The sequence below is a fragment of the Falco cherrug genome, chromosome 7, assembly GCF_023634085.1.
Source record: "Falco cherrug isolate bFalChe1 chromosome 7, bFalChe1.pri, whole genome shotgun sequence".
Taxonomy (NCBI): domain Eukaryota; kingdom Metazoa; phylum Chordata; class Aves; order Falconiformes; family Falconidae; genus Falco; species Falco cherrug.
The window spans coordinates 24374800-24517497 of NC_073703.1; the positions used below are offsets into that span (position 1 = coordinate 24374800).

At 49.3% G+C, this 142698-nt stretch overlaps 1 protein-coding gene across 2 annotated transcripts; it reads left to right on the top strand.

Moving 5' to 3' along the window:
- The first annotated feature begins 401 nt into the window (after positions 1 to 401).
- On the top strand, positions 402 to 57673 carry LRFN5 (leucine rich repeat and fibronectin type III domain containing 5). 2 transcript variants are annotated; one of them, XM_055717198.1, is made up of 4 exons: positions 402 to 818; positions 47728 to 49135; positions 49841 to 50553; positions 57253 to 57673. In XM_055717198.1, the coding sequence occupies exons 2-4, from the start codon at positions 47748 to 47750 to the stop codon at positions 57360 to 57362; spliced, it is 2211 nt and encodes a 736-aa protein (XP_055573173.1). In that variant the 5' UTR covers positions 402 to 818; positions 47728 to 47747; the 3' UTR covers positions 57363 to 57673. The 2 variants fall into 2 exon arrangements, with proteins under 2 accessions (XP_055573173.1, XP_055573172.1); XM_055717197.1 differs by lacking the exon at positions 57253 to 57673 and having other exon boundaries at positions 49841 to 51384.
- Positions 57674 to 142698: the final 85025 nt, after the last annotated feature.

Sequence of the window (142698 nt, forward strand, 5' to 3'; positions counted from 1 at the left end):
CGGGCGGTAGCCGGCGGCGCGGAGGATGGGCGCAGCAGCAGCAGCAGCAGCGGCGGCCGCGCAGGGGCGAGCCGCGGGCACCGAGCACCCCGCCCTGCCCCGCCGCAGCGCCCGGCACCGCGGCTGCTCCGCCTGAGCGCGCCCGGCGCGGAGCGGCGCGGAGCCGCATGGCCCTGCCGCCGGCCGCCCCTGCGCGCTGCGCGGCCGCTCCGCTGTAGCTGCACACCCCCCCGCGCCCCCTCCTCCCCACACCCCCACACACCCCCCGTCCCATCCCGGGGGGGCGCCGGCCCGGCGGCGGGGCTGACCGCGGCCGCGCTCCTCGCCCCGTCCGCCCGTCCGTCCAAGCGGCAGCGCCCCGGTGCGCAGGATTCCGCAGCGGGGCGCGGAGCGGGAGCGCTTGTCGAGGATTAACCTGGCGCAGGTACACGGCAAGGTCACCGGCCGGCGGGCGCGGAGCGGGGCTGCCCGCGGCGGGGCGATGCGAGCGGGCTCGGCGGGCTGCGCCGCTGCGTGCCCCGCGCCGTCCCCCCGCCTCCCGCCGCCGCCGGTGCGTGTGTGCATGTGCTGCCCGCCGCCCGCCGGAGCCGCGCCGCCGCGCCGCATGGGGCCGTCCGCGCGGGCTGCCCTGCCCGCCCCGGCCGCGGGCCGCCGCCGCCGCCGCGAAGCCGCTCTAGGATGCGGCTGGTGAGCGCCGGCACAGGGCGGAGAGGCGGCCAGCCTGCCTGCCGCCAGCCTGCGGAGCCCGCCGGAGCCCGGCCGCGGCCGCACCTGCAGGGGAAGCGCTCCGGACGCCGTCCTTCCCCGGGAGGCGCCAGGTAATCGCGGGGGGCTGCCGTGCCCGGCTCCATCTGCATTGCAGCCCGCGCTGCTTATTCGCGGGGGACGGGGCGCGGGGGCGCGGAGGACGGGGCGCGGGGGCGGGGGGGCGGCGGCGGGGTCCGGAGCCGGCCCGGGCAGAGCCAGCCCCGCGACGCGGCGGGACATGGCCGGCGGCGGGCGGCGGCGGTGGGACGCCCCTCCCGGGAGGGCGGCGGCCGCGGGTGCGCTGGTGGCGGTGGGGCGCGGAGGCAGCGCGGCGGGGCCGCTGCCCGCGGCCGGGCCGGGCCGCGCTGCCGCCGCTCCCGCCGCTGCCGCCGCTGCCCGCGGGACGGCGCCGGCGGCCGGCCGCGGCTGGGGGTGCTGCAGGGCCGCGTGTGCCGCGGCGGCCGCCGCCCCCTCCGCGCCGCGGCGCGCTGCTGCCGCCGCCCGGGGAGCGCCAGCAGGGCCGGGCCGGGGCGGGAGCGCGGTGGGACCGGCTGCGGGAGCGGCAGGCGCTGGCCGGGGCCTGGGCCGGGCGCTGGAGCGCGGAACCAGCCCGGGGCGCCTCGGCGGGCGCTTGGCTCTTCTGGCTGCGGCGGGGAGCGGAGCTGCCCCGGAGGGAGCGGGAGACCTGCGTCTCGCCGTCTTCCTCCCCCCACCGGCCGCTGCCCTGCTGGCGGCCGCCCCGTCCTGCAGCCCCCGGCCGGGCGCGCCGCTCTCGGCTCGCTGCTCCGTCCGGGAGGGCTGCGCTTGGCCCCGGCACCCCGGGATGCGCGCCGCGCCCCCCTCCCCTCCCCGCCGTCCTCTGTGCAGTGAATGCTCCTCATCTGCGGGAAAGCAAATGTAGGACAAGCGAAACCTTTTCTTCCCGCTGGAAGGTCCCCGTTAGGGGAGATGGCAGAGCAGTTGTAGAGGAGCCAGCAGAAGCCTCGCAGCCATGTTGATGTCGGGAGCACACAGACCTGGTTCTTGGAGCAGCCCCAGCCGGGGAGAGGCCCTTGGAGGGGCAGCGTGCCCAGCCACAGGCAGAGTTAGGGGGGCGTCGCGCCGGGGGAGGCACTGGCACGGCTGGGCTTGAAGCACTTAGGGAAGCCCCTTCCAGTGCTGCTGTTTGCCAGCGCAGGGTCTGCAGCCCGACGGGGTCTGCCGTGGAGCTAACACGAGCGCTGCGCTCCCTCATTTTATCCGTGGCACTGGGCCGTGGTGTTTCCTCTCCTGCACCTTTGCCTTCTTACCCGGTCTGTTGTGTCTCTGGGTCAGGGACTGTCTCCCATTGCGTTGCCTAGAGCAGGATGGCTTACTCTCAGTTGTGGTATGCACATAACCTCACCAGTCCCCCAGAGAGCTGGGTGCCCAGCCCTTCACAGCCTCCAGCTGACCATCCCAGAGCCAGGCAGGCCAGGAGTCCCTACACCGTGATCACTGTGCTTGTCTTGGTAGTGATCTGTGAAGATCACCCATGCTTACATTTCACATGTTCCCAAAGCAACGTGATGTGGGTTCATTCCTTCTGAGCATCCTCGGGTGTGTGGTGGCGTGTCCAGGCCTGTTCAAGTCAGCACAGCCTGGCAACAAGCTAGTGAGATACAAGATGCATCCATCCCAGGTCCTTAGAGCCTTTTTGCTTACCACTGCGCGTCTGCAGGTGGCTTCTGGTGTGGAGGGGCCCTGCCTGGCTCTGGCAGCGCAGATCCTGGCCGTAGATGTGCCCAGGAGAGTGATGTGGTGATGCCCAAATGGACCGCGCATCCTGGGACTGGCTCTGCTGCAGTGCAGCGGGGCTGTGTCCTGGCACACCGGGGCCGCCCTGGACCTGGTCATTTGGGGCTGTGCACACCCTGTACTGCCACAGGGACTCCAGCTGAGCTCCCCAGTGCCTTGGAGACATTCCCCAGATGCTGTGAGTTGCGTACGGGTGGGCCTCACCTCAGGGCCAGCCCCTGGGTGCCGTGTCGCTGCTGTGGGCTATCCTGGCAGGTGGAGGTGTGCCATGGGCACTGGAGCGAGGCCTGGCGGTTTTGCTGCTGCCTGGGGAGTTTGGTTCTTCACACAAAGAGCCATACTGTAGCCCGGGTGTTCTTGGTGCCCAAACACCTTCCCCATCTATGTTTCTAAATATATACTGTACTCAAGGGATTACGCGTTTGTTTAAATGCATAATAAATGCATTTAAATGTGTAAGACTGTATCAAAATGCATACCAGAGCTTGCCAGTTAGGCCTCGAGTCACAAGCCTCGCTAAGAAGCTTCTCCTGGTATATTAGCTTGCCTTTCTGCTTTCAGAAAGAGTAATTACTGGTTTTATCATGGCAGTGCAGTCCATGGAAGTAAAAATTAGATATTTCAGGTGCCTAGTACAAGTTCAAAGCTGAACTAGGTCATCTGCTTACCCAAACACAGGCAGCTGTAGGAGTGGACTCCACATTGTCCCATTGCAGTGGGAATTGCTGGGCTGAGCACTCCGGTCCTGCTCGGGAGCAGGGGAAGGGCCGGGCTGTGAGATGCAGTTCTGCTGGGGGTGGGGTGGGGTGTCCTGGGGGCTTGGGTTGCATTTTTCATACAGCTTTTGTTTTCTGGAGAGGCTCCTGTTTTCCACCAAAGGTATGAATGGTGCCAGGCTGCAGTTGTAATACAGGGGCAGGGTAAGGGGTGGCTGCCCAACCTGGGAACTGGGCTGGCTGGGTGTGCGGGAAAGAAGAGGGGGAACCCAAGAAGAGACGTGGCAGAGCAGTGTGGCAAGAAGGAGCCAGGTCTTCTCCAAACAGACGACCTCCAGTGGGCTGCTGCTGCCACGATGGCTGAGTGTGTGGTTTCTTCCCTGGAGTTGAGGAGACACAAAGGCAGATGTGCCAGGAGGGACAGGCTTGACCAGCAAGGGTGCCTGCAAGCTGAAAGCACTGTGGAAAGATGGAGTGCCCCGAGGTGCCTGGAATGCTTGTCTGTCTGCTGGGGCACGTGGAGGTATTTCAGACACTGGAGAGCTAATGGCTTTCCATTGCTGATCAATATTGCCTATGCTTTCAGATGTGGTAACAGGTTCAGTTTTATAGAGCAATCTTTTGAATATTCTCTGAGCAAGCAACCGGTCCAGAAAATCGTTCTAATAGCTTTGCTATTAATGGGCCTGCAGAACTTGAGCCAAATAGAAAAGGCTTGTCTAAGTGCTGCTGAAGCATTTTGGGCCGGGCATAGTCCATGCATTAGGGAAGATTTGTACTCCTTTGACCAGACATCACTGAGTGTTGTCTATTTATACACATCTAAATATATCCTCTGCAGTTTTCAGACTTCTCTAGCTAGTAGTAAAATTACTTTTTGATATCGTGCTATTAAAATGTACTTACTGACACTGTTTTATGAGTTTTGTGCTAAGGGAGGTGTGTGTGTGGTGTGTGTGTTTTAAACAAAAGCTATTTTCAGGGCAGTTATCTAAAATGCTTTGGAAATAAAAGCATGTTGTCCATGTAGATGGATAGCAGAAAGAAATGTGGTCAAACAGAAGCAATACTGGAGACAAGATCAAGCCTGGAAGCCGAAACCAGACCAGTATAAGGTTTTGTTGCTTCAGAGTGAGCCATTCTTTCTAGAACTATATATCAAATAATCGTGTTCTTTGCAACAAAACAAAGATTTGCTTCTAATTAGTCAGATATACCTTCTGGTACCTGAAGTTGGAGACATCATTTTGAAAACAAAATGACAGACACTGAAGAATAACTTCTCATTTGCTCGGGGTGCGTGGCGGGTCGGGGAGCCAGCAGGTGCCCTGGGTGTCAGTGCTGCTGCAGGGCAGCCCCATCCTGTGGGAGCTCTGCGGTGAAACCCATGCTGCGATGGAAATGGGAGGAGTTCATAGAGAAGGGAGCAGGATTCTCCTTCAGGGATAAACTCAACAGTCCATTGCTGTAGAGCTGCGGGTCTTGGTGCTGGGCAGCCTGCTGCATGCTGCATCCCTGCACAGTGGCACAGTGGGGAACGGCTTGCGGAGGAGCTGACCTGAGCAGTGGTCTCACTGCGTGCTGGGGCAGAGGGGTGCTGATGGCCGTCCAGGTCATGCTTTGGAAGTGATGTTACAGACCCAGGGGTGAAAGATGGTGCCCTAATTCCAGGTTGTCATAAGTATTCCCTCATGTCCTTGCTGCAGAGGGGCAAGTCTGTGTCCGTGTTTGCCTTTCTCTGGAGCTAGGGAAGGTCTTGTGGGGCTTCTGAGGAGGGATGGAGACCTCTGATATATTCCTGGATAACAAACAGGATTGCTTGATTGTGGTGATTGTAGTAATGGCTGTCTGACTAGCCTGTGGCCCATCATGAAGCAGTAATGACAATCATTTCATATGCTGTGGCAGCTCTCACTCACTGTTCTTGGAGAACTAAGGGAGGCTACAGAGGAAGGGAGAGGGATTGGTATTCATGGCAGAGGAGACCTGGTGAGGAGAGGGTGAAGGCAGGGCTCTCAGAGGAGGTCCTGGCCCAGATCCTTCAGCCTGGTCGCTGCATGCCCTGGGCAGCCCGAGGACAGGTGCTGTGGCCCCCAGGCTACTTCTGGCCCCTTGGTCCAGGCTCCACTAGCCAGAGGTATGGAGCGTGGTGAAACTGTGGTGCCAGGAGCCATGCCCTGCCACAGAGCAGCAGGCACAGATTTATGTGGCAGCTGCTTTAACTGCCCAGTTGTCCTGTTCAATGGGTGTAAGGAAGTCTGTGGTGTCCGAAGGCCTCCTGTGTGCCCCCATCCTGGCTGCCCTGCTGTGCCCTGCTTCGGGGCGGCTCGCTGGGCACACCGTGCCTGTGGCATAAGCTGGGCAGCAGCTCTCGTATTCCCATGGAATAAATAGCTCTGCAAATAATATTTGCCCTGAGCAGGCGGAATAATGCAGAAGGTGATTTGTCAAATGGCTAATTCAAGCGATAGTGGGAACCTCTGTGAATGCCTCTCTAATTGCGTAGCATGTGGCGAGCCATGACTTGGGAATGTTTGAAGCTGCTTCCCAATGCTGCAAACCCCATGTCCAATGCCTTGCTTTTGAGGTTGTTCTTCTAGATGAAGTTTCTCACTAGGAAGTGTCTCTTAGCAAAACATTTTCATGAGAACACATGATTAGCTAGCTTTACTTTAAAGTGTGTTATCTTTTTTTTTCCCATGGAAGTTTTTGTTTAGGCTTCTCTGTCAAGATCTTGTTGGACTTCTTTTGGATTGGAGACAGATAAAACTCTTCAGCTTTCATTGCCTCAGCATTGTTACATTGCCAGATATCTGATATTCTCTGGGTATATATTTCTAATTCTATGTACTGCCTAGTCTCTGTACTTGGCCAAGGGGGACAGAGAAGCAGGAGGACTGAGCCTGACACAGAAGCCCACAGCAGTGAGCTGTGGCAGCTCTGTGCCCGCTATAGGAGAAAGACAGACTACCAGCTGCAATACAGCAGATGTACAAGAAAAACATGTACAAGGGAGAAAAAGCACGGTAGAAGAAGTCACATGGAGAGGAAGCCCCAGATTCTGTTTTCAGTAGGCTGTGATAGTGCTGCTGGCCCCAGGATTTGGGACAGGATTTCTTTAACAACACTTGAGAAGTAATGCAGGGATGTTCTGCTGCACGTGGGTGAGGTGTGGGTTAAACTTATCTGGGCTTTAACCAGAGTGAAGTGTTTACCTGTTATGTGGAGTCTCTGCCCCAGCAAAGAAAGGCACATACAGTCAGTCAGCAGCACTGCCGGTGCTCTGGTAGCTGCATTGTTTTTGTTTTCACCAACGCACTTTTAAAATACTTTATGTAAAGACTCCCTGATATGGCTCTGTGGGAACAGGTCTGAGTAAGGCAAGCAGGATTTGTCGCCTTGTCAGCTGTGACTCAGTGGTTCTGCCGGTACGTGGTGTTTCACAGGAGAGCCTTCTATTTGGGACTGTGATTCAGCTCTGCCGTGCTGTACGAAGCTGTTTTTGCTGTGCTGTGGGCAGATTTGCTGTGCTCAGGGCTCCTCCTGACACGTCAGCATTGCATCTCATCTCATCTCCACTGGAGCCTGGATGCAGCGATGCTGCTCTCGTGAGTCGGGGCCAGGCTCTGAACTGCAGCTCCAGAGCAGTGACTGCCGCTCTCCTGCCAGCCAAGCCTTGGCTGTGGCTTCTGTTGGAGACAGCCTGCTGTTCTGCAGGCAAACTGGAAGGGATCTGCAGACTCATGGCACGCCGCTCAGGAGAGCGGTGGGGCACTGGATGCCATGACCAAACCCAGGCAAGCCGACACAGAAAATTGAGCGTCTTCTCCCGCTATGGTGTAAAGAAGCAAGACGAGAACAGTGCAAGCCCTGGTTCAGGCTCCAGCGGCGCTTGCCAGCGTGCGGCAGCAGAGTGTCCTGGCAGGCACTGGGCAGGGGTCCTCTGGCACTGCCTGCAGTGGGGCTGGGGATGTGCTGCAGGTAGATCCAGCTGATGACTTTTCCGGGTGGTGTCGTGTGGGTCTGGCAGCACTCGGGCCCCATAGGTTCTGGCTTTGGATCCTGAAGAGGTTTTCTTGTACATCCCAGCTCCGTGCTGCACCTCCAGGACTTCCCTGCATTGGAGCTGTGTGTGCATGCCCTGCTGCTGGGGGAAACAATGGGAAGGGAGCTGGCACACAGGCTGGGAAGAGCTGTGATGTGCTGTGCTGGGGACCAGGGCTGTGGGGTGTACATGGGGAGGAGTGGCTCTCTGGATGATGTGTTGCTGCAGAGGCCCTGCCAGGCAGTTGCAAGCAGAGCACCTGCCAGGCAGTTGCAAGCAGAGCACCTGAGCAAGGACTCCTTGAGCTGCTCATCACTTGGTGCCCTGGCCTTAGCAGCAATGGGCTGGGCTGCTCCAAACAGATGTGTCCTTGTCCCCAAGCATGTGGCAAGGATTGCCCTTAGTGACCAGTTTTGAGGGTGCAGTCTGCTTTCCAGTACTCCTTGTTCCCTTGCACAAGGCCCCCCTCTTACCGCAGTTGGGCACCACAGATGCACCACTCACGCCTCCCCTCTCTGCACCCCCGTGTCACCAAGCAGCGGGGAGCCCTCCCATCAGGGTCTAGTGCATGTTGGAAATACCCATGGGGATGTGGTTAGTGCCCTACGGCATCTCTCTGATTGTCAGAGATGAGGAGGTTTGCTCCTGTTCCAGGCAGAAATGAGATACTTCAGCTCATGGTTTGGCAGACAGAAGTATGTGTGTAGCTGTGTATGTGTGTGGTGGTGGTGAACGCTCTGCTCCCACACTGAGCGACTCGGTGTAATGACTGTTCAGCCCAGCCATTGCCCTCGCCGCTGTTCTTGCCATTAAAGTTGCGGAGCAATGCTTTTGTCTTATCCTGGCAGTATAAACCAGTCTTTTGGTTTTTTTAATAGTTTCTTCAGAAAACTTCAGCGCCTCAGAGTGTAATTCTTGTACCTCCAGCACCTTTAGAGTGGAGCACTTCCACTGGAGCCATTTCAAAGCTCCGTGGGTGCAGGAGCTGAGTGTAGCTTCTTGTTTTGCTGCATCCATGGTGAGTGCCCAGTGCATGGGTGGCGTAGACCTTCTGCCAGACCAGCACTTAACATACTTATGTAGGCTTAATTCTTTATGTGAGTAATCCTTCTGCAGTCAGTAGGACTGTCCATGCACCTCAGGGTGTTCCTGGCTCCGGGCCCTCGCCCTTACCCTTGTGTGTAGGGTGACACTTAATGTCTATCATGGGGCAGCACCATGTGTGCAGGACGTGTTTGCCTGCATGGCCATGTCCCTGCTGCGGGACGGTGCTGCCCGGGGTGGCGGGCACAGGGTGTTCTCTGAAACTGCTTGGCATGAAGAAGCTCCTGTAAATAGTAGAGGAGTTGTACATGTAAAACGCTGGCTTTAAAAAACTTAATAGAAAGCCATAAAAAGTCACAGTGCCTAGCAGTTCTCTGTGTGGGGTGGGAGGTTTACAGTAAAGTACATCTTTGCAGAGGCTACCACCAGCTCAGGAGGAGGTTTGTGTTTCTTTGGTGGTCTTCAGAAAGCGTTGGCAATTAGCACTGAGTCTTGAGGAGTCATAACGTGGTCCCCAGCCTGACAAGATGTTATTCAGCCGATCCAGGTGGTGCCAGTGCCCTGGCGCGGACCCTGAGCAGTGGCTTGCTGGTGGCCTGCCCTGCTGCCTGCTCATCCTGGGCGCTGCTTGTGGGGTCACCCATCAGGCTCTGCCCAGAACTGGGGTGGTGCTTGCCCCTCTGCCATGCTCTTGGGGGTGTGAAGAGGGGCCTGGGGGTGCTGCTCCCTGGGCGAACCCTGGGGCATGGGTGTTGGAGGGGGAGCAGCCCAGAGCCCTGAGAGCAGAGCTGGCTGCCCCCCACCTCCCATTTTGCCCCATCCCAGAGCACCTCCAGACCCGGCTGCGGGATGTCAGGCTGCCTGGCACTGAGCTCCCTTCCAGGGTTCACGCCCTGCCTTGCTGCGAGCACAGGGTCTTGGGACAATCCCTCTGATCCACAGCAAAGTGCTGGGCACCAGGGAACCTGCCGGGGACCAGGGACCCCCTGGCTGATGCTGTGCCTGCCCTGTGGGCACGGGGACAGTGGCAGGCGGTATGATGTGGTGTTTGTCTCTCCCTGCCATCCCGCATAGAGGCTCTGTTTGCTCGGCTGTAAGTAAGCAAGCAGAGCACATTCCCGTCTTGCTGCTTGTGTTCCAGCAGCCTGACCTATAGACGTTTCGATGGGGTGGTTGAAATGGGAGGTTACTTCCCCAGGGCTCACATTTCTGTTGTATTCATTATTGCCCATTACTGCCCTGGGTCAAACACTCTGTTTCTAACTTGGTTTATTTAAGAAGCATTCTGCAAACAAACACTTTCTGTGGACTGAAGTAATCCCTGTGTCCTTCCCTGTTTGTAGAAGGAAAACACAGTAAATACACTGGAAAAAGACACAGTAGGTCAGGATGGATAGTTACGGCTGCCTGCTAGGTTCAAATGAAGATTGTATTAATTTCTAAGGGAACAAATCAGGAAAATATATTTTTAAATGAGCTTTACTAGTGTATCATTGTGCAGTATATACAAATGAGTAAAAGATAAACTGCTTAGGTAAATGCCCTTTGATTGCTTCTATTGCTCAGCCACGTGATCCGCAGTAGCTCTGTTCGAGCATCGCAGCCCCTTGCTGCTCACATACGGGCTGTATTATTGTCTTCAGTGGTTTCACTGAAGGGTACAAAGTGCTGAACTGAATAAGCTTAATTTCTTCTAAGAAGCTTTAAAGAAGCCTATGTACAGACCACGTGACTGTATTTAAACTGCATCTGGAATGTCAAAATAATAACAATAAATAAATAACAATAATGAGGAGCAAAATCGTGGCCAGCAGGATGCAAGAGTCAGAGTGCTGTGGAGAGGCTTCCTTCTCATTGCCAGCTGCAATTCAGGCCGTACATGAAATCAGATACCCAAATGGTTCCCTGATGGTCAGTAATGCTTCCTTGATTTATATTGAGAATGTGAAGAGAGGCAAAGGATAAAAGAGGAGAGGGAAGGGCAACAGCATTACAATTACCACATGAATCAGGAGAATCGCTGGTACTGCGAGGGTGCAGTGTGCTTCTCCTGTAATGCTGGACACAGAAAATCTAAACTAAACATCTCGGTGGGGCAGAGCCCCGGTCCTCCTGTGAGCAGATGGCACCCGTGTGGCATGGCACACGCAGGGTAACACAGGGAGGGTGGTGTGGGCTTCCAGCTGTGGCTGCATTGCCCCGAGCCCTGTCTCCTCCTCCTCCTCGACCCCTGGTTTGACCAGCAGGGCAAACTTTGGAAGTAGTGCTGAGTATTAAGATGTGGAAGTGGGTATTTTACCCTAGAGGCTTCATCCTGAGCTGACATTTGCGTGCATGAGGTGTCATGGAGCAGGATATCTGAGTTCTGCTAAGTGTGGTTTCCCTCTGCCAAGGCTTCGCTGACTTTTCAGACCATGCTAAGTTGCATGGACGTAGTCCTGGTTTACTTCTATGCTAGTAAGTTGTGTGGTGCAAGAAGATGAATTTGGCTGGAACTAGATGATTGTTAAGGCCCCTTCCAACTCAAACCATTCCATGATTCTATGATTCTGGGGTGAGATGGTGGGTGAGGAGGACCCAATGTCCCCACCATGTGTTTGGGAAGTTACGTGGCACAAGGTCTGATGGACTGAGTGCAGACCAGGGGCTGGAGTGCACCCACGAGGTTGAAGCACTCACCTCTGCCAGTTGCCTTTCGCCTGGAAGAGGCCCCGTGTACCTGCCCTGGGACGCTGTGCGGTGCGCACCGAAGCGGTGGGGTCACCCCCAGGCACACTGGGGCAGGCAGACTGCCTGCCTTGGGTGCTGTGTCCATGGGCAGGGCCGCTGTGCTGGGGGGATGGGGTCTGACTCGCTGGCTCGTGCCAGTGGTGTCTCCGCAGCCCACGGGAGCAGTGCTGGTGCTGGGTGGTGCGGCACAGAGCAGAGCAGAGGGCTGACTTGGCTCCCTTGCTGGCTCAGCCCAGTGCCGAACGCAGCATATGACACTCCTTATCTCGCCAGCTCAGAAATAGAGTGCTCAGGGGCATCCTGATGGATTTGTGGCACTCCCCGTGGGACTCTGCGCTCATAAAACCAATTAAAGGATTACATCGTTATAATGTGGAGAGTATTCTTTGTTTATTAAGTAATGCAGGTATAATTCAATTAGTGACAGGCTGACCTGCTGATGTCAAGATGTGGATGCCAGCCAGGTCAGTCTTGAGCTCTGCTTTCCAGCACGGCAGCTTGCTCGTGACTGCCCTCCGAACCAGAACGGCAGTAGCTGAAGGGAGCAGCCGCCCCTCTTCTAGCTCTCCCTGCCTTGCACAGAGCCGGGGGGAAGCCAGGGGAGGGGGACTGTGCCAGATGCTGCCTCTGCCATACCCGCTCTCTAACGTCTGCCCTGACGACTGCAGCTCGTAGCAGGGTGAAGCTTTCTTTGGTCTGATCCTGTGCAACCGTCCCCTTCCCCTGCACCCGTGCTCGCTTACTGCCTTCCCGAGGGAGGCCGTGCTGCAGGGCGCGGGAGCAGCAGTGATACCCACCATAACCATGTCTTAGCCACCGCATCAACCTGCGGCCCCCCTGGCGCTGCCTGCGGGGGAGGTGCATGTCCAGCGGCAGTGGCCCTGGTGCCTTTGCTGGGCTGAGGAGCTGCAGACGGGGCTGCTCCAGGCATGGGCCATGGGTGCATGGAGTGGCAGGGGGAAGAGCACGACCTGGCTTATCTGGGCTTCCTGATGTCCAGCCCATGCACCTGCATGGCTTCGCTGGAATAGCTGCCCTGGGTTACCGCTGGGCACTAGTTAAACCGGGAGATTTTGTTAAAGCTTTTACTACCATGTTCCTTTATGAAATGGTTTCAAGGTGGGCTGTATATTTGATGTTCAGCATGGCTCAGAAAGCACCAAATGGTGTCCAAATCATGGTCTGTCTGAGGGCATGGCGTGTGGCCTCCATGCAGGTGACTGCAGTCCCATCCGTGTCCCCAGCTCAGACTTTGCCATCGGAGCTGCACTGTGTGTCCAGCAGCCTGTGGCACCATGGTGTGGGCTTGGGAACCCCTGCTCGCCTGCCACAGTGTGAACGGAGGTGTAAATGGGGGCTAAAACATCGCCCTTCGGTGGGGTCCTAAATGCTGTGAGTCCTGTGTGCAGGGAGGTTCGTCAAGTCTGGCTGTGTGACTGCAGGCAGCCCAGAAGTCCCTGGAGGGCAGAGGGCTGTGGAGGTTTTCCATAGGGATTGGGTGGCCTTGCTCTGGAAAGGGGATCTTGGTCTGTGACTTGTGGTGCCTTGGCGCCAGAGCAGAACACAGGCTGGGCACACCTCTGCCAGCCAATAGGGGTGAAGAAATAGAAATGGAAAAAAACCCTTTATGTCAGTAAGACTGTACAGGAATAACTCAAGAGTAGAACGTAACTAGTTCAGTGGATTCGGAGGTTAGATTAGAATTTAAATCTCAGTGAGGTGATTTGCTCCCAGGTGAGAGGCTTACCATGAAATGGCCAGCACAGCTCCAGCATGCAGCTGGGACCAGGTGGGTGCAAAAGGCATTTCGGGACTACCAGAACTTTCCAGAAAGACCAGTAGGTTTCACTGTCCAAAATAATCAAAACTGGTCAGAAGCATGCTCTGGTTTTCCATGCAATTCCAATGACAAAATTACACTTAGTTTGCAGCACAGATCAAGCAGTGCCTCCCTCCTTACATGTTGAATACAAATATAATGCGAAAAAAGGGGATATCTGCACACGTGTGTGCAAATATAGACATGGAAGCTGCTGATGTAGCCTGGCAGTGCTGGAGTAATATAAACACCTGACAGTGGAAGAGAATTCTCTCCGAGGACCAAAGACTGACTTGTAAACCCTGGAATAAATTGCTCTTATTTTGTAGCACTTACTTTCTCGGTTGCACTTTGCAGGGAGTTTGCTTGTCTGCCAGTTACTGTTCGTCAGAAGGAAAACCCCAAACTGCCAGTAGTCTGGCAGCTGTCTTTACAGTAAACTAGGCACAGAAGGTAAAACAAACAAGGGCCTGGCAGTAAACCGTTCCCCCGCCAAAAAAAGTGAAAGGCAGAGGAGGGCGGGAGGGCGGCCCCGGGCTGCAGGTGTGGGGGGGAGCAGCTGGGGATGCTGCTGAGAAGAAGCTGCCCTCGCCCTTGCTGCCCTCGCCCCTGGCGCCTTTGCCCCTCAGTGCCCTTGCTGATGATGCACTGGCCCCTGATGCCCTCAGTGCCCTCCTTCACTGCTGCCCTTGCCCACTGCAGGGCAGGGGAAAGCCCAAGCCCTCAGCAGAGCGATTCCTGCCTTCCTTGGGGAATAAAGCCTTTATTTCCATCCTGACTGTATGAGATGCTAGGTCATAAAATCCTGACTCTCCTTGTAGGAGACCCATCTCAGGAGAAAGGCATGTACTTTTTTGGGCTCAGGGGGAAATTAATGCTGTTTTCCCAGTTGCAGTGAGGCTGGTCTGCAGTAACCATGGCAACTGGGCTTCAAAGACAAGGGGTTAAAATACAGGTTTCCCAACTTTGGTATCAGCAGAGGAGACGTCCTTTACATGCATTTTCCCAGGAAGATGGGGGTTCAGGGGGTGGGAGGGATGTGTGGCTGTCCCCCATCCCAGGGCGCGCCGGCACTGGCACTGTGGGCACCAATGCTGCCCAGCTGGCCCCCTTCACAGCAGCCGTATTTTCCTGGGACTTCTGCCTTCTGCTGCACTGTTTGTAATGCTCTAAATCTCCCAGGTGCTGCTTCTCTCCGTGAAGCTCAAGCAAATTCTTCATATCCTTCACAAAATCACACAATTTGAGCCCATTTCCTTGGCAGGCAAAGGCAAAAGCTTGGGACCCAATGGTCAGTCGCAGCCCAGCAGCCCTCTGATGATGCTTGATGTGAGTTTCCACGTGCTGGCAGTGGCCAGCTCTCCTGACGTTTGTCCTTTTCCCGTCCTTGTGTGATGTAATCTCTTATTTTGTATTTACCTGTGTCCTGCTGCTTCTGCTAAAAAGAGCAGTTGGTTAAGGCTGTAACTTTGACCTGGCATTCGCTCCCACAAAGAAGTTTCTACATGAATGCAGTACAGTCGTGTTGTAGGAGGATGGTATCTAGCTACGTGCAAATGTCAGTTTGTGTGGATGCAGGAATGGTGTTTCATCCTGAAATTAATTGCAAATATACCACCTCAGGGCATCAGAGAACAACTGTCTCCACAGCGCTCCCAATTATCAGCCAACACTCGCGCAGCGAAGATAACGGTGTATGAATGAGTTAATGGTAGTTGGAGGGGCTGAGAGAGGAGGATACCTGTTACCAGTTAATGAAGGGGAAAAACACAATGGAGGGAAGTCAGTTCCGCAGCAGAGGAGGACAGGAATGGGAACTGACCCAGGCTCTGGCTCCCCACCTGCCCGCAGCCAGCTCCGGTAACCAGGGGCTGCTGGGGAGCATCAACCTCCACAGCAACAGCTGTGTACCTGCCATGCTGCACCTGCCGGCCCTGGGGGGATCCCAAAACTGGGGCAGTTCCTGGGGAGGGCAGTCCCATCAGGTGCCCGGACGGCAGCCCTGTGTCTGCTGCCGCAGGGGCGCATGGCCGATGCCTGGCATTTGGCCGCAGCACCTGCACGCCCACCCCAAAGGGTTAACGTGGCCAAGGCTTCGGGTCAGGAGAAGGCACGGGATCCCAGAGGGTGAGCAGGAGCCCAGAGTGGGATTTCATCCGGGATGGCAGCAGGATCCCAAGGCCTGGGCTGCTCCCCGCACAGGAGTGCACTGGTGGGGGTTGCAGGATGGTCCCGCACGGTGGGGTGCTGTGGGGTGTTCCCCCCACCCCCGGCCATGGCAGAGGGCTCGCACCAGCAGCCGTCCCACACAGGCTGCATTTGTGTGGGGCACGGTGAGCCCAGCAGCCAGTGGGCACCATGCCAGGAGGCAGTGCTGGCAGGGGCTGCGGGCAGCTGGGCAGGCAGTGTGGCGAGCCAGTGCGCCTTCTCACGCAGCAGCTGCACATGCTTGGAGCAGCAAACCCGGGGCAGCACCCAGGACTCCCAGATTCGTGCTCCGCAGTGCTCTGCTTGGTACATCTCACCCCTCATGGCACCGTCTCATCGAGTGATGGTGGCCAGTTGCTGCTGTGGCCATGCCAGGGCAGGGCTGGAGCAGCAGGCAGTGCTGGCCAGTGGGTTTCAGCTAGTGGATGGTGCAGGCTTCCGGGACGAGAGGGGAGGACCGGGTGTTGCATGGCCCGAACTGGCTTGCAGCCTTGCTGGGCTTCCTTCTGAACGTGGAGAGGCTGATGCTGTGGGAAGGAGGGTGAGTGCGGTGGGAGCACCCCAGAGCGAGGCGGTGCCTGCTGGGGCTCTGCGCTCCCATGCCTCCCTGCAGACAGTGAGACAGTGGGATGCATCCCACTGCCGCATACCTCCTGTTTGTCAGGCTGTGATGTCTCGTCACTTCTGCAGGGGCTACGATGCCTGTGTCCCATGCAGCACCCATTTTTCACATTATATCAATGTATTGCTGTGTGTTATCACAGAGGATGGAGCTGATGGCTGAATCCTTCCGCTGCAAGTGTGGGCCACTGCTGTTTCACTACATTTGGTTACTGAGGGGCACCAGGCTTCCAAATGGAGACACTTTGCTTTGCAAAAAGTCTTTTCCAGTATATTTCCAGCTGTGCCATGGTGGGTACATGTGCTGAGTGTCAATATGCCGGAGGGAAATTGCACATAGAACCAGCTCTTTATGTGGGGAAGATGGAGTAGGGACAGTCAGATCTCGTTCAGAGCTTTGGTGAAAGAGAGGCTGCCGTGGTATCACTAGGAGATGTTGCTCACTGCTTTGAGGATTTGTTTGTTTATTTTTCTGTGTGCATATGTAAATGAGAGTTTAACTGAATGATTGCAAATAGCAAAGTAGCACATTCCCCCAATGTAAATGGGTGAAGCAGAGTGAAGCATTGCAATATCCCTTTCTAGCAGTGTGAGCCGTCTTACGCTGTGGCTGTGCTGCATTGCTGGCTGAGAAGCTCATTTCCCCTATGTCATCTCTAAATGCCAGAGCCTGGCAGGTAAGACTGCGCTTGTGCTGCTTGGTAGGAGTTCTCGTCTCCTGCAGCCTGTTTCCTCTGTTCTGCTGCGCTGGGGTGCAGCCAGTCAGTTCGTGACTGCTTCTTCAGGGGGCTGGGGTGGGCACCTCATGGCAGTCTGGCTGGAGCCAGGGCACCCTCCCTGGGCAGGGCTGGAGATGGGGTTGCCCAGGGGTGGCACCCAAGGCAGATTGCTGGAACGAATATCTAAGGCATTTGCTTCCTTCCTCTCTTTCAGTTCAAAGAGAGCGATTTCATGCCTAAGGGCATCGCTTCTGGGAGCAAAAGGGTTCCTATTTTACTAGGCAGTGTTCCTGGCAGTTCTCCTGCCTGCTGCTTATAACGCAGCCAGTTTGTGGCTGCTTCCCTCCCAGCAGCTCCTGGGTGGTACCAGTGTTGTTTGGGCAGCAGTGGACCTGTCGCTGATGCCTCCAGGTGCTTCCCCTGGTCACAGTTGTTCTGAGAGTGGCAGGGTGATGCTGGATTGCTGCTGCTCTCTGGTGTCGGTCCATGGCCTGTCGCTGTCAAAGCTGAGCAGGTCCTGGTGCTGGAGCAGGGACATACTGGCTGCTGCAGTGTCCAGGTTTCACCCTGCGAGCTGCCCGATCTGTTGCTGCTGCTCCTGGTGGGGTCCTGGGAGCACTCTGGCTGCTCTCAGTGACGGTCGAGAGATGCTGATCTGCTGCTGCTGGATTTTTGCATGTCTCCATGATGTTTTGTGATGTTTTTTCAGTGACTGGATAAAAGCAAACCCAAGGGTCAGCTCCTGCCCTGTCATGTTTCTGAGTCAGTGTTGCTCAGCCTGGGCAATTCTGTCCTTGTGGCAGATCTCAGCTGGGGGGGGTGGGGGCTCAGCACCCATCTCTGCACAAGACGAGGGCTTGCCTCTGCTGGGGTGGCAGGTCATCAGCAGTGAGAGACTGGGGCTCTGCCTGCAGGCTTGCCTCCTGCCTGCAGGTGCTGCCTGGCCTACAGCTTTCCTTGGCTATAGAGACCATTTATTTACTGCTTCCCTCCCCTCATACACAACTATCCCTTTATTTTTTTGTCTTTTATGTCTCCATGCTGCTTGTCCCTCGTTGTGAAAAGCGGAGAGCAAAGAGGATGGAGGTTACTGCCTCCATCTGCCAGAGCAACAGCACTGTGGGTTTCTTTTAAAAATGATATTTTTATTATATTATATATATTATTATATATTGTTACCAATTGTGCCTTTTTAAAAAATACTTTTTTCTCCAACACTTCAAGGAAGTTTATTCTGGAAAGTTTATAATTAGCAGGTGCTGCCAGAGGTTGGGGGGGAGCGCTGGGTGGTTCCCCGTAGTGCTGGCAGAGGGGAGGTGCTGATTCAGCATCCCCTTGGGAGGGGCTTGGACACTGAATGGAGAAGGGGCCGGCAGCCTGGCTCCAAAGGGTGGAGAGGCATCTCAGGGGTCTGCTGCTGGTGAGCTGGGGCATGGCGAGGGGGCAGCACCAAGAGGTGTCTGGCGTGGAGGTGTCCAAACCAGGCAGAGAGCTGCTGCTGGTGGGGGTGGCCCCCCTGCAGATGCTGGTCACCCACTGGGTGCCCAGGTGAGCTTGGTGTGGTGCTGGCACCCAGCTGAGTGCAGCACAGAGTGATCCTGGCACCCAGGTGAGTGTGGCACACAGTGCTGCCGGTGCCGGGGGGGGCATGGTGATGGGCTTCGCCCTGCTTGCAGGCAATGGGCGCACAGGTGGCACCTCTGCCCAGAGCGGGTGCGGGTTGCAGGTGATCAGCAAGTCGCAGCAGGGGGCTGCAGCTGGCATCCAGCGAGCTTTCCTGGGTCCCCGCCTCATTCATTTGCAGTGGGAACTGGGGGTGCATGGCAAGAGTTATTTTTTGGCAGCCACCTATAGCAGGCATGTGCGTTGTTCCGGCTACTCTATGCTGTGCTGGGTACATGTGCCCTGGCACATGGCCAGCATGGCTCTCCCTTCCCTGCAGGGCAAGCAGATGCTGGGGGAGGTCCCTAGGTGGGCATCCACCCCCGGGGTTCAGTCTCTCCACCCTGGGTTTCCCCCTCTCCATCGTGGGGTTCAGCCTCTCCACCCCAGGTTTAGCCTCTCCATCCTGGGGTTCCCCTCCACCATGGGTTCCCCCTCCATCCCAGGGTTCAGCCTCTCCACCCTGGGGTTCCCCCTCCACCCTGGGCCTCAGCCCAGCCATGAGCAGTGCTCCCATGCACAGGCTGTATTTGGAGCACAGTCACAGCCCTTGCCCCCAAAGCAGTACGCAAGATGAAGGCAGGGGTCAGAGGAGACAGATCACCTCTCTGCCCTGGCCCACAGCAGAGTCAGGTGTGGCTGTTTCAGGGGCATCCCAGGTCATTTCAGACCTGTGGGGTCTGTGCACACCTGGCTGGGAATGGCCAATGCCAAACCAGGCCCCATGCCGTGGGGCCAGCAGAGGCTGCGAGATGGCCTCGGCCGCCAGCCTCTGGTCTCTCCTCTCTGAAGCAGCAGCTTCTGATGGATCCCCATGTGACAGTCTCATCTGTAGTGCTGGGCCAGTTCCAGTATTAACTTCCAGCTTGTTAACACCTTCAGTGCAGCAGTGGGACTTGAGGCAGAGCTCGTCTGGCACCGTGGGGCAGAGAAATTGTGCTGCAGCTGCTGTAGGAGGGAAGAGGAGGATGGCTTTCCCTTTGCCATCAAGCCAGCTCCTTGGATGGTGAAGCACAAAGGAGCACATGCCAGTTGTTTGAAGAGAGGAGGCAACGCACAGTTGTGTCTGTGCAAGAGAAGCCCTCTTCCTCCCCTCATGTGATGGAGAGGGAGGTAGAGTGAAGAGCAGCAGCTGGGGATGGATGCAGCAGCCCCTGCAGACAGACAGACCTCCCCAGGTGATGGTTTTTCAGGCTTGTGACACGGAGCTTTGGCAGGGCTGTGCCTGTGATCTGCATTTGCCCTGCCTGTTCTGGGAGCAGGGATGGATGCTTGGTCCCACACGTGCTGCACACGTAAGTGCAGCTCTCAAGAGCTTGCAGCCAGATAGATAAAACTGGCAGAAGAGGAATTTTAAAGAAGGAAGTGAGCTCTTCAGCAGTTCAGTGTCTTGCAAAGCGTTTCAGAGGTGTCTGTGGCAGCCAGGGATAAAGCACCGGCTGAGAAGGCTCATCCCAGCTGGAGAAGGAGCTAACCTGCCTCCCCTACTGCAACACTTGGCTAGTATGTGTGAAACAAGTATAACGGCATTGTTACCACAAAAAGTCTTTTTGATGAGTAAAACGTGCAATTTTGACAATAAGGAATAAGTGCAATATATAGAAGTCATATATTTTTCAAAAGACTTAAAGGTCCCGTTTCTGGGAGAGATGTAACATTTGCATGCTCACAGAATCAGTGATGCTTGAACTGCTGAGTGGCAAACTAACTTGAAAATAAAGTGCAGCCCACAGCATTGCTCTGCTCTTCTCTGCCCACATGCTAGAAAAACGAAATACTTTATTTTTCTCCATCTCCCCACCACATTTTTAGTTACAAAATCAAATAACAGGATCAGAAAGCAGAAGAGATGGAAAAGGGAAAAATTTTATATCAAAGCTAAAAATTTAAAAAAAAAAGTTTTGATTTCCTTAAAATTTTATTTTTAGTAAAAGGCTTTCTTATTAAAAGAAATTAAATTAGCATCAGTACTTTGCAGCAGAAATGAAGTGTATGAGAAAGCATTTGCGTACCTCAGAGCCTTATTTGCAACGGGCAGAGTAAGTTGCTTTTGCTTTTCCGTTCTTTTCTTCAGTATAATAAAACGTCAAAAAAAACCAACAATCAGCAACACAAGTTGAAATGTTGGCAAATGACTGTGGTACATTTACAGTAGCCGCAGAAAGTGCTGCATTCAGTGTTTCCAAAGCGGCGGTTTGCATCCCTGCCACGGAGGAGCAGGTGGCTCTTGCCCCTGTTGCAGAGGGGGTGCAGAAACCTCTCCTCTCCTGCATGGTTTATTCAAGGTGGTTTGAAGTCATTGGCTTTCTAGGGTCTGTTCCCTGACTAATCCTCTCCTGGCCTTGGCTGGTGTAGGGGCTGTGGGAGGCGCGGGCAGCTGCCCATGCGTTGCCAGCATGGCTGGTGGTGGGCAGGGCGCTCCGCTGCTGGAGCGGCCACGCTGCTGGTGCCCCAAAACCTGGGTTGCCTTCTGCGTGGTGGGGTGGGAGCTGGGCCCAGCTTCTGCTCAACAACTTGCCCTGTCAGTCCTTTGGTGGGCATAGCTGGGACCCACCGCACCGGGACCTGCCCCTCCATCACCTCCACCGCACCGGGACCTGCCTGCTCTCTCCTTTGGGACCTGCCCACTGTCCGCTTTGCCAGCACTGGGACCTGTCCTTCTATCCCCATCCCTGGGGATACAGAATCCATATTTTAGCTGGGCTTGAGCCTCTCTCTGGCTGTTTCCTGCAGTTGTAACTAACGGGCAGGCTCTGTGTCAGGAAATACCTCAAAAGTTTTCTGATTATACTTTCCTGCTAAAAAAATGCCATTTTTTGGAATACAAAATGCTCCACTCACAATGTTTCAAATTTGATGACTTTTCCTTACTTTTAGGACAAGTTTTGGAAGGACCTGCCCCAGGATTATGGGTTTGGTGGGGACCTGGAGCGTGTGGTGTTGTGCCAGGCATTCCGTGCCTGCTGTGTGAAGCTGGGGGCTCTGGCCGCCCTCTGCGGATGCTGAGGATGGCTGCGCCATTCCATTGCTGCCTCTGGCACTGTGGAGACTGCCGGTGATATGACCCTCTGGCAGTCTGTGGCTCCCAAGTGATAATTTCAAACTAAAAAGTTTGATTCTAGTTCAGAGTGAAACAAAAGTTAAAAAACTAGAAAAATCCACTGTTGCCACATCTGCCTCAGCTGGTTTGCAGGTGGGGGCACGCTAGTCTCTTTTTTTTGCTGCAGCAAACACAAACAGATGAAAAACTGTGAGAAAACTACTGAATCTGCAAGCGTGGACTATCCCCTCACCCCTCTCGATCCCCTGCAGCAGCAAAGGGTCAGAAAGTCTCATAGTCCATCCTGAAGTGCTGCAAAGGGTCCCTCTGGGCAGGTTGGCTCTGCCCCCGCCTCCGCTGCAGTCCCGGGGCAGTTGTTATTTAGCTGGCGAGCAGGGTGCTGCACAGGGCCAACAGCCCCATTTGGGTTTGGTTCTCACCATCTCTCACTTCACCATGTAAATCTGTGGGTGTCTGAGCCGCAGGAGGAAGGTGTGGGAGACCTGGAGTAGATGGGAGTCGCAGCTGGGCACTGCTTCCTGCGCTGGTGATACCCAGGGCCACGTCCACCCTGTGGGGGCTTGGCTGATGGTCTTTCCCGCATCCTCCCCTTCCTCCCTCTCGTTAAGCTCCTTTTCTAATGAACCTGCTGTGGACAGTGAGTAGGATGTGACATGAAGCACATCACAGAAAAATGCACTCCTCTGCCTAGAAGCCTAGAAATCAGGGAAAGTAATGCATTATTAAGGAGGACATTCTGGGGAGAGCAAAGTACCTCCTTTGATTCCTGTGCATAATTTAAGGATAACTCAATTAGCTTCAGTAAAGTCATTCTAATTTACCTGAGGTAAAAGTTTGAGGTTTCTTGTTTCTACAAGCATTTTACTGCATAATGCTGCTCTTTCTCCTTTCGTGAAAAAGGAACTGTGTAATTTTCCTGATATTAATTAAGATAAGAGAGAATTATGCCTAAATGTATTAAACAGAAAATAAATAAGTTTTAAACATGCCTGAACTCCAGATTAAAGTCACTGGCCTGGTCACTGAGTGAGCCCAGGTACTCGGACCAACAGGGTTCTGTGGTTAGCTGATACGGTGCCATAGCCAGCGGTGCAGGCTGCGGAGCCACTTGGGGTCTGCGTGCGCTTTGTTTTCATTTTTCTTTGAAAACTGTGAAGAGCAGGGAGAACTCATGCAGGGAAGAGATGCAACAGGGAGCAACCATGCTATGGCCACCGGGAGTTGAACTATGTCTGTGCTGACGCTGCCAGCTCCGCAGCGTGGTGCAGAGCTGCGAGGGGCTTGGTGCACTGCCCCTCGCTGCACCTTCTCCGTGGGGCACCCCTGTGGGCAGCCAGCTCTCCTGACGTGGGTGCGCATCCCGCGGCACTCCCAGCTGCGGGCCCTGGTGTGCGAAGTGGTGTTGGGGCGCCAGTGGTGTGTGTGCCAGGGCTAGTTCCACCTGGTGCCCACCGGGACCTGGCGTGAAATGCTAGAGCGGGGGGTCCCACTTGACACCATGCAAGCTCTGCTCCCTGGGAGCCTGTGTGGTGGGGTGGGCAGTGCCCAAGGACATGCTCGATGTGCTGAATTCCCTTTTGCAAATTAGTGACGGATTTTGGTCTTCTCAGCTGGCAAGCTGCAGATTGCAGTGCAGTTCCGGCTAGTTTTGTTCATACCTGATGTAACACAAGAGCTGCCTTTTACTGTCGGTCTGGAGCACTCCTGCAAGCAATGGAAATACGGCTTGGGTGGGAAGATGCAGGAACAGGTCATCAAGATCTCCCAAAACCTCTGTCTTCTCCAAACTACTATCACAAGCGGTGATGGGATGCAAGCTGGAGAAACCCCCTGCAGGGCATGTGGCACCATGATCCAAGCCTGCTGTGGTCCTTGGCAGCTGCTGCACAGGCTCCTGCACAGCTGGCCCACAGCTGGAAGTAGCTGAACTATGGTGTAAAACCAGTGGTTCCAGGCGCGCAGCACTTGCTGCCTGGTGATACAAGCCAGCATTGGTCTGAAGTTGCTGTATGGATGCATTTGTGGGGGTGTAAGTGTCCATCTATTAGTGTTTGTTTCACAAGTTCAACAGAAATCTTGCAACAGCAGCACAGCTGATCAATTTTTGAAGCAGCAATTAAAAACTAAACTTCTTTGCCAAAGCCTTAAGTATGTCTCTTATCTAAAATGCTCAGACACATTGCTGAGTTAAGAACATTAGGACCAAGAGACCCATTAAATTATCTGGCACAGGAGAGAGAGTTATAAAACCTGCAAACTGACTGGATCTCACACTGCAGATTTGATGGTATCTTCTTTATACACTAAGATGTAGCAAAGGAGGGATAAGACCTTTCAGAATAATTCCTCTGGGCTGGAAGTTTTGAAGGTGGCTAAGGATTTCTTTTTTCTTTCTCAAAAAATCTGTGTAGAATATTTTTGATCTTGTCCAGCTGAAGGGAAACCCACTTTATTTGCTTGTTTTACTTTTTCCATCCTACAAAATGTTTGATCTTCCTTTTGGAAGAGGACAAAAAGATACAGCACTGTTCTGTCAGCCCTTCCCCGATTAAATGAAATGGTCTCTGGTAGTTAGAATCAGAAACTGTTCAAAATTGTAGCTCAGAGATGTGGTAAGGTCATAAAAATAATCACCATACAGCTTCTTCATGTTTCAGCGATGCTGTTCATCAGTAATCCGGTGTCTTTGCAAGTTCTGAACTGTAGAAATAGCCTCACATTAAGCTGTAGCTGTATTTATTAGCCAAAGTTCAGTGCTTAATGACCAGTAAACACTTGTGTCGACACTGTCCCGAGTAGCCCAAACAAGGTTGTTTATTAATGCAAAGCAACAGAGCATGCAGAAATGACCAATTAACACATGAAATAATAACACACTTGCTTAGGTGACTACTTGTTTAAAACTGCAGGTTCAGAGCAGCAGTCTGGGAGCTGGGGATGCTGCTGGGGTGCTGGGAGAGCTGGGGTGCCAGAGGGGTGCTGGAAGACTAGGGTGCTTTTGGGGTGCCAGAGAAGCCAGGGTGCTTTTGGGGTGCCAGAGGACTGGGGTGCTGGAGGACCGGGGTGCTTGTGGGACCCCCGCTGCCCCAACCCTTGGAGGTGCACGGGGCTGGTGGGCACAGGCTGTCCCTTGCAGGGGGTGAAGGGCAGCGGTTGCTGCTGGAGCTGCCCTTCTCGCCACCCTTTTGTGAGCCACATTTCTGCCAGACCACATATTAATTCCTGGCCCTGCTCCCCAGAAAAATTTGTGCATGGTGAGGGTCTTTTTTTGTGCCTGAATATCTGTCTTCCAAGGTCAGTGGGAGTTTTCTAATTAAAATATTAAATATCCTTGGGTCAGGTACCAGGTGCAGAAGGAGAATTAGGTTTTAGATACAAATAAAAGGCTGTCACAGGACTGGACCTATCTGTAGGCAAAGACAGAAATACCATCAAGGGTGATGTAGAAGAGAAGTTTTCAGTGATTATTTTTGTTTGTCATTGGCAAAGCAGCAGAGAAATGCAAACTCATGGAGACACTGAGGTATTTTCTACTTCTACAGGAACTAAGAAAAAGGTTAAAAAGTGACAGTTTAAGTAAGGCATTTTAAAAGTGGCAGAACTGGATAACTGGTACCCAGGAGTATTAAAATAATTGGCCAAGGAGCATCCCAAGACAGTAATGGTTTATTTTTAACAAATCCTGGAAGACTGTGGACGAACTAGAGGAATGGGAAAAGGCTAATGAAAATTGATAGAAAAATTAAATATGATTGAGTTCAGGGGGAATTACGCTGTCAGCTCCTCCTGGGCCAGATCCCTCTCCTCTCACTGCCAGCCTCCCACTGGCTTTGCCTTCCTCCCACTCACATGCCCTCACAATTCCCACCACAAGCTTTTCCTGCAGACCTGGTGATGCGAAGCAGTGGCTTCTCCTGCCCTTCTTGCTCCTGGAAGGCTGGCTATTGGGATGCACCACCCGTGCTCAGCCCCCTGTCCCGCACCCTGTCCTGGCAGCCGGTCCTCCTGGGTGCTCTGCCATCCCCAGCTCCTCTGTCTCAGCAGCCCTGCCCTTTGCTGGCGATGCAGTTGTGGGTGGGTGCAAGATTTCTGGGCTTCAGTGCTTGCTTTCCCCAAAGCACCCTTGGGGCAGCCAGAGCCACCCAGGCTGCATGCCCACCGCTGGGCAGCAGTTCCCGGTTGGCCACACTTGCCGTCCCGTCTGTGCCAGCAGAGTGTGGTGCTGCAGCCCTGCAGCCCCCCCTTGTCAGCATCGGCGTGAGGCAACCCAGCCCAGCCAGCCTTTTCTCTGCGGGTCGCTGTGCTGATTGTGGCTGTCACTGGCCGGGGTGCAGAGTGCCCATGAGCAGGAGCAGGAGCAGACGAAAATGCCCAGAGCTCTGGATGTGGTGTTGCAGACACCAGCCTTCCAGGACCCCCTCCCCAGCCTTGACAGCTCAAACTGGCATGTTTTGTTGGAATGTGGCTCTTCCAGGGTGAGTGCCTGCCCCTTGCATGGATGCCCCTGGCAGCTAGAGATGCTCTCAAGGTGCTCCATGTTTTGTGGTGCTGTTTCAGGACCATTCCCAGTTTTGCAGGGGCTCAGGGCCTCTCACTGTCCAGCCCAGCTCCTCATTCCTCTCCAGGATTATCCCTGGGACTTCAGTCTCATGGCTTCCCTTTCCACATCAGATGTAGGAGTTGAGTTGTCTCCTCTCCCATCTCTTTCCAAAGCCTGTCTCTCAGCAGTCTGTATTTCTCAGGGGTGGTGATTGCCCCTCTGGTACCCATGGTGTCCCAATCTGTGCTCTCAGGGCTTGGAGGCTTTAACTAGCGTGCATCTCTCATTGTTTCTTGTCTTTGTTAGGTACCGTTAGATTTTACTGTACCTTCACAAAGATAGGAAGGGTGATTTCCAGTTGTCAGCTACACAAAATCCCAGCTGGTGGTGGGGGACCCCCCTGAGCTCTGCTCCAGGTGAGTGGTGGGGGCCGGGGCAGGGGAGCCACTCCAGACCTGGTAACCTTCATGGCAAGCTTCCCGCGCCGTAGCTTTTGGAGAGTTGCACATTTGATCGATTGGCAGTTGTTTAACTGATGATGTCAGAGGCTGTATGGTGGATGCCAGGTCCTTAATCCCCGAACGCTGGCCCTGTTGCAGCCCTGCAGCCCGCTGCCACACCAAATGAGTTCTGGTGTCCTGAGCCTGGTATGAGCCGACTGGGCGTCTGTTTGACGTGACCGTGTGATGGTGCCGTCACAGGTACTGACATGGCATAGCGACAAGTCCCTGTCCCTACACATAAGTACATCCGAGGCCAGTTCGGTGGTTCTGACGTGCCCTCATCTCTGCTTACAGACCTTCACTCAAGAGCAAGGCTTTACATTTCACAGGCTTCTGCAGGTTCTCCTGTCTCCATCCTGCCCAACACAGCTTTCCTTATGCATTTCCTTGTACCCAGGGACCTCATATAGTCTCCAGAGCATCCTGGGTTTTTTAAGCCCTTTGGCATCATTATTCTGTTGCCTCTAAATAGTAAGCCAGCAATTATGGCAAGAACTGATATGAACTGATAGTACAGGCTTGGTGTATAATTTTCTGATTGCACTGCAGAGATAGGCTTTAATGACTTTCTGCAGTGTGTTATCTTCTACTGTGTCCTCTGCAAATTTACTTTTCACTCTTTCTAGGAGGGTCAACTCCCTGATTTTTTAATCCGGTGGAGGCAAAATGAGTTATGTTGTGTGCCACCTGAGGGAGCGACTTGCTGGGTGCCACCACGATGGGGCCACTGGCAGTGGTTGTTGGTCACCAATGCAGCCAGAGCTGGTGCAGGCTGCCATGCCCGAGGTCTCCCTCCCAGAGCCAGGTGAGCATCCCTGCAGCCGAGCATCCCTGCAGCCGAGCATCCCTGCGGCCGAGCATCCCTGTGGCTGAGCACCCCTGTCACTGAGCATCCCTGCAGCTGAGCATCCCTGTGCTCGTCTGACCTGCTCCTAGCAGACAGCACTGGGGCAGTGGCTGGGGTTCGCCACCTCTGCCCGAGCAACCCTTTCATTTCTGCCTTTCCCCTGACTGTCACTGATTCCCCGTTTGCTGTCTATCCTCCTTCCAGAGCTCTGATAACATTTCGTGCAGCTTATCATTACTTTCTTCTGTTGTTTTTCCCTGTATCAGGAAACCATAAATATGTATTTTAGAGCCATCAGTTTTTTCAAGTATGCGGAGCACTACCTCCTGAAAAAAATCCCAGCAGCAGATTTTGAGCCAAAGGGAAGATTGTAAAAATAGTTTCTCCCTTATGGCACACTGAAGGTTTCTCTTTTAGGCAAAATTGCCTAACCCTGACAGATGTATCTGAAGTTTTGAAGAATATGGGTCCCAGTATTTCATTGAAACTGTCATCCTTGGTAGGTAAAGGAAAATACTCCTTTTAGTATGCTCATTGGTTTCCTTTGGATCTAAATACAGACTAAGATCCATCAGTTTCCTGCTGCAGCTGCATCTGTGGTCAGTGAGCTCTTGTGTGTGTGTTTCGAGTAGAGCTCTTGCAGGCTTGCTCCGTGGTCAAAACTCTGCTCTGCTCTGAGTTTCCATGTGTAGCCAGAGGGATTGCTGAGGGCTCTGTCCCCTTTCTGGCTGCTTGAGCCCGTTCAGAGATCTGGGCATCAGCCGCCTGCGTCGCAGCCCCGAGCCCCTTTGGTGCATGCCCTCTGAATCAGCGCAGGGAAAGGCAGGGTTTTCTGCTCAGTGCTGGCTTTTTGTTGGGGATGGAATCACCTCCATTTCTTCCCTGACCTTCAGCCAAGAGGTGGCAGCCACTGCTCCCAGCCTCACCTGTGTCCCCAGGGTCCCCAACAAGCAGGGGTGCTGGGATGGGACATACACTGCCTTTCTGCCCCGGCTGCATCACCAGTGCATGGGAACCTGTCCTGGGGGCTGCGGGCTGGCCTGGCACTCCCCCTGGCCTGGCACTGCCGTGTTGATGCTAAACACAAGCCATACGTGGTGATGGTACCATATGTCATTGTCACAGGGTTTTCAGACACTGGGTGTTTGCTGAGACATGGGGCACTCCCACATCCCAGGAATTTCCCATCTGCTGGAAGTGCTCAGAATTTACTCCAGGGTTGGTCAGTCTCTGCAGGGGACTTGCCTGCTGGGGCAGTGTCACCTCCAGTCTTCCCTATGGGGACTTTCTTTCCCTGGGGCATGGAGTGCTGGACTGCAGCATCACGGCTTGGGGCAATCAACAACCGAAGAAGCAGCTTTGGGGCCGGCAGCTCTCAGAGAGCCGGTCCCTGCTGGGGCTGCCCTTCCTGCCGGGCACAGGCACAGAGGTATCCAGCTGGTGCAGGAGCATCTCCCCCAGTGCTCTATCTCCTGTCCCTGCCATCCTCTTCCTTGGGCTTCATTCCTCTGATTGTGCAGCTCCTCTTTGACTTTTGGTGCCATCTATCCCATTGTTCCTGGAAGATGGGATCCTGTGCTGGGACCTTGACAGAACCTTCAGCATGTCTGAGGATGTGCAGGGCTCCTCAGGACAGGTTGGGGCTGTCCAGCCGAGCACCCTGGCACTCATGTGCCAGCATCAGCACTGCTGCCCCACTTCGTGATGCTCTTTCTCAACCGTGGCTTAAGGCAGGCTGGGAAAAACCAGTGCCGTCACCTCAAGGCTCTGGGGGTCTGTCATGGGGTATTTTGCAGCAGGCTGGCACTGCTGCTGGACTGCACATCCCTCTGGGCAGCCAGGGCGGTCTGGGTCTCAGCCTGGGTCTCCCCAGTGCTCCGGAGCATTCTGTCCCTGCCTCAACCTGCGCCCCAAGGCAGCTCCGACTCTGACCTGCATTCGGATTGATTCTTCCTCCAGGACAGCGAGGAGTGGAGCTGTCAGAGCTGGGGAGGGATGGAGGTGGAGCAGTGCCGGGGGCTCTGCTCTGGGTGCAGCCGGTGGCTGTGGGCAGGGGCGCAGAGCACAGCTCTTCCAGGCTCCTTCAGGTGCTGCCTGCATGGAGAGAGCCCTGTGAGGACGCTCCATCCTCGCCTGGTGACCTCCCCATGCCAAGGGCTGTGCCGGGATCCCAGCTGGGGCCATGGCATCCAATCCCCTTCCTGTGAAGTGGAATTGCTTGGGCTTCCAGGCAAGATAACAAGGTGGATTAATTAGATAGTTATGTGCTAATAGCAATTAAGAAGAGATGTACTTGCTGTATGCCTGAAGTTTGAATTTATTAAAACTCCTTTCTGTATGGCCTATTAATTTTTGATGACTTTAGATAAATTGCATTCAACCTGAAATAAATTAAAATAAGTGCATATAAATCATTTACTATTCTTGGCTTCTGCAAAACAAATTTCCATTTCAGCTCTTGTTGTCCTTCTTTTATTACATGTATTCTGACAGAGCACATAATTTGCTATTGTGATGAAAATGTTTTATCTCCTTGAGATTCCCTGGTTTTGCCTTTGAAGTGTCAAGGCTGCTGTAGACATGGCACATCTTACATTATTTCAGCAGCTAATTTGGCCACATCTGTTTTGATTTACCAGTTAACAGGCCAGACCTAAATACTAAATAGGTATTCTTTAAGAGAGAGATCTACAGGTTGTACCTGGTGTTACTTGACGTTAATTTAAACTTTAGAACTTAAAATCCACCTTACGTTTCATGACTCACATCCACAACTGATGTTCAGACAAGTGTAGAGGCAAACCTAATAAATGCACGTCTGGTTTTAGATCATTTGTTTTACTATATGTTTATGTCAGAATACAGTGACGAAGAAAAGAATTGGCCTCAGTTAATCCTGCAGTGTTTGCAGGATATTATTACTACAATAATAAATGCCCATCTGGAGTAAATCATTGTTAGTTTACTTTTAATTTTGTAGACTGCAGAAGTGGGGCAGTGGAAGGAATGAGTTAATGTTACAGTGCTTGATAAAACCTACAAACTGTTTAGGCTTGGAAATCTTATGATTAAGCCCCCCAGTTTTACTTTGATTGTCATACTGATGATCTCCCTCTTTGGTAGTGCTGTTCCCTCTGCTTTTGATTTCTTCCGATTAAACAGCAGGTGTGTTTGGTAGGCACACTGGGTTTGGCCACAGCACCCTGCACCTGGGTCCCAGTTCGTGCCTGTCCCCTTTCAGTCTCTGGGATGGTGCCGTCAGGGAACACAGGTGTTGGTGCATTAGAAAACCACGGTGTTTGGTAAAGGAAACCTTAGGAATAATTGTATTACATTTGTTTCACAGCAATTAAGTTCAAAATTGCCAACATTGGTCAACCTGTACTGACGTACGATGGTGGTCAGGAATGGATAATTGCAGGGACTTCAAGGCGGCTGCATGGCAGGTGCTGTCAGGCAGGTTGTACATCCAGCTGTCTGTCCTGGAACCCATTTGTTCACCATTTCGGAGCGACTTGTGTGTGCGTGCCCTCCTTGCTCCGCTGGGCAGCACGGCAGGTACTGCTCACTTCCCCAGGGATCCAAGGAGAAGGGGGGCTGTGCTGGCGCAGGGTGTAAGCACACAGATGGGTTCAGAGGCAGTTAGCTGCTCTGAGGATCTCCTTGGGTGCCTTCCTCTGTCCTGCAATAACCAATCACGCTTGCAAAGCTGACCCTAAGGACAGATGTGGAATTTGTGCCAGACCTGGGGTTTGAATGTGGAGCTGTGCAGTCGTGGCCGGGCGCTCCCTGGCAGCAGTCAGGAGCTTGCCCAGTGCGGGGCTGGGGCTCTGCTAGCACCCTGCCCCTCGCCTGCGTGCTGCAGCGTGCTCCCTCATTCCGTGCGTGCAGACAGGACAGCTCACGCAGTCGGGGTAGACGGAATATTTTCATTTCTTTTCACTGTTCGCTGTCAGGCTGCAGCTGCACACTATTCAGACCTTCTTTTTGAGGTGTAAGTACTTGCTTTCTCATGGGTCCTTCTGACAGACCCAGCGATGTAGTATTTTAATGCTTTATAAATGGCATTTTTTGGCTCACCTATTGTAGGATGAAGAGAATTGAAGTTAGTGGGGTTTGTTTCACTTAGCGAGCACTTTCATCCCTGCAGAATGCATTTTGATTAATCAAAATTGATTGTTAATGCTGGCCAAATTTTTCAGAAAAGTAGCTGGAGGGGAGCAGATGGAGGAGCCCTTGGGGTCACCAGCCCATGTAAAACTGAGCACCGTGCCTTCTGGTCCCGCACGGACTCGGCCCCCGGCCAGCAGCTGCCCATGCCCACTGCCCATGGGAGCGTGCCTTGTTGTGGGGAGAGTTGTTTGTCAGCCACGGCATGTCAGAGCATGTTGACCGTAGATGTTCAGCATCACACCAGACCTGGGGAAAACCTCAGGGTTGATTCCGTGGCTAGAACTTTCCAACCTGTGCGATGAGTGAAGGCAGCCTCGCTGAGTAGCGTTGTGCCCTAAGATGTTGAGGCTGGTGAAGGCAGATGATGTCCAGCGATGCTTAGGGGGCTGTGCTGGCACAGAGCCGCTCCGGCTGCAGGTCTGTCCCTCCCGCTGCAGGGCAGCATGGCATGGTGCTGGTGAGTGCTCCTTCCCCTCCCCAAATCACTCTCCTATTCCTGCTTGCCAGATTTCATAGCAAAGCCTGGCTGTACCTGTTTCTTCATGCCTTCATGGATACTCATGCCTTCACCGCAAGAGCACTCTGTGGTTGCAGATCTTCCTTGTCAATTAATTTAAAAAAACATCTGAATGGCAACAGGGAGGAAGCTCCTCTCGGTGTAGAGATGCAGGTGTCCCGGCTGTTTGCTTGGAGGGGTGCACGGTGCCCCAGCGCTCCCGAGAGAGATCCACTCCCTGCGGCACCATTGCAGAGCTGAGACCCTCAAAGCACATAGCTGCAGGAGGCAGCATGGCTGCTGGAAGTGGGTTTGGTGATGCACTGCCAGTTCATGGCAGAGAGCAATCCAGTGCCTTATGCACCTGAACAGTTTGGGCTTCCAGCCTGTGGATGTCCCCAGTACATATCTCTGAGCACTCCTGCAGTGTTTCGGGGTTGCAGCCAGTGGCAAAGTGGGTCCCTTCCCAAACATGCGCTGGCGTGATCCTCAGGGGAAGGATGAAGGAGTGAGTCCTGATAAAAAGGTGATGCTTGTACTTGTGGATGAAGTGCTGTATTTAAACTTAGGAGTATGTAGACATCTTTGAAAAAAAGCAGCCTTTTTATTAAAGATCAATCCCCTGAATTTGAGGGAAGGGCACAGAGCCTTTGTGGAGCTGTATCGGGAAAGCAGGCCAAGAGTTTTGCAACACTGAGTTTGTCCTTGTGCTGGGGCAGCCAGAGCGGCTCCTGTCAATGCCCCATTTAAAACACATAAATGCCCCGGGCCTTTGCACATGGATGTCTTTGTCTGTGGATAAATCTGAGCTTTCGCTGTGCCAAGAGCCCTCACATGACACAGCCCTGAGTAAGGTAAAACATTCTCCATCCGGTATGTTTTTTGCAGTTTCCAAGAGTGAACCAGTGAGTCCAAGGTGGATTCAAAGCTTGATGGAGGAGTTTGCTTTGCTGTTTTCAGGAGAGGATCCCAGTAGCTGGAGTGCTTAGTTGGGGAAGCAGAGCCTGCCGCAGCACCTTTGGTGTGCGTTCGCTCTCTTTGTTGCTGTGACCTTGTTTTGAACATCAGTGTCCGGGCTGGTGGGGCAGCTGGTGCGGGGGGCTGCACCCAGGTGTACAGATGTTTGGTCCCGCTTCTTTGGTGGGACCCTATTGCCCAGAGCCTCTGGTATGGGCAGACATTGTTCTGGCTTTGCTGCTTGCACCGTCTCTTCGTGTGCCTGCTCACAGCAGCGTGTGCCAGGGTTTGGGACAATGTTCTGGGTTTCACCATGCAGTGGTGCTAGCATTTTGTCAGGATCCAGTCATGGATGGAATAATCCTTGTAGATGATTTTCGGCTGAGCCTCCTGCTTGTCCATGTGTAGAGGGAGGAAAGGACATTCTGGTGTCCCTGTTGTTGGGATGTATAGTTTCATGATCTCTTTTGCTGTGCCAGGTCCATGTGGGTACCTGAATAAAATAGCTCTCCTGACTCTTTGGAAGATACATGATCAGATCGCTGTGTGTGTTCATGTGCCATCTGGGGTTTCCCCACCTCACTCGCTGGCAGTGGGACTGCGATGTGCACAGGGGACAAGAACAAGAGCCTCTGAGTCAGGCATTGGGACTGGGCTTCAGCTTCTGGAACGTGGATGGGAGAGGAAGAGAAATCTGAGCCTGAGGCACCATCTGCCAGTGTGCCAGGGCACGGAGCATCGCACAAGGGCATGCTGAGTTGGCTGAACCTGGGAGGCGTCAAGGCATTTTCTTAGTCTCTGATCAATTTAATATAATGTATAATTTCAAAGTTGCCCGAGTTAAACGATGAGACACGTTGCTTTGAACTTTTCACATCTTTATGCCTGCGAGCCTCTCCTGTGGAGTGGGTTGTGCTGCTGCGCTCATTCCTGCCCTGTGGTGACAAGGACATGTAGATGACGCTGGCAGTGAGGTGGAGGTGCCTGTGCCCCTGTGTCAGCCCCATGCAGCAGCACCGGCTGCAGGCAGCACCGGCCACTGCTGCTGGCTCCACACTGGGAGCAGCCTGGTCGGACGGGGAGGCTGCCTGCACAGGAGCCCTGGGAGTGGGAACGGGCTTAAGTTCCCAACCAGGATGCTGCTGGTGGATGTCTGGGCTTGAGGAGCAGCTGCCACCCTTCCTGCCCCCACCGCTCAGAGCCGTGCTCCCCAGGGGGGGCTGCTGGTGCCAGGGTGGCAGCTCCAGTGCTGACACTTGCTGGGTGCTGGTGGGTGTTTGACAAGAATAATGAAGTCGTAGCTGTCCCCACAGTGGGACTCGCCAGCATGGGGGGTGCTGCTATGGAGTGCTGGCTCGTGGCTGTCGCAGCGGTGGGCAGAACTGCAGGGAGCGTGCACAGGCGAGGGCAGGCCTGTGCCAGGACGGGGGTGGGTGGGTGCCTGGCCTTGGTGATGTTGGTGCTGCTGGCACTGCTGGTGCTGCTGGCACATTGCCCCTGTATGCACAAGGGGGTGGAGGGGAAGTGGGGCAGCAGCAGCAGCACTCGAGTCTGGGGCTCTGGCAGCCCCTCATCCTGCAGAGCGGGGTTCTGCACAGAGTGGGCAGTCCCTGGTCTGGGAGCAGTGTGCCCAGCCCTGCGCTGCCTGTGGCTCCCAGAGGGCGGGTGGGGGGACAGTGAAAATTCTGGGGTCATTTAGCAATGGGAAGTATCCCAATTAGTGTCCAAATGAGCTGAAGCAAAGCATCTCATTTTGGTTCACTGAATGGCAAATCAGGTTTTTTGATAGAAATAATAAGATTTTCCTTGTGGGAAAATTGAATTTGGGAAACGCCGTTTGCTGTCCAAAGGTGTCGCGGTGGGAGCTGCCCCCCAGCTGCAGTGCTCAGGAAGGCTCCTGTGCCACCTGCAGCTGCTGTGGTGGTGACCGAGGGTGGGAGAGGCGATGGTACGCGGGGGTGTGTGGCACACAGGGGCTCCCTCCGGGGCTTTGTAAAAGGATGCTTGTGAATAAAGAAAATCAGAGTAGCTTATTTTGAGGGGGGGTTGGTTAAATTTTCTATGGAAATTCGTAATCTGAGAGTAAAACTTAGCAAAGGGTATCTGCAGCTTTGGCAATAGTCTGCTTTCTTAAGAATAGTTCTAATATTTTGATTTCATAAACTCTTGTTGGTAAAAAGCCTTGTGACTGTGCTTATTAGTAGGACTGTCAGATGCTTCAACATCTTGCCCTTATTTTCATTAGTTTATGACAACATTATATATCAAGTGTTCAGGCTTGGTTCGGGCTGAAGCGTTGGGTGTCGATTGCCTACTCCAGCTGAGGTCTGTCTTACTGGACACATAGAATGACAGAATGGGTCAGGTTGGAAGGGACCTTTGAAGATCATCTCATAATCTGATACAGTGCATTTCAGCAGTTTCTGAGATGACTTTATTTGTAAGCAGAAAACTGGTGACTTGTTCTGGGGAGGGCTTTGCCATCTTCATTGCTTAATTCCCATGAACAATCCATGGTGGGATTTTGCCAAGAGGAAAAACATCATCTGTGTCGCATGCCCTGTGAATCTCACCATCCCACCTGGCCAGGTCTTGGGTGAGGGTTTCCCTTTGGGGGGCCACCCCTACCTTCTGCTGTGCTACCAGAAGATGCCCCTGCCTCTCTTCCTAGCAGCTGGGATGCAGAGGGCCAAGGCAGGCATCTGCAGGGGTCCCGGGAGCAGAAACGTTGCGAGTGTTGCATCTCTGTGATTCCAGGCCCTACGTGTGAAACAGGGATGGCATTGCCTTCCCTCTCAGGGTAGCTGAGAAAACAGGTGAATGTTACTGGACATCATTCAGAAAAGCCGAAGGATAATATGACAACTCTCTTCTGAGCAAGGCTTGAACAGTGAGCAGTAAATAAATCATGAAGCCACAAGTGAGAGCAGTAAATAAATCCTGATGCCACAAGTGGACAATCCAGATAACTTATTTAATGGCTAATTGTCAGGTGGGCACCATCCCTCCCGATTCCTCGACAGGACAGGATCCTTTGGCAAGTACGGAGCATGCCAAAGGTGGTCAGCAGGGGAGGAGCCAAGTGACAGCACTGGCTCCAGCTTGGTGTCCCCAGGATCACTGCATCCGACCGCTGCAGCCTTGCTCCAACCCCTGCTTTCTGGGCTTCGGAGTTAGGGCAGATGGTTCTGAGACAACCAGTTTGTGTTGAGTTTTTAAACCTACAGTTCCTTTAAAACAAAAGTAAAAAGAGAAAGGGGAAACTGGAAGTGCACATGCTGGGATCATTCTAGGATGAGGCAGTGTCAGGGGACGCCGTGCCCTAACCTGGCTGTGGCTATGCCAGCCCCGCTGCTGCTCGTACCCGTGTGAGCCGCTTGTTTTGTTGGGAGAGTGGCAGCTGCTTGGCCAGAAATCCTAGGCTGTGGCAGTCTCCCTGCTCTTTGGCTCCCTGCCGTTCAGAAATGTGCTGCGTTGCAGGTGAGTCTCATGGCTCTCCGCATCCTTTCACAGCAGTTAGCCAGTGATTCGGGTGTGCCGGATGCTTGTGCAAGTACTGTGCACCCGCCTGGCACCTGGCCGCCCCAGTCGCCCCGGGTGCCTCTGGGTCCACGACAGGGAGGGGTCCAGGGTAAGGATGGTGGCCCCGAGGAGCCTCTTCCTCCCAGATCAGGGCTTGCCACTCACCCCTCCATCTGCAGACCCCTCTGTTACGGGTGGCTGGGGGGAGCACGCTTGCTCCCAGCGCACTGCACTGGCCAGCGGAGCGCAGGGCGCATTTTGCACATTTTCCACCCCGTGCTGCCCCAGAACGCACCCCTTTGGCAAACCGGTGACAGAGAAGTGTCAAAGCAAATCCCTTCACGTTTGTGTTGTGTTTTGATGTTGCAAAAACACTTAGTTTTGAAAATGCCATGATATTCCGATTCAATAAAAATGTTTTGATAAGTTAAAAGCTGTTTTGTTTAAACAATTATTCACTTTATTCACTTAGGCTTGCTTGCATTTTTAAGCTGCGCAATTGATGCTGGTATTACAGTCAGCGTTTAGCATATTTTATAGTATTGCGTATGGCAGTACCTTAGGAGTTGGAAAATGCAACAGCTTGGTGTTTCTGAGTTTAAAGCACAATGTTGTGCAGCCTTTCCTGCATTGTATACAGGTACAGGAATAATTACGGGGGGCTTGAGGAAAAGAAAAGGAAGGAATTCATGATGCACATTTTATGGAGGGGAAGCCTAGGAAGATGAGTGCTCTTTGCAGAGCCCTCCCAAGCAGGCAGCCCTGGCTGCTTGTGGTGTATTAGTGCACGCTTGTTTCAACAAGTGCAAAAGGAAAATCACGTGTAGTGGTGACAGACCATTTGGGTGGTAAGTCTGTCACTTGCTGGTGATTACTAACATACACTGGTTTAGAGTTGCCTTGGGAATTTGGTCTTTCAGTAGGAGGGAACACCACTGCTGGACCAGGAGGATGTATTGCTGAGACTTTCTGTTTCAATGACCAGGAGGAAATACAATGTAAAAAGCTAAAATAGGCTCTCAGCTGTGCCTACTTGAGCCTGGGGTAATTACAGCGCTACAAACACAGCTCATTGGGTTTGACACAGGGCAAGATGGGAGTGTGAGCATCTCCCTAAGAAGCCAGGAGGGGATCTCCTCTACAGGCACACCTAAACCCAGGAATGGTGGTGCAGGAGGGGCTGGGGGGTGTGTGGCCAGGTGCTTTCCCAGCTGGGTGTGTTTTGGTAGCAGAGCATCATGAGCAGCCCTTACAAAACCTGGGCCCCACCGTGGGATGGAGCTGCAGTCACTGCAGGGGGGGGGGGCTTGTGTGGGTGCACCCCCGGGGCTCCCACCACCTGTCTGCCACCACGGTATGTTTCTTACCATTCTCCTCAGTGTGTATTTTTATCACAACGTTTTAACCAGTGTTTTTTTCAGAAGCTTCTTTTATTTGTCCTTGTTTAAGTATCCATCTTCCCAAGCCATGGTGCAGCCAGTGAGAGGTGCCCCCCCCGAGCCCTGGGTACTGGGGGCCGTGGGGGATCGCCTGGCTCATTTTTCTCACGGCACAGCTATTAATAAATTACAGAGCTGCAGTGCCTGCGCTGCCACGTTGACTCATCCCATGTATCACTCTCGGCTCCTCGTCTGTGATACAAATGTCTAATGAGCTGTCTTCACCGCAGCCCCGCGTGTCGGAGCTCCCCTTGCTCTGTGACTTGTTCAGCTTTTAATTCCTTGCATTTCAAATGCATTCATTTTAGCCAGCAATGGCAGTAGCTGAGCAGCACTGTGCATAGCTCTCACATGTAGCCCGTGGGCTTGGGGCCACACCAGCAGGAAGCGTGCAGGAAGCATGCAGGAAGCATGCAGGAAGCATGCAGGAAGTGTGCAGGAGGTGCTGGAAGCGTGCTGTTGCCTTGTCTGCCCAGTGCAGGGCACTCACGGTGACAGCCCTGCCACGCTGCTGTCTGTGCACGTGGCTGGCAGCTGGTGCTGAGAGTGCTGGTCCCTGTGTGTTCAAAGCAGCTTGCTGGGACCTGGTGTGTGTGTGTGACACAGTCAGCACGGGGAGTGGCAGCGAGCAGAGCAAAAAGGGAAACAAACCAAATTCCTGGAAAAGCCTAAGTCCCTGCTGCATTAGCTGTGCTCACCCTGGTGTCAGCAGGTCACCTGCTGCCGGTGGCATGCGTTCGAGGTGAGCCCGCTGTGAGCCCGCAGCGAGCTGTGCTGGCGGAGCAGGGCTCACTGGCCGGGGTGGCAAGCACTGGGCATCCCCCTGAGCGTGGGGCCAGCTTCAGGCTTGGGATCCTGAACCTCCCCATGGCTCCCGGGGAGGCTTCGGTACTCCCGTGGAACTGCAGGACACCAAGAGCTGTGTCAGCAGTACTGAGGGAACTGAGTGCCTGGGAAGTGTCCGTGTTCCCCGGCTCCTGCTGGGAATTCTTCAGCTGCGACTGGGGAGCCGTGCTCTGTTTGCACTGGTGCAGGGAACCCAGTACAGCTGTTACCTTTCTGAGGACTTGGCATTTTTGATTGTTGTCTGCTCCAGACAATACGAAACAATTCTAAAGTAAAGGATAACTACCCTATTTTTCTCCTCTATTTCTGAGCCTTACAGGCATGTTTTTAAGCTGTACTCTGCAAGGGCAAGAGCTGAAGCATTTTGTTGGTTGTGTAGAAGACAGTTGAGAAGCAGCACAAATCCAGGAACTGAGCTTTTGAGGAAGAAACATACATTATGCCAGGAGAGGCGGCATCCCTGTGTGAACTGGCAGTGCCACCCCTGGGCCCTCACTTAGAGCCTGCTTTAGCAAGCCTTGTGGCACTGGGAGATACCCATTGTCTGTGGGACACAGCCCTGGCAGCTTGCCTCAGCCCACCCTGCCTGAGCAAAGGTGGGATGGACGAGGTGGTCTCCAGAGGTCCTGACAATCTCAGTGATTCTGTCTTCTGCAGAGGGGTCTGCCTTCACCTGACGTGAGTTTCCTTTACGTTGTTTCCCCTTATTTCCTGAATAAGCTGGACAGCTGTGATGATGCAAGGGAGTTTTATTACCCAGGATGCAGAACTGTAGTGCAATATATGTGAAGGTCCTTTGAGGTCAGTGAGCAAACAGGGCATAGGAATCAAGGAGGGATGAGTAGTTTTAAAACCATTAGTGGCACTGCAGGCTGAGGTAACCTCATCCCAGGTAGCAGGGCATGCGTGAGAGAGTTAAAAGTACACAGGAGTCCCAGGAAGGGTGGCATTTGCTCTGGGCTGCCTTGTGGGCGTGCGTGAGGATCAGTCACTTCCAGCAGCATGGTGCAGGTTGGGAAGTCCCAGTGCTCTCATTTTGTGTAGCAAATCCCATGTTCCCCACTAGCGGTACTGGTGCTCACCAGTGCAGCAACTGAACTCTTAATACTGCAAACCACCAGTGTCCCCGTCCCTCCCCCAGTCCCTGGTGCTCCTCCATGGATGCACTGGGGCACGGGGTGCCCATCCCAGCTGTGGTGCTTCAGGTGGGGATCTCTGTCTCTGCTCGTAGGGCAGCGGCTGGGTGAGAGGACAGGGACACAGGTGGCCAGCAGCGAGAGTGGGTGTAGGAGCTGTGCCAGGACTCAGGTACCCTGGCCAGGCGGGATGGATAGCCTGTGCTCCCCGGAGCTGCACCTGGGGGGTCCTGCTGCATAGCTATGCCCCCCTGTGCCAAGACCAGGGTAAGGGACTTCAGTGCTGGATTAAAACTGAAACAGATGTCCACTTGCCTTCCTTGCTGCTCTAAAGGGTTGCCTGTGCATTGGGAGGATTGTAGAAAGATGTGGAGCAGCTGGTTTCCCAGGGAGCTGCAGGCACAACGGACTGCAGGCCAGGGCGGCTGCCCCAAGGCAGCAGGAATTAGCGATGAAGTTGGTGCCCTTGGTGTGTCACCTGTCTGTTTTACACTGATGAGGTTTTGAAGGAAAGTGTTGTATCAAAACACTCCAATCTTATGGGTTATATCCAGCAGGCAAAATAAGTGCAAGTAACAATTTGTGAATTACGTTGATGATTACAAAGAATTGAAGGCAACAGAGTTGCTCACAAACCGGGTGAACTGTGGGGAATAAAAAGACAAAGTGCTACCACACCTTAGTTCTCTTCTGGCACGTGATAGCTCCTTACTGCTTGGCTGTCTGCAGCGCAGGGGGACAACTGAGGAATATTTTAAATTAACAGTAATAATGAGTTTAGTATCCTTTTAATACAGCCCAAGACACAGCCTCTGTCCTACTGCAGCAAACCCCTGATGATGCTTTGGGCTGCCGGCCGTATGCCTGGCAGGGTGAGAAACTGCACACCCAAAATAGCCAGCGCTTCCCCTCATGTCTGTGTCAGCCCTTTGTCTGCATGGGTGCCCGTGGCTCGCTTCCTTTTGGTGGTCCTTCAGCAGAGAGGTCAAACCACTCAGTGAAAGGTTTAGACCCTCAGCATAAACCTTAAAATGTGGTATGGTATATTGCCCATACGCCAGAGCCAGGCGCTGGGGTACCTCAGCTGTCCCACCTCACTGACATGCCAAACACTCGTCAGATGCTATTGAGCATCATGGCTCAGCGGGGGGAAATGCAGATGCATTCTGAACTCAGACCACGTTCCAGACGAGGTGTAGGGGGGCTCCCGTGACTCAGCCCTTTGTCAGCCATGGGTAAGGCTGCACGAGGAGCGGGGCTGTTCTGGGGCTGTGCTGGCTGCGCAGGGCTGGTGTCTGTTGGTACTAGCAGCGGTGGTGTGACAGTTGCACTGGTACCTGTTGTTTCCATTAGTCCCATGTGAGCTGTGGTCCCCAGTCACTGGTGGCACCCCTGGCTTTAGGGGACATGTCCATTGTGCCCAGTAGCTGGCAACTGGCTCCTGCCTGACAGCGCTTGCATCCCTCCCCAAGTTCCAGTTTGCATGCATTTGCCTCTCTTTGCTCCATGTCGGTTACCTTCCAGCTCTGGCCCTTCCCCTGGCAATGGCCTTTTCCTGGCTTACGGCTCAGCCTGGCTCCCCCTGAGCCGGACAACCCATCTCTGTGCCCTCGTGCTGTGTCACCAGCTGCTCTGCACCTTGACCTGCCACAGCTGCGGGTGCAGCCAGCACTGCCTGTCTGGGTCAGGCACAGGCGAATGCTCTCAAGGTACAGGTTTTTCTTGCAAACTGTCTTTAGGGCAGTGGTGCTCTCTTGAGCGAAGGACCCCCTGATAGTTTGCATCATCATTCCTTCCTTCAGGGTGTGTATCTCTTCATGTGCACATGAGAATACAGAAAAAGCGCTGTGTTTGTGAATCACAGCATTCATCGCTTGGAGATGGTTGGTGTTTCCATTCATCACTTGGTGTTTCATGCTCTTGTTTCCGTGGATGCTGCACACAGTCGTTTCACGCTACTCTCCATACTCAGTACCCTGGATAATGTCATTATTTTTTACTGTTGTTGTGCTAACACTTCTAGTGTGAATCTTTGGTTCAGGTAGCTCGCAGTGGAGGGAGACCTGGGGCAGGGGAGATGGGGAGCACTGCCCCAGCTGCCCTGTATCGCCAGGGACTTGCCATGCAGGGCCTGGGGGATGTACCAGCACATACTATCATTGCCATTATGCAGCAGCCAGTATTTTTTCCAGCAGGTTAATATTTGCACTCTTCCTCAGAAACTTAGCTGTGCCAATTTAGTAAATGGTTAACTGATTATTAAAGGAATTCATATACAGTGGGCATTCTGTCCTGCTAATAAGTAAGGACTGTTCCATTACTTGCAGCCCTTTGGCTGGCGCAGTCCCAAGCCGAAGCCGAGGGTAGCTGGAGTTGGGCTACCAGAGCGGGGTGCTGGCTGCCAGTGCTGGAGTTGGGGTACCAGAGCTGGGTGCTGGCTGCCAGCGCTGCTCTCCACTGTGCCAGGACCCTGGCTGGCGGCTGCCCAGTGCTGCGTGGTGGTGCTGCCAGAATGGCCTCGCTGAGAGGTGCCCAGGCAGGGAAACGCAGACCGGGGTGGTCTCGGGTGTGGGAGAGCCGCTGCTGGTGCAGGCACAGCCGTGGCTTGGTGCAACGCTCCCGTGGAGGGCTCCTGGGCCATTCTGGGATGCTCCGTGCACCATGGTGGGCTGCGTGGAGATCCACCCACCCTCCCCTCTGCAGCCCAAGGCAGGGTGAAGGAGCCTGGCATGGATAGGCAGAGGTGTCCCCTGCCCTGGCCCTTGACTGGGCCAAACAGTGTGGGGAGACCCACCTTCACTCCCCCCCGCCATCTTCTGACTTGCTTTGCCCTCCTTGCTGCCATTGCTTGCTGACTCAAGCATCCTTTGCTGCCTGGAAGCTCTAGTTTGCAGTTTTGCTGTTCACACCACAGCACTGTGGTCATTTTATTTCTTTCTGGAGAAAACTGGTTGATTTTCTGCCTCAGACAGAACCCAAGAGGGACTTTGTGGCTCGGATGAGAGGTTGGTGGTCACTTACAGATGGATGCGCTGATGTGCTTCTTCCTCAGGAGCACCTTTCCAGTCCCACATGGGCGATGCCCAGCACCGTCCCAGCCTGCCGTGGCAGTGCTGTGTGGACCCCCACCGCACCCCCTCCCTGGAAGGGGTGGCACTTCTCCCCAGCACTGTTGCTTCTCCAGCCACCTCTGGCTGAGGAGCAGCTGCCAGGTGCCCCCACCTAGCTGGTGCCCCCGTCTAGCTCCTGCCCCCCTCTCTGCATGATGTGGGGAGGGGGTGCAGACCCCCACAGAGCTCTTGGGCAGGGGCTGCCTCACCCTTTATTTTCGGCACCCTGCCCTGCAGCCAGCTGTACAAACAGCAGAAGCTTTCCTCTCAGATGTCAGCCAGGCGCGTGGCATGGTCTAGGGCTTACTGATACCAGTTCTGCTTTCTCTAGAAATCTCTTTAATTAAAATAATTGTTATTGTTCACTTTAATCTTGCCAGTTTAGACCTCATTACAGGGAGAAAAATTGCCTCCCAGAATGCATTGCTTTGCATGAGTATTGTTTGCAGCTTAAGGCTGGAGGAAAATGAGAGCAGCTATGTGAAACAGCTCATTAGCCAGCCGGCCTCCAGCGCTGGGCTGTACTTTGTTATTTACAGGGGACATAACCTCTGGAGCTCACCTGACCACCTCTGTGGCAGCATCAGGCGCACTGAAGGAGGCCCTGGAGCAAGCACAAGCTGATGTCCTGTAGCTTTTGAAATGCCCGCAGGTTAGAGAGGGTGCAGCAGTATTTGTTGCAGTGTTTGAAGCCCTTTAACCAGACTGGGCTGCAGTGTTTCCACCATAGCATGCCTCCCCCGTGGTGATTAACCTGTTCAGTCCTACAGCAAGTATTACAAGCACTGAAGAACCAAAACAGCACGTCCTCCCTGCAAAGCAAATAGGCAGGCTGGACCTTGGAAGGAAGACCTCAGCTGAGGGCTCCTTGCTGCCTGGATCAGGAGATGTTGCTGCTCACCAGTGTGAGGGCTTTGCAGCTGGTGGAGCACTGCGTGCAGCACTGGGGCAAGAGGCCGTGGTCCTGGCCCACGGTCCTGGCCTGTGCACCACTGGGCAGCCAGGAGAGCCCCCAGGGAAACCTCTGGGTGAGGCTCTTTGATCTGAGTGTACCTTTTTTCTTAGGTGCTTCATTTCCAATTCAGCAAAACACTCAACTGTGTTCACAAACCATTGACCTTTGTGAAACTGAAGCTCCTTGTTCTGTTTAAGTAGTTTTAGCAGCTGGTATGCCATATATCAGAGCATCTTCATTTATGTGCACCCATTTTAGCATGACTGCGGGATCCTTTGGTGACTGGTGCCAGCTATTTCTCCATCCTTCATCCCCAGCAGGTGAATAACATCAGCTTCTAGATAGTGGTTTTTTTCCCTACCATGAAATTGCATTTGCAAAGACCTTGAAAATCAGAACTTCTGCTGAGACCAGGAGGGGTAGGAAAGGCAGTCGATAGCTTCTGTCATGACCTTAGTGATGACAGATTATGTCTGAGCCAGGCACTGTATTAGCAGCTGCCTCTGAACTATTGGTGTGCCGCGTTGGGTCTCCCCGGTGTGCTGACTTTGTGTAGCACCTACCGTCCAAACAGAATCAGATGCTAATTACTGTCTCCTGGATCCCGCTGCTTCCATGTTTTAAGTAATCCACAATATGCAAGTGAACCTTTGTAGCACTGGACACATTGGCAGGTGCTGTACCAAGTATCATAAAACCTATTGCTCCCAAAGAAGATGGGGGAAAAAAAAAAGTGAACTTGCAAGCAGCACATCAGGGAAAAAGAAGCAATCTCAGCCTGGCTTACATGACGTTTCATTCCCATGTCCCTTGGATCAACTCCAGGCAGAAATTTCAAATTCATTAGCTCTTTACATGACCTCAATTTGATGCTAGATCCAGCGGGTGGTCATTTATTTTCATAGCCTGCTGATGATTTTCCCTTTTTTTTTCCCCACTTCGCGGCGTGCACAGGCAGTGCCGCTTGCCCTGCAGACGCAGTGCCCAGCAGTGCTGGGCTGGAGGCTTCGCTGGGGCAGGACCTCGCCTGGCAGACCCCCGCAGGGGGGTCAGATTTGGGTCTGCCTCCTTAGGAAATCCTGAACAGATGGGTCTGCATGTCCCAGAGGAGCACGGGGGCCTGTCAGGGGCTGCCACCCTCGGAGGGGGATGATCTCCTGACGGCAGCAGTGTGGCTCCTCTTAGAAGTGATGGGAGCCGTCCTCCTCCAGCGGGTCTTGCAGAGCAGCCTGCAGCGCTGTGAGGCCGGACTGTCTGCACCAGCTGTCCCTACGTCTTGCCTGGGTGTGGGCTTTCTCCTGGACATCCTCAGGGTGCTTTCCCCGTGCTGGGACAGCTGGTTTACAGCTGCCGGGACTTGGGGCAGCAGGAGCCCGAGGCCCACACTGGGAGCACGGCTGAGGTGGAGCCTGTGCAAAGACCAGAGGCCACATTAGAAACGCCCAGCTGGGGAAGAAACGCTGAATTGTCGCCCATCATGTCGGCATGTCCCACCTGAGAGCTGCCAGGGCAGATGTGGGAAGGGGGGACAGGGAAGACAGGTTGTTGCACCCCTGAGCCCAGGCTCTGCCAAACCGCTGTGGGACCTGTTCTGTAGCTGGGAAAAGTGAGTAAGCAGAAGGACTTCCTCTGCTCTGAGACAGAAGCAGCAGTCCGGGGGCAGTGCCTTGGTTCTCCTCTCAGGTCAGTAGGAGAGCAGTGGGCAGGTCGGCCCCTCTTGAAGGGAGCCTGCACTGGGGCTCGGCGGGGTTGTTTGCTGACCTCGAGCCCGCTGTTCGCCTGTCGCATCGTGTCCAGCTCTTGCCGTGCACTGAGCCTTTTGTCTTGAGGTTACTGTCAGAGACAGTGTCAAAAGCTCTCCTAAAATCCAAAAAAAACCCCACATCCACTGGTGAGTCACCTCATCATAACCTTGTTGTTCCAGCTATGGTTTAAGTCTTTGTCTCTTTATGTCAGCATTTCATCTTGTAACAGTACTTCAAAACTTGTAAATGCACCTTCCTGATTTGGGTTTAATCTTGTATAGCTCTTCAAATGAACTTGGCTGAATCCAAGCACATTACTTTAATCACAGCTACAAATCTAAATTAGCAGCATTAAATTAGCAAATATAAATGAGCGTGGTATCCCCAGCCAAGACTGTCTGGGGACCCCGGCAGTCACACTGCGGATGCCCTGAGCCGCTGGGACTGTTTGGAACTGGTATGTGCCAGGTCTAGACTAAAGGAGAAGAGTCCCTCCGGGAAAGAGGGGGAGACGGCCCGTGGCTGTGGCTGTGGCTGTCCAGGTGTCAGCAGCAGAGGGTTGGAGCAGGCGGTTTGCTCTGCTATGCTTCGTCCTCCACTGCTGGCTGAGCATCTCTGCACTCTTCCAAGTCTGCTTGCACAACCCAGACCTGCAGGGCTGGCACAGGCTGGACGAAACTGAATCCAGCAAAACATATTTGAACGCTGCCTGGGAAGTTTGCTTGCTGCCACTATTAATGGTAGCAGTAACAGTAATGGTTTTAAGGGTTCACAGCACAACAGTGGTGATAGTCCGTGCACACAGCAGCACTCAGTTGAAGACTGCAGTAGCGTACTCTTTTTTTTTTTTTCCCAATGGAGACTCAAGTGTTGGAGCCAGAAGTCGTGAAAACCTATAGTCCCCAGAAATACCAGGAAAAAAACCCCAACAAAAAACCTGATGCTGCTGAAGAGCAGGGTTTAGAGGCTGGTATTTTCACTTACCCTCTTAGCAACTTGCTGCAAAAGATTGAATGGCACTATGGATGGGTGATGGATGGACAATAGGAGCAGTAATTGTTCTGACGTTAAATGTCTTTAAATATCCATGATGATTCAAGACTCCTGGTTATGGCTAGCTGTGAAACTTTATTTTAGATGAGCTTCATTAGTACATTTCTGGGATGTTAATGCATCTGAGTAATCTGATCTGTACACATATAACTTTATCAGTCCCAAAGGGAGCCGAATGCTTCACCTCCGATGCGGAGTCCCTCTGAGCTCTGTTGCTTACGACTGCACAAGTTTCCTCTCAGACACGTAGGTGCTTCTCCTCAGGACCGTGCTCCCTCCTGCTGCCGGCTCCATGGAGGAGTGTCCGCCTGCCCGCGCGGGGATGCTGACGCAGGGCTGTGCAGAAACCGGCACTGCAGCTCTCACGGAGCTTTTGGCTTAGTCACTGATAGATGATTTCATTTAGCTGCTGTGGGCACTGTTGTTGTCTTCCTTGTTTCCATACTCTGTATGGATCCTGAATCTGGCAACGTAAAAGATAAGGCTAATTGAACTGTCAGGCTTTCTGGGAGAAGAGTGCAGCACTGCTGGCTGTGGCAGCTGGGAAAACAGTGATGATCTAAAATTAGTCCATGTTCCATTTTTTTTTTTAGATCCCTGTTGTTGTGGGGGCTTTTCTGGTGGGTTTTTTTTTGTTTGTTTGTTTGTTTAGTTTTTGTTCTATTTGCATTTTGGGTTTTGAACGACACAAAATTGGCTCCTGAGTTTATTTTGAAAATAGCATTAAGAGCTTTAACGTTTGGTGGAGATGACTGTAAACCCACTGAATTGCCATGATTTAGAGGCTGCTGAGAGTTTTGGCTTAGCAATGAAACATCCCTCATTTTCAATATATAAGTGGCATTATGGTGCAGTCACTGCAGACCATGAGGTCAGGAGCATCTGTTGGGAGGCTGAGAGCCTGAAGTGGGGATGCGTTGCATGGTGGGGATGAGGGGCCTGAGAGGCACTGCTGACGCCATGTGTGGAGCCACTGGCTGCTAACAAATTGCTTTGTCGTTTGTATGTAAGCATCTGGGTGTGTATCTGTGCATATGCAAACACACCTATCTCTCAGTTGTTCTTCTGGAATGTAGTATAGGAACACTTACGTCAAGATACAGAGGATGATCAAGACATCAGGTAACAAGATGAGGATGACACACAGTTACGTGAACCTCAGTTTCATGATTTAACCATGGATAGTTTGTCTTTGCTTTTTTATTATGTCATTTGCTTACCCTGCAGAGACTAACAGACGTTTGCTCTCCCTTACAGGCTTTTGAACCTGATCTACAATGGAAAAACTGCTTTTGTTTCTGCTGTTCATTGGCATAGCAGTGAGAGCTCAGATCTGCCCGAAGCGCTGTGTCTGTCAGATTTTGTCTCCCAACCTTGCCACCCTTTGTGCCAAGAAAGGTCTCTTGTTTGTTCCTCCCAACATTGACAGGAGGACCGTGGAGTTACGGCTGGCAGACAACTTTGTTACAAACATTAAAAGGAAAGACTTTGCCAATATGACCAGCCTGGTGGACCTGACACTGTCCAGGAATACAATCAGTTTTATTACACCTCACGCATTTGCCGACTTGCGCAATTTGCGGGCTTTGCATTTGAACAGCAACCGATTGACTAAGATTACTAATGACATGTTCAGTGGACTCTCCAATCTTCACCACTTGATACTTAACAACAACCAGCTGACTTCAATTTCTTCCACAGCTTTTGATGATGTTTTAGCTCTAGAGGAATTGGATTTGTCTTACAACAATCTGGAAACCATCCCCTGGGATGCAGTGGAGAAGATGGTTAGTTTGCACACCCTCAGTCTAGACCACAACATGATTGATCATATTCCTAAGGGGACCTTCTCCCACCTCCACAAGATGACCAGGTTGGATGTCACATCTAACAAACTGCAGAAGCTACCGCCTGATCCTCTCTTCCAGCGAGCTCAGGTACTAGCAACCTCAGGAATTATCAGCCCTTCGACTTTCGCGTTGAGCTTTGGTGGGAACCCTTTGCATTGCAACTGTGAGCTCTTGTGGCTGAGGCGTCTTTCGAGAGAAGATGACCTGGAGACCTGTGCTTCTCCCACGCTCTTGTCTGGCCGGTACTTCTGGTCAATCCCTGAGGAGGAGTTCCTGTGCGAGCCTCCTCTCATCACCCGGCACACCCATGAGCTGCGGGTGCTGGAGGGCCAGCGGGCAGCACTGCGGTGTAAGGCTCGGGGGGACCCTGAACCAGCGATCCATTGGATTTCACCTGAGGGCAAACTGATTTCAAATGCAACGAGGTCCGTGGTGTATGACAACGGGACGCTCGACATCCTTATAACAACAGTGAAGGATACAGGCTCCTTCACCTGCATTGCTTCCAATCCGGCTGGGGAGGCCACGCAGACGGTGGACCTGCACATAATCAAACTCCCCCACTTGCTGAACAGCACGAACCACATCCACGAGCCTGACCCCGGCTCCTCAGATATCTCCACATCCACCAAGTCGGGCTCCAACGCGAGCAGTAGCAACGGGGATACTAAAGTCAGCCAAGATAAGAAGGTGGTTGTTGCAGAAGCAACATCCTCGACCGTTCTGCTGAAATTCAATTTTCAGAGGAATATACCTGGGATACGTATGTTCCAAATCCAGTACAATGGTACTTACGATGACTCCCTTGTTTACAGGTAAGGCAGCCATAGCCTGTCTGCGCGGGGCCCCGCTGGGCTGCTTGGCGCTGGCGTGCTGCCCCCAGCTCCGGGCAGCCCCCTCCACCGGCACCTGCCTGTGGCACCAGGTGGGGGGAGACTTAGGAAAGGCGCGTGCAGTTTTCTACTCACAAATAGGGAAATTACCTTAAACGGTGTTATTTTTAGGTGATCCAAATGGACCTCTGATCCTCTGAACTAATCTGATTGCCAGAAAGGTTGTAAAATTAGATGAGCTAAATGGATCTAAACACTCTCAGCTTTATGGAGATGCGGGGAGAAAGGTGTCCCTAAATGCATCCCTGGTGGCGCTTTCTGCCACTGTCTGTGCTGGTGTGCGGGCAGAGCGTGGAGAGGCTCTGTGCCGCCAGGCAAAGCAGTCACACTGCTCAAAACTGCCTTTGCTTGGGAATTTCTGTTATGTTTTTGACGTGGTTGCTCTCATGGGGGGCTCTGCCATGCCGAGCCGTGCCAGGGGGCTTGGTGGTGACTGCTGCCCCACGTTTGCCACTAAACATGGGGCAGCAGCTGCTGCGGGGACGGCGAGCAGTCCTGCAGGGGCAGTGGCAGGGATGGGGGAGCCGAGCTGTGGTGATGCTCACCATGGCTGGGGGCTGCAGCACGTGGCAGGGGGGGACCTGCATGTCGGCTGGATTCATTCACACTGCTTTTCTTCTCCCCCAGAATGATACCTCCCACAAGCAAAACCTTCCTGGTCAACAACCTGGCTGCTGGGACTGTGTACGACCTGTGTGTCTTGGCCATCTATGATGATGGGATCACCTCGCTCACGGCCACCAGGGTCGTGGGCTGCACGCAGTTCACCACTGAGCAGGATTACGTGCGTTGCCACTTCATGCAGTCCCAGTTCCTGGGTGGGACCATGATTATCATCATTGGTGGGATCATCGTGGCCTCCGTGCTTGTGTTCATCATCATCCTCATGATCCGCTACAAGGTGTGTAACAACAACGGGCAGCAGAAGGCCACCAAGGTCAGCAACGTGTACTCGCAGACGAATGGGGCTCAGATCCAGGGCTGCAGCGGGGTGCTGTCGCAGTCGATGTCCAAGCAGGCTGTTGGGCACGAAGAGGGCATCCAGTGCTGCAAGGCTGCCAGTGACGGCGTGACGCAGTCGCCAGAGACTGGCTCCAGCCAGGACTCGGCCACCACTACCTCCGCTTTGCCTTCCGCCTGGACTTCCAGCACTTCTGTCTCCCAGAAGCAGAAGCGAAAGCCGGGGCCAAAGCCAAGCAGCGAGCCGCAGAGTGAAGCTGTCAGCAGTATCGAGTCCCAAAACACTAACAGAAATAACTCCACTGCCCTGCAGTTAGCTAGCCGTCCCCCCGACTCTGTCAAAGGGGCCCCCACGTACAAAAGAGCACAATCAAAGCCAAGTAAGTTCCTCACTTTGCCAGCTGATGCATCCCGAGCCAAGCGCAGGCTCTCCCTGGGCGGCGAGCTGATGGAGTCCCGCTGCCCCGGCAGCACCTGGGGTGCAGGCGGATTGCGGTCCAAAAGGAGCATGTCCATGAACGGGATGCTAGTCCAGTCAGACAGCTCTGATGTGGATAGTGGAAAAGCAACTTTCTCCAGTTCTGAGTGGATATTGGAAAGCACTGTGTGACCTGCTTTTTTTTTTTCTTTTTTTTTTTTTTTTAATTTTAATTTTAATTTTAATGAAAAACAAAACACCAAACGTTGTGTGAAACTCCCTCTCTCGGGGAATTGGATTTGGAGGTCCACTGCTGTCTCACTGATTAATGGCTTGTTCATGCAGGGTTCTGTGTAAGCCACCCAGTGCACACAGGGTTTTATTTAGTTTTCATTTGATTTTATTTAATAGCAAAACCGAAGGCAACATTCAGAGATTTAAAAAAAAAAAAAAAAAAAAAAAAAAGGAAAAAAAAAAGATTAAGGGGTGAAAAAAAGCATGAAACAGCACCAGTGCCTTCCCTACTCTAGGACTGGCTTCCTGGTTCTGCAGTAGCAGAAAACAAGAGAGAGAGTTTTCACGGAAAAAGCCTTTTATAAAGGAAATTAAATTTCCTCCAAGCTAACAAATAACCACTTCTGGATCAATCAGTAAAATATTTTTTAAAACGGTCATACTGTATATTTCTTTTCTGTGACAATGGTGTTGCCTTTGTTTTTAGGCAGATGCTGTACAGAAACAACAACGCTGTGTTGTTATGTTGTGTAAAATAAAATATTCACTCCGTACACCAGCCAGCCTCGCGGTAACTGCCTGCCCAGGAGCCGTGCCCAGGGCCTGCAGGCGCCGCTCGGGGGGTCCCACCGCAGGGACCTGGAGCAGGAGGAGGAGGATGTTGGGGCGAGGGGTCCCTTTACTCCCACTGGCGTCCAGCTCACTGGGGTTGGATGCTGGTAGAGCAGCAGGGCTCCGCTGCTGGGTCCCCCCAGGAGGGTACCCAACCCGCGGTCCCTGAGCATCCTCATCCCGCGCCACTGGGCCACCCACCCGCAGCCACCTGAGTGCCTGGGGCTGCCGCAGTGATGGCTTTGCCTAGTGGCAGCACTGGAAAAACATGTTGCCGTTCAGCATCAGTGATCAGAGCAAGCATCTGTCTGTCGCTCCCAGCCGGTGCAAGGCTCGGTGTGCTGCTCCGTTTGCAGAGCTGGCCCTGCCTGGGCAGTCAGTGCAGCAGGGGCTGTCCCCTTCCCCTCGGCGCAGGTGCACGGTGCCGTGAATTGTGGGCAAGGGGAGCTTGTGGGAAACGGGAGCGGCCCTGCACCCCAGCCACAGCAGCAGGCATGGTGGCAGACCTCCTGTGGGGCAGGGAGATGTGACCTTGTCAAGCTCCAGGTGCCTCGGTGTGGGACAGAGAGGCGAGCAGGGGCAGCGAGTGGGGCCGGCCAGTCGACCCCAGTGCTGCAGGGCAGGGCTGCAGCAGGCAGGCACCCAGCCATTCAGTGATGGTGATGACGATGGTCATCTCCTTTCCCAGACTTTTGGGGGCATATATCGTGTAAACTCTACAGTTAGATCCAGTTCTCTTTAATCCTTGTGCGCAATGAAGGGACTGGAAGATGGTCTCATCTTGAACCTGCCGTTTGATCGCGGTGCCTGTGGGATAGAGTAATTTCAGGCCACTATGTAAGGACATAAACATACGGCAGTAGGTGATAGCAATTGAAAACCCCATGTTGTGCGGAAAGAAGAGTCTACAATTAATATTAATTAAGCTTGTATGGTCATCATGTTGAAACGAGAGACAGCTTATCTCTGCAACATTAGTGCATTCTCAGATGCCAAATAGTAAGTTTGATATGGGCTTCGCAGCCTTTAAAGTGATAGAATACTTACATTTTACACCCTGTGTGCTTGTTCTTGAGGGCAATGTAACCCAAGCCGATGCCTGAAGACACCCTGGCTCTGACCAGGGCAGCAGGTGTGCCTGAGAGCAGCCGTGGCAGGGACCCCCCAGTGGCAGGGAACCCCCCCTCTCCGCCTCTGAGCCCTGCAGCTCGGGGCTGATGCACACGCCAGGTGACCCCGGTTGCTTTCAGCCCTTGTTGTGGGTTGCTCAGCGGTTTTTCTGCCTGTAGTGGAAGAACAGTGTCTAGGTGGGGGTGGTGTAAGGGACATAAAAAGAACAGGCTGTTTCTTTTTTAGAAAGCCCTTTTACTTCCCTTGCAAAATGCAGAGACCAAAAAGGAAAGGAAGCCTCAAAATTAGAATACCCACTTCCTGCTGGGGAAAAAAAAAAAACCAGAATCCCTCCTTAGATTTCTCTGGAAGTCCCCATTCTTCTCAAGGGGCTGTATGCACAGAAACTAGCTATTAAAATAGTGCGCCGTCAGAGTGTTTGTTCAAGTTGTGGTAGTCTGACAATGGAGGCGTTGTCAAGCCTGGGAAAAACAAGTGCTTTGTGCCCCAGCGAGGAGCTGCTCTCTGCAGACAGTACTTCCACTTTGTGCTTGGGTACGGAGATAGCTTTAAAGGTTTTCTGCTGAGGTCTTTGTTTTAATCGTGCATTTTAAAAACATCGAATGAAAGTGCTTTATATGTTGCCTAAAATGGAACGTAAATGTGTCTTAACATTTTGTGAAAGTGCTAAAATATTAACAGCTTTTTGTGGTTTAGGGAGGTTTATTTTTATATTTTTAATTTTTTACTCAAAGGAATCATTTTCTAAGCACTGAAGCCGAGTGTTCTGTCCACAGTGCATCTGTATAAGCAGCTTAGAAGGACCATATGTCCCTGCATTTGATTTAATTCTCTGCTAATAGTGTAGGAATGGTTAGACCTGGATAGCTGAGGGTTTGTCTCGTGCAGCTCGCTCTCTTTGGCAGAGAGGAGTGTTCCTGGGGAATACACCGAGCATGAAATCTGCCGTTTCCACTGGAGTAACTGTGCATTTCATTCAGGCTTGATTCAGTCAAAGTGTGGGAAGCCTTATCAAGGAGGAAATCCTCTGTCCTTTCTGTTCTGCAAAACCAGAGGTTGCCAATAGTTTAAGGCAGAAAAAGTGCTGAGATATTCCTGGATCAAAACAACATTGGTACGTCTTTCTTCAGCGTGCAGTATGCCAACATTTCCTAATGCTTCAGAAAAGAGAAGATGAGCTCAATAAACTCATACAGAGTGTTCCCCGTGGTGGGTGTGGACACGTAGGATGGTCCGGGGGGGCACTGGGGGAGGGGGGGTGCGGTGAGTCTGTGGCTGACTGGGCACTGCCATCCTGGCTGCAGGCAGGAGCTTGCAGAGCCCTGGACCAGCAAGTGCAAACCTGCCCCTTGGGGCATCGCCCCGCCTGCAGGTCCGCTCCGGGCTATGTTTCTCGAAAATAGATGAACCGGGGTTCTGGCAGTGAGATGGTGTCTTTTTTCACAAGCACTGGAGAAGGAGAAACTACTTTAGAAATTTGTTTACTCTTATTAAAATTTCTGGCACATGCTTCCTCTTACACCTTTTCCTAATCCTTTTCTCAGAGCATACGTGTTGTGTTAAAGAGGGCTGGTACAAATGATGTTTGAATGGAGAACCAGGGCTTTGTCGGGTGAAAAGTTTGTTGTGTTAGTTGTTTTCTATGCTGCCTTTCCGCTTGTGTTCTGGGCATGTTCTTTACAGTGAATATATGGTACTGCTCCGCTCTGGGTGCCAATGTGGCTTTATTTCTCCCAGCGTGTTCCCTTGTGTTTGACAGCCCTCCCCACACACCCGGACAGCCCTGCAGTAACGAAGAAGAACGAACTGAAAAGTGACGGCTGCCATGTGTCCCATGACGGGGCATAGCTCCTGGGCATGTGCTGCTCTGGGGCAGCCCCACAGCATGCCCTGCCACAGGGTGGCTGATGCTGGGACATGCTGCCAGCCCGAGGGGATCCCGCCGAGATGCTGCCGCGAGGTTGTCTCATCCCCACCAGCTGCAAAGCTGCTGGAGGCTCGATGCTCGCTGCCAGCAGCACAGGGATGCTCCTGACTCCTGGGGACCCTGAAAGCCCCACTGGTCACTGTGTTGGGACTGCACAAAGCATCTCCTAGTAACTCCTTAGGCACCTGAGTGTGGTTGCTGAGCTAGGTGGACGCCTGGCATTGAGCATCCCGGACTGGTGGAGCGACACTGAGCTATGATGGCCAACAGTCTCAGCACAGCCCTTCATGTGCCACTACAAAACTGTACCCAGAGCCGTGGAAGGCACCCTGCATGTAAAGGGAGTGCCTTTCTTCCCCCACTAATTGATTCAGCCAGAAGAAGTGATGGTCACAGCTGCTATCACTTACTAGCAATTCTCTCCCTATTAATCGAGAGGAACTGAAGTCTCAGAGGTACCTACCACTCATGGAGTTGCAACATCTGTCAGCATCGCGGTAGCTCAAGAACATTTGCTGTCCTGTTCTAGGGTGCTGCTTGCAACCAGGGGTGTGCTATTGTCCTAAAGCAGCAATAACAGACACAAAATCACACAGTGCCTTTCCCCTGGTAACAGTAATGTTAATGTTGCTTAAGGTTTGGGTTGAAAAGAAGCAAACCATGGCAAAGTCAATAGGGTCCTGCTTACAGAAAACACCTATCCCATATTTTCCCTTTGCAAATGTGTTTCTGCATGCCTTGCTGTGTGTCAGGCTGTCAGGATCTGGTGCCGGAGCCTGTGCTGCCGGATCCGGCCCGTGCTGGGTAAGTCACCCCCTGCAGCACCTCTGCCCATCCAGTACTTGGAAGCAAAGTGCCAACTCCTGCAAGTCATTCTGTAGTGCTGCACCCCCCTGCTGCCGGTGGTGCCCTTGGAGCTGAACGGTCCCTCTGGGCATCAGGCACCCGCCGAGGGGTCTGGCCGGCACCAGCCCACCCCGCATGGGCAGCAGCCTTGTCTTTCCTGCCACAGAGCCTGCAGGCAGGTGCATCCTGTTAGGCATTGATTGTCAGATTAAATCCACTCTGTAAATAAGAATACATGTGCCCTATACTGACTTTTACTATTTGATTGTGTCTGTGGTGTTGCTTTCACAACAGAGCAGACATCCACGAAACAAAAGCGTGCAGGTTAGTGGGGCTGAGGTGGTACGGGTTGCAGCACTTACACACCGGCATCAATAACACAAGACCAGGAAAAGACAAGTCGTACTGGTCTTGCTGACTGTAGACCTTTAATATAATTGATTTATTCACAAGATCTGGGCATGAAGGCTGCTGCTGTAGAAAGAAGGAAGCTTAGCTTGGAAGGAAGGAAACTAAAAAGGGAAAAAAAGGAACATCACAGTGATGGCACATCACTGGCTGCAGAGAGACCCCACGCTGGAAACTTTCTGTGTGAAAATGAACAGAGTAAGCTCCTGTTTTCGTTGTGCTGGAACAAGCTGTTTCACCCCAAGTCATTTCAAGCCCTGCACTTTAGAAAGCATCCCTGTCGTGAAGCTGAGATCAGGTTGGTGTGCCTAGCTTGGTGCCGAGCTGTTTTTTGTCCTGGACCACCAGTTTTCTGTGTGAATGCTGTATTGCTTCTCCAGAGGTGCCCACTGTGTTTTGCATGCAAGCCATGCAACCTCCTTCTCAGGGGAAATTTCTATTGGAATAGGAGAATGAGGAAAACCAGTAAGGGTTGTGGCCCCGTCCCCCTTGGTTTCCCCAGATGCCCTCGGAGGGGGTGGCAGAGGGCAGCCCCAGCCTGCCCATGGTGTGGGCACGCAGGGAACCCGGGCCAGACGGCAGCCTGGGCTTCACCCAACGAGTCTGTAGCAAGCCAGGAGCTGTAACCCACAGCAAAGCGAGGACGAGTTTAAAACCTGCTGTCTAGTTTGTATTCACATACTGCAACTGCAACTTTGCATTCCCCTGAGGTAAGTGAAGCGGTGCCGGGGTGGCAGGAGCGAAGCCCGGCACGGTGGGACCGCCGGCGAGGCAGTGGTCCTCCTGCGGATAAACGGCCACCCTGGGGGCTGTCCATGGCGCCACGGATCGATGCAACCGATGTGGGAGCTCAGGGCAGGACGATGAAACATCTGCACATTCTCTTCACAGTGACTTTTTCTCTTGCATGTAACCCTCACAAAGGCAAAGGCGGACTTTGTGCCCACTCACCGCTCCGTTCTGGTGTTTTCAGTCCTGTGCAAAATGCTGAAACTGTGCAAAGAGTTGAAATCACTGCCAGGGAAAAATGCTTGGCCTCCGTGAGGGCAGAAGTGAATCTAGAAACTGGAAAATCCTCTGATTCTTGAACAATGAGCTTTACTGGTTCCATTTTGGGTTTGGTAGTTTGGGAGGTTTTGTTGGTGGTCTGATTTCCCCCCAGCAGCAGCCGTGCTGTGCCAGCACTTCCAGCTGGTGTAGAAGCTGGCGGTGGCTTGCTGAGCGCAGGCTGGGGATGCCAGGTGCCATGAGCCCTTTCTCCTGGTAGCTGCCACGCTCTGCTGCCGTGCTGCAGACCCCGCTGTGCTGGCGGCACCCGAGCCGGCAGGGTGCTGGGCGTGAAGGCAGGCTCTGCTGCCCGCTTGCTGTGCTTCTGGGGCTGCCAGTGCGGTGCCATGCCTGGGATGGCCCTGTGGAGCACCACAGCAGGCTGGCTTCAGCTGTGGGAAGGGCCAAATCCTGTTCCTTGTCCCCTCACTGTCTCTGTTTTGTCTCTTTACGCAGAAGCTGGGGCCGATCTGCAGGACACCTGCCCTCCTCTGCTCCCTGAAAATGTTGCTGCCAATGTTCTTACTCGGCAGAAAACAATACGATTCCAACTCACCGAAGATTAACATGTTGCACCACACTCACCCCACCGAAACCTTTACTTGAAGCTGCAGCCGAAGCCAAGAGGCCGTCGGGGTTGGCTGCGTCAGATGGAACTGTCTTCCCCCGTTCACAGATTGCCCATCTCCCATCTGCCACATTAAGTCTAAATACCTTTTTTTCTGGTGTCCAAGGTTTTTATAAAACTAAAAATTATGATGAAAAATCTGGTGGCAACAGCTGCAGTCCCAAATCATGTTAAATGTCGCCAGTGGTCAGTTCACAAACTGTAAACATGGTAGCTTGTATCACCTGAACAAATAAATGTTTTACTATGATGGTGTGGGCATGTTGGTTGATCCGGAGGGTTCTGCTGGGCAGCAGACATGCCCGTCACCGCGAGGCTGTTTCTCGGCATGGAAGGGCCCCATGCTGCCTGTGGTTGGGCTCAGCACTGTGGCAGGTGACGGCAGGACTACCTGTGTCCAGCGTGAGCAGAGCTGTGCCCCCTCCCAGGCCACAGCTCCCAGTGCCGCCTGCCCAGGGCGACCGGCCGGGTCAGGCACTGATGCTGCAGCAGAGCCACCTGCTTTGCCCCTTGGTGCTGGGCGAGAGCGTGGGCTCTGAGTGGAGAAGGAGTGCCCTGTCTGCCACTGCCCGTTGTGGTCCTTGGGGTGCCAGGGCTGCTGGCTCTGCAAAAACCCTCTCCCTTGTGACCAGGCTGGGGACGGGGTGGGTCTCCCGGTGGCCCCCCCGCCAGCTGCGTCTCTCCGTGCCAGGCAGGGAGCCTGGGACATGCTAGGTTATGGCGCCATGGGCTGCTACAGCTCCGTGTGCCAGGAGTGCTGTGAAACAGGCAAAGCATCCGTCACTGAGCACCACTAGCACTGTCAGCTCTAACAGGGGAGAGCCCGGGGCATAGGGGGAGCTGGGGCTGTAGCCCTCCCACGGCCCCATGCCAGCCCAGCGTGACAGCAGGTCTCCCCGTCGCGCCTTGCTTCTCAAACAAGACCAAGGGTGGGTTTCTTATGTTTTTTTTCCTTTTCTTCCTCGTCAAGAATCCCATATGGCTTACAGATATAATTACAGCTTCTACAAAACCCACAGTGAATTAACCAGCTTTAATGTAACTTCTGAAGAACATATGACAGCTAGTACAAATATTTACTGTTGGCGGGACTGGCTTGTCATCGGCTGTGCGAAGGGCAGGAGATGGAGCTGCCCAGACATGGCTCCTCAGCCCAGCTGCTCCCTGCAAGGGGGAGCTGGTCCCACCGGTGGCTTCTGCCATGCTGTGCAGATGATGGACCTCAGCCCGGCAGCTGGCTGAGCAATTTGCCTGTGGTTTGCCCATACCAGCAGAGACACCAGCATCTCCCCAGGACAAGGCAGCCCATGGGAGGATGGTCAGAGCTAAGCCAGGAACCTCACCCTTCGGGTTTCCTCTTACGCTTTCTGCCCTGATGGCTGCAGAGCCAAGGGCTGCAGAGCTGAGAGCGGCAGCCAGGGTTCACCCCAAGGCATCAGTGATTCAGACCCCAGACTTGCTGGTGGAGCCCCGCACCCAAGAGCTTGTGTATGCGCAGAAAACATGGTACCAGTCCAGCCCCACATACCCTGGGGATAAACAGTCCCATGTTTCGTCCAGTGCACAGGAATGCCATGCCAAGTGGAGGCTTCATTGGGAATTTTTGATCAGGAGTTGGACTCATCGCTTGTATTCTCACGAAGTGTGACCAGGGATCTTTCTGGCCCTGCATATACCCTGGATTTTATGTGAATTATGCTAACAGCATGTATTGCTCTTCCGTTTCCTTAATGCATAGTGTAATTGGGGTTTGGATTCTGGAAGAGGATGAGCCTTAAATAAACTACTTTTCAGTATAATGTTTAGCGGAAATCAAGTCTACAAGCTTATTACCTCTCATTGCAGACCGAGGTGTTTTCCCTGGTGAAGTTACAGGACAACTGACCATTCTCAGAGCAAGCAGATGACAGGTCTGTGAAACAGCTGGGCAGAGGGAATCCGTGGCTCAGAAGTGTGAGTTACCAGAAGAACTGAGAGGCTGCTGCTTCCTTCTGACATCCCGCATTAGGCTGTGCAGCTGCTGAAACCCTTGTTAAACCAACAAGCTCCAAACTCTTGCTGCATGGACTTTATCAGCTCCCAGTTTTTCATTTCACATTAATATCATGTTATTATTACCCTCATTCAATGGCTCCAATTTCAGGCTTTCATGCACATAGCAGAGCTGCTTTTCCCTTGCTGATTCCTTTCTATATCCTTTCAATTAATTGTTAAGGTAAGTTCCACCTGTCAGCTCAATGTTCATTAGAAACCCAGGTTTCACTGTGATGGAATTTGCTGAAGTTGTGAAACAGATTTTGGAAAAAAAAGCCCTGGCAGGTCGGTGGAGTAGAGCATGCCAGCTATACACTGTCATCAATAATCCTGCTGATGGACCACCAATAGGGGCTGCTTTGCCTGGGATGGCTTTAGTAGCATGTCATCCATACATTAAAGTGTTCAGAGGAATATCATTGTATCAAGCAAAAATGGCCTGTTACAGAGACCCAGAATTTGGATATGTCCTGAAGAATCACGCAAATCATCTCAGCTGAAGTTTTGGCCCACAGACAGCATTTTCTTAGCTCCTGGTGGGTGCTGCACCAGCCAACAGTTCTGTGCATCAGCATCCTCTGCCCAGCCTGGGCTGCGGGATGGGTTTCTCTCCAGGCAGACAGCTGTAATGCTTTGAAGGTGTTCCCTGTGAGGGACTCCATGGGCCAGGCACCACTCAGCTGTCAGTGCCTCACCACTGGTACTCACCAAAATGAATGGATTCATATTGGAAAGTGCTTTTCTTAATAGGTTGAGAAAGGTTGGGAAAACATTTCTATAGGTACTGAGGAGTTGGTGGCAAGTTGATCTGGGAAAGACAGAGGAGGATGCGGCACACCGTGCACCAGCAGCCTCCTGGGGAGCTCAGGCTCCCAGGCAGCCCAGCACGACACTCACGGGGTCTGCGTGAAGCCCAAACGATGGCGCTGTGATGGGTTATGTCTTCGTGCTATTCCAGGGCATCTTCAGTCAGAAAAGCCTAGATGTTACAGCCTGCCAGCGTTCGTTACTGCAGGGTGCAGTCAGCTCCCGCAGGTCTGCAATGCACTAGGGAGAGTGCTAGTCAGGACTTTGCTGATTAAATCTTGTTTTCACAGAAATACACAGATTTATCATGGTCTTGTTCTGGTTTTGTTGTTTCTTAGGTTTGTTGTTGGTTGTTGGTTTTTTTTCAGTGGGGGAAAAATTAATTGAAGAAAAAAGTTCAGTTCAGAAAAAAATTAAGCCCTAGAGCAGCCTGTAGACAATCAGTTCCTGGGAAGCAGGAAACCCAGATTTGGCTGGATTTGCAGTGGGGATTTGAATCTCCATTTTCCATGTCTAATGCAAACATCATTCAATATTGGCCCCAAACTGTGACACCAAATTAGCGTGGGCTTTTTTTCTCCTCCTCTCTTGCTCCTAAGCAATTGCCTTATCGTGTTCTTACTGCAACCGAAGGACTGTAGTGACAGTTTCGATCTTACTCAGCTGCCGTGAATTGCTCGTGAGTTACAATGAATTCTGGAAGAGGATGAGCCTAAAATAAACTCCTTTTCAGTATAATGTTTCAGCAGTTTCAGCAGACTGTTGCTGCTTAGTGAAGCCAGGCCTCTGGCTGCTGTGCCTGGGGTTCCCTTCTCCTGCTGGCCCAGCAGTGAGGGTTGCAGGAGTGCCCTCACTGTGTTAGAAAGAGAGGCTGCATCCTGACTGCGGAACAGCCTGCCAGCATGGCCCTAACCTCACCCCACAGGGGGAACCTGGTTTAACCGTGTCTTTTAACCACTGTAACCGTGAGCTCAGACAGTCCCAGCAAAACGGTGCTGCCCCAGACCCGAGGGACAGTTCTCCATAAGTCTCTGTGTCCTGTGAGTGATGGTGTTCACTTTTCACACTGACGGCAGAGTGCCCTTCTCACAAATTACATACCAGACAGGCAAGTCTAGTGCCTGAGGAGGCATGGACCCAAGGACTGGCCATGGGTGCTGAGGGTGCATCCTCAGGATTAAGTAACACCAAGTTTAATAGACACTGCTAACAATGTACTTGGTCCTTTTTGTTTGTTTTTGTTTGGTTTGGTTTTCAGGGTTTTTTTTGGGGGGTTGGTTTTTTTTTTTGGGGTGGTGGTGGGGTGTGGGGTGGTGGTTCGGGGTGGGTTTTTTTGTGTGTGTGTTTGCTTTTATCTCCTGGCAGCTTTATGAGACTACAGAAGCCCTTCCAGGCTGCACTTCCAGGTTGTCCATCTCCCCTAGGATGGCCAAGTCCTGGAGCAGCAAGGAGCTGGCTACTCTGGGATGTTCCTATCTGGGCAGGGGATGTGGACCATGCAGGAGTTGTGCATGCTGCAAGCCAGCCTTCTGATTCCTACCTCAGCTGTGGGACTTCCAGAGGCACTTTCACAGAAATATGAAAACTGTCCATTTTGTCCATGCGTCCAGTGCCAGAAACTGTTGTCTGTTTAGCATGTGTGTGGAAAGCAAATAGCAGAAGAACCTGGTGAGTTCTAATCACTGCTATGCTAATAGATAACCTCCTGCCCTCACCAGTTCAAAGAGTCCATTTTACAAGATCTGCATGCTGGTTGCTCCCTATGCACTTCCGTGTACCATCTGCAGCTGCTGTGTGCCATGGTGCATGGCAATGCCCGTATGCATCTTCTGCTGCAGTGTGGGACTAGCTCCCCTCCTGTGATCCCCCAGCCTGGGAAACTGAGATGCTTCAGCATGACCCAGCTTGTATCAAGTCTTTGCCACGGGCTTGTGTGTCAGCCCTGCACACTGTCCCTGCTTAAGGGAAAGTTTTACGTTTTACACCACTTGATTTCCCAAAGCATTGTCACTGGCCATTTCTGAAGCAGGAATGCTTTCATGGTTGTTTCCCTTTGCAGTTGGTAGTCATTTCTCCTAGCCTGATCTAAGAACATGTCCTTAGCTGCAGCCAGGCTTGTCCTGAAGGCAAAGTGAAACCTCTTGGTGGGCTGGGGGAACCTTGGCTGAAATGGGACACAACAGGCTGCCCCGGCTCCATATCTCCATGCCTCTCCCATTCCCTTCCATCCCATCGGAGCCCACTGTGGACTCAGCCTCCAACAATAGCGTGGTGGTGAAGGCTGTGGCAAACATTCCTGCTTACACACTGGTCCAGGGTTGCTCTCCAGCATCAACTTTAAAAAATCATTAATGAAAGCCAACAGGAGAGAAGACAAGGTGGTAACCTGTGGTCCAGGAAGCCCCCAGGACAGACACTGCTGCCAGAGCTGCGAGTGTTCTTACCCACAGGGGTCCCCCAGAAAGACCCCAGGAGAGCAGACATTGTCCATGGAACACTGAAAGACACCAGGCAGCTGCTGGGTGTGCCGTCAGCCCCATGGCACCCTTTCAATACCTTGGATGGGGTCTACATGGTGCCAGACTGCTGCAAACAGTCAGTCGCAGTGTACAGCATCTTGTGTGTGCGGTGATAACACCTTTCCCAGCTGCCCAAGACAGACAGTGATAGGGCAGAATTTTGTCTTCATCCAAAAAGCCTAGTTTAAATTAAAAGGACGGGAACTGAATACAGAAACAGCCCAACAGTTGGAATCAGGAGGACTAGGAATGGTGGCTGGAGACAATCAGTCCCTTCTTTTCCAATTGCAGGGAACAGCATCACATGATCTTGCCCATAGGTGAATCAGGCCCTGATCAAAGTCTAGTTAGATTTCTCCAGTCTGCAAATCATCCTGAGGGATCCTTCCAAGATGTCCATCAGACATTTCTATTTGTTGCCTGCTCATGACATTTCTTTTTTGCTGATAGTACCTCATAACACAGGTAACTTTTTTGACCCCAGATGTTTTTCTTACTAGCATACCTGTAGAGAGTGTCATACCTGCTCTCATTCAGCTGGTTTCCCTTACTCCCTCCACTCTGCTTGTATTCATTCCTCTCCATCTCCTGCTCCCCCCTAACTCCTCTTTCTTCACTATGTTAGAGTATTGCACACCAGGGCAAAATTTGCGTGGTGTCACTGCGACCACAGTTACGGCTCTGTGGAAGGGTTTGCGTGGGCTGTGATTGCCTGTCACTCTGTATCCTTAACTCATCACTGACATTTGTTTTCTATGACATCTATTACGTTACATATTCATGTCTCAGGAAATCTTAAAGACTCTGCCCTGGGATGCCAGGCTCAGTCACGTGTGGCAAGCAAACACATTATACTGTCCCAGGGCAAGAGGAACCACAACCACAACCATGCCTGTGTCCTAGAACCACCTGTGCAGCAATGTGTTTGGGGGATTGACAGCAATGAAGATGCTTTTCCTCCATAGCACGTGCAGTATCAGCCTTCCTTGTCAGTGAAAATGTGTCCAGCTGTTATCTGTCAGCAAAGATCCAGTACAAATGGACTGGGTATGCTGGGAAATTGAAGTAAGGAACCACCTTCAGTCCCTTTATCACAATATCAGCTGTCTGCTGCCACCTCCCTTGAAATCAGCACCTGTCACTCTTGGTTCTGCCTGCGGGAAGCGAGCAACAATCTATGTCCCCAAAACCTGACCGAAGTAAGAGGAATAAAAGGGAAACTGCGTCTTAACCTTAGTGATGAGTACAAGTTTCAAAATATTCAGAAAATGTGGTTAGATCAAGTGGGTGAACAACATGAGAACGTGGAAATGATTCCCAGTGACCTCACTGATGTGTCCCCAACACTGCCATCTCGCTGGAAGTGGCACTTCGAGCAAGAACTGTTTTAGCAAAACCATAGCTATAGCTTACTGGTACTAGGCATGAGTAACTCCCTTACCTGTACTGGTGAAGATTGAAACCAAGAGGTCAAAACACAGTTCACATTTTTTTTGAAGAATGTCAGCAATTATATGGTGAAAGAAAAGCAGAAAAGAAGTTACCAGAACAGGGAGAAAGCTGAGAAGACACAGGGACAGGCACTCATGAATTCATCCTGCCCTTTTCCTCACAACTCTGGCAGCTCTGAGGGGTCTGTTGGCTGCTGAGTGGGGGTCTTCAGGGTGCCCTGCCACTGTGGGGTGTGGTGTCCCAGTGCCGTGGGGCTGCGCCAGCCCCTGTCCCACAGCCACAGCTCTGTGCAGGGCCCTCCCTGGAAAGGGCAGCACTGTGCCCCACACTGCACCCAGGGACGAGCTCAGGCACTGTGCTCAAGGCACGCGTCAGGATGCCAACTGCAGCTGCTGTCCATGAGTTAAGACACGTCCCCATGCACCGGTTCAGCACTGGAGGCAAGTGGTAGTGATGAGGACAACAGGGAATGGTTTTAAACTAAAAGAGGGAAGATTTAGATTAGATATTAGGAAAAAAATATTTACCGTGAGGGTGGTGAGTCATTGGCACAGGTTGCCCAGAACAGCTGTGGGTGCCCCATCCCTGGGAGTGTCCAAGGCTAGGTTGGATGGGGCTTGGAGGAACATGGGCTAGTGAAAGGCACCCTTGCCCATGGCAGGGGGGTTGAGGCTAGACGATCTTTAAGGTCCCTTCCAACCCAAACCATTCTGTGATTCTATGATTCTGTGAAGCACTGGTTGTCAGTCCAGAGCTGGCAGGAGCAGAAAGCCCAGCCATGTATTCCCATGCTACACTGCTGGTGCTGACCAGAGCCCTGTCCTGGAGGTGCACCCCCTCTTTCCATCCTACTAACAGCCACTCTCTGGTGTCTGCTTTTCCAGACAGTTCCTGCCAGTTCTTGTGTACCATGAATGCAGTGAGAAGTTAGGGGGTCAGTTAGAGCCTCCAGAAGGAGCACACAAGGGGTTGTCACTCCCCATTAGTCTGCCGGAGCAGAACCTGTCCCAGCGCCTCTGTACCCATGATAAATGCATGCTGCCTAGGAGAAACCGCACCAGACACTCCAGCAAAGGGCAAGCTGCCTTCAGAGACACCAAGGTGAGGGCTCAGGGGTCATCCTTCTCAGTGTGCAGCAGCACATTTTAGGAGAGGTGGCACTGACCTTCCCAACAGCACAAACAAGAAGCCACAAACAGATGAGAAGGTGCCTTCCTTGGAGGAGTCCCACCATATGGCTGCAGCTCCACCTGCATTATTGTGGGCTTAGGGTCCAGGGTGAGAGCTCTTGGCTCTCAGTGTCTCTGGGGACTGCAAAGGGACCTGCACAGACAAAGGCAGATGAGTGCACCCTCCAGTTCCCACCCTGCCCAAATACACTGGGAGGTTTGAGGCCAGTGGGAAAAAGTTTTTATCTTTGAATTGTAGGCCAACTTTTGAGTTACCAAGTTTTCCAGTAATTTTCTTCTATAAATTATCTTGTATACTCGAGATCTGAGGTGGACTGGTTCAGGGTTGACACAAGCCATTGGATGAGACTCATCAAACAGGCTCCTAAAAGAGACCTTACCTGACTGCCAGGCAGTAAAAAATGTGTGAGATAAGGAGGACGTCAACATGCTGCTGTCATCTCTCTTGATGCAGACATTTCACTGTTGATTAATGACATGGCAACCACTTTTTCCAGTTATATTGGAAATAATGTAGTTCTTTGGAATTATTTCAGGTTGCAATATTCACTGCCACATCTGTGCTCATGCTTCTGAATGGCAGTAATTACACAGCTCTTAAACATTCATTCTCTTCTAAGTGGTCTAATATTCATCTTCGTTATTTAGGAGTATTCATCCCTAAAAATTGTCTGACCTTTATAGTCCTAAAACCCTACTGAATTTTAAAATACATGGAATCCAATCTGTGTCTGGGCTGATGTCCTGTCACTGTCTCAGAGGACAAATGTGGTGGCAGTAGGTAATTCACTGCTGGAACTGAACCTTTTCTGAACTTTAGCTAGATAAACAGGTTTTTGTGTCCAGTATTTTCTGCCCAGCCTCTGGAAAAGTCGGGGGAGAGATGGGACTTGTGTGGTCCCATACAACCTCGCCAGCTGCTGACCGAGCAGCTTGGGGTGGGTGTGGGGAGAAACCTTCCCACCATGGGCAGCAGCGCAGGGAGGAAAGCTTGTGAGATCTCTGTCCATGGAGGTTTTTGAGACACCACAGGGAAAAGTCCTGAGCAACTCGGTCTGAGCCCAGGGCTGGCCCCACTGTGAGAAGAGGCTGGGACAGAGACACACACACACACACCCCCCTCCCTGGGGTCCTGTCCCACCTGGGCAATTCTGCATTTCTGTGATTCAGTGCAGGACCAAGGGGATGGTCTTGGCCAAAGGTGACAGCTATACTGGTTGGGTTCACTTTACTTCCCAGAGAACAGTCGTGCCCTGGCCAAGGTGGTGTGGTGCTCTGTGCTGACTGGGACCAGTGGGGCTGGAAGGTTACACAAATACCTGCAGAGGACGGCATGGCACTGGCTTTGGGGAATGGCAATCCCCAATGCTTCCACCGCTCTGTCCACACAAGTTATTTCAATGTTTTGGATTGCAATTTTGTGGTCTTCTTGAATGGGCAAGAATAGCACTAATGGTTTTCTCACATCATCTTGTCATTGTGTTTGGCGATGCCACTACTTGGTAGCACTTTGGGGTGACCAGCCTGCACCCACAACTTACTCAGAGTTAGCATGAGTCAGAGTGAATGTGATTTTCTGGTAAAACCTGTAAATTAGTGCTGATGCATCATGGGCCTCTTTTGCAGGACCTTTGGAAAGGGTTTTTTAAGACAAAGGACAGCAGAAGCCTTTGCCAGCAGCAGCATGATGGCCACCATGGGGCACGGGCCTGGCATGGGGCTGGGACACCCTCCCAGACTTAGGGAATTTCTTGGAAGTCCTTCCCTCTCTTTCTGAGGTCCTGCCCAGGTAGAGTGTGAGTTGGGTCTGTATCAGCAGTGAAAGGAATGCAGCATCACCAGCAGCACCTGCAGCAGCAGGGCTCTTCCCCTCGCATTGCTGTTTGTTTGCCTTTTGTGGCCCTCCTGCTTCCCCACTGCCCGGGAAGCGCGTGCTATGCTGAAGTTATCTCCAGAATACCAGACTTGTGCTTTTTTTTTCTCCAGGGGTTTCACACTGACCCTGCCCTGTCCCAGCCCAGTGCCAGCCCATGAGCAGTGCCTGCTGCAGCTGGAGAGATGAGGACAGACACCAGCTGCCCCAGTGCCAGCCTGCAGAGCAGCCCACTAGCGACCTGGTGTAAAAGTGGCCCAGCTGGGGCTGGGGAGGGATGAGGGGTGGAGAGGAGAGGCTGCATTTGATTTTCTCTGTGAAACAGCCGGGAGCAGCACTGGGGTGAACCTACAGAGGCTTCCCAGGAGCAGCTTAATGCACACGAGAGAGGTTTGTCTGCTTTGCTGGGATGAAAGGGCAAGTTGTACAGAGGAAGAGACACCATCCCAGAGCATGTCGTGGACAGCCTCTCCCTCAGGGGGAGACGGTAAGGGCTCTGCACAAGTGCTGCCTGTGCTGGAAGAAGGAAGGCATCCCCACAGCCCGAGGGTGCTCTGACTTGTGCCATGCTGCATGGGCAGGCAGGAAAGCAGGCACAGCTCAGTGTTGGTACTTCAGATGGCTCTGTGGGAACAGCTTCTTTCCAGATGCTGTGTAACCCCTCCAAGCCCAGCTGTGGCTAGCACAGCTGTTACAAGTCCTGCTTGCATGGAAGTCCAGGAACTGCCTCTGTAACAGGGTATTGCTTGGGGGAGGCAGTCCTGCTCTCTCTTGCCAGCAGCTTCTTACTTCCCTGTGTCTCAGTGCTAGCGGAGCCCTGACCCCGTGGGTGCTGGGGGGCTGTGTCCTGGCTTAGGGGGTCCCTGGCACATCAGTGACTCCTCATGCCACCCTGTGAAGCTGAGCCCTTCTAAGAGGTGCAGGGCTGAGGCTTGGCCAAAGGCAGTGTTCAAAGGCTGCTCTGCTGTCAATAGCTTAGGTTTTCTATACAGAAATTCACAACATTTCTGGATTTTTGGGTGTTAATAGATTGCAGGAAGCTGAAGGTCCGTGACCGTGTGGTTTCTTGCATGGGCATTGGGGCTCCTGGCTCTGTTAAGTGGCAGTTTCAGGTACTTCACAGGAAAACTACGCTCTGCAAGAGTAATAGCTGTCTGAGCTTTACCCTCATACTAGATGGGCTTAGTTCCCTTGTTTGATGAAATGGTCTAAGGCTGTTGAGCTGCTGTTTCTAGGTGGTATGCTGTTCTAGAAATGCAGGAATCACAGTACCTACTGCCTTTCCTGGCCAAGCAAACTCATCCTACTTAGTTTTTGTTTCCTCGTCTGTTAAACAGGGGAGTGAAGGACTGTTCTCCTGAGACTTTGTTGTTGATTATTATTTTTTTTTACTTTCTCTGATCTCTTACTGCTTTTGTGTTCAGGAGGTTGTGGAGGGTGCCAGGGGGTCTGTGTGCACTGGGGTCACTGAGATGGTGTGAGAAGGGGCCCAGCCTGGCAAGCACATCTCTGGGCACTGGCCTGGAGGGATCAGCTCCTGGGTCAGGTTGCTTGTCTCGTGCCCTGAATGCTGGCTGCACCTAACTGTAACCACAAAACCAAGCACAGACTGTGGCTTGCTTCTGGGAAGTGTTTTGGCCCCCAGGATGGGCTACCCCCATGGCTGGTCTGGGTGCGCAGTGCTCTGTGCTTACAGCCGACGTGCTTCCCCGCTGAAACCTGCAGCCCTCTCAGCCCCTTTAGAGGAAAGGTTTCTATCCCTACAAGTACATTTGTTGTGCAGGTCACTGACACCAGAGGAAATTGTGTGTCTAGCATTTTTGTCAGGCTGAAACTGGTTAAAACACGTGGGTGGAAGGCAAACACTCAGAGAAACATTTATTTTGTAATTACATTAAAAAACACTCTTGAAAGAAAAAAACCAAACCCAACTAGTTGTAGCTTTCTCAGAAGGCTTCTTCCTTTATAAAAATCTAACCTGGGATTTAGATTGACCCGATGGTCCTCGCACAGCAGTTCATAAAATACATTCAAAAATGTACAGGAGGACAGGCAGCTGGAGGCAACCTGTGGTGACACCCTTTGGGTGCTCTCAGCTTGGTGCTCGGATGCTGCACAGTGCCTTGCAAGTGACATGCTGTGAAGCTTCTGAAGTCATTAAATAGTGAATATACCTGACACCACAATTAGAGTCATCTCCGGTGAAAAACTGCACTATAATGCGCAACTGTGAAGACAGCTATTTTGGAATACACTGCATCATAGTTCCTGTTACTTGCACTGGGTAAACTTTTGTCTGTAGCTATGCTGAATAACAGTGCTGCTTTTTAAACAGGGTTGAAATATATTTGTGTATTTTTGCTGATGTAGTAGATAAATGTAAGTGCACAAGCATCTTTTCTGTCCCTCTTGCTCCCTAATGTTAAATGAGCAAATAACAAGCCTAGCTTGTACGTGAAGATGCAGGTTATACTTCAAAGTGATACAGCAGGGTACCTTTTTGACAGGCTACAGTAAACCGAACATAAAAAATCCCTGCAATATAGAATTGCTGAAGCTGTGTTTCTGTTTCTTATTTGGAAATGGAGGCAGCATTATAATTGTGCACTGGCTTCGCCTGAGGGACACGGGTACGCTGGCCCAGTGTGTTCCAGCTCTCTACAGGTGTGAGCGCCTGCCCTGTTGTCTGGGTTCCCAGTGGTGCTGGGTGTGAGGTCCCATTCCCCTCTCCCCAACATGTCAGCAATTAGGCAAAACTGCTGTCTAACGGCACTGTAGAACAACACATTACTGAATGCTTTAGATGTAGGAAACGGGAATTCTACTAATAAATGACAGATTAAATGCAGCAGTCTGAGGGGATGCAGATAGTGCTGCACCAGCAAAGGTTCAGGACTAGCCCCTCGGTCCATGCTGCCTGCTATAAAAACTGGGACTTTCGCTTACAATGCTGTCGGAGGAGTCTGTGTGGAGAAATCTTCTGGTTTTTTTGAACATCCAGGTGCTATGTTCAAACTATGTTTGCTGGTGTTGAACATAGCACCTGGATCTGTTGGGTGGGCACAGCCTCAGCACATTGCTGGTGGGCTGTGGCAGAGGACGTGCCTGTGGCTGGAGCGCTATGATAGTTAATACCAGCTCTGCGTGTATCCCTGTGTGACCTGAATAGTGCAGAGAGGAGGAGGGAAGGGTAGGCAGTGTACCATAGGGGATGTCCCCGTTCATCACTTCTTGAAGCTGGTGGCAAAGGTTGTGTTCCTGTTGCTGTAGTTCATGGCAGACCATCAGTATCTTCCCAGCCCTCACTGGTCAGGGATCTGAAATGTAGACGCTAAAATAAGATCTAAACCGTGATGCAGATGAAGAGGAGAGGCTTTTCTGCAGTGAGGGCACACTGGTTTTGATGCAGTTCAGCTGTGGGGTGGTACCTGCTAGCTTCATCCCTAAATGCCTCAGAATGCAAGGAAACACTATGATTTTTGTGACACTGAAAGGAGAGCCTGGTGAATTGAAACATTCAGAAATAAGCTCACAGGAGAATGGGATTACCTCACTGTCGTTGTGTAGGATCAGGGCGAAGCATGGATCTGGAGGGAAGGCTGCTGTGTGGTGCAACCAGGTGCCAGGAAAAGTACAGCTGGGTCTGCTCATGTTGGGTGAGAGCTCCTGATGTTAAACTGCTTCCACTACCTATTTACATTCAAAATGACCACATAAATGCAGATATAGGTGAATTTTTCTTCCTAGCTTAACAAAATCATGTCACCTTTTGAAATTAAGATAAATGTGTTTTTATTCCATTCTTACATCTAAAATACAAGCTGGGTCTCCCAAACATGCATGCTGCTTCTGCTTATGAACTAATTGCTGCAAAAGCATTAGTACAAACTATCAGTAGCACTGGTATATGAGGAGGGGTGTGTGACCCAGGAGGAGGGAATATCTGGTGATGTGGCTCATTTCTCTAGCTCTGTGAAACTGTATTTCCATAGCTGAGACCAAGGTCCTGGGTGCTGGGCAAGCAGGGACTGAGCCCAGGGGCTCTCACCCCATGGCTTTCGGTTGGTGCATGGCCAACTGCTCAAGGCAGAGCTCTCAACACACTCTTCATCACTGGAAGCCCCTCGGCTGCTAGAAGTTGAAGCAAAGCCTGCGTTTGATCATGAGTACTTTTAAATGTTTTTTTCTCCATTAGGACTTTTGCCTCCTCTCAGATGGATGGGCACTCTCACGCTGGGGTTTTCTGACCCCGGCTGCTGAGCGTGACCATGGGAGCACCTCCTAGTGCTGGGCTGTTGGGGCTCTGCACCCTGCAGGGGCTGAGCAGGAGCTTCTGTGCTTGCTGTGCTTGGAACAGTCGTGGGCAAAAGATGCACATGTGTTCAGGGACTCTTATGCAGATCCCACCCATGTGCTCAGCATGCAACAAGGTCTCCGGTTTGGCCAGGCTGCCAGGAATCAGGCTGAAGGAAACGGCAACAGCAAGTGTGCATATGGACATCACCTCTCCAGGGGTGCAGCAGCTGACTTGACGGTTTATATAGACACACTGGCTCTGATATTTCCTTTCCTCTGCTCACACGGTAGCAAACCCCTGAATCTCTGTTGGGCCAGGCAGATGCAGCCAGGTCCCCTTGGACTACTGTTGGCCCTGGCGCACTCTCTGCATCTTATTCACTTGTGATGCATAAGTTGCAGGCTTTGTTCTGCTGTGCTCCTTCTGTGCTTGCTCTATGAAATCCCATCCAGCTGCTAAAAATATTTTCTACCTTCACCCCTTTAAATAAACAACAGCAGAAGCTGCTGTTACATGGTGGTAGATGGAGTTTATGAAATGCTCTCTCGGCTTAACATTTGCATGGTGCAGAGCAAACACTGCAGTTCTTGCTCTTCAGGGGACATGTCAGTTCAGAGCTGGGGCAGGCTTTTGCTTCTGCACCTCTGCCGGGGAAGGGCTCATGCAGCATCTTGCCAGCCAGTGCTGCAAAGGGCTATGTTAGGGTCGTTTCCCACTCGGTGTTACCCATATCATGCTCTGATAAGTGTCACGATGAACGACGATCAGCGGGAGGCTGGAGGAATGCACCCTGGGCAGATGGTAGGAAAGGCTCTGGCCACTTGCCCCGTCTTCTCAGCTTGAGGGGAGAGGCAGCTTCAGCCCGAGGGCTGTGTGGGAGCTAGCAGAGGGGTTGCCTTGTACAGCCCATGCCAGCGGTGACTGGCAAGGACCTGTCCTGCCTGGTGACCCGTGCTGCTCATGCTGGCAGCACAGCTGGCAGCGGCTCTGCAGCTCCAAACTGCATGCTGCTTTACCTCCTCACAGTGTGTATCCCAACAGTTCCTTGTGATGAGGAAAGTATCCGAGAGTGAACATTGTCCAAAACACCCTGCGGGTCCAAGCAGAATAAGATGGTGCAGCAGAGACTTGCAGAAGGTGCACAGAGGGTTGTGTGTGCATGTTTAGATAAAGGGTTCTCACCCATCTTTCCCTTGTTCCTTCTGACTCTGTCTTGCTGCTGTAATGCAAACTTATTCTAAAGATGCTCAACGTTCAGCCTCTGAACAGAAATGAAATGCCTGTTTTGAAGCTTTTCAGAATACAGTTCCTGCCTTCCTGTTCCATTTTGCTTTTTCAGCCAATACCTGGTGCAATTCAGAGATTAACTGGTTTCCTACTAAGGCATTAAGTACTTGCCTTTGTCTCCACACCACCAAGATGACCTGTGTTGACTGATGTCAAGCAGAGCTCAATTGCTCTGGGTTCCCACTGCCTGCCTGCAGCCCTGCCTCGCTGGGAGCAGATGTGCCCGCATGATGTGCAGGGTGGGGAGCAGGAGTGCTGGCATTTCCTCCCCTGGCAGCACCGAATCAGCCTCTAGCCCCATTCGGCACACATAACCCTCCAGCAGACCCAACTTTCAGCCTGGAGAGAGGCAGCAGGAGATGGGGAGGGCTATTTTTATGTCTCGCCTGCCTGTCGTGACGGCACGGATGCTGGTGCGGAAGGAGTGTTCATGCGGCTCAGCCCACGCAGAGGTATTTTTGTGCCTGAGGAACGTGTAGGTTTTGTTGCCGCTGCGTTCCTGGAGCGCCAACAGGCACGGCTGGCAAAACACAGCCCCCTGCTCATGGGGTGAGGGCTTAGTCTGGGGTTTGCCTTCCCGGCTTCTGGCAGGACCTGGGTTGGCAGTGCCTGCTGGGTGCTTCGCTGACTGCCCTCACTGCGTGCAGCAGTCTGTATCCCAGTTTCATACCCAGGGTTGTGTGGGCAATCGCAGGCAGGGCTGGCTGGAGATGGACGTTTCTGTATCCTGTCCCCAAAAGAATGAACGTCACCCCAGCCTAGAGCTGCCACAAGCAAGAGTGGGCACAAAGCCCTTGGCCATGAGCCAGACTGGGCACCAGCTTTGCTCACGTAGAGAAGAGGAAGGTCTGATTTCAGAGTCATAGAATGCTTTAGGTTGGAAGGGACCTTAAAGATGACCTAGTCCAACCCCCCTGCCATGGGCAGGGACACCTTCCATTAGATCAGGTTACTCCAAGCTCCATCCAACCTGGCCTTGTTTAAGTGTTCACTGCCAGGGATGGGGCATTTCTGGGAGTTGTTTGCTGTTGCTGGTGAAGACAGCCTGCATTTTGAGCTGAGAGCAAGAGGGCTTTGGCTGACCCCGGTGTGCCTGTGATCCAGACAACAAGGCTACAGACCTAAAGAAACCAGCGCAAAGAGCAGAGTTAAGGAGAGCTTCAGGGGCTGCATTGCACGGTCTGGGGTGACAAGGGTGTGCAGCACCGCTGGACGCAGAGTTGCTGCAAGGTCTCTGCACAGCAGCAGGAAGGAACAGATGATGGAGACTTCAGTTCTGCAAGACAGGCAGGCTTACCTCTGCTCCCCAGGGGAGCGTAGGGACTTATACTTGGGCTGCAGGTCCCTCTGTGGCTCCAGCTGTAAGAGGAGGTGGGTGGGCTGGGGAGGTCCAGGGACAGCATGAGTAGCAGTCTATGACAGGCAGTCTCTCAGGAAAGAGCAGGTGATTTAATATTTGGATTAAATATAAAGCAAACATTTTGGGACTGAGAGCTAGCAAATGTGCTAGTAGTCTCCAAGTGTGTTTTAAGGAAAAAAGGGGGTGGTGATTGAAAGAGGAAAAGAATAATCTGCCCAGTGTCTGCAGTGGATGGGGAAACACATTGTGGGTTTGCAGAGCAGGGGGCTCAGAGGACAGAATTGTGAGCTGCCCAAGGTGGTGGGGCTGGGGGCCTGGGGCATCTCGCTTGGAGGACCGTCAGGTCTTCAAGAAAGCCTTCCTCCAGGGCACATACATCTGCCAGGAATGGCATGGGTCCTGCTTGGGCAGGGGGCTCATGGGGGGCTCTGAGGCCATTTCCTGCTATTCTGTCATAGTGTGATAAGAAAATGTACTTCCTTCTAAAGAGAAATCTTCAAATTTTGAAAGGAAACCAAATGAACTGAAGGACTCTTGCTCCTCTATTCATAACCTATTGCATTTGCCTCTGCTGCCTTTAAGTAGCTGTTTTGCCCACCATGCAAAACGAGGAGCAAGACAGTGGATGAAGCCTCTTGTCCCACTGTGCCACCTGCAAAGTTTCCTTGAGGTGGATCTAGGGGAAAAGTCTTAAATCACACTAGCAACCCATTTTGAAGGAATGTATGGAAAGGGAAAGCTGCTAAGAGAGTGGTCGTTTGTTCTTCAGAAGATGTAGTCGCTTATGGAGCAGTAAAACAGGAGACCCCAACTGCCCAATGACCCTGTGACTGAACATGTTCAGTTGGATGTGATGATTTCAAAGGTCTTTTCCAGCCTAAATGATTCTATGATTCTGTGTACTGGGCATACACTATCCTTTGGTTAAAAAGGCTTTCTTCTGTCACGTTTCACTATTCCAGCTACAATATGTCACCTTGGGCTGGTTTGGAAGATGCTGACAGTGACTACAAGCACAAGGAAACCATTGCAGCACAAAGACTGGGCACAAGTGTTGGGGTCCTTTTTTAAATATAATTAAACCGTACTGTCTGGACAGTGAGTGCCTGTGCTGCTCTGCTGTTGAACTCTGTGAGAATAACCGTGGTCACCAGGAGGCTGGCTTCCAACTCGTGTGACTCCTGCAGGCTGAAGGTTTCTTGGCTCTGGGGTTTATTCCTCCGGACAGAAGAGCTTCCTCTGGCACAGCAGACCTGCACTGGGCTGCGCCAGGTGGCAGCGCCACATTTTGTGTGTTTAGGTGCTGCCCTGGGAACCTGCCTCCACTCACTGCTGTCTGTGCCTCCACCGCTGCTGAAGTCAGGATGTGTCTGTGTCTGCTCTGCTGAGCGGGGACTCACTGCCGCTCCGGTTGTTCTTCCTGCTTGGTGTTGATGTCAATAAGAACTGTGGAGCAAAATTAGGTGTCGTTAATAGGCTCTTGTGAAGATCTTATCAAAAGGCATTTGCAATTCTTCAGGCATTTCCCTTCTGCTTTATATAAAGTGTATTTGTGGCATGAAACAGTGGTCAGCGACTGTCACTTACGATAAAATACTTATTACCACTCACAGCAGCACTGGACAGTGAGAAGCTGAGAGCATGAAGAAGGTGGTGAATAGTGAGTGGGTGCTCAATCATCATGGTTTTCTTTCGCTCAACAGATTTCACAATGAAGTTGCCTAGGATTTCTATTTTAACAAGCTCCCATCCTCCCTCCCCTTAGCCAGTTTTTTAAGAAGAAACCCAGATAGCTCCTTGTGTCTCCAGCCTTTGGGAAGTGCAGTCCAGCTCTGGTAGCAACCGGAGATGCCCTGGCTGGGCACCCTCAGCCCCAGGATCCATGCTGTTGGTGCCTTCTGTCTACCCAGCACACACCGCTCAGGTGGCGGGAATGGAGGGGTCTTTTTGAACCCCCCCACCCCACCCCCTGTGATTCCTCAAACAAAATAAAAATAAATAAAAAATGAATGTCATTTAGAAAAAGAACTGGACGGAATTGATCAAGGTTTGTAGAGAGTTGTGTGTTAGTAATTTTATTTTTTTTAATACGAAGGAGCTAGGGATGGAGTAAGAAAGGGTTTTATCTGTTAGATTCCATCCTTGCATAGTGAAATAGTAAAATCCAGTCCACCTCTGACCCATGCATTCCAGTTTCCAAGCACATTCTGATGCTATAACGGAGGGAAAAAAAGAAAGGGGGGGAAAAAAAAAAAGAGGAGGGGACTCTGCAACACTGTAGTAGTATGTTTTTACATTAAATCTTCATTACCTTTCTTCCACTGGGGGTGTGGGATACCACTTTGGTTGCCTGCTGCTGAGCAGCTAGATGCTTTGGAGCATAGCAAAGCACTGACACCTGATGGTCTGGCAGCATCCAACAGCAGAATGGGAGGGCTGCGAAGAGGGGGTGTCTCAGTTCCACCCCCATTGCCCTGCTGCAGTCCAGCCAAGGCGCCTCAGTGGGTGTCACCGGTGAGGACAAGGCCCAGTCGTGACTGATTGCTTCCTTGGAGCATGGTCCCAAGCAGATGCTTCTGGCAGTCATGGCACTTCACCAGGAAAGTGACGGGGAGAGCTCCCACCCTCCAACGCCCGCCTCTGAGCATTGACTGCTGCTCCTTGTCTGAAGCTGAAGGCTGTGTGGCCCATGCCGTGCCAAAAACCTGTGGACCAAGGGCCGGGTTTCTCACTGGGGTCCCTTCTTACTAACAGCTGCCACTAAATAAGCTACTGTTCATGCTGTGGCTGTTCGTATCAAACCTCTTTACCTTCTACCCCAGCTGCACTCTGTGTTTGAAGCAACAAAAATATTTAAGAAATAACAGAGTAAGCCAATCAGGACAGGAGGAACTGGTGTTTCCTTCTGCTCTTCCAGATTACCTCTATGGCGGGTGTAACTATGTGATGTGAAAAAACTGTCGTCTTTAACAGCTCTCTTTTTCATCTCATCTTCTCTTTTCTTTTTCTCCTCCAAGAAAGTTGTTCAGTTTTTCCTATTTGCTATATCTTCCACTGCTTTAAATTTATCTTAGCATTATTCATCTTCACATCCTATTCAGAATCAATGAGGGAGTTAAAAATGGGAGATTTACATGAGAAGCAGTTTGTGTATTTTAACAAGGGTACTTGGAGCCTTCCCCTGACAGTGGTCCAATTATTTCAAAAGTGGGATAACCAGCTCATTTGCTATTGTTTTTGTTTTCTTTATATATATATACATACATATATATATATATATATATATATATATATAAACCTGCTTTTTCCCAGTCCATATGCTGGCTGGAACATCTTCTATTTTCTTATGGTTCTCACTGTTGTTCTCTCTGTTACCAAAGTCATTGCAAATACTTTTTTCCCATCAAAATGTGTTAAGGAAATAAATCACTACTAAAATGCTTTTTCATGTGTTCTCTTTTGCCTTCAGTGGCTTCGCTAAGCTAAAGTGAGACGTTCCCCCAGCACCTCTTCTGGTAATAGGAGACTCAGACTTGGCAAAGATGGTGACGGATGGGAGAGACAAAACACTCCGGGTGTTGAATTTGTCACCCGTACTCTTAGTGTCACAGGCAGTCTCTGCAGACCCCTAACGTGGGAACCAGAGTGCCGGTGAGTGGACATTTGTCAGCAGCGAGCCCTGGGCAGGAGCTGGTGCTTCTGGAGGAGCAGAAGTGCGGTGAGCATCTGTCCCCAGCACTGGATCGGGCGGGAGGGGGGACCTGCAGGCAGATGTGTGTGGGGACAGAGAGCAGTCAAAACCAAACAGCTGGCACTAGAAGGAAGACGCAATTGCTCTTGCCTGGTTATGTTAAACAATTACCCACATGAGCCTCAGCAGGGAATTACATGGTAACTTACATGTGCTCCTGACTTGTTTCCAGCACCGTCATGTTCTCCAAGTCCAGCCTGTATGGAGATGAGCTGACTTTCCACTAGATGCTCTTTGTTGCTTTTGGTGAAGGTACCAGCTTACTTCTAGCAAAGGGAACAAGCAAGGTCACTCCACTGCTGGACCTGTTATGCTGCACAGGCTCATTTTTTCCAGCTGTATTCGAGTCCAAGACATAAATCTTGTGCTGTGAGTTGCAGCATGGCCCGGAGTCAGGCCAGGTGAGCACAAGGAGAGCTGTTGCTGTGGGCCCTGGATTGCAGTACCACGTGAAAGACAGCGTCTGGCTGCTCTTGGCTGGGCTGGGGCAGTCGTCAGGATTATTGACTGGTCTGAGACCTCACATGAGGTTGAATCAGAGATTTTTCCAGGCTGGAGACAGGTTGTGATGGATTAGTTTAATATTTTACTTCTAGTTCTGTTCAGAAACTTTTGACAGTCATGCTGTTTATTACAGATATTTTGTTGCAAAATACTAAAAATGCTGCATCCCTGACTGTTTACGAGTAAACATGGACTACAAATATTTCCTGACCTTGGAAGGGTGAAAAAAACCCACAGGCAGACAAATGCATGCATGTGATGTTTTAAGAAAGTCATAAATCCAAGCTGGAATGAAAAGTAATTTAGTCATCCCTTTGGAGTTATTTTCCATAAGAAAATACATACTGAATATCAAATATACATCCAGTTGTTTTGATATCAATGGTACTAGACAGTACGAATTTCTTAAAAGACAAAATTTAAATTTATACCCTCAGTCTGAATTTGCTGGTAGCTCAGAGCCAAGCTCATAGCTGGAGCTGAGGTCTGAGCGGGTTCCTCCGGGCAGCTCTGAAGGCTTTGCTTCAGATGCAACAAGCTGGTTTGCATGGAGTATGTTCTTTGAAACACCGCTGCCAAAATAGCTGGGCCAAAACTATGAGCACATTGCTTTCAAATGGTTTCTAACTCAAAGAAAATTCTTAATTAGTCCGACAGTTACCTTAGATGTAAGATAGAACATTGTGGCGTGAAGCACGCTGAAGTACTGTTTACTCATCTAGCAACACCTGGCTGATTATTTGAATTATTATACACTATTAATGGTGAATAAATCCCAGAGGGCAGGATGCTGGCTGATGCCTGTCACACTGCCAAGCTGGAGATTCCCTTGTTCTCCCATGCTGTCCAAGCCCCCCGCTGCCACCATGTGTGTCAGAGGGTTGTGTTCCTCCCAGGACCAGGAGCAGGGGGCCAGTGCCTGGAGCCTCAGACTGGCTGTGCCTGCACCCGGTGGAGCTGCCGCTCGTACCTGCTGTGGGGCCAATTCTGGAAAGCAGACCCAGTGGGGAGGTGGGAAGTGTCCGCCCTCGGCTTGGCAGCACCCCCTGGCTCACTTCTCCCTTTCCAGCAAAACTGGGAGGGAGGTGGTATGCACAGCTCTGGGCTGGCTGGTACCTCCAGCCATTGCCCGCTGGGTACCTCCTCCTTCCCCAAGCATCTTTCCCGAGTATTTTATAATGGCTTGGCTTTCCTTGATGATATACCTCACCGAATTCACTTACCAATATCTCATTAATTTTAACTTTGCTATTGCTGAAAAGTGCTGTGGGCTCCGTGCCAAGCACAAGCCCTGCATCGGCCTTGTGTGGTGCAAGGTGGCATCAGCCTGTTTGCCCTGGGGCAGCGGCTGCCCAGGAGCTGGGTGCCTGTTGCCTGAGTTTGTTTTGGCTGTAGTTTAACTGGCTTTTTATTGATTACTTGCTAGTGCTAACAAGGAGCTTTGCTGGTTGGTGTGAGCCATCTGTGACCCCACAATTAATAGAAATGGAGAAGCATGGGTGCAGGAGGTTGCCAGCAGCCCAGGGTCCCTGTGGGTCCCGGTGGGAGCACAGACCCAGTGCTGGGGAGCTCCCCCTTACAGAAACACCAGGGAATTTACCTAAAAAGGTTTTGCTGTATTTTAAATGATTTTTTAAATAATGATTAGATAATTTGGAGTGTGTTAATGCTGTCATAACTGGACTAATAATAACTTCATCTCATATTTTGATTAGACTGGCAAAACGTTAATTAGACTAGCAATAAATTCCTGGCACCTCAGATGTATGCTCCCTCTTGCCCATAACAAGGTCCTGAGTATAACAAATGAAGTGTATATATTTTTATGGCAAGCCATAACACTTCCTCTGAGGTATCTTAGGTTTCACTGGATGATTTGAGCTAATTGTCTTTGAATTCATTACAGAGAAAACCCTCTGCTGTTACTTGAAATGAGTGAGATTTTTAGACAAGAAAAGTGACCGTTCAACGGCAATAACCTGCCAGAAATTCTTATTGCAGAGTTTTGTGTTTAATATCCTGGCATTCCCCCTTTCTTTCTGCTAATGTAAGGCAATAATTATCATTAATGTGTCACATGTCTGCAGTGGGGCTTGTCTACTGAACTTCTCTTGGTAGAAAACTAACTCCGTATCTCCTAATTGCTGGATTAATGTTTTCAGCTGATGAGGCTGAACAGTGGCAGGGAGAGATGGAGCCCTGCAGGGACCAGGCACAAGGACGGAGCTGCAGAGCCTGGCCGTGCTGCTTGGCCAAGGGCACCACCGGCACCTTTCTGAAAGGCAATTATCTTCAATGCGCAGCAGCTTTGGTTCATAATTTACAATCCATTCACTAGGATTATTTTGCAAACATGTGAAAGTGGTAGTCATTTTTACATGATTATATACATACATGGAATACATAAACAGAAAATGAGATTTGCAGAGAAGTTGGTGTGACAGCTGTACTTCCTACCAGGGATATATCTCTTCTTTGAGATGGCTTTTTTTCTTCCTCTTCTTCTTCTTCCTCTTGGCATTTCAGTGAAGAAAGGAATTAAAATGTAGAATGTTTTAACTGCATGAATGATCATTCTAACTATCAGATTTATGTTAACTTAGGAAAGTCATTTGTCATTTGAGGTTTTCTTTTACCCTGTTTTTGTCAAAGTTTTATTGATAGGAAAACAGATGCAAAACAGAGTACATGTAAGAAATAGACACAACCGCAGAACTGATGTTTTGCAAATCCTTTAAAACTTTCCACTCACATTGACGTAAAACCTGTGATCAGGCTGCACCAAACTGACATATGGATCTGTGCCGTTTGTAGCTGTCAAGAGCATAAGAGATGGCACAGTGAGTCAAACATGGTGGGATCTGAGAAACAACAGAATTCTAGTCCTAAGAAAAGTGAGAGTTAATAAATTTATGGCATGGCCCATGGGAACTCATGCTCCCTCAGCCCCTTTCTGGGGGCTGTTTGAGGGATGGGGGAGGGAGTGGGGGTGGGTGCTGTTTGCGTGGAGTGACTATTTGGTGGGTCAGGACAGGGAGTAAAATAAAGGGGGCAGAAAATGCAGCTCTCTGGCTATGCCAAGACCATGCAGAAGTGTTAGCATGGGTATTTTTCTGGTGCTGCTGGAAGTAGCAGCTGATGCCTTGGATGATCTCACTTCTGAACCCAAAAGGACTTTACTACACCTTCAGGTGCCTTCCTCCACCCTATCTCTCTGAAAGAGCAGGGTACTTGCCCAGCCAAATCTACATCTCAGCTTGTGTAAAGTGCTGGTTTCTTGCAAACAACCGCTGTCTGACTGCAGAGCCACAATCTTACAGAGCCTTAGTCATACACTTTACACCAGATTTATTCTGCACTTCCAGAGCTGCACTTAGGTGCAGAGGTGAACCCCTCATCTCCATACTCCCAGAGCATCCTTGTCCATCTTCACAGGTTGTCTTTGCCCTGACATGCAGGAGACCTGCTTTGCAGAAATTAAAGCTGAAGTCGTGCCTAAATTAGTTTGAAATTTTGCAGTTTGGTTTAAAGAATAAATAACTTGACTGTGCTTAATTCACATGCCTGGCATTGCCTTTGTACCTGTTGTACCAATGTCTCATTACTATTAGTATGAGGAGAAAATGCCTGTGCTGCACTGGGTTTGTTAGTGATGTGCATGATTATAAGGGTCTTGTACTCCTTGCCATAGGTATTGTGCTGCGAGTGGCGGGGTGACATGTGCACAGAGGTCGGGATTGCTGATGTCCTAGTGCGGGTCAGCTGCAAGTGTTCCTATAGAAAAGGATGCTGGCAGCTGCAGGGCTTGCTGCTGCCAGGCTGGCTCCTCGCCCTGGCACCAGGGTGGCTGCCCCCACGCAGTGGGGTGGCTGATGCTGCTCTTCAAGGTGCAGCCTGTGTGCCATGGGATCTGCCCCATCCCACCAGATACTGTCTCCCTTTAGGTGACTGCCTTCTTCCAGGCAGTGCTCCCAGCTGCTGCAAAGTTGTTGAGGGCCACCAGGAATGGCCACCACAGCATGAGCTCCAGGCAGCACTGTAGGCAAGAACAGGTCCCATCCCCAGGCACGTGAGGGCAGGACTGACGTGTCCTACTGTGCTCTGAGAGCTGCCTCTTCCTCTGGGGCTTGCAGCCATGGAGCAGTATCCCCTCTCCACCTCTCTTACCCTTTCATTTTTTATTTTTCTGGGGTGACATTGGATAGGCAAGTCCTGTCTTGGCTTAGGAAACTCTTTGGTGCAAGCTGTTCAAGGTGTTCCTATAATGTCCAGCCTGAAGGGACCAGACCTGCCTCAGAGCCAGGGTAGGAGCAGGCTGCATGGTGAGAGCAGCAGGGTGTCCTGAGCACTCTGTGTGTGTTGAACCACTCTCGTGCCTCAACTGACAGCTGATGTATTCATACTAACTTGCTAACGCCACAGGAGAGACTCATTAATTGAGAACTGATAGGCAATGGCTGAGACTTGTTATCATTATCTAGAAATTATGTTATACAAGCTGACATGAAATTTCAGAAAAAGTATGATCCCAGCAGTTATCCTCCTCTGTACACATATCAACCCATGCACAGTGCAGCACATACACTGAACAGGCCATGGGATGCGGCAGCAGCTCAGTGGTTGGTTTGACTGTGACTGTGACTCTTAATGCCGAGGGCAAAACCTGAGCATCCCTCCTGAGGCAAGGCATGGGGGCTGTACTCTGCCTGTGTTCCTAGTGGGTCTGGCATCCCTCCTTTGCACAGCCTGTCTGAAGCAGAGGGAGGCTGAAGCTGGTAAATCTGTGAGGCTGTCATGGTTTAACCCCAGCGGGCAGTTCAGCCCCACACAGCTGCTTGCTCACCCCTGCTGGGATGGGGAGAGAACCCGAGGGTCAAAGTGAGAAAACTCCCGGGCTGAGACAAAGACACTTGAAGAGGCAAAGCAGAAGCCGCGCACAGCAGCAAAGCAAACCCAGGAGTTCCCCCACCGCTGCCCAGGGCAGGCAGGTGCTCAGCCATCCCCAGGGCAGCCGGGCTCCATCAGGGTGACGGGGGCTTGGGCAGACAAACGCCATCCCTGCCAGCGCCCCCCCTTCCTTCTGCTTCCCCAGCTTTACATGCTGAGCGTGACGCCGTATGGTCGGGGCCGTCCCTGGGGCCAGCTGGGGTCAGCTGTCCCGGCCGTGTCCCCTGCCAGCTCCTGGTGCCCCCCAGCCTGCTCGCCGGTGGGGTGGGCTGAGGCGCAGCAAAGCCCTTGGCTCTGGGCAAGCCCCGCTCAGCAGCGACTGGAACAGCCCTGTGTGCTCAGTGCTGTTCCCAGCACAGACCCCAGCCAGCCCCACGCAGGCTGCTGGGATGAACAGTCACTCTGCCCCAGCCAAACCCAGCACGTTCTTCACCCCTATTTAATACCATTTACATCATGCTCATATCTCACATTATCTAGTAGATCCTCATATAACCACCCCCAACACCCCCATCCTTTGATACAATGCACAGATATCGTTCCCTTAGTCTGTGGACCACCCCTGCAAAAGATCTTTAAAATATCCATAAATGTTCACAAACATCCACAAAATGTCCATTGAATTCATTGAGTCCTTGACTTTGGGCTCCATCTGTTATGGTCACTCAGGATGGGAGATGTGGTGTGTTGTGTGGAGTTATTGGGCACCAAAGCCAGCAGAGTTTGGGTCACTGTTGCAGTTGCACTGTTTCTTCTAAGGCTTGTCCACCACTGGTTTGGGTGGTTCCTGTTACAGTAATTCCTATAATATGCAACTCAGAGTAGGGGTTACAATGATTTAAAGGTATGTCCATTACATAAAGGTATGTCCATTACAATCTCCACCCCTGGTCCCTTTGGACCAGGTTATAGGGTTTAACATTCCAATGAACTCCCCTTGCTCCTACTCCAGCCTGGACTTCCCCACAGATGGCAGTCCTTTCGGGGTGTTCCCGTTTCAGGTGGAGCCTTATCTGTGAGCCACAGTATCTCCAGGGATATACCTGCTGCGGCGTAGACTTAGCCACAGGCAAGCTGCTTTGAGGTGCACTCACTCCATCATGGCCTTATCCATGCGCCATGGTGTGCTCCAGTGTGGCTTTACCCACAGTCACAGTCTCTTCAGAAATAAATCTGTTCCAGCATGGGCTTACTCCTGGCTGCAGTCCCTTCAGGGGTGTACCTGCTCTGTTGTGGGTTTATCCATGGCCACACGCTTTAAGGTACGCCAGCATGACCTCATGCTCAGCCACTGTTGCTTGTACCTGCTGCAGCATGGACTCATCCACAGCTACAGATGCTTCCAGGTGTACCTTCAGCATGGACTTGTCCTTGGATCACAATCCCTTCAGAGGTATACCTGCTGTGGCACAAATATAACCACTGACACAGATGCTACAAGGTGTACCTGCTCTGGCATGGGTTTATCCACAGCCACCGATGCTTTGTCTTGTCTTGCTCCCACATGGACTCGTACACAGGTCACAGTCCCTTCAGCTCCAGTTTACAATGGAGTTCCAGCCCAGCACAGCAGCACAGAAACAGCAGCCCCATAATAGCTACTATGAAGAAAATGAACTCTATCCCAGCCAAAACCAGCAGAAGGTGTTAGGCCCAATGGTGTGTAGGAATTCCTTTGGATTTAATGATGACTAAAGGTTAGTTTAATTTATGTCATTCTCATGCCCATTTTATAATTTAATCCCTGATATCAAAGTACTGTGCAGAAAATACATGTAAGAGACACAAATCCCTAGATGTCTAACAGACGCTGTGCAGGTAAAGAGAAAGCTAGCAATGGAAACCCTGATCAAGGTTTTAGAGCAAAACAAAGGAAGTATTCAGATTGGGATTAAGGACTTTGTATTCCAGTAACACATGCCAAGGCTTTTGGAATGAGTCAGGCTCCATTATGCTAGATGCAGCACACGTAAAAATACCAGGGAGAAGCATGGTCTGTCTGCAAAATGTTCTGATTAAAAAATTTGGGAAAAGAAAAGGTGATGTTGAAGGGCCATTTCTGTTTCTGATTATAGGTGGGAATGGGAAATCCAGGAAAATGAAATATTCCCAAAGAATCTAGTGCTCTTCCCCCCCTCAGATCCACAAGGTTTTCCCTGCATCTTGCACTCCAGTCCTAAAATCTCACAGTGTTTCTTGCAGGGCTTAGTGGCTGGGTGAGCCCTGAGGTTTTCCTGTGACTTATCTGCACCATTACTGTGTTAGAAATGTATTTATTTTCTTGTTATGAAGATTCACGAGAATAAAACTCATGAGAAGGTCAGTGGAGAAAAATATTTTTCCTTTCCTCTCCGTTCGCCAGCCACAGTCCTGCACCCCAGCTTTCAGGGCACTGCTCTTCCCTCAGCTCACCAGTAAAGGAGTGGTTTAAGGTGAGGGGCAGCTGGAGGCCTGTGCTGAGCTCAGCCTGAGGAGCAATGCGCTGCAGGAGATTGGCAGCAAGCGTTGGTCAGCACAGCGCAGCTGGCAGCGAGGCATTTTGTCCTCTAAATAAGCATCCCTCTAAAAAGGACCTGCCAGAGCCATTTCGTGTGCCAGCCAGGTTCTTCCTGTATTTGATGGGTTTAAGGCTTCACAGTCCCCTCCGATCCGCTCTGTTTCAGCTGACGATGACATTGTCCGGGTGCTGCAGCCTTGTGGAGCAGCGCACCCATTTCCCCCTTTGGTGGGCGAGCAGTGCGGGCTCTCACTGCGCTCTGTCCTGGCGTGGCACTGAGCTGCTGTGCAGCGGATGTGTGTCACCATCCCTGTCTGGAGCAGCGCTCACTCCTAGGGCCAGAGCAGCCAGACTGGCCCCAGGGGAGAGAGGCAGTTGGAGGGGCAGAGCTGGTGGCAGGCACCCTCCCCACTGCCTGCAGGACTGGCACGCAGGTGACCCAGAGCTGGGCCACTGCCTTTTTTGCCACGGCAAAGGCAGGTGCTGTCTGGGGTGGGTTTGCAAGTGTGCTCCTAATGCATGGAACAGGGCTCAGCAGAGATTTCCTTCCTTATCTGTGCAATACCCTGTGCCACGATCCCAATACATTAGTTAATTTTTAAGAAACACTCTGGGGTGTGTGTCTGTGCAGCACAGCTGATACGCTGGGCCATTATGGTAATAGTTTCAGCTGGAGGCTTTTCCAAGAAAGAGAGAAAGGAAAATGCTTTTCGGTATATACACTTTAAATGCAAGCTGCAACTTCAGACCAGCACTCTGGGGTCCCCTCTGCTGAAACGTGTATTTAAAAAGCCATCCAACACTGGACGCTCTCCGAAAATGTATTCACTGAGGAGAGTGCCTCATTTAAGTACCAGCTGGAGACCAAATTCCTGTGTACAGGTAAACCAAGCTCAGACACTACTGTTTTATAATGCAACTACATTAGGCACAGGTGATTTTTTTCCCTTTTTTTCTGCCTCCCCCTGCCCCCCTGCCCCCAAAATGGGCAGCCTGACATGCTCTCTCTTCCTACTAATCTGAAAAACAAAGAAATTGAGCTTTTTCTTCACTTACAGGGGTGTTAAAGTCACACTTTTCCCAACATTACTCTGGTATGAACCTACCAAATAGCCTTAGCAGTGAGTCATAGCCCTGGTCTTGCCAAAACCAGGCAGGTATCTGTTCAGTCACTGTGGATCAGTATTCTTTCATCTATGCTTTAGCTAATACACTTCTGAAAATTAGCAAAGTTTCTTTCAAATTCTAACTGAAAACAAACCATTATTAAAATAACTTATTATTAATAAATGTGGTTAAATCATCTGTGCAGTAGGTAAAACAGGTTAACTTGGTCTTCCCATGAGCCTGATGGATAGCTTTATTTCACCGTGATGTTACTTAGCTAAATATTGTGTTCATGATGAATCATTTAACAAGTTAAGTGACTTGGGCTGTTTTGATTAAAACCCTTGCATTACTTTATCTTCTTAATAATTTGCACCTTGGTTCCATTAAGCAATTATATAAGTATATGTGTATATGAATACTGACTTCACCCTATAACTATAATAATTTTTAAAGTTCCAGGTCCTAAAAATAAATTGCAATGCAAGTATGAATACAAATTCTACAAAAAATCACTGAGCATTGCACATGTCTAAAAAAAAAATCAAGCCCTCACAAAAAGAAAGCCCTGCCACATGAGTTGGTGAACCTCAGATACGAATGCAAATGAAGTTTCATTACCTGATTGTGCAAAGCTACGCTCTGTGGAAGGCCATAACCAAGAAACATTTTGCCGGTTACTGAGGCTTCTGGAAGGCAAACAATGTTCTGCATGGCTTGCTGCAGGAGGCTAGGAAGCGTGAACAGAGTTGGGGAGGCAGGCAGCGCAGGGACCGGGGCGGAACAGGAGCTGCTGTGTTGGTGCTCACACCGCTGCTGACGTGGCCACGAGCAGGGCCCTGCCACGGAACTTGTTCTGTATCCAGGCTTGGCTAATGGCTCACACCACAGGGACTTTCTGAGCTGGTCATGGACCACACCGGTGGACTTTAGAGCCTGAGGTGCAGGGGTCCTGTGCAGTGGGCACCATTGCTCTTGACAGTGGCCACGGTGCAGTGCAGACACTGCTGCAACACGGATAACATGTTCTTGCAAAACCAGGATCATGCACCAGAACTCTATACTCCTTAGCACAGCAAGTACATCGCTTCTGGGACACCATCCTGCCCTGGACCTGGTAGCATGGGGCTGATGCCTTGCAAGAGGAAGGGCTTACTGGGGAGCGCATCCTCCAGAAGGATCAGCCTCACCCAAAACTGCTTCCAGACACAGGCAGGGCTTCCGACACCCTCCAAGTTCACTCCCAGCTACTAAGGAAAGGCATGTGGAGACCAAGACCAGACTGCTCACAGGTGAGCCAAACCAGCTAACTATACATATACTAACTCAGCAATTACCAACCACAGAGGCCTTCTATAAAACTGGGTGCAGCTGCCTTCCCCCCCCGCCCCCCGCTTTTCTATTGGTTTTTCAGGTCTTCATTGTGTTCCTGTGTAAGGTACATCAGGAGATAGTAATGAGGCTTGCTTGTTCCAAAACGATGCCTTATGCTTCTCAAGAAATGGTCAAGTGCCTGCTCGCTCTTAGGCTGTCTAGAAAGCTGATTTCTGAGGCTGGGGAGGGCTTGGCTCCTGGGAGGGATCAGGGCATTCATGGAACAAACTCTGGTGAATTGCCAGGCTACAAGCTCAGCATATATGAAAACAAATAAATAATCTAATCTCTGCAAGCAAGGCTTCTTCTGTATGTGCAGATGGGGAATGTATGTGGGCTAGAAGGGAGGTCTTAATGAAATTTTCTGTGGTGTCTACTGTCAGTGTCCAGAAGAGATAGTGCCTTCTAGAAATGATCTCTAAGTCAATTAGTGCATCTTCTTCTGATACAGAGAAGTGTTTCTTCCAGTGTTTTCTAAGCACAATTCATTTGCACTTGCTGACACAAGAAGGGGATTGTCAAGGGCTTGTTCTTTGCCAGTGCCAAACTTCTGTCCTACAGGCTTGAACGTCCTCAGCTCTGTTCTAGTATTTCACTATTTCTACTGCTTTTTGGCTGAATTCTTGACTTTGGGAGACCCATTGGCTCTCCTTGCTCCAGGAAAGGCCAGTGTGATGGTCCTGGGCTGGTTGTTCCTGTGTTGCTTCTGTGCTGGTCCCGTGCCAGTGCTCCTGATGCCAGCGCAGCAGCCCTGTGCTCGGGGACCAGCTCAGCACCGCCCTTGACCACCCTTGGGTTCTTCCAGGGCAGCCAGCTTGCTCCTGTGCTGCTTGTCGGGCAAGGAGATGTGACCTGTTCCTTGGCAAAGGCGTGGGGCAGCCACCTTCACAACAACAAAACTTCCACAGGAGTTTTCTGGCTCCTGTCCTGATGGTTTCCAGCTCTTCCAGGATTGTTGATCCTGGTAATTAGCCATGGTGGTTAGAGCTTAAGCCTCCTCAAAGGAAACCGTCTCCTCTGAAACAAAGCTGAGCTGCTGAGCCAGGAAACAGAGGTCTCAGACATAGCTCCTGCTTCTTTAGGGAATGCTGCATGCCTCCTGCTGTCTTTGCAAGCGCTGGGTGCTGAGAGGGCCCGCTGCTGCATGGGGGCTGTGGTGCTGAGTACTGAAACACACATGGTGAGGGATGGTTTCTGTCACAGCATCACAGGCAGAACTAGGGATGCTGGAGTAAACTTCATCCCACCTTTGCAGTGGTGACAGATGTGCTGTGTTCTTAGTACTCAGCTTAAGAGCTGTGCATTCACATGCCGGGCTGGGGAGGGGTCCTCTGGTGCTGAGTGCAAGTGTGTCATGGGAAGCTTGGAGGGCTGAAGTGCCCGTGCTGTTGTCAGCTGCAGATCTGTGGGTCACCCTGAAAGCTGAACTGCTGCTCCCCGGTCCGAGTGACAAAAGTTGTGAGGAAAAGAAGGGGACGCTGCCCCATTTCCCAGGTCCCAGCCCTGGTGAAACTGACCTTTCCCTCATTCACAGGCTGCAGTTTTACATATGAGGCTAGTAACCCCTGCAGCGAAGATAATACTCTCCCACCTACATAAGCAGGCACAATAGGCTCCAAACCTGCAGTTTAACTAGATCATCGTCTCAAACTAAACAAAAAAAAAAATAAATAAAAAAAAAATCTCTTCTCCATTTGAAGACACCAGGTGCTGATCAAATGATACTGGCCCACTTCAGAGGATTTGTTTGATCCTTTTCTAAGTGGTTTAGTCTCCTTTACACTGAATATACAAAATCTTTTCTTATATCCAATTAAGATTTCTTCTAGGTATGAGTAACACTTCACTCTCTGTTCAAAGGATCTCCTCTCTCTGCTGCAGGAGAGCTCAGTGCACAGAGCGAGCTGGCACTCAAAGGCTTGAGGAAGGTGGGAAGTGCCTCGCTTGTTTTTCTGGTCAATTTGTCAATTGAACAGAGCATTTCACAGAGGCGCAAACGAAAAATAATTGGCTACACTACACTTTTCTGCATAAGTACCTGGGAATCACAGTGCTGGAGAGAAGCTGGGTCTGTTGGGGTGATGTTGCTGGTGAACAGCAGCAGGTGGCCCCAGGGCAAGATCCTTGCCACCCTGGGGAGACCAGTGTGGTTTGTGTTCCAGCTGTCAAACTGAGTGCAAGGAGCATGGGGAATTGCCTTGGCAGGACCACCCATGTTGCCCTGTCCCCTCACCTTCTGCATGGGGTGACCACTGCCACACCATCCCTGCAGGGCTGTTGCATTTGGGTGCAACCACATGGGGTTGGTCTCATCTCCCTGATGGCAGTGGATCATCTTGTGATGGGGGAAATGGATGTGCTAAAATGGTAAAAGGACACTTGTCAGAGAGGTATTTTTCTGTGAGCCGTTCCCTGATGTCTGAGTGACATAAAACCTGTCTACACTTTTATAAACTCTGCTGCTGCAGACTCTGTGCAGTGGGAGCAATGAGCTGCCTCCTTTTGCATCTTCAGTTGTTTCTGCTTGCATGGCCAGTCAATTATATTTTAGCAATGCCTTTGAAGGCATTTTGTTTGCACAGGCGTCACTGAAGATTAAGTTTAGCATATGAAGTTTATTATTTGGAGTCTAGATCATGCTTCTCCTATCCCCAGGAAGAAACTTGGCTCAATTGTCAGGCCTTGGAGAGGTTTGCAGAGCTGACAGCGAGAAATATAAACATCTTTTAACAGCTCTTTTAATCTAGCAGAAATAAAGTCTCACAAAAGCCAGTCAGCAAAAGCTAAAACCTGAAAAACTCAGACTAGATGTAAGACACAGGTCTTGATGGCTGACTGTGATTAACCAGAACTGCAGCTCACCCTGGGGTATAGTAGGCACTCTATCACTTGAAGTCTTTACATCAGAACTAGATGTCTCTCTGAACAGCTGAGATTGGTTTATAGAAGACGAAACTCTGAGGCTGAGGGGACTTTGCTCCTCAGCCCCATCAGGGGATGTTTCCCCTGGGATCCTGGTGAGCAGTGATCGCTCTCAGCGCACTGTCTATACAATAGACAGGAGATGGCTTTATTTTAGTGGGGTTATGAGCTGTTGTGACTCAAATGTTGGCAGAGGAATTCGTATCTTGACTTTTTATTGTTTCCCCCTTTCCTTGGGTTTAGTGATCAATAACATTATTATTGACAATCTCTTTGAAAGATGGCTGAAATGCACAGTAGGACAAACCAGTCATTCATTACTCATTCATGATTGGCAAACTTTCTTGTATGATAAATTAGGCTAGTGGATTAATTGCAGATGCAGTTTATCTGGTAGCAGGTGAGAGATCCCAGAGATGAATCCCCAGCCCTTCAGAAAATGGGGGGTTCTCACGTGAAGAGTGGTGATGTGATACTATGCAGTCAGTCCTTCTTTCTCAGGAGGTGTCACTCCCCAGTAATTTCAACACTCTTGGCCTAATGAAGCTCCTATTTTCCTCTTTGTAAACATCTTTAGCCCTGCCTTTAATATCTCAGCCTAGTGTAGTTATTTCTGTGTCTTCACAGCAGCCTTCTGACGTGTCTGATAGTTTTGCACATTAAAAAACTACTTCTACTTTTGGTTATGCATGGTCACAGTTTGTATTAAGTTTCTGTTTATTAAAATTATTTCATAAAGTGCTGTTGAACAAGGTCAGGTATTTGAAAGGATTAGTTAATACATAGTCTTTCAAGTCAATATAAGCTAATATGTCACATTGTTTTCTGTCTGACATACTTAGATGGTGAGCAGTTTGGGGTAATGGTCTTTTTCTGAGCACAGTTAGTACTGGGTACAATGTTTTTCTCAATGTAGCTGAAGAATCTAGCCACTATCGTGTATGTTGGTAATGGTGTCAATGAAAGGTAATCCCTGAAGTAAGTAAAAATTGAATATTTACTCCTAAATCAATCTGTGAGATATATATGAAGTTTTATATGAATGAGTATACCCTTAGGAATAAAATGTCAAGGCTGGAACTTCTACATAGAGTAAGTTCAAAGGTCCTTAACCCTTCTAACAGTGATTTGCTGCTGTTAGCCTGGTCAGGCACTTACAGTTATACTAACTTCTATTGCTGAGGAGTCTCTGCTGCAGAGCTGAGTTTGCAGAGGGAGTTGGGTACTAAATATTCCTAATAGCAACCAGCCAAAGCAGACACCAGTGATGTCAGTGAAGCAGCAGTTTGTTGGTAATGAATTGCAAGCTCTTCAGCAGTCAACAAAGGAAACCAACAACCGTCCTGGCGAGCGTGGGGAGAGCTGGACCGGCAGTGGCGTGCTGTGCTGGGGGCTCTGCAGGCACAATGGTAGGTGATTTCAGAGGTACAGAGGATGAAAGCCTGCGTGGTTTGCTCTGTGCCCTGCGCTCCCTGTGCTGTGTTGTGCAGTGGGCTGAGTCGCTGTTCCCCCATCCCTGTGGCTGTGGGGTTCAGAAGGTGCAAGGTACATTGCAGTCAGATTTTGGGAATGGTCCTTCCCATCCCTGATGTCAGGCAGGGACATGGCATCAGAAGCATGATGTAGGTCACAGCAAGCCACCAGCTCTTGCAGTTGTAGACCCTCAGCACCAGCCATTGACCAAACAGCTGGCAATGTGTACTGAAATAAATCAATTTTGTCACAGAGCAGCTGCTGAGAGTCCATTTCCCAGACTCTCTGTCCCACTATCAAGGGTCTTAGATCTGCTGAGGCCAGAAGCCTTAAAGCCGGGGCTTTAGTAAAGCTCCTGCCCTGCTAGAGGAAGCAGCATTTGTGCCTTCATTGGCTAGGGTGCCCTGTACCACAAGACTTCTCTAGAATAATGAGGTCACCACTATTTCTTCCTACCATGGTAGCAGTTTGTCCAGGAGATGCGGTTCTCCCATTGCATTACACTGATCCCAACAGCGAAGTGGATCTTCCTTTGGAAGAAGTCAGAGCATGACTTCAGTTGATGTCATCACAGAACAGCAGCCTTGGCGGAGGCTTGTGCAGACCATCACTTCCCCTGACACTGTTGTATGTTTTTTCCTCATTTTGCAGTCTGATGGTCCCTTAGGGAAGCTCTCCAGGCAGCTCCTGTCAAGTAGTGCCCAGGACTGCTGTAGTACCTGCTCCAAAATATCTTACCAAGTGGTGGGAGCAGGCTGTAATGCAAATGTTTGCATGCGGTACTGAAATGTCCTCTGGGCTTTGATTTTTCTCATTCTTCAGTGTTTCTTTATGTAGGGGAGCTGTAGAAATCAGTACCTTGAGATCCTCACCGTGCTGTAAGGTGGCGACGGCTTTCCCATTTCTCAGTAGAAGTTACGCCAGCTGAGCCTCATGCAAGGCTGGGTGGGTGGCTGGAAATCACAGCAGGTCAGACAACACCAGTCTTGCCAGCACTGAAGGGTTTCAACTCTGCTGGACACTGTGCTGTGCAAGCAAGGAGCTTTGTCTTTCGCTGTATTGCAGAAGAAAAAGAACAAGGTCTGTGAAACTTAAGAGCTAACTCTTTCTCCAAATGCATCTTTTCCTGTTAGAGCTTTTGGGCCAATATTGCACTCCCCAAAGGTATCGATTTGGACTGTTTCAAGTTTTAACTAATGTTTTGTGGAGATGAATTCACATTTGTCAAGACTGCTGTTGGTGCAATTGCTCTCAGATATTACCTTCTCAGTGGTGTAGAGGTTAAGTGTACATTAACAACCACTTTACTTTTGCACTTGCTCCAGAGGCTTACGTCTGTAGGTGTTCTTAGAACAGACTTTTTTGCAGTGTGACCTTTTCAGCAGTGAAATTACAGATGCAGCAGACCTCTCATCAGACTCGCTTTTAAGACTTATTCTTTTCACTTATAAAATAATCCAAGTAAGTCTTCACTTACTGTCTTAAATGAAATATTTGCAAGGAGCCCTCCCAATTCCCTGTGGACTGCATGCTGTCAACCTGATAGATCTGCACTTGTCATCAATATCAGATCCTGTTGTGTTCCTGTTTGGACCTGAAGATGTCCTTGGCTTGCCCCTCATGAGGCAGCCACGGCTGCTGTGTGTCATGACAGCCATCACGACCAAAGCTCACAGGTGCTGAGGGCTGCTGAGCTTTGCAGAGAGCTTACCTTTATTGTCTGTTTTATTGGTGGTACCTCACAATACAGTTGCATCTTGTGGGGTTTTTCCCCCTGTAGTAAATTCATCATGTAACAGCAATTTCTCATTGCTTTAGGGATTCAAATCTACTTTATCTTGTGATTGTTTTTGCACTGGGTTTTGTACATCTAAGAAGTCTCCATCTGACATGTTTTCTTTAGAAAGCCAGAGATGATGCTCTTAGAATGTCTTTCATCTTGCCTTTCTAAATTTTTTTGGCCTTTTTCCTCTTTAATCCATGAAATGGGGCATTGGTCCACAAGCCCTATATGGCTTTGGGACAGCTGATCTTGCTGAATTTCAACCACCTCAGCAAGGGCTGCGCCATCAGCGGCTGCTGAAGCAGCGGTGTGTCTCAACAAAACCACCACCACCTTTTTCTTGCCACTGGTATCATTAGCTAATTGTACTGCTTCGTCTCCCCATTTAGCCTGGGCCCTGCTGAGGTCCCCAAGGAATCATCCTTCCCCAGGCAGCCAGGCAATTTCAGCCTTTCCCCCTGCCCTGTGGTGGTGCTCGGTCGGAGTCCAGCAGGCTGCAATCCCGGGTTTGTTACCCCGAGCCCCCAGCAGCTCAGACTGTCCATCCCTGGCACCACTGCCTGACCCCTTCCTCCCAAGGGCCCTCATCTGTAACCCCGTGCCTTGTGTGGGTTTTACCGGGCATTTTTACCATTCTTAGGGATTTGGAAGCAGGTTTATATGACTTGCAAGTGTGCAAGAAATATATTTATTGGCCAATAAAGAAAAGAGATGGCTGGCGGTGAGGTGGCCGAGGCTATTAGCGTTAAAGGGTTAAAGGGCAGAGGGTAGTGATGTGCTGATGGCTGCAGTTCGTATTTCTGCCGGTCTGGGGGCCAGGTAGGCATCTGTGGCTGGGCATTACTATCTGCACAACTGGGCACATCTGCTCGGCTCCTCCACGCTGCAGTGTTACAGCTTTTCACACTTGTGTCCCTCATTTGATACTATTCATGACTTGGGAATTTCACTTCTTTGTTTTTGCTTTTACCTTCACAGCATAATCTAACCTGCTCTCCCTTGGACAGCCCAGCGGTGGTTTTGCAGTGAAGTCTGGCCAAGGTGACACAGCTGTACCTCTGGAAATAGGATGAGGGACTGTGCATTTCCCAGATGTGCAGAAAAATGCACTTGCGTTTGGTCTATGTTACTGCTGGGTTCTGGTTTAGGTCTGCAAAACAGGGCATCACTACACATGCAAGCGGCTGTCCTAGTAGGGTTCATGTGATTTCTGCCAAAGAAAGCAAGAAGATCCCTTAGTGATCTCCTAAGCCATTAAAAGGGGTATAAATTGTCCTACCTTCTCAGCTGATATGCTCTGCTCATGACATTTTTTCCTGTCAGCTGGTTTTTAGCAGCCATACGGTCTCCTCCTCTTACAGTCCCTTTGATGAAAACTGCTCACAGCACAAAGCCCACGGTGCTGCGTGGAGAACATGACTGCGCCAGCCTGGCCCAGCAGTTAGGCATGTGTTTAATGGAGAAGTCAGAGCTATGAAAGCTGCACGGCTGCCAGCCACCAGAGCGCCTGAAATGGTGATGCCGTAATATGGACAAGTATGTGGCTTACCTCTTGCTAGGTCAGTGTTTTCTGTCTTTTATCATAGAGAGCATCAAGGGCTGACGGACTGTCTTAGACCGGCAGTTACCACCTTCCTCTGGAGGCAGGAGATGGCTTTTGCAGTATGTGGGTAGCACGTGGGAGGCAAGCAGGATGGCATGGATGCCATCAGCTGCCCCAGGAGACCCCGCAGGGAGACCCTGGTGCTGCCTGGGAGGTGGGCGCTGGGTGGGAGCTCCCTGCCCCGCAGGGTCCCTTCCAGAGGCTCCTGCCAGAGACCGTGTGCCCAGGTGCCCTCTGCTCCTGTGTCCCTGTAATGCTGCGCTGGGACCTGTTCTTTCTCTGTTATCCTTTTGCTGCAGCTTTGGAAATGATTAACACTTCTTTTGAAGCAGAGGCTTCTCGAAGCATTTACCATCTGCTATCACTTACCACATTAATCATAGTCCAAGGGACAAACTAGTTTTGACTTGAGGTTTCCTGAGTAACTGGATTTCTCCATTTCAGATGCTATTATTGATAAGTCTGAAGTTTTGCAAGATAACTTATGTTCATGTCATTGCTTGAATAGAAGAAAACAAAAATAATCCAAACCCCTCAAAATCTGGAAACAAAACTTGGAAAAAACATGATGTCTACATTTCTGTCACAATTTAAACTTTCATGACCCAAAAAACATACCTCTGGCAATTTTTTAATATTGATAGGCAAATTGTGATTCATCAACATCAAACTGTTTAATTCATTAGCCAACAACTTCTATGAAATGTGGGAATACATTTAAAAGAGAATGAGATGAGACCAAGTATTAATTATGCAGTCATTGCACAAATTTATAATTTTATGTCACAATGAGCTTCCTATGTATTAACACTTTGGAACCTGTGTCCTGCCCTTATGTTTGAACTCCTTTGAATGGATACACTGTATTTTTAAATCAAAAAATGGTAGGCAGAACTAAGTATGAAAGGCTGGCACAATAAAGCCATGGTTCTGGTGAAGTTTTTCAGTGTGCTGCTTTCTATATGCGTGTGTGATTATGAATCGTCACTAATAGTTTTGTGCTGTATAATGCTTTTACTGCCATTTGTAATGTTTGCCTTGACCATATGAACATATTAATAATATTAATTAATTTTTATTTTGTGTCTCTATCCTTGCTGAAATGCTACTATATGAAAGTAAAATGAAGGAACGCTCGCTGCTGTGGGATGTGGAGAGAGGGTGAGAGGTACCAGCTTAGACGGCTGAGGTACTCTAGGTAGGAAACGTGCAATTCCTGCATGCTCTTAGCTCTCAGCTCCTGTGTAGGTGTTACTCTAGTTCAACACCTTTGAAAGGGGCCACTCGGGGTGAATGTCCTGGATGTTCCCAGGACCCGTGCACAAGCAGTGGACATTGCAGAGCTGTGCAGCCTGTGCTCTGTTTCTGCCAGCAGCACGTGGGCTCTAGCTCGTGTTTGTCTGGTGCTCCTCTGCACAGGTGCCCTGGTTTCAGCTGGGATAGGGTTAATTTTCTTCTTAGTAGCTGGTGCAGTGCTGTGTTTTGGATTTAGTATGAGAATAATGTTGATAACACAGTGGTGTTTTAGTTGTTAAGTTGTGGTTGCCCTAAATCAAAGACTTTTAATTTTCTGATGCAATACCAGTGAGGAGGTGCACAAGAAGCTGGGAGGGAGCAGGGCCAGGACAACTGACCTGAACTAGCCAAAGGGATATTCCATACCATAGAATGTCATGCCCAGTATATAAACTGGGGGGAGCTGGCCAGGGGCTGCTGAGCACTGCCTGGGGACAGGCTGGGCATCAGTCAACAGGGGGTGCACAATGGTATTGTGCATCACTTGCTGTTTTGGGTTGGTTTTGTTTTTTTTTTCCTTTGGGGATTTATTCCTCCCTCTCTCTCCCCCTGCTTTTATTAAAATTGTTGTTGTTATTATTATTAAATTAAATTATATTTTTATTATTAAATTGTTCTTATCTCAACCCACAAGTTTTACTTTTTCCCAATCCTCTTCCCCATCCTGCTGCGGGGGGGGGAGTGAGTGAGTGGCTGCCTGGTGCTCAGTTACCAGCTGAGGTTAAACCACAGCAGGGCTGGTGGGCACGTTGTTGCACAAGGGAAGTCTTCAGCAGTCACAATGGCAAAGAAACCGCAGCAGCCATAGTCCTTGAACCCCTCTCCTTGCCCACAGGTGAATGCCAGCCAAAGAAACCCCATGTTGTTCTTCCCTTCCTCTATGCAAGGCTGCAGCAGACCCCCAGGGATGCAGGCTTTTTCAGGGGGGAGCATTCACGGGCATGGCAGTGATTGGGAAGAACCACATATTTTTCCGCAGGCCCCTGTTGCTTCCAAGGGACAGTTCTCAGGCGAGAGGAGCACCCTGCAGCCTGAATGTGCAGGGGGATTATCCAGACAGGGAGGAGCCCACAGACCTGCTGTCTGTGACGCTGAAGCAAAGCCCTGTCTTCCTGGGAAGAGCCAGATACTGCAAAGTACCTCGGAATGGTGGGGAAACGCTCTCTCCCCAAGACAGAAACTGTAGTTTCATCTTTGCCATATTACTGATGTTTAGTGTTTAATTGCTCTGCAATGTGGCAATCTCCATGACAAAGCATGAAAAAAACCCTAGATTTGTCCTGCAGATATTAAAGCTGTTGGATGATCTCAAAGGCAGAGCTTGAGCTGAAAGCCAGAATGAGCCATCTGAGAGCTTGAGTTAAGGCAGCTGTTTCCTGCAGTGCAACATGCACAGAGTTAAGTCTGGAGGACTCTGGCACAGAAGCTTTTGTGAGAGCAAAACACTCCATAAGGCTGGAAGGATGTACTGGGACCAGAGACCCTCACACTGCCCCTGAGAGGTCTGAAAAGACAGCTGAGCCCCAAAAGGCACACAAATCTCTCACTTTGCACTGCCCCCATTAAAAAGCTGCAAAGGGTGGCTGCCAGACTGGGAGAAACATAAGCTCAGTAGTTTTAAGACCAAAGATCTCGGATCCCATCCTGCCTTGCCTATTACATACCAGTTTAGGTGAGATTTAAATTGGAGCCAAACATTGCACACATTTGGCTGGAGCAATTTCTTCAGGAATGTTTTCCTAAATTAAGGATGATAGTGACATAATGCTCCTACTTCTTGGCTGTTGCCTACTACTGGCTGAGTTTTCATCTACTAAGAACCATGTTTCTAAAAACTCACAATCTGCTTTTACAGCTGCTTCACATGGTATGTAAAAACCCTTTTTAACAACATTGTGTTCATGAGCTTTGCTGTTTCCATGGTATAGTTGATTTTGCATGTTAAATTATTGTGTTTCTACTCCTTGGCAGAGGTGCAATTTTATTAAACAGCTTCTTTATTTTCCTCAGATAATCTTTTCACTGAGTTTTAAATTTTTTAATCTATAGTGCAAGGATTAAAAGAGATCTTTTCCCTCTGAATACTTGAGGATGCAGGCAGGGCTGCCCTGAGGGTGTCTCCAACCCCTAGAATATTCTGGTTTCACTTGCTGTTTTGCATACTTCTGTGTGGTTTCTTGTCCTAGTTAAACCACAACCATTCTACAAACACTTCTTTAAAATTAATTCTTCAAATGTTTCCAGTAAAGAGATCAAAACATTTACAGATGCCGATGCAGAAAATCTAGTAATTTGTATGTAAATTCATGAAGACTCCTCACTTTCTTCATCAAAGGTGTTGATTTGTTGAGTTTTGGTCATTTAACTATCCCGATAAAGATGTAGTGGTAAAACCTAGCTGGCTCTAACAAGAATGTATATCTTTAACTGTAAAACAGTGAGAGCCACAGTCTGCATTTTTTTATTCATTTAGCTATTCCAAAATATATAGGCTTATTTTCAATAAATTTCAGAACATTTTTGTCAGTGCATGTCTTACCAGAAACTAGTACTATGGGTGTTATTTCAGCATGTTATGAAAAGCACATACAAAGCATCTTTCCGATGGCTATTTCTTCATCATCCCACCCACCACACAGACCTCTGCTTCATTAATCATTACTTGCCCTTGTCACTCATGTGACTTACAATAACTAGCACTGCCTGCTGAAAAATAAGCTGCACGTTTGTGTTTCAGCAGGTTGGGGAGTATGTTGAACCTGAACATGCCCCTTTGCTGCTCGGCCCCAGCTGGGCTGCCATGCTCTAACAGTGCAGAGGTGTGAATATTCATAGAACCACAGCATCACAGAACAGTCTGGGTTGGAAGGGACCTTAAATACCATCTTGTTCCCACCCCTGCCATGGGCAGAGCCCCCTCCCCCCAGCCCAGGCTGCTCCCAGCCCCGTCCAGCCTGGCCTTGGGCACTGCCAGGGATGGGGCACCCACAGCTGCTCTGGGCAGCCTGGGCCAGCGCCTCGCCGCCCTCACGGGGAACAATTCCCTCCTCATATGACTCTTGTGTGCTCTGTTGGGTGTGCTGCAGGAGCCTGCTCAGGCAGGTGAGGCTGGCTGTGGGCTCAGAGGGCTATTGAGGGATGACTGGCTTTGTCCAGTGTGTTCCATGGGTAAGAGCTGCTGGAGGTGAGGCTGATGCACCAGGCACCATGACCCTGCAGTGCTGGTCCTTGTGCAGCAGTCCGCAACAGGGCGACATCATCCCCCCACCCCCCCACCCCCAAAAGTGCCCTGCCCTTCATTGAGAACTGTGCTTTGTGGGGTCCCCGTCAGGGAAAGGTGCTGGCCTCCATGGTCTCAGCAAAGAGGTGGGAGAGCAGAGAGCTTGGTCTCAGTGCTGCAGCATCTGCTGTAAAGCTGCTGGGGAGGCAAATTGCTGCCTGCTCAGCAAGACTCCCTGTGTGAACAGGATAGCAAGATGTCCATCTTGGCATGAATGGGTGATGCCCAGATGCATGTCTGCTCTGGCAGATGTGTGAGCTCTGTAACGTCACCTGCTTTTAACCAGATGAGTGCCTGGGAAGCCTTTGCAGGAGCCTGGGACCAGCGCCACAGCACTGGTGGCTGCTCTCCTTGGGGACAGCAGAGCTGGGATCACTCTGCCCAGCCCAGAGGCCCACAGCCGGACCTTCTGCCCTGCTAGAGCCTTGGCTTGAGGAGCTCTCAGGGTTTGCTGGGGACATAGGACACCAACGATGGCCCTGCACTCCCCTGCAGGCCCACCCTGGTAAGAAGAGGGTGAGGAAAGGAGCACGAGGCATTGGGGGGAGCAAGAGCAGGACCAGGGGTGACGTTTCTCGATTCAGCAGCACAGGGCATGGGGCACTTACCTTCTTCATCCCAGACCACGGTTCATGGTATGGGATTAATGCTTTCTGATTAACCCGAATGTATGTCGGGAAGAGAGGGGGTTTTAAAAACTGAATTATTTTTGTGGATGGGGCAAATTATTATGAATACAATTAGAAATTCCCTAGGAAATGGGTTCAGCGCTGTGATACCGATATGAAAAATCTATACTTCTCATAAGGTGTGACTGTGTTCCCTACAAGTGAGGTTTGTTCATGAGTTCACCAGGTTGGGGAGTGACATCTGTCTGTGTCAAGCCCCAGAAACACATGGTCTGAAGGGCAATTGGATGCATATACAAGATGTTTTTATCATACTGAGGAGAACCATGAGAGTGGCCCAAAGAAATGGAGCGATGGCAGAGGAAGACCCACGTGACAGATGCCTCTGGCTCCTGCCCCCAGGCCAGCGGCTGCAGCCTGGCAAGGCTTTTGCTGTGACAACCCAGGCAGAGAAATCATAATATTTTTTTTTCTTGGAACAGATAAAATCAAATCAGTTTGTGTCTGTAGCTTGCTGTCAGGGAGGAAACTGCCTGGTATTTAGCTTGTAACTCTTTAGACTATGTGTAGATGTTTCATACAATTTTAGATATCCTGGTAATTGGCAGTGATTCATACCAGCTCTGCTTCTTGGCTGCCTCCCCATCAAAAGAGTTCCCCTGCAGCCACAGTTTCTATCCCTCCACCCCAACGTTACATCAGCACATGCCCACCATAAGCCCACCATTGGTTACACAGTGGTGCAGTGCTGCTCAGCCGGGCTGCTTTGCACTGCTCATCATCTGGCCCATGGTGCTTTGGCAGTTGTCACCTTCCTGCCCCACCAGACCAACCTGGGAATGGTTGTGAGACGTGCGTGGGGTGTGCAGGGAAACAGACAGCTCTGTCATTCCTATAACAGAGATAAATGGGACAAGAACAATTTGAGATAAGAACAATTTAATAATTGAAATAATAATAATAATGATGAAAAGGAGGGAGAAGGGGAGAGGAATAAAATCCAAAGGGAAGGGAAAAAAAAACACCCAAGTGATGCATAATACAATTGCTTACCACCCACTGACCGATGTCACTCCCACAGTGGGATACCCTGGGACCAGAGGTGGAAAGGACAGATAAGTTCAGAACTGAATCCACTTTTCCTGATGTGGTGGGCAGAGGAACCCATTAATCTGCTGGCCTGTGCAGGATGCTTTGAGGTGTGAGTGGGGAATTTTGCCTGGAGGATGGCCCTTTTCTACTCCCCTCTGTCCTCAGCCGGGAGAAGAACTGTTTGCTGAGTGTGTGCTTGGGTCTGTTCCATGAGTTAAACTTGGTGAAACTGTATGTTGCTGGGGTTATAGAAAAAGACTCAAAATTTGAGATGAAGGACCATGCACACTCCTGCACTCCCGGCAGGGTCAGAACAGCCAGATGTGTCTGGCAGCATCCTCCATAGGAGGGCAGAGAGGGAAATGGGTGGATACAGAGACAGCACTAAGAATGCTCTTCTAGAGCTCAGACAAAAAAGACTGAGCTGGCCTTCAGGCTGATCACAGTTTCTGGACAACATTTAGAAGATGGAGCTGAGGAACGAGACACACAAATGATGGAAAGAGCTCATTAAGTGAATAAAATCTTTTGGTGTTCAGACACAGCTAGACAGGAGCAGGGAAGAGGCAAAGGTTGTGTCTTTCTGTTAATAGGTACAATTAAGCATACCTGACCTTAGGTCAGAGCTGTACTTGCTTCTCCTGTGCCCTTTTGCACTGTTTGGTTTTTTTTTTGGTTTTCTCTAGGTTTTGGCTTTTTTGATTTTTTTTGGAGGGTGGTTTTTTTTTTTTTTTCTTTTCTTTGGTTGCTTTTTAACAGCTGTTTGTGGAGCCAGAGGTCTCCACAGGGCAGGCAGAATGCAAGACCAGTTCTTTGACTGCCGGTCTGTCAGTATGAAGTGAGGCTCTTTCCCCACTCCAGCAGCTGAGCTGTGAGGTTAGCGCCATGATCACCTTTGATGTAAGCTAGCAGGAGTCGCTAGATGAGAAGGTGGCTCACCAGGGACAGGCTTGCATGTTCCCTCAGTTTACAAATTAATTGCACTGATTGCAAAGAGCAGAAAGGCTCCTGCTGTTTACTGGTGTCTTGGGGTCGTAAGTGGGGAGATGAAGACCTGGATGAAGGCATGGGGGGCGGGGTACCCCTGCATGCAGAGCTGGAGGGCTGCAAGGCTGAAGTAGTCTCTGCCACACCTCTGTGCAGATTCATACTTCATGTCAGCCCTGTGCTGCTGCCTGACCTCCACTGTGCTCAACCCCTGCTGTTGATTAAATTGTGAAAGAGAAATACAGAAATACTAGATGGGCAGGCTGTGAAATTTGCAGACACTGCACTGGACACACAAGGAAGCGGTAAGTCTCCACTGTTCTGCAGCGCATGGCCTTTGCATAACGTGCGAAAGCTGGGGGGATTTCCTCGGTGAAAACATGACGTGATAGGAATAGTGAACTGGCTCCCTGGGGTCCAAGATCTGCAGATGTTGTTGGTATGATGGCTGAGCCTGCTTCTCCCGTTTCACAATGTATAAATTGTTTAAGTAAAACAGCATCTCAATTCAGAAAAGTTTGATCTAAAATTATAATAAATTAAGCAATAGATTTTTTGACTTGTACAAATGCACACAAAAGCAAAAAATTCAACCCTTCATGCCTATTGTGTGTTGATGGGAAGGGAACAGAAATTATGCTTTCATTAGGTGATAGCAGAAGACAGCTGCTATAAGTGCTATAAAATTAAATAACATGGGAGAAGAAGACCAGCTTTGCAAGGGTACTCTGGCTATGGGGAAACAGGTTCCTTTGAATCCATTTTCTCTCTAGAAGATCCAAAATTCTGTATCTAAACCCATGTCTTATTCCAGCTGTTACCTGTATAAAACCTAACCATTAGTTTCTATTTTTAGTGATGTCAGGATGCTCATCTTAGAGGGGAGGTGGAGGCAGTCTGACAGCTCCTGCTGAGCAAGGATCTCACAGCAGTTCAAGTGTTTGGGTTTCCCACAGACAGCCAGACCTTCACCTTCCTCCAAAGGAAATGTTTCTCCACTCATCTTATACGGGGAGGAGGACTTAAACTTGCTCAGAGCTGTTGTGTGAGACTTCATTCTCCATCTTAGTGTGACAGGACTGGATTTCTCTTGACATGAAAGTAGTCAGTCTGGGTTTACAAAGCAGGAGTGAGAAGTGGTTCAAGACTATTATTTGTTTCTGCTTTAAATGAGGAAAAGTTGCCTGTGGCAACAAGACCTTCAATCAGTTTTGTCTGGTGTAAAGTGCTGGAGCACTTCTCATGTAAAGAGCCTCCTAAATGCACGACTTGAGAACTTGTTTGCATCCCCATCCCTTGTGTCCTAGCCCAAAACCAGAGAGGTGCGCTGAATGCAAGATTTTTGAATCTGGATTTTTGAAGTTGGTGCAGTGGCTCTGTGTCATGGCATATTTAGGAGACCCAACTTCTAAGCAGTGATCCCTGGCAGGATGCCGCAGACAGTTTCTCTTCCCGGCAGTAACTATAAAAGTCTGAATTTCTGGTGCTCTGCAGTACAACATCGACTACATCAGTGGTAGTGGTATTAAATATTCCTTTGAGAATTTAATATTCTTCTATGTTTGCTGGCATCAGTCTCTGGGTGCTCCATTGCTGTTCAGATGACAGTAAGGTGTGCTGTCAACAGCTGCTGAACTGTGCCTTGTAGGTGAAAAAAAAATGAAGGCTCAGAAGAAGACAATGACAGAATTTATTCTGCAGGTGGGTGAATGCAATTTTGCAAGGAGGCGTTTGTTTTTAGGGTGAGATGTAGGTGTGACTTTTTGGTGTTCAATTGCTTTTACGTGTATGCAGTCTGCTCGTGTTCTGTTAAGGCAAATGAGAGGCAGGATGTGAAAGACAAACCGGGGAGAAATGGGCTGTTGTGTTCTCCAAAACTGTGTGAGCCAGAAAGCTGGGAGCAGCGGAAGGGCCAGGGCATTACACGACAGGTTAACTTCCCAAACAAAGGCTTGAATTGTTTTGTTTCTGTTTTGGAAAGCAACAGCATGACCAAGAGAGACACTGAAACTCTGCTCCGAGCCAAGAAAATGTTTACAAATCCACCTGCAACAACCAAATCAATAAATCTATACATTCTGCTCTGACTTATCAGAGTCACAAGAGCCACAAACAGTTGTTGGAGGTGTTTGTGGACAGGCTGGGGTTGTTATTGGGTTTTTTTGTTTGTTTGTTTATTTGTTTCTTCTTTTTTCTCTCTCTGAATTTTATTTCACTATATGAGGAAGTTGTTTATTTAAGAAGAAAACCACACAAAGCTGTATTTGGTGAAAGCAGAAGGTGTCTACAGAATTGCTTTTGTGAGAGTTAAGGTGTTGACATAACTTGGGAAATAACAGGAATCGTGAGGCATGCAGTAAGTGGGGTTGCATTTCAGATAGCAGTGGAGAGAGATGGACAACAGCTTATTTGTGATGTTGCCATCACTTCGAGTATCGTGGGGCCGGACTGCCCAAAGGCTGGTCTGTGCTGCTGTGGTACAGGGTTGTATGTGTACAGACATCTCTTGCAGCACTGCAGAGCATGGCTGGAGGCATCAGGAGATGGATGGGTAGGAGCTGGAGAGATGCCGATGGCAGTGGGGACTGGAACTGTGCCACTGCCCCGAGGTGAGCATGGCAGGCACAGTGCGTTGGAGGGGGTGGGCACCTTGCTGGGTCTCCTCCAAGTCCTTAGCAGACACTCTGTGCCAGGAGGTGTCTAGAATTTCGTATAACTCCTTTCTTCCTCTTTCATGTATTTCAGCCTGAACTGAGACCCAGATCCTCCCAACATTTGTGGGTTCCTGCACTGTTAACTGTTCTACCTTTTCAGCTGACTTTGGCCAGAGTCATTGCTGCAGCAGCTCAGCACAGCCCTGGAATGCCTCTGGACACCCAGGCAGCTGGATTTGCAGCTGTGGGGTACTACTGCACCAGCACAGGGCACCAACTCCAAGAAAGCACCAGTGCTTCTGCCTCCACATGTCCAAAACCTCAGAAAGGTTGCCTCATCAGATGTTTTCCTGGCAAACAACACTATTCCCACTTGCTGATCACAATTGGCTGTGCTTTGGCAGCAGGCCAAACCCATCCATGCACTCCTCAAAGACACTGGGCCCTACTCTCACCATGCCTGGCACTGAGGCCATCCTCAAACACCTCCTCAGTCACTGGTCAGGATGTGTATTGCCTTCCTTCGCTTGTTTGCTGGCTAACAACTTCACTCACGGTGCTCTTGCTCCCCTTCCTCAGCCTGGCTTTCCTCTGGACAAGGTACATTTATTTCCCTTTATAACAACGGGGTGAGTCGTGGCAAGGCCGCTGGTACATCACCAACCAGCTCCTGTACCAGAAAGTGCACCTGTCTGAGGCAGTTTCTGTGCTGGCAAAGAGAAGATGCCACAGGAGCTACCAGGGCATAATTAAATTATAAATGACAAAAGCTGAATTTACAAAGACAATGCTCCAGGGCAACCAGTGAGCTAACACTGGCCCTATGCTGCAAAGGTAAATGAGGGATAACTGGGCACTCCGGTTCGGATAAGTGACTAATTATAGTTTCTAGATTTAATTATCAACAGTAAACTCTTAAATACCCACTGCAGACAAGTGAACCTCTGTGCCTTCCTTGTGTTTGATGTGCTAAGCATAAATATTCAGCTCAGTCTCTCAAGAAAACATGAGGTTTTACACAAGAACAACTATCCCAGATGAGCAGGATTTATAGCTCCAAAATGGTCTGGTTTCATAATTTGCAAAAGCTTTAACCTTTCAAGCATTTCCAAACCCATTTTAGCATGCAGGGAGTAGTGATGCAGAGACATTAACATTAAAACTTTGTGTGTCTCCAGTGAATATTCTTACAACAAGAAGGCTAACATATCCTTTCTCTTATTTCATTTTCTAATATTTCAATGCTGCTTGCTTCCATGAAAGAAAAAAGAAAAAGAATATACTCTTACAAAATTAACAAATATTACAAAACTTTGGATAGGAATTAAGATGAATAATTTAACGTATAGATATCAGTGCATGACAATTCTACGCTTCATTTGCCAGCTCGCCAGCTTATGGTGGAAACTTGAGGCAGATTTGCTGAAGCAGTTTACATTTCCTTGAAGGTCGTTTAAATGAATTTTCAGATATCCTTTCAGTTTTCAGGTGATCCAATCAATGACTGAAAACAAACAAACAGACAAACAAATGGAAGTAAAGCGGACTGAATAAATCATATGGCAGCCCTTGGTAACCCGAGGTCATGTGCAGCAGCTCTGCAAGAGCATTGATCAGACATTTATCTTGGATCCCATCCTTAGAAGCTGAAGGCAGCCCAAACGTTGAGCTACCCCCTAGAGTGCTCCATGTCAGTGAAACCTGGAGTTGTGAGGCTTCTATGGCCACCTCTGCCAAAGGAACATGGAACAGGATTGCCTCCACCTTGGCTGTCATTCCTCTTTATAGACCATTGCAAAGGGTGCACAGAACCTGTCTCCAGCCTGCCTGACTTGCACTTTTACAGGGCAGCCAGCCTTGAGACTCAGCTGTCTGGCGAAGCGGCAAGGTTTGCTGATGGATGCCTCTTCCAGGCACTGGTTCCTGTGTGGGAGGGTGGCAGGGCAGGAGGAGATGTGGTAGAGCCAAGGTAATCACAATTCTGGCAAAAGAAGGAGACTAAAATGGATGGGTGGGCTGACATTGAAAATCCTTTCATTTGCACAGATGGGGTTCCCCATTTTCTTCCCCTGCAGTGAGCTGAGGACCTGTATGTACCTTGCCTGAAAGCAGAAGTTGGGACCTTGTTAAGTGACTCTGGCTCCTGTTGTTAATTGAAGTGGTCCTTGTACAGAATTTCTGTTACATGAAGCCTAGAAAACCAGGTTAGGAAAACATCTCTGTGAATATGTAAACAATTATAATGTCTGCCTTTAATAAAGAGGCAACTCCAAAACTCCTACCTACTATCCTGATGTGGAAATCCTGCTGTCTGCCTGTAGCTTGTTTGCAGCTCTGAAGGCTAAGCACTAATATTAGAGCATAGGGATTATGCTTGTAACAGGCTGCTCAGCTGTTAACTGCGTTGCTTTTTTTAAAAAACAATCCATGTTCAGATTTGGGAAAGGAAGTCTGGTATGAAAACTTCTAGATCACATGCATGTGCTGCACTTGGGAACAATCTATATCTGTCATCATCACCCTGATGGGATCAATTGTACCAGCAAGTATTGACAGCCGCGGGCAGGACAATGGATCCAGAATCGTACAGATGTATCTTGATGTTGTCAGCTCACGTGCAGGCTTTTCAGCAGTGTTGTGCTTCCTGTAGCCTCTTTTGACAACTGAAGTGCTCCAGCAATGAAAAAGCAATGGCAAAGGGCAGACCTTGCTGCTGAGGTTTCCAGTCACACACAAGGCAGGCGGGAGTGATCTCTGCAAGCATCTGGTTTGGGGAGACAGCTGAGGTCAGGCACTGCTTCACCACATGCCTGAGGACAACCTTGTATTTCCCACTGGAGTATCTTCAGAAATACTTCTTAAGTACTTCCCTTTGCCTAGATCTGGACAGTCCTGGGCATCTGGCTCACTCTGCAGTGCAAGAAGACTACTGAGTTGAGAAGCGGTTTGAGATTTGCACCATGTAGTCCCCAGAATCCTGCTGGCACCAGGGAGCAGGGTGCTGGCTTGTGACCCCACTCGCTTCTACACTGGCTCATCCTGATGGGATTTACCAGCTGGCAAATCCTGCTCGTGAAACCTTTTGGGGGAGGGGTATATAATCTGATTAGAAGATGTCAACAACATTTTGTAATGGATTGTTGAACATGTGTCAGAGGGTGAAAAAACAGACACCAGCATTACTCCTCTCCGCATTGCCCAGCTGTGTGGCTGAAGCAGAGAACTGTTTGTTGTTGTTGGCATGAGGAGGTGATTTCTCAGCAACTCAACACTCTGCAGCAGTTGTCTTGCTTTAGGAACAAAAGATGGCAAATGCGAGCAACACTACACCTGTAGGCTGCCGCTCCTTCCAGCTTCAGGAAGAGTCTTACCATGGCACTGTGATTTGTATGTCTGAGCTCACTCAAGGGATGTGGTGAGAGTAAAGTCTAACCAAACAACCAACCTGCAGTACTCAGCTGAGGAACTCTACAGACTTCCCGCCGCAGATCTGGCTGCAAAAACTGCTCATCACCTCACAGTAGCCTGGTAATGCCAGAGCTGTTTCATAATTTAAAATATCACAGAGACAGCCTTTCCCTTGCACTGTTCTTCAGTTATCACCTTCCATGCAGCAACCTGTGACACATTTAGAGATAGTAATAAAAGACAGTAAGTTTTATCACCCTATCAAGGGTGAATTTGTCATCCTTCCTCTTCAGAGCTAGAACAAAGTTTACAGGATTGCTGTTCCACAAAAGGGCCTTTGGGAACAATTGTGCTTTGGTTGTGCATAAATTAAAGTGTTACAGAACACTATTAATAGTTTTGACGATGACTCCAATCAGAGGTTTGCCTCAAATATCAGCATAAAGACAACAGTGGTACTCTATCAACCTAGCTTTGGCTGAAAGTGTGCCAACCAGAACTGTGCATTGAAATTACAGCAACAACACTGTAAAAAAATTGCACAGCAGGACACTTTATACCATCATGACTACTCATGAAGGATAGCTGGAGACAGTAAAGAGTGCAACTCGGGAGATTTCACCAAGATCTCTGGAGTCCCTGACTTAGAAGGGAGTTGACATGTGCTGCACAGGCTGCCAGCACCACTTGTCTCTTAGTTGTGGAGCTTAGGGCATGTTGCAATCAAGTGTCTCCATCAGCTACTCTGTGCTAACTTAATGTCCTTGCAGTGAAAATCAGCAGGACAAGAGTCCAGGCATCAGGGTCCTGGAGCAATAGCAAATATTCAGCACTGAAATAATTATTCTGCTGGCTCACTTAACTGGTCCAGTCAAATGTCAGAGATGCCTTCTGTCAAAAGTGGAGTCATTAAAGTCACTTTTAAGGACAGCTAAAATAAACTGAATGAGTAAGAAACCAATCACTGAGATGATACACCATGCAAAAACAGTGTGAAAGCCTCTGCCATGGTAGAATTCCAGAGACTGAAGGGAGCAGCTCTAGCAGAGATATACCGAAATTGCTCAAGATTATGAACAAGGTTAGATTCATGCTGCACAGCAGAAAATGCTCGGAGGAAATGAGGCATAGTGAGTACAGGAAGCAACACCTGTGGCACCTGTAACTGCTAATTACTGTGCAAATTGGACTGATTTCTCTTTCTTCTAACTAAAATCTTAATCTTCATGCATTGAATTGAAAGAAAATTCTATCACTGTGTAACCCTTGCAAGAAAAAAAAGGTTCCTCTTTGAACAGCTACACCCTGGGCCAGCAAAAAATAACCTATCTTGCCATAAAATGCCAGCTATGTAGAAGACCTGGAAGCATCTCTGTGTGGGGTTTGTAACTCACTTAGCATTCGCCCTTCAACTGTTTTGTTTTTTACCCCATCTTTGTTTTGACGATCAGAAAGTTTGAATCCTTGGAGATTAAGTGCAGTCACTCATTCGTCTTTCTTTTCTCGTTCAGGAAAAACAAAATGTGGCATTATCCCACATTCTGCTTGCTCAGCCTTGGGAACTTGGAGAAATACTGTAGGCACAATTTTGCTAAGGGCTGTTGAAGAATGTTCAATTTTTAGAGATTTTCCTTTAACTTTTTAAGCACTGCTGTAACGTTGCAGGCCAGAGAGCTTAAGAAACTCCTCTTTTCAAGCAGTAGATGTTCAACATACAACTTATTCAACAATTGTACCTTAAAGTCAATGTCAGAATGCTCATCTGTTGGTGTAGGACAGCAGGGCTGTCCTTAGTTCACTCTACTGAGTTACTGAGGAAACTGGTAAGAAGTAGTAATTTCTTGTTACTAAGAAGTAATTATTTGTATCTCACATAGACTAATTAGAGGTAAGTTATTAAGAAAGACCTGCAAAATGCAGAGAGGTCTGGAAAACCTGCACTTCAGAACAAGGCTAAATCACCACTTGCTGCAGTGTACTGGGGAGAGGGTTGCATGGGAACCCAAGTGCAAGCTTCGGCACAGGCAGCAACTCGTGACCGGCTGCCGTGTGTTTCATCTAACAGACAAAAAGCACAAAGTTGTAAGAGAGCCAGATAAATGACAAGCACTCTTAATCTGGTCTTCACCTAGAGATATAAATGAATTCTTATCATCTGAGTTTTTTAATGTAAGGCTGCATGCCATTTGGAGAAACACCATGTGGCATCTCAGCCAGGTTCTCTGGTTTTGGTGCAGGATGCTCAGGAGGAAAATTTCTGGCCTATCTTCAGCCAGATGAACTCGAAAAAAGGTATGGAAAAGTCAGTGTCTAGTTCAGCAGGGATGAATGAAAAGTTCCTTGTTTTGGTGGAATTAGAATAGAATAGGACATAATCAGCTGAAAATTAAGCGTGATGAATGACTGGCTCAGTAGCAGCTCTTCAGAAAAGGATCTGGCAGCTGATAAAAATTGCAAAATGCCCAGAATTTAACAAAGCTCTTGGTGTGAGAAAGCCAGTGTGTGGACACCTGTGAAGAGAACACAGTCTAGAAGCGGAGGGAAATATTCCTTTCAGCCCCCTTGCTGCTTGCCAGGCCATGGTGGAACAGTGTCCAGGCTGGGACCTCACTGCAGAGATTGAGCGTGGGAGCAAGAGTAACTTACGGTTCAGAAGCTCAGCCCCTGGAGGAAAAACTGATCTGCAAAATAATTGGTCACTGCGGTATTGAAAAGATGTCATCAACTGAAATGCATCTAACGTCCTTTGAAAACCCATGGGGTACACCAGAGAATTCTCTGGTTCTACTACCTCATGTCCACTTAGGAATATTTTAATTGTCATTATGGAACAAATAATATGAGCTCTGCAGTGCCAGTGGTCAGCTGTACAGAAGTATGTTGCAGTTATCAGCACAGCAGCCACAAACAAAGCTCTAAGACAAGGTGATAGATAATCTTCAGAGCTCGGTTTGGGCAGAAAATCACTGTGGCAAGTGAAATAAATAGTTAACCCAAATGCTAGGCTGCTCAGGACCCATAAGGAAATTCTGCATCTCTGCCTGAAAATCAAATAACCTTCTCAGAAATACATTGTTTCAATGTGTTTCTACATGACTCTAAGTGGCACTGCTTTTGCTGTTTAATAAATCTCTCTAGAAAATGTCACTCACTATAAAATTATATATTTTGAATAAAAGCTAAAGTCTCAACATGCATAATATATTATTCTTGTGTCTGGGCCCATGGCCTTTTACCCCAGATAGGAAATAAAACTATTGCTGAATAGAAACTTCTCGAGTGTTCTGAAATTCTCAGCTGCCACCACCCACCACATCACAGACTGCAGAATTTCAGCTTTTTCCATCAAATATATATCTAGCGTATAAATACACTCGCACATACAGACATTTATATATATATATATATATATATATATATATAAAAGCACTAGGGATATGTACGTTGTGCATCACAGTAAGATTGGTCTCCAATACAGCTGATTATACGATGGACACCCCTAACATCTACTCCTGCTTGCCCTCAGATTGATCCTGGGAGCCGAGCCCTGAGCTGGCTGTTTCTCACATGCTCAGCAAAGGGGTGCTCAAACGTACGGATCTGGAGTCTGGGTGCAGGCTCACACTCGCCTCTCCAAGGAAGCTCACACAGTATCTAATGACAGACCCTTTGAATATGTTCCCTGAACCCACATCCTGGCCCCAGCTGCTGGCTCTGTCCCTGCACACCTGTAATTAGATGATTCGTGTTGACTGAAAGCAAGCTACAAAGGGAACCTTGCACAGAGCCATCCGGAAAGATCCTCCTAAAGGCTTCTGAACACCGATCATGGACAGAACACTTTTCATGTCTTATTATTTCATTTATGTTCCTTTTTCATAAAACCTGACCTGCCTGAGTGAAAAAAACACACCTGAGGTGACCTAATTCAGTACTTTCCCATCCTGTATGTCTTCATCATTGCAAAGACAGTGATGACCCTGCGCCGGTGGAGATCCTCAGGCTCACTGACCTCTGGGAATGCAAGTGACCACACACCAGGGCTCCAGTGGACTGGGAAGGTTCGTAAAAAGGTAAAAGCAATACTAATAACTAGCACTTTCTGCTGATCTATGAACACATCTATCCCTGGTCAGTGAAAGGGGAAAGTCTGGCATCATCTCCTGCCTGTGGCCATCAACTCTGGAGATCAGTAGTAACCCAGCCTCTCCAGTACCTCCCCATCATGTCCTCCAGAAAACCACAGGTGCAGGAGAAGACCCCCTGTCAGCGATGTCCTTGGCCACCTGCCAGCACTGCCTTGGAGCACCAGGCTGTGCTGGACCTAATGCTCCTCGGGCCAGAGAGAAAACAGGAGACCGAGGTGGCCATTCTCACTGCTTTTCTGCAACCCTGCCAAGCATCTGTCTTGAGATCTTTAGGGAACTGCTCCTCTGCAGCAGGGCCCAAACTTCCCCCACACTGACAGCTCGTCTGCTCATCATGGGTGTAATCGGACATGCTCAGTTTATCTTGTGCAGTGTTAGATTTGCAACATCTTGCTCATGTAAACTTTCCAAACTGTTGATACCTTCTGAGTCTTCTGTCTGGAGAAATCATCGTGGTTTATTTTCTTTGTAATCAATTTAATGATGAAGGAACACAAACAGGTGGTTTTCAAAGTTTATAGATGCAAGACGCATATGTCTCGCTGTCATAACAGTTTGTCTCATTACATGGGGATAAATTCAAGGAAGTTGATGTATTGCATACAAAAGAAGCAACAACAGTATAAAGGTATGCAGTCCTATTTGTTCTGTAATGGTGTTATAACTTGAGAAATTTGGTTGCCTGAATCTCTGAAAGTTCAACTGAGGCCAACAGAATAATAATATTAATTATTTTGTTGTAAAAGAAACAATGTCTCTGTGCCTTTTATATCTTTTCATTGTTTTGTAGCCTCAAGCATCTATTTATGAATGCTTTGTGCTTTACGAGGTTGAAAATATAATGTTCCTTTTGTCTTTGTTTACTTTAGCTTTTTCTGTTTGTATTTTGCTCACTCTGATTTTTTCTTTTCTTTTTTTTTTTTCCCTCCTTTTACCCTGAGGTTCTTCAGTCACATATATCACCTGGATTATCACATATATCATCTGAATTTCTCTGCAATATTCAGCTTTATCTGAAAATGGCAATAAATGAATTATCCATGGCCTTTAAGGTGCTCTGCTTTGCTGAATCATAGACCTTTAAAAGCATGCTCCCAGGGGCACCACTGGTGCCTGCCTGAGATGCCAGGTTTCCAAAGCTGTTTTTACGGGTGTGTTTATTTGTGGGAGAGGCTGCAGGAGCAAGTGCGTGGTGGGGTGAGCCACCCACTGGTCCCAGTCATGGTGGGCAGTAGCAGTCTCACAGGAGATGCATGCCATGGGTGGCTCTCCCTGAGCCCGGGTACAGTGCCAAAGGCAGGAGACAAGGCAACGCAGGCACAGCCTGTGAAGCACAGCTCAGCACACAGCCAGATCATGGTACATCAACTTCACACCTCATTACAGAGGGTGATAGTCCAGTTGGGTTGCAGCTGGGATGCATCACCCTCTCCCTGTGTCCCTGAAGGACCCCCATGTGCTGCATACGCAGCCACACTGCTGCAAGGCTTTCAGTTATCTACCAGCACTGTCTGAAAAGTGCCGGCACTTGTCTCTCATGTTAAAATAACTCACAAACACAAAGGTAGGACAGGATGTTACCCAGATAACAGCAGAGAGACTGGCACAGCTAGGTACAACATCATTTAAAAGTCTCCAGCTGTACAGGACTAAGACGAACAGTATGTTAGGCAGACGTGTATTAAAAGGAGCTTCTGCAGTACAACCTAAACTTCATCTAGTCGAATGGAAAGTAAATGCTGGACACTAGTGGGTTTTTGCCTTCTTGAATACCCTAAAACATTGTTTACAAGGAAGTGAAAATAAACCGTGGTGTCTTAGCACTCGAAACCTGCTTGTACTGCAGAGTGTGAGGTGTGGAGTGCTCCTGCTTAGTGCTCGCTGTGTGCACCTACAGCATTACTAGTGTGAGTCCTTCCATCGATGCAAAACCACGTGCTGCTCTGAACCAGGAGCAGTTAATTTGCTGTAGCTGATGTTATTTTTGTTTCACAGAAGGCATAGGTGATTCATTCCCATGACTTCTGGGTAAAGAATGAAGGTGCAACTTCTGTGACAGCAAGGGTAAAAAGACAGGCGGTAAACCTGCCCTCTGGTTGTAATATTGATTTGAAGCCTCACTGCAAGTTCAGAGTTCTTACTCAAGCTTAAGTGCAAAGGAATGATTGTTTGAAATTTAGTAAGTGATAATAACAGAGGTATTCCAAAGGTAACTGGCTTGACTGACCCTCAGCCCATCTATAATATCCTACAATATTGTTGGAGAAGCCTGTCTGATGGGCTGCTCCCGCAGCCTGAGGAGAACAGCGGGAAATGAAAGGCTTTTCAGGTAGACTACTTGGGGATCCAGGTTTGCTGCAAGTGAAGTAATTATGTTTTCGTTACTCTGGGGCTATAATAAAAAGAAACTCTGGTGATGACAATTCTGCAACCATTGTACTGAGGATTCAGCTGGCACAGCTCTGTAAAACAGGATTAATTAACTTTCTGCCAGAAGCACGCTGTAGTGAGCCATCCTGTCTGTCTTCTAAGGGATGCTGTACTTCATCCTAGACAAAGTCGATTCAGCTGCAGAGGGACGGAGTGGTAAAATACTGTGTACAAGAACGTGTCCTTGGCTACATGCCTTTTGTGAGAGCAAAGAAAAGTTGTCTAGCAGCACACGCTGCCTACACTCTGCATGTGCAAGCCAGTTTTTAAACATAGTTGAGAATTCCCCAAACGTAAGACTGGGCAGCCCAGCTAAGCCGGTGCTAGGTGCCTGCTGCTGCCACGAGCAGCGCAGCTCCGCCAGGGGCTGAGGTGAGAGATGGGCTGGAAATTTAAAACAGTGATTGAGGAATGTTTCAGAAGTGCCGTCTGTGGGGGCTGGTTCCCAGGGGGGAGGTGAGGTGGGTGGGATGGTCTGCAGATCCCCCTCCCTCCTCCACAGGGGGGAGACCCCCAGCAGCAGTGCATGCCAGGGCAGCCCCTATGGGGTGTGAAGGGTGTTTGCAAAGATCTTCCCTGAAAGCCAACCTGAAGCTGAAGCAGCATCACCATGAAAGTGCTGGTGTGCTTTTGTCTGGACCTCTTATCCTCTCCTTAGTCTTTTGTTCAGCTAACCCAGGTTTCAGCCCTGTGACTGTATGATGTTTTCCATATCTGAGCTCTTTGGTTTGGGGAAGTGCTGCCAACCTTCCCACATTTTCTTTTTTTTACCCATCTTTGTATTGCAATTGTGAATTGGGGTATAATTTACGAAGATAGATGAAAATAAACAAAAAGCCAAACAGACATCAACACCAAAAGCACAATAAACAAACATGAAAACTGTGCAACTGCCATACCTTTTATTTATCAGGTCAGCTCTTAATTGCATTACTTAGACATGATTAGCAGGTGTCTTGATTACCCTGCCAGAAATAAATCCTACTTTGGAGAGAGGTTTATGTTTTGAGGAGGAGGAGAGGGGAGGGGAGGGGAGGGGAGGGGAAACGCAGCTGCCCCAAGCCACGCTGCTGCCCCGGGACTCTCACTCATACTGGAGACCTCGGAGCAGGAGGGCAGCTCAGACCCAAAGCAGGGGGATGAGCACCAGGTAGGAGAATGGGCACAGCCTTATCTCAGTGACTCCCAGTTTTCTGATGAGTCTCTTGCCCAGAGGTCTGGTGTGTTTAACACCAGCATAAAACCCTTCCAGGCACATCAGCAGGAGAATCACTGGTAACGAGATTCTCCTGGTAATGGTAATGTAATCTCATTACAGTGGAACTGAGTGTTTGTCCTTCTGTGCTAAGGTCGTGAGGCTGTAAGGTCGTTTGGTGCAAAATTTTTTTTTTTCATTAATTAAGTGAAGAGATCCAAGTAGAAAGCCTGTGATATCACAATGTAATTCCAGAGAGTTGCCCTAACGGGGGGAACTGGGAGCAGGACAGTGTCCTATTGAAAAACATAAACCAGTGCAATTAAAGACTGTGCCATCCTGTGCACACATCAGGGACCACGGACAGGATGAGGAGTGAGGTTTCACTCTGTAAGCTTTAGGGGCAGATTTTCTGCTGTGGAGGTGGTGGGGGAGGAAGGAAAGGAGATTTTCTGCTCTAGAGGCTTCCTGTGCTGCACTCATGTTACTCCTAACAGAAAGAGCATTTCTGCTTGGCACTGCTGGGAAGCAAACTAGCACCCCATTACTTTATTTTTACACCCAGGGCAGGGGTGGGAGGTGTTTGCTTTGCTTTCTTGTAGAACAAAATCCAGACCTTTCAGTTTCATGCAGAAAAACATAAAAACATAGGACAGTCAGCAACCAACACCCCAGCCTGTATCCCATGGGCAGAGTACTTGGCTGTGATATGGGAGATTCCCATCCAGATCTGTGCTTTGAGCCTGGTGAAGCCCTCACCATTGGCCTTGTTCTGTGGAGCTTTGGAGCAGGTGAGACTTCTCTGGGGATGGGAAATAAAACAAGTGTGTCATGAAAACCCAGTACTTTTACTTGGAAAATACTTCATTCCCATGAATTTTCACTTCAAAAAACCCCCCAAAATAATCCCTCCCAAAGCACCAAAAGACCTTATATATCGAAGTTCTAACTTCAATAATTATTTTGAAAGAAAATGATTTTTTTTTTTGCCAGTGGAGGAATCTTGAAATACCAAACTCTGATGATGTATGAAAACTTCAAGAGGACCCTTGGAAAAAACACAACATTACTCCTCAGAGTCCGTATGGTGCCTTTCCAACCCAAAGAAAACTGAATGGGAAAGGTGCCTGATGTGCACCCGTGGCTGCATCATGAGTCCCTGGCTGGTGCTGCCCGCTGCTGAGTGGCACCTCCAGGTGCAGGTGCTGGCATGGGGCTGGGGGCCAGTAGGAGAGCAGATGGCTCTGCACGCCGCAGAGAGCAGCAGGGTGTGTGGAAACAGTCTGTGGCTGCCCAGGTTTGTGCCATGCTCGCCCAGCTGTCACGGGAAGCAGATGTGCTGGGCACCCTCAGATGAGTGCTTTACTTCCAGTGACCTCATCTGGCTCACTTTTAATTTTTCTGGGGAATGCAAAGAAATAGGGTCTTTGCCAGGAGCTTTGCAGCATGAATTCTGCTATGAAAATATGTTTGTGCATGCAAAGGTGGAGGACATTTCCTTGGGCTGCTGTCTGCTGCTGTCTTCTCGTGTAGGAGGCATGATTATAAGCTGACAGGGCTGCCCCACATCCCTTGGCTCGTTATGATCACAGTTTGTCCAGGCAAGCCACCCACAATGGAGGAAGAGCCTGAAAATCTGTTAATGGTCAACACATCTGTCACGGATACAAAATGTAGAGAAGATTTTGCAGTCTATGTTTATTTTTGTCTGAATAATCATAATAATGATAAGAAAAAAAAAGTGTGGTGGTTTTTTTTTTTTTTAGAGTCTCATGACAATTTGAAACTCTAATCCTGTTACTTATTTGTTCCTTCCTCCTGTGTTTTAAAAACTGCATTTTGTGGCTTGTTGTTTACAGATGAAGTTCAGGAGCCAACCATGCATCTCGTCCAGGGATGGCTCTGGCAGTGCCTGCATGGCCTGCAGCGCACCTGCCCCTCGCAGCCGCATCCTCGAGCAGAGCGTGATATCAAAAACTTCCCCAAATGCAGGATTTTTTCTGCTGTTCTCAGCAAATGGGTATTCCCTAGAGCCTTCAGGTGAAGTCGGAGAGTGAGCTGTGTTCAAATAAGCTGCTGCTCAGCTTGTACTTTTCGCTTTGCTTTCTTCCCTCGTGTCAAGGCTACTTTGTGATTGCCTCAGTTCCTTAGAAACCATTCTCATTAATCCACATTCTTTCCCTTTTCCTCATTTCCCATGGACAGGAACTGGATATTATTCAGAAAGGTGCCAGTGGTTTTCTTGGTGGGTCCGTCCCTGATCGCCTGTGCACAGCCACCTGCAAGCAGCCTGTTCTGAGAGCAGTTGTCTTTTGAAAATTTCTACTACTCTTCCAGGAGTAAAGTTTAAGTCTCATAATAACCATGCTTTTCCTCATTCTCAATTAAAGCACAATAATTCAGTCTCTACTTAGCCTGTTAACTGTTCAGATTCACTGCCTGGTCTTTATCCATAGATTAATGGATTTATAGATTATAAAGCCAGAAGGGACCAGTGTTACTTTCTTCCTAACAGAGGCCTCAAGAGGTCCTTCAATGAACTCCTGTCCGAACTAGAGTACTGCAGTCTTATCTTGATTTAGTAATTCCCAGATCCATGGTAAATTTGTCAGATTCTTAATTAGTCTTGTAAAAGAGAAGTATGCCCGGCCCCTTTACATTGGTGCAGCCTGCAACCATGCTGACCTCCCTGGACCCCTGTGAAGCAGAAAATTCCCCTTTCACCACATCTCTGCTTCGCCAGGAGGTGCCCCCAGACTATCACATCTCCCCTTCTCTCTCCCATCAGCAGTTCTACCAGGACAGGGGTCTTTGTGCCTTTGACTCTGGTTTTCAGCTCTTTCAGCATTGCCATTCCCATGGAGCCTCCGCAGGCTCCCACACCCCTCTGGGATGGGTGATGGTGGCATGGCAGCATGCTGGCAGGACCTCTTGGCTCCGACTCAGGGTGCTCCTGCACAAGAACCATTCATCCTTGTCATCAGTGCTGGCCTGGAAGCTCCGTTTAGCTAATTACCAGCAAGATTCTGGACCCATTTTAGCAGTGCCCATTCCAAATATAGATCCCCAGATCTTTCAGACAGGTATCTTCTCAGACACAAGGCTGCACATGGACATGTTAAAATGGATTTCTGACCACTCAATGCCAATTTCGCTGCATCTGTTTGTCACTCACCACTTCCCCAGCCTGTGTGGTATCAGCCCAAAGCCTTTTGGGCTTTTTGGGCTTTTGGGTAAAGTGGGCTTTCAGCCAGGCAGCACCAACAGCTGCCGGCTGATGGTCCATGGGCAGCAGACCCTGGTCACTTGCTGAGAACATACAGCCATGGCGATACCATGTGGCAGGCCAGGTCAAGCTGTGACACACAATAATATTAACTAAAAAAGTGTCAATATGCCACATACCCAATGGATGAAAAAGCAGCTGATTAAAAGATTTTGAAATGCCGTTGCAAGCAGTGAGTGTGCCCTGGCCACAGGGACATCCACCAGGCTTGGGGACCAGACAGTGGATGGGATGCTGCTGAAGTTTCCTTCAGCACCCTGTGAGACTTTTAAAACAGGAATCTTGTCCAAAAAGGAGATAATTAGTTTAGCAAACTAGCACCAACTATATTTTATTCCTTTAACTCTGTCTTGATTAATTTCCATAACAGCTGTTCTGTTATATTTTCCGGCATTGATGTTGGACTGACAAGTCTATAATTATCTGGGCCATCTTGCTTATTCTGTTTTATAATACTGATATGCTTCCTTTCTTCTCACTTTCTGCTAGATATTCACAGCAAAATTTTGAGCCAGCTCTTAAAAAAACCCTCTGAATTTTACATTATATATATATATATCTTTTTCCAGGCTAGGTGTAGCATAGCTTGGTTTCAGAAGATCATCATATAAAGTGATTATAAAACCTGATGATAATTTAATAGTGGCGGAATGAGCCTTCCAGTGTATGCCATTCCGGGCAGAGCAACTCTTTGCTCTACATCCCTGTCTTGTTATAGCTTCTAACGCCTAAGGATGTCTTGGTGGTCTCCTCCAGAAATCAGTTAAAACACCTTCTAGTATTTCATCTGTGGTTATTCATTAGAACATGTCTCCAGATACCTTCCATATTTTCCTTTTCCCTTGTTCAGAAGGTCTGTGTTTACTGTATTTGGTGCATTTGTAACATCCAAGTTTTGGATGTGCCCTCCAGAAGCCAGTGTCACCAAATGTGGACTCTGCTCAAGAAGCCTGTGGGTTTCCTTTCCTTGTGTGTTAGCCAAGCTCATGCCATTGAGACATAAGCAATTAAATGTGTATTTTCTGTGCACTGACTGAAGTTGTGTCACACTTTTGTGCTAAATGCCTCCCCTTTGCACCTTTCCTTTGCAAACCCAGTACCCCTACCTGCTCCACGCAGCTTCACCTCCAGTTAGGGTACGGTGTTTTCCTGCCCGTTTTCCACAAATCCATGACAGAGAGACCAGCAGTCCTGCCTGGCCGGGACTTCTGCTCACAAGGGTGAGCTTTTCCCACACCTTTGTGTAAGACACATTACTGTTTTTTTGCCAAATGTGATATGAATTTCCTAGAGAGACACAGCCTGACAGTTAAGGGGCTCTGTAATCCATCTCACACTCATCTATGGTATTAATTGAGGGACTATGAAATATTTAAAATCTATATGGGAGTTGCAGGGACAGGAGCAGGCACAAGGATGGTCGTGCTGCCTGGATATTTGATGGTTTTAACTTCAGAGTACTTAACCTTGTATCCTTAACATTTGTTTAACATTACCTTTGTTGATCGAATGTATTTGAACTTTTAAGGAGTTAATTGCTTTTCACACTTCTGCTAGTAGCTAATTCCTTGATCTAATAGAAAACTGAACTTAATTGAGCTGGTTCCAGGGAGATTAAAAGGGTCTTTTCCACCTATAGTATCTATGATTTAATGAAGTGTGCATGTGGCTATCTATTTTCATGTGTTCACCAAATACAAAACCACTCTGATACCCGTGTTTTCTGTGAGTGACACCCACAGCTTTCCACAGCTGGTGTATAGCGACAATGAAACGAACATTGCTGACTGCCAAACAAAAAAATACAGATTTGTAACTGACCTTTATTGTTTTGTGATGTGCAGTCCCGCTGCATGTATGCATCTAACTCTGCTTCTGGACATATACTGAAGATGATTTAATGCTCAAAGTCATGCTTTTACTCAGAAGTCATGCTCTTGGCAACTTCAGTGACTGAACAGAGGGAGCTCTGTTTTTAATTACATGCTTATCAAACAGTAAAAACACTTCAGGTGTGTTTGCTTTATCTAAATCTTGCTAAGAGTTAGCAGAAACTATCTTTAAGAACTGAAGCGCTTTGACAAGAATGTCTTTAAGCACCCTTACCTAAATAAATATAAAAATTACTATTTATATCAGTGTTTAATATATATTGTCCTGGTTTCAGCTGAGAGTTAACTTTCTTCTTAGTAGCTGGAGCAGTGCTGTGATTTGGATTTGGTGTGAGAACAATGTTGATAGGACACTGATGTTTTTAGTTGTTGCTGGGTGATGTTTATACTAAGTCAAGGACTTTTCAGTTCCTTGGGCCCTGCCAGTGAGAGGGCTGGGGGGGGGGAGGGGGCACGGGACATTGGGAGGGGACACAGCCAGGACAGGGGACCCAAGCTAGCCAAAGGGATATTCCATAGCATATGATGTCATGCTGAGTATATAAACTGGGTGAAGAAGAAGGAAGGGGGGGACATTTGGCATCATGGTGTTTGTCTTCCCGATTACCTGAGCCCGGCTGCCCTGGGGATGGCTGAGCACCTGCCTGCCCGTGGGAAGTGGTGATGAATTCCTGGGTTTGCTTTGCTGCTGTGCGTGGCTTCTGCTTTGCCTATTAAACTGCTCTTATCTCAACCCTGAGTTTTGCGTCCCTCTCTGATCCTCCTCCCCAGCCCTCTGGGTGAGGGGCAGTGAGCAAGCGGCTGCGTGGGGCTGGGTTGCCGGCCGGGGTTAAACCATGACATATATACAGGTACATATTGCTCCTGAACTTGTCACTACAGGCCTATCTGACTAAATAGATGTAGAAGCCAGTTTCCAATGTGTCAGATTTCCTCCTGAAGCATTAGAAGTTTAGGAAAATCAGGCCATAATATTCGTTTGAAATCTTGGCCTACCCTAAAGAGCTCTATGAATTATTCAAAAGAGTGATTGAGGGTTGCACCACACTGTCACTTTTTACTTCGATGCAGGGAGGCAGGAGGCTCCCCGAGTTTCCCGTGGCTGCTAATTGAAACCCAGAGGATTTAAAAAAAAATGTGGAGAACAGAAAAGATAAAAGAGGAACCCAAATGAAGTTCTCCAGAGTGTTTTAAAGAATCAGTTTTTAATGGAGATTTAAATAACAAAAAAGATATCTGTAAATAGCCTTTGTACTAAGCTATTCATAAGGTAAAAGAATACAAATACCTTGGTTGCCCCTTTCAACTGAAGAAAAGTGAGCATCATTTACAGTTCTTACCTGCTTTGGAAAGATTCAGGTGAAATACATATTCCTTTGTCAGGAAAAAGCCCTGTAGTGTGGGCACCTTAACATTCATTACCCCTTGTCAGAGTTTTCTTTTCACTGCTAATTTCAGAGTGGGATAGAAAAGGGTAAGTTTTACCGAGAATGAAAGATGTCATTGAAACGAGCAATGATTTCCATCTAGCTATGAGAAAGAGAATACTTAAAACAGGAGTGAGAATACTCAGGACGTGACTGTTTGGAAGGTGTGCAATAAAAAGCCCAGGAGATCTGTGCCAATTTTTGCTTTAATTGCATCTGAGACGTACACCACACTGAGTGAGTGCTATTGCAAAAAGCAGGGTGTTTCTAGATCTTTCTATTTTCTTGAAAGAAGAGTGTGAGTTCTTCCTCCTTTCTCCATCTCCCTAAAAGAAAACTAAGGACCCCCTGCCAAACCTGCAGCTAGTGACTAGCTATTCCAGATTATACGGAAAAAACAGAAAAGCACTTATAGGTTTCTATTACCCTGCTAAATGCTGGTCCATTTCAGGGAGCAATACATTTTCTTATTTGAATGCCCCTGCAGCACTTCATTCTCTTGAAATCAGCCAGCTCTTTGCTTACACTGTTCAAAAATTTTATTTATTATTCAGCTGAGCCCAACACGGCTGTTGTGAGACCCTGGCCAACAGCCCCCTCCCGCAGAGGGTGGCTGTCCCTTGGTCTGGAAGAGCATTTAGAGACGATCAGGGTGGCAAAGAGCTGCTGCAGGGACACTCACCAGAGGTAGCCCCAGGAGCATCCCACGCTGTGCCCTTGCCCATACCCCCTCCCTCCATCACCCTTGAAACCCCCGGCCAGTGAGAGCTGGCTGCAGGATGCTGCTCCCAGCATCCCCACTAGCAACCTGTCTGCAATGGCCACAGTCTGCACTGTGGTTTTGCAGGAAGTAAATTCTCCTATTTGAAAGCGAGAGATGGGATAGCGATCCTCAGCTGTCTCCAAGTGCTCACATTTCTTGATGTGAAGATAAGCACGATGATGATGATTTGCTGCTTAAAATGTCTTTTTCTTCTGTGTTTCAAAGGCAACTAACAAAGAAAAAGCACCCAAAAGACAGGAGAATAAGTTGATATTTAAGACCTTCATACTGAAAAAGAAAATATACCACATTTCAGGTGATATTTTTATTTATCATTAGTGGGTTGTTTGTATGTATTACAACCTCTAAAAATAGAAGAATAGTAAGAATCAACACTGGAAAAAGCCCCACTCTCTTACTGAGGATTCCTCTACACTTCTGTAGTTCAGGGTAATATGATTTAATGGCAAATTAAAAATAAATTCAGATATCCCCTCATAATAATTTTTCTACTAATGTGATCAGTATATTGATATTTTGCTTGCAAAATTATTAGGGCAATTTCTAAAATTAAATCAAAATAGGTATGCAGTGATGGAGGATCATGCATATCAAAGAACTACTGGTGAAATGGCAAGTTATGCGTATGGAGACTTCCAATACAATGAACAGACAAATATGTTTCCAGCATCAGATGTCTTTCTGCAATGAGTGTAAACTGCTTTTGTGAATGGACTTTATGGGTGTTGTGCCTGTACATCTTCTGTGTTTCTCTTGGTGTGTGGAAGCTCTCTTCAAACAGAGCAAGGGAGACCTTTGCCTGTCTGGCTGAGCTGCTCAGAATTTCTTTCTGCTTTTGCTCCTGCATGCATATTTTTGGGAGAACACAAAACTCCTTCATTTCTGTCTTATTTTTCACCTTTTCCATCTCAGAAAACTTTAGTGAAGCTGTGTTTTACCTTCCCTGGGTCACCTTCTTCCACCAGTTTGTATGGTGGGGTCTGCCTGGCTGTGGGGGAAGTGCGTCCTCCTTCTCAGCGTGATGTGGTCTCCTCTGTTGGTCTGAAGTCCCTGTCCCACTGTGTAGCTCACTCTGGTGTCTCAGTTTCTTTCTGGAGTTGGCTCCTTCTGTTTTCAACAACAGCCTCCAGGAAAAATATCTGTTAACACCCACATGAGGCTCTTTTTCACTCTGTTACTTCCATGACTACCTCTTCTCCAGCACAATTTTATGACCTGCACAAGTTTCCAGTGTAGGGGTCTTTTATTGCCTTCTTTTATGTGTATCTTGACTTGATAAGTTTTCTGTGGGTTTGAAGACTATTGCACTTGTCTGTGAAGTTGGAGCTTCCCATGTTTATCCATCTGTGAATAGGATAGAAATGCCTCAGAGGTCTGTCCTGTTGCAGGTCCTTTCTCACGTTGGCTGCTTCTGCAAAGCCCCTCAGTACCATGGTGGGCTCCGCTTCTCCCATACTCTGTCTGCCAACATGTTCTTTTTGTCGCCTTTGTAATAACTGGTGCATAATACTTTTCCCTAAACTTACTTATTTAACGTAAAACTCTCTCTTCCCCCTGCCTCCACCCTATTACGATCAAACCTGCTGTAGGATTAACTTCTTGGAAGTCTTCTGGGACAAGCCTTGGTGCTGAGGCCTGGCAGCTCAGTACAGAGCTCATGGCCTGTGACACTCCATGGTAATACAGTATTACAGGGCTCCAGAGCTACAAGCTTCAGAGAAAGTCTTCAGTGGACCTTCAGCACTGCATTTAGTGTTGAAGTAGTTAGTGTTGATTTCAAAGCGCTAGGCATCTTTCAGCAGACTCATCCACATCAGCACCAGCCCATGCATGGCCAGCAATTCCCTTTCCCCACGCTGTGAAGTTGACCACAAATTTGTCCTCTGCAGTTTCTTCTGGGCACAGGTACTCCCTGTGTCCCTTCATTTCTGTGATTTCTCACGTGATTTCATGCCTGTACTCTCCTAAACAAGTATTTATTGTGCTGTCTCTCCTAAGATTCATCATAACTCTGTGCTTGTAGTCTTCCATTTTAAAAAGTCACTTGGCAGAAAGCTGGTATGGAAGAAGACACTATAAGCAGAAATGAACGTATGCTGAATTGAATTGATTATCCTTTAGCTATGGACAAGAACACACTAGGGAGCAGATAAAGAGATCTGAAACACGAAAAGTATTTAATGAGATGCAGTTTCCTGGGCTACCTTATTTCCAAGCATTGTACATAGCTATCATTGAGGAAGATGGTGTCCCTTCTCCAAAGCCAAAGCCCATTGTCAGAAATGGGAAAGATGGGGTGTCAGTGTGTTTTCCCTCTGCTAATGCTCCACAAAAAAAGAGAAATTTGGGTAAGAGCTACTGATATCTTCCTGACAGCCTGCCTAGTTGTGGTGGTTGACTGTGTATGTCTGCCTTTCAAATTTGCCAAAGTGAAATGATCTTTAAAGTCTCCTCCAACCCAAACCATTTTATGATAAGATTTTACAAAATTTTCCTGCAGGTATGATAGCAGCAGCCAAATGAACATTTCTGCACCCATTCATCAGTCGTGACTTGTAAAATATGACTGGATGAGCCTGAGAAAGACACCAGTCACTTCAGAGGGTGTCCCCAAACATGTCACCAGCTCCACAACACAAGGTGCTCACAATATGATTTCTTGCAGAATTATTCCTAATTAAGGAAGGAAGTTTATAAGCGTATTATTACTATGTGACGCCCCTCGTAGGCTTTGAGCTAAAGTCATATTGGCTATTTCTTCCAAACCCATGTATGTACAGTTCATATTTAATTTCACAGCTCAACACTCCAAGACCACAGATAGGACTGAAAAGTATTTAATGAATAAATGCATATATACATGTAAAATGCACCCCAAATTTGTTTGTTCCTGAAGGTTCCTGTCCAAGATACTTATAATAATAAGTAGGTGCTATCACCCAATACTAAATAATATTCATACTTCAGTCCTGAACTTCTGGCTTTCTTCTCCTGACCTGGAGTTCAGCACGGTTCAAAGACTAAAGTACAGAAACAGTAGCAAGGGTGTAAAACATATCCCCACAAGTGGCACAGGTAACATATTGACCCCACTTGCTGGTAGCACAAGCACTATTTACCAGAGCTGTGCAATTGTAGGTGGAGACAAAAGGCACCTCTTCCTCCTTTGCTTTGAAGGCAGCGACACTGAGGCTGGCAGAGCTCTACTGTCAGGGAGCCAGCTGAGCAAAACAAAAAGCATCATCCATATGTAACACTGACCACTGCGAAGAGCTGTCAGCTGGCACAGCACATTGTGCACAAGTGTAAGGAGTGAATTCGTTTCTGACATGTGGGAAGCCCCCAGAATATCTGAACCAGAAAAATTTGAAATGGATCCGGAGTTTATGGAGAACAGAAAAGGACAACTATGCCTATGACTCCTGGGGGCAATGCTTCATTAGCGAGTCAAATACACCAAACCTGTTTGGGAATGCCGTCAGATTCCCTCTCTTAAGAACCCACCACTCATCTTAAAAATAATTCCCAGCCTTCCAGTGCATGGCAAAATAACTAGAGAAGCAGCAACTGCCAGAAGAAGACCTACTTGACACCCTTGCATGGTGTTGGGCCAGCACTGATGGCCTTCAATGACAGCCCTAGCACAGCTGTGGCCACACAACGCCACAGCTCAATGCTCGCACCGCTGGGGCTGGTGCCAGTCCAGGACACAGGCTGATGCCCACCAGGTGTCATAGCAGGTACAAGTGATGCAGATGGTCTGACATTGCCCATGGCCTCCCTGCAGGACTGGGAAATGTCTCTGTTTGGAAGTGTGCTCTCAGCTGGAGGAATCACACTTGGGAACACCATTTCCCAAGATGTCAAATAGCTCCCTGTCATCTTTAGGAAAAGCTTTCTTTTTTTTTTTGATGAAAATCTTGGCACCAAAAATAATGCTGTTTCTACAAATGTGAGGAAATGTGCCAGAGACCCATCCTCCAGCCCTGAACTCTTGCTAAGGACTTTGATTTTTCACCTGGGAAAAGTTCCACCGTGGCAAGGGGCAACACAAACATCCAGTATGTTAAAGCTAGCCACAGCAGGTCCTGCAGCCTGCAGCAGGTTCAGTTTGTGCCCAGACAGCTGCCCGTGCCAGTGGGACATGGACAGAGCGCACAGACTGGGCTGTGGTGGCGGGCCAGCTGCAGCAGGACCCACATCCCATCCCACCAGCCCCGGTGGTAGTCTGCAGAGGTTTACTGCCCTGGGATCAGGAACTTGGCAAAACAGCCCTGTACGTACGAGGAAGAGTGCCAGTGAAGTATCAGTGTAATCCCAGCGGCACTCCACAGCCAGGTCCTTGCTTTACCTGTAGGGGGATTGTAATATCAGGTAGGTCTCTATGTGGATTCATTTAATCTCCCTGTAAACTGATGTTCTTGATGAATTGGTGAAACATGTTTAAGATAGTGACTTGCAAATGTGAGGGCAGCTGTCTAGATGCCTCCTGGCTGCCCCTTCCCTCTGCTGCTGGGTGGCATGGCCCTGCTCTGGTCTTTGCACTTGCAGCAGGTGGATCCCATAGGGCAGCTATATATGATAAATACATGGATGACATCTAAAAATCATGCTCCTGGCTCAGCGGCTGTTCAGACAGATGTGACCATGTGTGGAGGTTGCACAGTCCTCTCATACTCACCCTGCAGACTTGGGGTTTGCAGTTACCAAATGGACTCGTAATGAATGGAAAAATCAATAGCCTGTGCAACCAGCACGCCGGGCTCGCCGCGCAGCCGGGGCTTTCCATTACAGTAGCACCCTGGTATATAAATAGACTGCCCTGGGGAGGTAAATTCACAGGACAGTAAGGGACTTCTTTGGAAGCAAATGATTAATGCTGGATGTGGCTGTGGAGCTTAAAAAGTGCCTCAGCAAAGCCATGTCTCAGGGCATTCAGCAGGAGTCTGCTGTCTTCACCCTGGGCTGCTGCCTCTGGATCAGATGCCATGCTCATGTCTCTGCAGAGCATGCTGCAGGGACGCTCCCTGTGAGAAAACCTGTGTCACCTATTTCCCATTTCATCTTCTTAATGTAACACAAAATACTATCATTTCCTATTTAATTTGAGAAACTGAGAAACAGCACTGAAAATTTTTGTGGCAAAAGAAATATCACATTGGCGTTCCAAGAAACCCCCTCAAGTCCTCTGTGAGCAGTTTGTCTCCCCTGAGGATGGTTGCTATGGGAATTGTGATGTTCAACAACACTTGCAAGGCAACACACCCTGGCAGTGTGAGGCATGGTGCCACTGGCGTGTCACCTGCCATGTGTTCTGGGACAGGCAGCCTGTTTTGGGACACGTTACTGAGGTTAAAGCACACACAAATCACAACATACAGGCCATTTGCAAAAATGCAAGAGGAGGTGACATGGAGCTCAGGAATTTACCCATGCCTGCCATCAGAGTGGTGAAGTAAACAAAACTGATGGCCTCCCAGGGCAGATGCTGCCCTGTTTGCTGAGCCCCATCCTGGGGCATGGCTTCCCCCTGCTGTGGGCAGGGGCTTCCCCAAGAGCAAGCTTGCCAGGTGACAAGGCACCGTCCCCACTCTGTGCCACCTCCCCATGTCGGTGACCAGCAGCGGCTGCCCAGGTCTGCAGCCGGGTCCAGCCAAGCAATGCATGAGGGATCTCTGGAGTCTCCTCCCCAGCTGGGTCACCTGCACCTGAGCCACCCCAGGGCTCCCTCCCACCCCTGGCCTGGAGATCTAATGTTTTCCACCCGAGCATCCCTGCTCGGTGCTCACAGATTGGGGAGATGGCCATCCCAGCAACACTGTTCCCAACGGCAGCAGCCTCCATCCATGCTCCCACTTGCTGCTCACCCCCCAACACTGGCTGGGGGAGCCGGGTACCTGCATGGCGCTGTGGCTCCTTGCACCTTTCCTGTGCTGTGGGTGACACCTGAGCCACAGTCCTTTGTGGGAAATACGGCACACTGCCTTTTATGCAGTGATTCCTACTACTGTTCCTAGGCTTTCTCTCTCCTGCCCTTGATGAGGAACAGTTTTTCATAAGTTTGGTTGGAGGTCTCTGAAGTTTCATACGTGGAATATTTGACTATGGAAACTGGCTGATAAAGTGCATTTAAGTGTGATAGTGCGCTGTGTCCCCAGTACAACTTTCAATGTCAGCTGCTGTGCAGAGCACTGAACGTCTCCCTTTATAACTTGGAGGAAAAATGCCTGTAATCCCAGAGGCTTAAAATCCCATCTCCTTTTGCAAGGACTCAGAGTAGCTCAGTGTAATTCTTCTCCTGTTTCTCCAGAGACGGGCAATTGTATGGTCCATTACTAAGATGCTTAAGCAAGTGTTTACAGTGAAAAAGAGGGCTATATAGAACTAAAAGGTTAAAATATAGCTACGGGGTTTTAATCTCCTTGTAAAGGTGATGATCACTATATGTTTTACTCTGACATATTTTCTTTAAAGATAAGGCTATGCAGATAAGGCTATAAAGCATGAAAAAGGATTTCTAAGAAACACTGATTTAAAAAGTAATGATAAAACATATAAGCAAGCAAACAAGCCTGCATGGCTTGTTACATGACATAACTATTAAGAATAGAAGAAACTGTGGAAAAATGTATTAAAAGAGTATGACAAATGTTTTCAGATGGAAATAATAATAGCAAAATTGCATATTTACATTTTATTTGTGGATTGTTGTATATAAGAATAATAGGCTATTGGTGAATTATTGCAACTACTATATTTAATATGAATACTAATAATCAATAAAAGGTGAGGGGAAAAGCCACTGCTACTATACAAAAAAACAGAACACCTAATTCGCGGTGGAATGTGACATCTGTAACTAACAACAGCTATTCTGCTCATGAAGCATGAGATAAATATCTCAGACTTTCCACAAGTTAAGTATCAAGCACAACCATTTAGCTAGCAACAGGGCTGGAGATCACCAGGTAGAAGCAGCCTTCAAGGCAGATGTCATGTTAATCCCTGGAATGGTTTCTTTACCTCCACAAATGAGCTTTTGACAATGTAGTGCCAGAAATACACTGCATAATAATAATAATAATAATATAATTGTGATTTGGTCTTGACTTATTTTCAGCTACGTGGGCATTTTTAGCATTATGAACTCTAAGCCAGCTGATTACGTTACACCTTTTTAAATTGTCCTGTAAGTTTGAATATATAATTTTTGTTTCTCTGCCTGAGCAGGACTGATGTTGGTCCAACAGCTTCAGCAGGCACAGTGCACTGCCCAGTGCCAGGGGAGCTCCCTGTTCCCCAGGGGTCTGTGGGGGGCTCAGCCTGCGGAGCGAGGGGAAGACCCCCACTGCCCTGTGCATGGCACTGCAGGGCAGGCTCAGGAGCCTCCCTCCAAAATGGCCATGGTGTGATCTATTGATCATCACTGAAAATGGTGGAAAATAGATTCCTGATGAGCAGTGCAGGTAGCATCTGGAGAAGGAGCTCGATTGCTTCTGGTCTGACCACACCCGAAGGCAGGGAAGATGAGCAGGGTGATTGCACTCTTTGATTTGCTCTAATAGCCTCCAAATATTGCCTGAGACCAGAAGTAGAGGAAAAGGTGAAAGCAGTTGAGAGACAACCTGAGGCAACGATGTTCCTCTTTGCCTGCTGACAGATCTGCTCTCCATTAGCTGCCCGTTGTAAGCAGCCCTCAGCGGCAGCGCCCTTGGCTCAGCCCCATCCCCAGGCAGGGCATCCTCCTGCCTGTCCCGTCCCATGGGACTGTGGCCTCTGCTCTGCCACCCAACAGCCTCCCAGCCTAGCGGGTAACAGAGATGCAGGAGCATAAACTCAACGTTAGGTAGAGTCACAAAAAAAGATTAAGATCCTGGGAGCTGAGTCCTTTGGTCTTTGTGGGTATGTCTAAGGAATTATGGAAAAATAACATACAGGTGGGGCAGGATTCACAGCCACTAGTATAAAAATAAGAAAAAAACAGAAAGTCCTGATAGGACTACTCAGAACCTCTTTTAAGGATAGTTTATAGGCACAAGACATCTGGTGTGGGTATTTTTGCAGGCCAGCAACTCTGCATTAGGGCTACTAGGACAGTTCAAGTCAATCTAGCGCGCCGTGCTTGACTTTATTTCATCATGAAAGAATACCAGGAATATTAAATTTGAAATGCAAAAGATTAACAACCAATTCCACTTTCAAGTGCAACAAAAGAGAAGAATGACGGTTTCCCCTTATTTGTATAACAATTAGAGGAAAAAGCAACACACTCACATGTCGGATGAGTACATTGAAGCATCTGCCCTGATCCCTTTTGCTGTAAATTTTTGAGATGCGTGTTCCTGGCTTCTCTGTTGAAAATATAGCTCAGTGTTGCCACAGAGTGCACAAGAAGCTCCAGCGCTGCTGAACGAAGGTTGGTAGCAATCTCAACCTCATGATTTAGGAAGTGGTATTCTCAGACTAGATGTCAGCCATGTTGAAGAGAACTTTATGATGCCTCTGACAACCTTTAAAGCTTTGTTTACATGCCCTGCAGAAAAGCAAAGTAACTGGGCAATTTTTATTTTACTTTTGCTGTCATTATTTTATTTGCACTGTCAGAATTGAGGGGCTGGATTTATGAGAACAGCTTATGAAGCTTTGGACTCCTCAACCGCAGCCTCTGTGGCTGCACGGCTGCTCCAAGCACTGGGCAGAGGCTCTGCTGTACTTACAGAGATTTGACACAACTTTCTTCCACCCCAGCAGTCTTTAGGTCACTAGCTTTGTTAGGTCACTAGTTCGGATACCAAAAGTGCTTGGTCTCTCCTGAGACACAATGCTTTTCCAGATACATAGCTTGTATCATCAGTTAAGTTATTTCCTAATTTAGTTCTTGTTCTGAAGTGTCCTCATCCAGGAAATATCTTTTCCTCAAGAAAGACTTGCACCAGATAAAAGCAGCCAATGCTCTCATTGGGCAACAAATGAATTTGTAAGATTTTTCTAGTGGTGGACCCTGGAAGCATGCCATCTCCAGAAGGCAGTCTTGTTGACCCAGACTACAGCTTAGGTTGATGTCTTTGAGAACGTTGTGCTCCACAGGACAGCCCCCCAGGCAGGGCAGGCACCAGCTTCAATATTCACTGCAACCCACGTAGGAAAACCAGGTGCTGGGTGGGAGAGAAGGACAAGGTGTGTGAGCAGAGAGAGGACTGCTGAGTGCCTGGCCGTGCCCTGCGCATTCTCTGCGAGGAACCTGGGAGGTGGGTGGTGAAGGATGGTGGTGGAGCACGGGCGAGCGGTGCCCACCGTGGTGCACGGTGAGGTAGGGAAAAGCCAGGCAGCGCAGGCAGGAGGGCGACCACCTCAGTGCTGGTGGTGCTGCGTCCCATCAGCTGCAGCCACACGGGTGCAGGGAGAGGCGCAGCACCCTGCTCCTGTGGGAGTCCCTGCTGTCACCTTTCCCAGGCCGGGGCAGTTTGTTGTGCTCTCACCCAGTGCCATCTGCAGATGCCAAAACACAGTGATAGCATCCATCGGTTCTTTGCATCCAAGGACACTTTGCCTACTAGTCATAATACAGATAGTGGAAGAGATTAAAATTAGTGTGGTTTTGGTCAACAACGCTCTCTAAAGCCTCCAAAGTTCTGCACAGCAGTGATGAGGACTTTACGCTGGCATGCACACAGTGCTGCTCCATCCTCCCAAAGGAGCAGCGAGCACTGGATCAGAGATGGCTGGGCTTTGGCAGCTTCATAGAGGGAAATGATGGTGCTTTTGTCCCCTTGTCCTTGTGCCTGAGCTAGTTGTAGGGGACTGCTTTTAGAGAAAGTGCCTGTCAGCAACTCCGATATCACTTGCTGTACATTTTGATGTCCCATGTGGTCCTAATTGGTTTCACAGGTACCTTACACAAAATTACCTGTCTTACTGATGCTGGAAGTAAAACTGTGCACAACTTTTGCAGCCAGAAAGAGAATGATGGATTGCAAGCTTCCTTTTGCCATGCAATTACCTGAAGGATCTGTGTTTTTCCTAGTGATTTAAAACAATTATCCTTGTCTGTAACCTACTTTTTCCATGCTTTATCGCTCCTGTCCTGGGGTGGAAAAGGCAGTAAGGTATCATTCTAAAATGAGGTAATTTGTCAGTGAAATCTTGAAGCATGTGACTGATTTGTGCGTTTATGTTGGACAGATGCTATCTGATCCTCTTTGACAGCATTGCTGTCAAAGTTGTCACAGCCCTTTATGCCATGAGTTGGCAAGGGGGGAGATACTACTGCCTGGAAAGCCTCTTCATTCTTCGGTAGAATGGCTAAGGAGGTTTGGTGAAGTCGGCAAACAGACCTTCAGCCCTGGGCCAGACCCCATCCTCGGCACCGAGCTGTCACCGTGGCTCTTCACAGCTCTGCTGGGTGCTGTGGCAGGCAAGAAGTTGCTGAGGCTGCTGAGCACCTCCCTTCTGTCACTAGAAACAATCTCATCTTCTTCTGGAAGGTGAATTACTGTTTGGTGCGACAGGCTAAGAAATGATCTTTTGGAAGGGGGAAGGGGAGGAAGAAAAAGGAAAGAAAAGCAAGGCAGCAGTTCTGAGCCCTGAGCGAGCCGTACCCTGCAAAAGGAAATAAAAGGCAGGCTGCAACATTCCCAGACTGGTAATGGCATTCCTGCAGAGAGGGGAGTCTCCAGCAGCACATAAAGGAACAGTGGGGAGAGACCCTCAGACAAGGAGATTGATTTTGCAATTCTCAATCAGTGCTACAGGCTGTTAGCACAATTGCACTTGTTTCTTTCAAAAGCATTAGCAAGACAATTATTGAATTTAACACAAACATATACAAATGTTTGGCTGACACTCCAATTGCAAAAGAACAGGAATTTTTATTTATTTGTTTGTTTGTTTGCTTATTTATTATTACACCACCTATCTCTCCCTTTTAGTTAGGGGAGCCAGATGGCAGCACTAAAAGAAAGTCAACAGCAGCACTTTGGGGAAATAAAGTGTGTTCATTTAAAAATAAATAAATAATCCATGCAGTCCATTAACCAGAGCTTAAGGCAAACAGCCTTAATGATTTTCTTAGTTAAAAGGAACAAGACCATTCTGAGAGTCCTGGCAGCTTCTGGGGAAGACTCCCCACCTGCTCCATGTCAACAGTTGTTGGCCCCCTTCCCTGCCTCCGAACGCACCCAAACCCACCAAGAGCGACCTGCCCTCCCAAGCGTGTCGGGCCTGGAGGAGGCATGGCCTGGTTCCGAGCTAACAGCAGTGCGGAGATGGTGCAGCTGAGACAGAGGAGGATGGCAATGGTGATAAATAAAAAAGTACATACCCACATAGCTAAATAAATAACCTGCATTGAGTGTATGTAAAACCACAAAGTACATGTATGAAGATCCAAATCCTGAATGTCTGGCCAAGCTGAAAACTCCAATCAGAAAGGGTGCAATCCTTCTCCTCTCTTGGGGTGCAAATCATTTTGGTTGGAGGACACATTACTGCAATTACTCCAGACTATTAGGAGCAAGTTGTAGCAGGGATCATGAAACAAACCCTGTAGGCCATGATTGTTGTTTTTTTCTGAAGCTCATTTGTACACGAGCATTGGATAGAAATGTTTTCCCTGAAGAGGATCCCACGTCTGAGGCACAGCACTCATTGGGTTACCCACTGATGTGTTCCTCCCTGACCGCCTGCCAAGGGACCAGCATCACACCAGGGTTTCACTCTGGCTTTGCACCACACAACCTTGCATCCCCGGAGCATGGCTCTAGGGGGGACACCAGGAGACAAGGGCTATGGGGCCATGGTGGGAGGCAGTTACCATCATTCATGGTCAGAGGTTCCATGCCAAAGGACCAGGTGATGCTCGGCCAAATGCAGCCATTTTCCTGGAGGTCTGAGGACAGCAGTGTGAAAGACAGCATGAGGGACAGAGCAGAGAAGCAGGATGGAGGCAGGGGAGATTGCAGAGAGTTAAATCTGTTAAAATGGAAAAACCTATAACTTTATGTGTGGTAATATTTTTTTTTAAAAAAAGAAGTTGTCTTGAATTTGAAGGAGACATTGAAGAACACTGATTTGAAAGCTCAAGTGAAAGAAGTTTTCTCTGTGTATGGTTTTTTTTTTCAGAAATCTTAATTTTTTTCTTGGTGCAGTTTAGCACCAACCCTTTTTTTTGGTACCCATAATTACATTCTCATTCAAAATGAAAACTGCAGAGTTTAAAGCCCCTGGTGACCAAAAAGGCCCTTGCCTTCTCCCAAGCCAACACTACTGGAGACATGTTTATTGTTAGTGTGCTGCTGATGGCTGTGTCATGCAATGATGATTTCACTGATAAGCCTTTGAATCTGTGTGGCTCTAGAAGATCCCACTAGGAGGAGAGAGCATGTATCTGGGGTACAGGCGCAGGAAGAGAATGAGGAATAGAAGCAGGGATCTGGCAGCACACACTTTGAGGTGTTTTCCTGCAGCCACGTCCCCTGTGCATAAAGGGGCTGGAGGAGAAGCCGCGCTCCCCCAGTCCAACTCTCACCCCAGCCCTGCACATGCTTGGTGCCCAGCACCAGCCCTCACGGGCTCTGGAGGCAAGTCAGCTCTGTGTCCCATGTGCCGTGCTGGGGACATGCAGGACAGGTCCTGTGGCACGGAGCCCCAGCCACGAAACCTGCTGGAGAAATGCTGAGCTTTTGGAAGGTGAGCGTGCACATGCATTTTGATATATTGGGCCAGCACGGACTTCTAAAGGTAATGTATAGCGCTTGCAGCTATCACATCTTCTGCAGGGGAAACCTCCCGATAAATGCCATGGTGTATGCAGTGGTTCAGATTTATTAAGCTGAGCTTTTGAAATGTGCCTCCATTAGTTTCTGTTTGCATATGAGAATGCCTGACACCAACCTCAGACACACCTACTAGTTTGATTAAATAAGAGCTTATCTTCTGATCAGCTAAAAATACAGATTTTTATATTTCATATTTTTTCCTTTTGAAGACTGCAGTGGCAAGGTAGGCACAAAACTGCTTCAGAATTAGTTTCCCTCCCCAAACTACAAGCCACTAACTATCTTTCATACCTATGGCAGCTACTTCTACTTGAAGAAGTGATGGAAGATATATGATATTGAGGGGGACAAAGCAGGGGGTTTTTTTGTTTGTTGGTGGGTGGTTTTTTTTTACTTACCTGTATTTGTACCTACCTAATTGTAGATATTTCTGATTGTGGCAGTTTTGGAGAAAAAAAACCACATGCTAATTGTTTCTAACTGCAGACAAATACTTTTATTCAAAGGAAGGATGTCTGTTCTTGAATGAAGCCCCTTTTCCTTCCTCCTAAAAGACGCCTTTCTGAGAGCTGCCTTGTTGTGCCAGGTCCCCTTGCAAACCTCTCATCTGATGGCTTGGCAACAAGGCAGGGCTTGGGAAGGAAAGGTTTGACATATTTACTTGTTCTTTGAAGATAACAGAGGTGAAAAGCTCAACCTCTGCCTTTCTGGGCATGCCACATCTCCTTTGAGTGCCTGTGACCCTTACTGACGTTGTGGTCCTGATTTTGATGAACCCAGAGGCAGGGCTGTTTCCCCGTGGATTCAGGGAAATGCCTGGTCTGTTTCGGGGTGTCAGTATGGCGTCAGATGGTCCACTGCCCCCTCTCCCTGGCTCTGTCCGTCTGCCCTGCCTTCAGCACATGGATGCTGTGGGCAGAAAGGGGCTGGCACCGGGCGTGATGGTGCATTGCAGGTGTCTGGTGCTGCTGGAGGAGCACCTGGGAAATCCTTGCTTGCAAACTGTCACTCTATTGTACTGGGACTTGTTTTGTGCTGGGAGAGGTGACCTGGGGCTTTAGTGTCCTGTGCCCTGAACATCAATGCTTTGAAGGTGAAGTCCTTGGACCAGGCGTGATGTTCTGCAGGAAGTCAGGCAGTGATGACATTAAGAAGGAGACCTGAAGCCTTTGGCACTGCACAGTGCAGAGTACCAAAGATGCCAACTGGGACCTCAAATTCAATCCCCCGTAATTAGTAGCAGTAATGAAAATTGCTCCTTTATGTTCTATCTTTCTTTTCAGTTTTAATATTTGTTATCTGTTTCCAGATCTGGAAAGCTTCAAAACTGCTGAAGCTCCCAGGTCAATTCCCTCTTACTCCTGGTCTCCTCTCCTAGAAACCCTTTAATCTTTCATGTTTCTAGACAATATGTTGTAACTCACAACTGGTTATTGAAACAGATAATTTGGGATGAGAGTCAGAGAGATAGGTGGTGGTGGAAGGGGTCCTTTTACCTGTCTGCTGTGGCCTCTCCTTTGCAGGAATCAGGCAAGATCTGCTTTTGCCCTTTGGAGTCCTAAAGTCTACCAGCTCCTCTGAGACCTTGTGAGTCCCACCTCCAGGTTTCTACTGCACCTCTACTGCTGCAAGTTCCTCAGAAACTTCTTATTCCCAATGTAAATGGATGTGCTTTATGTTCTGCCCGATGACTTCTAATGAATCACTAAACTTACATCTAGAATAACTATTATCTGGTTTAAATATTGCACTGTCTCACATCTTCCTCTGAACATTTGTATGGATTTTTCTGTTGCTTCTGTTGAGAGGTCTTCTTATTTCCCATGGATAATGTACTTTCTAGTTCTCCTTTACATTTTCATTTTATTCAGCTGTGAGAATCAAGTGCTTTTGCTGTTAATATGAGGATGTCATTAGACTTTTCCAAGACAGATTAATTAATAGCTGGCTAGATGGATTAAATAAATTGAGCACCATCACCCAGCCAAAGCCAAAACTCACAATGCACTTCACAGGAATTTCAAAGGCAATAATTTTCATTTGTGTGTTTTTGCTTCCAGCCCTCCCCTAAGTGTGACTCCAAAGGAACTGTGGCAAAGCCTCCTCATAAGGGATTTCCAGATTGATACTGAAGATACAGGTTCTTAGAAAAAAGAAAAAGAAAAAGAAAAAGAAAAAGAAAAAGAAAAAGAAAAAAGAAAAAAGAAAAAGAAAAAGAAAAAGAAAAAGAAAAAGAAAAAAGAAAAAGAAAAAAGAAAAAGAAAAAAGAAAAAGAAAAAGAAAAAGAAAAAGAAAAAAGAAAAAAGAAAAAAGAAAAAGAAAAAAGAAAAAGAAAAAGAAAAAGAAAAAGAAAAAGAAAAAGAAAAAGAAAAAGAAAAAGAAAAAGAAAAAGAAAAAGAAAAAGAAAAAGAAAAAGAAAAAGAAAAAGAAAAAGAAAAAGAAAAAGAAAAAGTCGCCTGACTGTGGCTGCTTGAGTAAACCCAATACAAGAATCCTTTGAGCTTTGCTCTTCTACAAACGTGACAGGCATTTTCTCAGACAGAAAAGCACAAGCTGACTGTAGACCAGTCTCTTGAAACCTGGGAAGGACATAGCCTTGCTGTCCTGCAGGGAGATGCAAGCATCCCAGTGCCCTGAGAGCAGGCTGGCACCAAGAGGGACTGTCTTCTATCAGAGTGCATGTCAGTCTCCAAGAAAATGAATGGCATTCCTTTGGTGTCCTTCCACCGTAGGGCTTGATTTAATGCCATCCCTGCTTAGACTTATGTGCCTCTAGCATGCTTCACTACATATTTAACATCAATTCAGGTGACCTGACAAAAAAAGACATTGAGCTGGAAAGCTTAACCATTTTTTCAGGCTATTTCAATTGTTCTAATGAACTATATTACCTTTCCCTACAAGCCTGCCCTTTTTCTGGCCCCAGTCCATCACAGCAGACGTAAGGATACTGATGAGGACATCTGAAACCAGAAACACCTTCCAAAGAAGCTCCTTCCTCTTCTGGTTGTTGTGGCTCCGTCTTGGGCAGCAGTTTATCGGTGCTTCAACCTTGCCAAATGAAAAACTGTGCAGAGGCCCCGAGCTGGGGCAGTGACCCGAAGCAAGGGGTAAACCCACTCCATGACGGTTTTGCCTCCCTGCCCCTGCCCCATGAAGGACCCTGCTGCTGAAGGATTTGACCACTTGAGAATATTTCTCAAAACAAGACGCATAAAAAAGCTCTTTGAAAAGAAATTTTACAGCATGAGCTGGTTTGCTTTCTCTTCCTATAACAAAGTTAAAGAAAACTAAGTTTCCATAAAAACCTCACAAAAAGAAAGATGAAAATCACAGAAAACTCATTAGAAAACATATTAGAAAACAAATGTACCCCCACCTGCATTTAATATTTTTAACTTAGTATTTTTAATGTGTTGAAGTGCACGGTTCATTTAGATTTAAGGTAAACACTTTGTGCAATATCAAACATTAATAGAATTTTTGTAAAAAAAAAAAAATGGTTAGATGAATAAGAGCCTTGCAAAGTGTGTTTCTTTATAGATATAGGTGCAAGCCTTATTGTGCATAATTGCTCTTTAGAAAATTTTAAATGAAAAAGTAATCGGAAAAATTGCAACAAGTTAAATAATTATATGTAAAATAAAATAAAAAAAGAATGGTTCATCATCTCTTTTAAGACTTTTTTTTTTCCTTCAGAAATGGATGTGTTTGATCTTACCTTGCACTCTTGTTGAAATAAAGTGCTTTCTATCTATACATGACACATGGCATCTCTTACAGCTTCACAAATTTCAATGAGTGAGTTATGAAAGTAGATATTTGTTAAGCCAAGGTCAGATTTAAAAAGTGTATGCTTCTTCCACTGAGAGTGATCAATAAATCTTCAGTCAACTGATGCGTGCTATTTTGATAATGTAGAATACCCCAACCTAATCTGCCTTATTTCTATTATACATGGAAACCAATTCATCCCTGCAAGCTAATTCCTTCTTTTCTCAAAGAAAACACACATGACTAGAGGGTAAAAAGAAAACACAAACAAACCCCCAAGAAAATACAACCAGCAAGAGAAAAGGGGGCTGTAAAGAGGGGGTCCAGCAATCACTTCCCACATGCTTTGCCATCATTTCACAGGCTGACTCATTCATTGACGTTCAAGTTTACAACTAAGGCAGTGTCAATGCTGCAAGCATGAAATTGAAGAAATGTTCAAATAATCATCTCACAGGGAAAGTTTAGGGAATAAATTGCTTAATTAAAAAAAATTAAAATTAAAAATAAAAAAAATTGCTTAATTAAAAAACCTTGCTTAATTAAAAAAAAATAGTCTTCTATGCATCAATGAAAAAAGGATGCGGAAAATCAATGCTCAGAGGTTTTTACCTTTTTATATAGAAGAGAAAGCTGGAAGCATTGGTATCGTGATCACTTGAAGTAACTTTGATGTCCACCATGCTCTCAGTAGAGTGTTGGGCTGGAGAACCCAGAAATCTCCTCCTTCTTACATTATTCCTCAACTATGTGGCTACGTACCTGTCTGTCCACAGCAAGACCAAGGTGAGCTGAAGATTTCAGCAGGCAACATTTATTTCTTGAGCCACAAGTGACTTCACTTGCAATTTCATGTTCTGTTTCTTCTGGGGTGAAGAGAAGGGGTTTTCTTTGAGGGTCAGTTTTTTAAACATTTTGTCTTTAAACATGTCTTTAAACAGACAGAAAGAACTTTGATGTCTTTTGAAAGGAAAAAAAGAAAACGGAGAATGAGGTTGGCAGGCATAACAGCTTTCAGTGTTGGGCTCAGCCCTTCAGCCCGGGAGAGGGGTGGACCAAAGGGGCTGTGGGCCTTGCATTTTGCTCACTAGCTCAGGTTTTGACTCTTGTTTCCACCACTGGGTGCAAGAAGCTACCAGGTCAACTTGGGTGTCAGATGCCTCTCATCACCTGCACACCAGTGCCCCCATCCCCACTGTTTCAGCATCCCTGGGACTCCTTGTCAGATCATGTTGGGAGAGCAGGAGCAGCCAGCTGGTGGCTGCAGCTCCCCAGAGTTAACTCGGCAAGGTTTATGGGTGACCAATTTGCAGCGCAGAGTGGTGGCACCTGGGCATCTGGCCACTAATGGCCTTCTGCCTCTGACATATTATACAATAAAATTTTCAGCATCTTTCTCTCATCCAGCAACTTCTGTTCTATTTTTATTTATTGTA

Coding starts and splice junctions, on each gene's coding strand:
- LRFN5 (XM_055717197.1), top strand. CDS start 47,748: ATGGAAAAACTGCTTTTGTTTCTGCTGTTCATTGGCATAGCAGTGAGA. Junction 49,136..49,840: donor GATGACTCCCTTGTTTACAG/GTAAGGCAGCCA, acceptor CTTCTCCCCCAG/AATGATACCTCCCACAAGCA.